Source organism: Papio anubis, chromosome 16, assembly GCF_008728515.1.
Source record: "Papio anubis isolate 15944 chromosome 16, Panubis1.0, whole genome shotgun sequence".
NCBI lineage: Eukaryota > Metazoa > Chordata > Mammalia > Primates > Cercopithecidae > Papio > Papio anubis.
The window spans coordinates 56,293,032-56,437,210 of NC_044991.1; the positions used below are offsets into that span (position 1 = coordinate 56,293,032).

The following is a 144,179-nucleotide window of genomic DNA, read 5'->3' on the forward strand; positions in this document are numbered from 1 at the left end:
GCTAAATGCTAAGCACTGTTACCAAGTGGAGAAATGAAGATTGAACATCGCCAAAGCAATTGTGCACATTTTTGGAAAATAATTTTATTTGTCAGAATGAAATTCACAGCCCTTTTAAGCAAAAAGTAGGCACATGATCAAAATGGCATTGAATTAGAAAAAGAAGTTAATCAAGCAATCTTTATTGAAGCCGTCTGTGCTAGGGTTCGTGAAGGAAGCATTGTAATCCTGGCTGACATTTATCATGACATTTATTGTATCTTGTGCCAGGCGGAGCCAGATCAAAAGGTGGGTTATCTGTGCAGCTGCCCAAAGCACTAACCCATAAGCAGCACTGAAATGTCAAGGGAACAAATGGGAAATGGGTGCCAGTTACCTGAGCATTTCACAGGATTCCTTCAGAGTTGGCAAACTAAGTGGTTTCACTCCCACCAATGTAGGCAGCACATTCAAGTGATGTGACAGGGAATAGGGGTGTGTTGGGGAAGTGGGTGAGGTCAGGACTTTCAAGCTGGGACTACCGGAAGGTGAAGGAGGAACCAGCACGTGGGGACATCAGGTACAGGGACAGTGGTGCAGACAACCCCATCCCAGGTGATGAGGGGCTAGAGCACAGGGAACCTGGGAGAGAGGCGCCAGTGAGGTCGGAAGGTAGTCGGAAGCCACAGGAAAGAATTTAATATTATCTGAGCTGTGATGGGAAAGCACTGACGTTTTCAACAGGGAAGTGGCATGAGGTGACTCACCTTTGAAAGGACGCATTTGGCTGACCACTGGAGAACGGCTCCAGGAAGGCAAGAGTAGAGGCAGAGAGTGGATAATGAGAGGCCATGGAGGTGAGAAGTGAGGGTGATGGACTTGGGATGACATTTCTTGTTAGAGCCAGCAGGATTGGCTGAATACAATAGTTGCTTCCTAACTGGGCAGGGCTGGGCTGGGGCTTCCATGCTCAGTCTCCTACACTGCAGCCTCCTGGCAGCAGCCAGAGGGATTTTTCTAAAATATAAATCAGAATGTTACCTTAAAACCTTCAAGTGAAATAACCTAAATGGTTCCCAATAGGGAACTGGGTAAATAAATAACAGTATCTTAGGCAATGCAATACCATGCAGTCAAGATAAACAAATGACCACGCAAACACTCTACCAATACCACCACAAATGCTCCCCAAGACAAGAATTGAAAACACAGAGTGTGAATATTATGCTACCATTTGTAAAAGAAAAAGGGAGGATGCGTGTGTGTGCACGTTTAATTTTACGTGTGTGTAAATCTCTGTAAGAAAACACAAGAACCTTTTACCTAAATGGTTTCCAGGCAGAGGATCTGGACAGGAAGGGGATAGGGTGGGAGGGAGACTGTCTGCCTTTGGTACTCTTGAGTTTTGAATCCTATGACTCTAAATAGTCATATTATCTGTTAAACAATAAGTCAAATTAAAATTTTTACATGAATTTGGCCGGGCGTGGTGGATCATGTTTGTAATCCCAGCACTTTGGGAGCCCAAGGCAGGAGCATTACTTGAGGTCAGGAGTTCAAGACCAGCCTGGCCAACATGGTGAAACCCCATTTCTACTAAAAACACAAAATTATCCGGGTGTGGTGGCATGCACCTGTAATCTCAGCTACCAGGGAGACTGAGACAGGAAAATCGCTTGAACCTGGGAGGTGAAGGCTGCAGTGAGCCAAGATGATACCACTGTATTCCAACCTGGGTGACACAGCCAGATTCTGTCCCCAACCCCCCACAAAACTTTTTTACATTAATTAAACAAATAACTAACTTATCTCACTTCCTGTCTTCACTTAACAGAAAATCTAGTCTCCTCAGCTACAAGACCTCATAACTCAGCCTGCCCATCTCTGCCTTCACCCTCTAGCACTTTCTCATCCATAAGTCTGCAGGAAATGCCACAGTCAGCCTCAACGCTCTCTTCTATTGCAGGCTCCAGGCAGAATTCCACCCAAGTATCTGTTTATTCCAGATTCTCAGAGGTCCAGCCTTTCTTACGCGATGCTAAGTTGGAGTACTTGGTGAATCATTGTATGAGTTTTCTCCTAACTGTGTTCCAGCCACACCAGCCTCCTCTTGATCCTCAACATGGCGAGCTTAGTTCCTTCTGAGGAGTTTTGCTCTTGCAGAGAGGAGGTCTGTACTTTAACCTCTCAGGATAGCCCTGTATGGCTCTGCTCAGAAGTCACTTCCTCAGAGAGGACTTTCCCAACCTCGATTTAAATTTGCTACCCCTGGCCGGGCGCGGTGGCTCAAGCTTGTAATCCCAGCACTTTGGGAGGCCGAGACGGGCGGATCACGAGGTCGGGAGATCGAGACCATCCTGGCTAACACGGTGAAACCCCGTCTCTACTAAAAAATACAAAAAACTAGCCGGGCGAGGTGGCGGGCTCCTGTAGTCCCAGCTACTCCGGAGGCTGAGGCAGGAGAATGGCGTAAACCTGGGAGGCGGAGCTTGCAGTGAGCTGAGATCCGGCCACAGCACTCCAGCCTGGGCGACAGAGCCAGACTCCGTCTCAAAATAAATAAATAAATAAATAAATAAATAAATAAATAAATAAATAAATTTGCTACCCCTCACCTCCATTATTGAAAACCCATGTTCCAGCCAGGCGTGGTGGCTCAAGCCTGTAATCCCAACACTTTGGGAGGCTGAGGCGGGTGGATCACTTGAGGCCAGGAGTTTGAGACCAGTGTGGCCAGCATAGCAAAACCCTGTCTACAAAAATTAGCTGGGCATGGTGGTGCATGCCTGTAGTCCCAGCTACTCAGGAGGCTGAGGTAGGAGAATTACTTGAACCCAGGAGGCAGAGGTTGCAGTGAGCTCAGATTGGACCACTGCCTGGGTAACCGTCAGACCTTGTCTCAAAAAAGAAAAGAAAAGAAAACCCATGTTCTACTGTCTTCACAGCAATCGCCCTATCTGAAATTATGTCATTTACTTGCTTATTTATTGTATGTCTCCCCACTATGCTCAGCTGTCACCATCCTCTCGATGCCTGGAACGGTGCCAGGCTCATACTAGACAGCACATACTTGTTAATGAATGAATATTTTTCTCTTTTTACTTCAATCTCTTGGTGGTCCCTACTGTCATAATATTTTTAATGGCTCTCATTGTATTATCTTATAGTGTATAGGGACAGCATACAGACTACCGTTTTCATCCTGGCTTTGCTTCTTTTTAGATCTGTGACCTTGGGCAAGTCATGAACCTCACTGGATTTTGTAAAGATTGAAAAAAGATGCAAGGAATAAAGAGCTGGTTCTGAAAAGCCTCAGTGTGAACAGGACGAATGGGAAGGACTGCTGCCCATTTCAGGATGAGAAGATGGGTCTAGTCAGGGCACGTGACCCACCCAAGGTCACGTAACCTGGGGCGCAGAGGTCTCCACTTCCTGGACTTCCGACTCCACGCTTTGTGTGTGATTGTTGGTGTTTGCTCCTTATCATTTCTAATCCTACAAGAGCCCCCGCCTCTCCTCCACTGGGAATGGAGTCTATGTTTATGATAAAAAAATAACCCTCATTACTGGGAATTGGTAGTTTGTCTTTTGATTTTCTTCTTGTAAATGAGTGATATGTCTGGGCCTGGAAAACAGTACACAGAATTTCTAGACAATATCATGAAATTAAATGCTGTGACACACTGACTTAGGGAAGCTGTTCATCTCGCCTTTTCTTAAAACGAATGAAACGGTTGATCAGCTTTGCCTCTGCGTATTTATTTGTTATAACTGATAGAAACACTAACATTTGGAGCCAGAGAATTGAACCTGTATTCTAATCTAAGTGCCTAAATACAAAGTCGTTTTCCAGACATCGTGTTCGTATTTTATTTTCTCAATTTAGACTGTAGCCCGCAGGAATAAGGGCTGGGTTTGTAATGACCTGGAGGAGGTTGTGAATCTCTGAAATTTGACAACAGATGTCACTAGCGCCACATTGCTCACAGAGCATCACGCTACCTGACATTTCAGAATTCATACATTTTCTTTGGCATAATAAAACATTTTTAAGAAAATGCAGCAGCTTATTGTAAAAAATGTCTGCCTCCTGTGCCAGGCACTAACACCGTGTCTGACCTCATTTATCCCTGCAATGGCTTTAGGAAGTCATCACAGAATCCCCATTTTATAGGGAGGGAAACCGAGGCTTAGAATGGCCTAGTATTGCCTAAGGTCATGCAGAGAATGACCCATGTCTATTTGTCTCCAAAGCTGTGTTCTTCCCATGCTATCTTTGATTAAAGTCCAGCATCGCTATAAACAGCCCCCAAAGTGTGCCATCCTTGGAGAGTGTCTACCTTGCAGCCGTCCATCTGAGCCAATTAGAGCTACTCAAATTAGGAGTGTCACACTGAAGCAGATGAATAGAGGCGGAGTGGGCTGAAATACAGAATTTAATCGAGCAAAATGATGGCACAGAAGTTCCCGGAAGCAGAATCCCAATAGGCCCCCTAGCCTGCAGCTCCCTGAAGCGAAGTCACTGACATTTGAAAAGCTTGCTCCTTAACAAATTATGCATCCCATTTTCTTCTTCCACCTCCTCCCTGTGAAGCAGCAATCAGCTTTGTCATTCATTCTTCAGGAAACTAGCCAGGATACGCCAGGGAGAGTGCAACTGAGAACTTAAGATGTCTCTTTCTTGAAAAATCTGGGAACAAAGAAGCTGTAGTTGTGCTTTTGACTCATGTCACTTTTCAATACGGTGTGGAGAGTGGGTTCATCACACCACCAAAGCCCACGTGAGGTTGGGGATGGAAGAGTGGGAGGCATGGAGGTCATTCTTGGTGTTTGCGGCGGAAGGGGAGCATTACCATTTACTATTCTCTACCTGTGGGTCAAGTGCCTTACACATGTGCTCCCATTTAATCCAATGGCCCTGCTAAATAGCTGTGTGTGCCCTTCCCATTTCAAGGATGGAGAATGAGAGGCTGAGGGGTCGCATGACTTAGTCAGGACCCAGAGTCTGGATTTAAAGCAAGTCCCCCTGACTGAAACCATCTCATTCTGCTGTGAATCCCCATCCTTTGTGTTACCAGTGCCAGCCCCTCCTCCATGCCCTTCTACACAGTAGATCACTAGAGATGTGACTCCCACATCCAAGCTCTGATCTAGGCTGGGCAACCATGGATGGCCACGCCATCCCTCTGATCCTCAGTTTCCAATGATAAAAGTCAAATGTTGGTTGTTAAAGGCTCAAATCAGACATGGTCTATTCAACATCGTTGCTGGAGCTCCTGCCTTGGGTTGGGCATCCGTGCCAGGCATAGAGGAGCAGAGAGTCTTACACTTGTTCGTCGGGGGCTAGCTGATGTTTTGCAATCTATAAAGCACCATCCAAAAGTAAGTTACTATGAAGTGAATATCGTTCAGGGGTCCAGATGCGATTTTGGTGCAGAGTGTCTCTGCTGCCCACTTCTTGTTGGGACTGCTTTCTTTCCTTAGGCAAAGGACTTCTGCCTGTTTATTAATCAGTTCATCATCCATAGATTCATTCATTCATTCATGTCATTTCTCCTATATCCAACATTTAGCATTAACAGCTTACACGCTAAAACTAACTTCAAAAGAGTAATTACTGTTCAAACACAAAGAAAGGATGCTTTTTCTCATGAAGGTACTTACAACAGGAAGCTGCAGGTGTAAAGTTTCTCTGTGATTCTGTTTCCTCCATTAACCCAGCTCTGTTCCCCACATAGGGCTCCTCACTCCACAGGTATTAATAATCAGCAAAGGAAAGAAGAGAGAGAATAGGGCCATGTTTGACAAATGGGAATCCAGGACAGCTGAGCCCACCGGAGTCGTCTAGGTGACTCTGAGGCCGATTCTGGTAGAGCAGAGAAAGTGTCTAGTGCGGACTTGGCCCTCTGGAGGAGACAGAGCCACCGGGATCCCACAGCTACGTGGTGGAGCTTTCCCGGCATGCCAGGGATGGGGCAGAGGGCTGAGGGCTCCATGCACCAGGGCATCTGCACCCTTCCTTCCATTAGTATGTGAGGCTCCACTGGCTCCCAGCAAAGTACTTTGCTCAGGGCCCCACTGGCGCTGAGTAATACAAACCCAAACTGCAAGGTGATTCACACCCAGACTCATTTAACTCCACTCTGCTCTCTAGCCTACTCTGCATAAAAATCACCCAGAGGCAATGGTTTAAAAAAAAATGCAGAATCCAGAGCCTCATCTGCTCCCTCAGTTTAGGATCCTGCAGATCTGGGCTGGGGAGCAGAAATCCACTTTTTTTTTTTTTTTTTTGAGACGGAGTATTGTGGGAGTATTGTGGGAGTATTTTTTTTTTTTGAGACGGAGTAGAGTGCAGTGGGGCAATCTGGGCTCACTGCAAACTCCACCTCCCGGGTTCAAGCAATTCCCCTGCCTCAGCCTCCTGAATAGCTGGGACTACAGGTGTGCACCACCACACCCAGCTAATTTTTTGCATTTTAGTAGAGATGGGGTTTCACCATGTTGGCCAGGATGGTCTCTATCTCCTGGTCTCTATCTCCTGACCTCATGATCCGCCCACCTCAGCCTCCCAAAGTGCTGGGATTACAGGCATAAGCCACTGCACCTGGCCAGAAATCCTCATTTTTATTTTTTTTTTTTGACAAGTAGCCAGGTGATTCTGATAAGGGCTGTCTACTCTGACCCAGGTAACAAACAAGGAGGGTTCAACACACCTGAGCATTTGCCAGAATGACCCCAGAAAAACCTGAGCAAATATTAACTCAACACCTACTATGTACCAGGCACTCTTCTGAGGACAAGGGGACTCATTAAGTCTTCCTGGCAAATTCATCAAGTGGGAGCTGTTGTCATCTGTAACCTCATATTCTATTATATTATAATAATTATATTATATGTTATAAATCAGGAAAGGGAGCAATGTAAATTGAGGTCGAGGAAGACCTCTCTGACATATAAATGAGGAAACTGAAGAATGAATACAGGGGGTACCTAACTTGCTCAATGCCCTAGAACTTTTTTTTCTTTTTTTTTTGAGACAGTCTTGCTCTGTCACCCAGGCTGGAGTGCAGTGGCACCATCTTGGTTCACTGCCACCTCTGCCTCCCGGGTTCAAGAGATTTTCCCACCTCAGCCTCCCAAGTAGCTGAAATTACAGGCATGCGCCAGCACGCCTGGCTAATTTTTATATTTTTAGTAGAGACAGGGTTTCACCATGTTATATTTTTAGTAGACAGGGGGTTTCGCCATGTTTCGAGACCAGCCTGGCCAACAACATGAAACCCTGTCTCTACTAAAAATACAAAAATTAGCTAGGTGTGGTGGCTCATGCCTGTAATCCCAGCTACTCAGGAGGCTGAGGCACAAGAATCGCTTGAACTCTGGAGGAGGAGGTTACAGTGAGCTGAGATCACACCACTGCACTCCAGCCTGGGTGACAGAGCAAAACTCTGTCTCAAAAAAAAAAAAAAAAAAAAAAAAATTAAATTAAATTAAAAACATAAAATAAAATAAAATAAAAAAGGAAATGCATCACCTGTATGGTAGGAAATTCAGTCAGGCCCCGCCCCAGACTCGCTGAATCTGACACGGTGGGTGCGGGGCTCAGCCATTTCGGTTTCATTACAGCTTCAGGTAATGCTAATGCCTGCCCAGGTGTAAGAACCACTGGGCTATTAACAGATCATCTCGTGGGTAGGTGGATGATGTCCTGCAACCCCCAAGTCCGCCTCCACCACGTCCTCTTAGCCTTGAGGTTTCTGAGGGTTTTTCTTCATTTCCCGGTTGAGTTCTCCAATTCATTCCACACATAATCAATAGATTGACAGAGGGGAGTGGGGGAAGGCAGAATTCAGAACACTCTTCTGTTTTGAAAACAATTCCTCAGTCAGAAGCACCTCCAGAGAGAGACATCCTGAGTGAGTGTGACAGCGGCCTGCTTGACCCGCCTGAGGTGTGGGCGAGTGGGCACAAGTGGCTCTTAAACAGACTCATTTCTGGCTCCATTGTTTCTGAATGCAGGCTTCTGGCAGGACCTCAAAGAGATGGCTCCGAACCAGTTTAAGCACACAGCGACAAAGGTGTGCAGCTGTCAACTTGCTAGCCCTCTGAGGTTGGGGTGTGATGCCCAGCGCTCTGCCCTCAGGCTCTAGCCCAGGGCCTTCCTGCCCTTCTGCAAGTGTGTGCCCTTCCTCCTGCTTAGAATGTTCTTTCCCAGGTCTTTGCAGAGGTCTGCTCTGTCACTGTATGAACGTCTCTGCTCAAATGCCGCCTCATCAGAAAAGCCTCCCTGGCCACTGTAGCCAAAGTTGCCGCCACCAACCCTGTTCTACTCAATCTATTTTAGTTTTCTCCCTCTGGACATTATTCAACCTACTTATCTGTCTCTTCTTCTTCTTCTTTTTTTTTTTTTTTTTTTTTGAGACAGCTCTGTCGCCCAGGCTGGAGTGCAGTGGCACGATCTCAGCTGCAATCTCCACCTCCTGGGTTCAAGTGATTCTCCTGCCTCAGCCTCCTGAGTAGCTGGGACTACAGGCACACACCACCACACCTGGCTGATTTTTGTATTTTTAGTAGAGATGGATGGGGTTTCACCATGTTTGTCAGGCTAGTCTCAAGCTCCTGACCTCAGGTGATCCACCCACCTTGGCCTCCCAAAGTGCTAGGATTGCAGGCGTGAGCCATGGTGTCCGGCCTGTTTCTTATATACTCACCCACCCCCCAAAACCAGAATATATTTCATGAAAGCAAAGACTTTGTTTTGCTCACCACTGAATCCCCACCTGCTAGAACAATAGCAAACACATGTTAGAGACTGAATAAATCTTTGATGAATAAATGGATGAGGCTGTCAAGACATACTTGGCTGAAGTAACCAGCTGCATTGGGCAAGTTTCAACACAGCGTTGGGATTCCTTCCCTTGGCCTGGTGCTACAGTCCAGGTCAGAATGAAAAATCATTCATTCATATTCCAAAAAATAGTAAGTGAACCCTTACCAGGTACAAGGCTCTAACTAGGCATTAGAGATATAATGATTATCAGAAACAAGCAATGCTCCTGGAGCTTACAGTCCAAATGCTACCAAATAAGCACACAAACAAAATATGAATGTGGGGCAAGGAAAGGTAACTGGTGGTGCCCCAAATCTGTCTAATGGAAGGACCTGATCTAGTTTGGGGAGATAGGGAGAGCTGTCCCAAGGAAGTGACGAATAAGCAGGAGTTAAGAGTGGAGAGGAGGAAGGATGATGGGGAGAACATTCTGGACAGAGTGAACAGTATATGGAAAGGTCCTATGGCAGGATCGAGAAACCTGGTAGTGTGAGGGAGCAGAAGGATTCTACAGTGTCTACAGCAGAGACCGTAACAGGGAGGGTGATCTGAGAGAGCCCGGGTGGGTGAGGCTCATCAGTCATAATAGGGGATTTTGCTTTGATCCTAAGAGTGGAGTAGAACCACTGATACATTGTAAACTGGGTGGCAGTGGTAGGTGGGTGAAATGATCAGATTTTTGTTTTAAAAAGGTCTCTATGGCAAACCACTTTGCATACATGTATTGAACTCAAAGGGCCATATATACACATATTATAGGTGGTAGGTAAGAATTCTAGAATGGAACACCTAGATGCAAATCCTGGCTTTATTACTTACTATCTGTGTATCCTTGGGGAAGTTAACCTGTCTATGCCTCAGTTTTCCTTTGTGCAAGATGGGGATTGGTCGGGCGCCGTGCGCTCACGCCTGTAATCCCAGCACTTTGGGAGGCTGAGCGGACGGATGACTTGAGGTCAGGAGCTGGAGACCAGCCTGGCCAACATGGCGAAACCCTGTCTCTAGTAAAAATAAAGAAATTAGCTGGGTGTGATGGTGCACGCCTGTAATCCCAGGTACTCGGGAGGCTGAGGCAGGAGAATCGCTTGAACCTAGGAGGCGGAGGTTGCAATGAGCCGAGATTGCTCCACTGCACTCCCGCCTGGGCGACACAGCAAGACTCTGTCTCAAAAATAAAAGAAAAAAAGAAGGATGAGGATAATGATAGTTAATGGTAGTACTTATCTTGTAGGGTAACTGTGAGGCTGACAGCAGCTAATAATCCATGTAAGGAGTTTAGAACAGTGTTTGACTCACAGTATACATTCAATAATGTTCGTTACTATTATTATAACATTTCATGTTGACTGGTATTGTTATGCTATTGAGCAGATGAAAAACTGAAGTACAGAGAAGTTAAAGCATGTGCCCAACGTTATTAGGCAAAGTAACAGAGACAAAATTCAAACCCTAAGTGTTACATTATCAGACTTCTCAGTAGCGGAGATAAATAGGACTGTTTGGGTAGGTCAGTTCCTGGTCCAAAGCACCAAAATGAACCAAGGACATTTATCGGGACAGACCAAAAGGCAAAGAGCTCTAAAGTAATTAAGCTACCCTGACAATAGTTATTCATTAATTTGCCAATATTTTATATGTATACTAAGTAACAGCCCCAGTGCTGGAGAGTGGAAATTCTAAGATAAAATAGACATGTGATCTTGACTTAAAGAGTTCACGGTCCAGTGGAAGAGATACGCCAATAAGCAGAAAAATGGAGCCTACAGTATCACAGGTGTTGTGAGTGAATATAGTTTAGGCTAGGCCTTACCTGCTGTCACCTTTCTAGATGGAAAAAAACTCTGCTGGCCTTGGTTCAGGCCTCATTAAGTTTAAGATCAATCAGGATGCTATTGGCCATGAGCAACAGAAATTTACCACAGGATTTTAAAATTTTTTTATGTTTATTTATTTACTTATTTGTTTCGTTGAGATAGTGTCTCACTCTGTCACCCAGGCTGGCGTGCAGTGGTGTGATTTCTGCTCACTGAAACCTCTGCCTCCTGGGTTCAAGCGATTCTCCTGCTTCAGCCTCCCAAGTAGCTGGGATTACAGGCATCCACCACCATGCTCAGCTAATTTTTTGTTTTGTTTTGTCTGTCTGTTTGTTTTTTGAGATGGAGTCTCCCTCTGTTGCCAGGCTGGAGTGCAGTGGCGCAATCTTGGCTCACTGCAACCTCCGCCTCCCGGGTTCAAGCGATTCTCCTGCCTCAGCCTCTCGAGTACCTGGGACTACAGGCATGTGCCACCACGCCTGGCTAATATTTGTATTTTTAGTAGAGATGGGATTTCACCATGTTGGCCAGGATGATCTCGATTTCTTGACCTCATGTTCCGCCTGCCTCGGCCTCCCAAAGTGCTGAGATTATAGGCGAGAGCCACCGCGCTCAGTCAGGAACTATTTTTAACCTCACATAACAGGAAATCGAAGAAGTTAGTAGGCAGGGAAACTCCAGGGTTGGCTAATTAAAAGATCTGAGTCCCATCTTTGAAACAATTTCTGGAATAGCCATCTGAGGAGCTGTATAGATATTTCCCTGGTGAAAAAACTGTAACTAATAAAAATTATTTTTAAAAAGAAACATTCATAGTCTCTGGAAATTGTCTTAAAGATATCTAGCAAACAGGCCAGGCACGGTGACTCACTCTTGTAATCCCAGCACCATGAGAGGCCGAAGCAGGCAAATCACATGTGGTCAAGAGTTCGAGACCAGACTGGCCAACATGGTGAAACCCCGTCTCTACTAAAAATACAAAAATTAGCTGGGTGTGGTGGTGTACACCTGTAATCCCAGCTACTTGGGAGGCTGAGGCAGGAGAATCTCTTGAACCTGGGAGACAGAGGTTGCAGTGAGCCGAGATCGTGCCACTGTACTCCAGCCTGGGCAACAGAGTGAGACTCCATCACTCTATCATTTGCTCTAGAAAAAAAAAAAAGACATATAGCAAATAAAGAAACATTTCACAGTAAGAATAGCATGAATCTGGGTTATCTGAGCCATAGCCTCTTCCCTTCCCCTTCCCCCAGCTCAGCACAATGAAGCTCTGCCACAAGTGGGTGCAGACAAGAACATAGCATTTCCTCTTCCCCCAGATCCTAGCTGAGGGCAGGAATATTGCAGGTCACCAGAAACACTTATTCCCCTAGCTCCATGTTGTAGAGGCTAAATTCCAGGCAAGAGCAGCTGAGAGATCTGGAGTTCTTTTCTCTACCCAGTCCCCGTTCACTCACAGGGTAGGAGTTCTACCCGAGGCGTGTCGGTCTGAGATACTGGGACCCTGGTTGCCCTCGTTTCATGTTGCTCCTAAGGGAGAAGTTCTGCCCTGGGAGAGGCAAGCTGAGCAGACCAGAGACAACCACCACCACCAGCACACTACTTGTAAAGTCTGGATGTTGCTGCAAGAGGAAGAGGCTGCTGTCCTCACCCCTGGCTCTGAAGCAGTGGTGTAGAGATTTTGTCCAGAGGGAGAGAGAGGCCTTCAGAACAGAGAGCTTCCATGTTCTCCCACAGGGGAACCGGCTTTATTGTGAACAGAGTGTAGAGGGACATTCAAATCAAATGATATGAACAAACAAAATACGAATGTGGGGCAAGGAGAGGTAACTGGTGGTAATTAAACAATGGATCTTTTGGTGGTAAGCAATTACAAGGAGACAAGTAGCTTGTTGAATAAAAGAAGCTAAACCTAAGCCATCTAGTAGTTTAACATGAAGCATCAGGGAAAGAGACAGTTAAGAAGAGCCCTTTTGGGATCAGAACAAGACTCAAAGACTGGCCTTAAAGACTACCCCTGTAAAGGGGCCCAAATTTCACAGAATCCTATTGTAGAGCAATCTTTGCCTCACAGCATTGTCGAAAACAATAGAACAATCAACCATCAATTGGTAGAGGCTAATATCTAGGTATGATACCGACAGAGGCAGAGGGCATAACAGAGATAAAGGAAAAAGACAGTCAAAGAGAGCCCTGCTAAAACCAGTGGCATCCTAGAGAGGCTGTGCTCATGCCCAAGGCTGAGTTCTCTGAGGAACAACATCAGATGTTGTGCCCTGTGCGGGGAAATAGACTTTCCTTAAATATGAATAGAATATTTATTATAGAAGTAAGCTTTATTTCTCTTGTCCTTTCATATTGGGAGAAATATTGAATATATAGAGTCCTGGATTGCTCTAGCAATGTTACTAACCAAATAAACAAGCAAACAACAAATCTGTGGGAGCATGGAGAATTGGTATTCAGAGTTGCTACAACATATTATCTAAAATGTCCGCTTTTCAAAAAAATTGTTCCGTACCATAGGAAAGGTAAAAAATATTGTGAGACATGCAAAGAATTATATAAATACGTGGAAAAGGAACAAAACACTCTAAAGCAGCACTCAGGTTAAAATTTATAGCTGTAAATATGTATATTCAAAAAGAAGAAAGACCTCAAATCAATAACCCCATGTTCTGCTTTAAGAAACAAGAAAAAGAAGAGCAAAGTAAAGCAAAATGAAAGAAACAGTAAATATAGAGTACAAAGAAGTGAAATAGATAGAAAAACAATAGAGAAAAACCCAACAAAACCCAAACTGGTTCTTGGAAAGATGAACAATATTGATAAACTTTTAGCTAGATTGATCAAAAAAAAACAAAGAGAGAAAAAAACTCATATTACTAAAATGAGGAATAAAAGGGGGCATATTACAAAATCTAAAAAGGAATATTGTTAACAATTATATACCAATAAATTAGGCAAACTAGATGAAACACACAGATTCCTAAAAAGAAACAACCACCAAAACTGTCTCAAGAAGAAATAGAAAACCTGATAGATCTATAACAAGCAAAGATACTGAATCAGAAAACTTACCACAAAGAAAAGTTCTGGCCCAGATGGCTTGGTAAACTCTACCAAATGTTTAAGGAAGAATTAACATCAATCTCCCACAAACTCTTCAAAAAATACAGAAAGAGAGAACACTTCCCAACTCCTATGAAACCAATATTACCCTGATACTAAAATCAGGCAAAGACATTACAAGAAAACTATAGATCAATATCTCTCATAAATATAGATGCAATAATCTTCAACAAAATTCCTGTAAATCAAGTCTAGCAACATATAGAAAGTATTATAAACCATAACCAAGTGGGATTTATCCCAGGAACGCAAGGCTGGTTTAACATCCAAAAGTCAATTCATGTAATATACAATATTAATAGAATAAAGGAGAAAAACATGGTCATTTCAACAGAGGCAGAAAAGCATTCGGGAAAATACAACACTTTTATGATTTTAAAAGATCAACAAGCTAGAAACACAAAAGAATTTTCTTAACTTGATAAAGGGCATCTATCAAAACTCCACATTTACCATCATTCGTAATGATGAAAAACTGAATACTTTCCCCTTAAGATGAAGAACAAGAAAAAGGTGTCCATTCTCAGCACTTCTATTTGCCACTTCTTTTTTTGTTGTTTTTTGTTTGTTTGTTTTATCCTTAGCAAACGAACACAGGATATTTGCCACTTCTATTCTGGAGGTTATAACCAGAAAAAATAGGCAAGAAAAATAAATACAGACATTTAACTTGGAAAGGAAGAAGTAAAACCATTTTTACTGCACATGACATAATTTTCTATAGAGAAAACATTTAAAATCCACTCAAAACTATTATAATAGATGAACAAGCCAGCAACTATGCAGGATACAAGGTAGATATACAAAAATCAATTGTATTTCTATATGTCAGCAACAAACAATCTAAAAATGAAATTTAGAAAACAATTCCAGAGATAAACCTGGAATCCTAAATAAGTGGGAACAACCTAACTGTCCATCAAGTGATTAATGGATAAGTAAAATGTGATATACCCATGCAATGGAATCTTATTTAGCAATAAAAAGGAATGAAATACTGATATAAGCTTCAACATAGATGAACTTGAAAATATTATGCTAAGTGAAAGAAGCCAGCCAGAAAAGGCCACATGTCATATCATTCCATTATACAAAATGTTCAAAACAGGCAAATCTATGGGGACAGAAAGTAATTTAATGGCTGCCTGGGGTTGGGGAAGTGGAGAGGAAATGGCAAGTTACTGTTCATGGTAAATTATTTCTGTAGTGATGAAAATATTCTAAAATTGTCTGGAGTAATGGTCACACAACTTTGTGAATATACTTAAAACCACTGAAGTAGGTCTATTATATGGTATGTGAATTATGTGTCAATAAAGAGCTGTTGTTTAAAAGTTTCATCTTTGCTGTATTTAGTGTCAGATTATTTTAATCTAACTTCCTCATAGTCATAAAATTACTGCCATGGCTCCAGGTATCATATCTTCATGAGACAATATCTAGAGTAAAATAAAATGGTGTGTGTTAGGAGATTGCTTTCTCGTATTTCTTTTTAAGATTGAAAAAACCTTTCTCAGAATCTTCAGGCACAATTCCTCTCACATTGGTAAGAATTGGGCCTTATGTCCAACCTTAGTATCAGGAGAATATCACTTCTCTGCTCAGAATCCTCAAAAGTTTCCCTTCTTACTCAGGTCTCAAGTCCTTATAATGGGCTACAATATCCTATATGACTGAAGCATTGCCCCTTATCCCTCAATACTGCTTTGCCACAACCTCTGTAGAATTTGTGGGGTCCCTGTTGTGGCAACTCTAAGTACGTTTCAGCATGTCTCAACAACAGCTCAGCCCTGAATCATGTTTTGGCCACAGTCCAGTCTTTCATAAGTCTATCTGTACGCTTTGCTCTGTGACAAGGACGCTGTCTCGCCAAGGATGCTATAAGTGTTTTTGAAGTGCGGAAGGGTCTAACTCCGAAAAGGTTTAGCATTGTTCACAGAAACAATGAATAAATCATACCCACAACTTGAATTGTTTATGTTTGGTTCGGAAACAATTTGTGCACATCTAGTATTTTTTTAGTACTTGTAATATTTAAGATTTTGGGGGCATACTGGAGTATCTAAGAGATTAACTCATTATTTTAATTGAAATGTATAATTGAGTAATTGGTTTAGATTTATGATTTTACATTAAAAAGTATAAGCAATTTTGTTAAGTGTGTAAACTGATTCGGTACATTTAAGAAGGCTTAAGGGTCGATATATTACAAGCATTATTTAAATATCTAAAAGGTTTTGGCCGGGTGCAGTGGCTCACCCCTGTAATCCCAGCACTCTGGGAGGCCAAGGTGGGTGGATCACCTGAGGTCAGGAGTTCAAGATCAGCCTGGCCAACATGGCAAAACCCTGTCTCTACTAAAAAATACAAAAAGTAGCTGGGTGTGCTGGCACATGCCTGTAATCTCAGCTACTCGGGATTGAACCTGGGAGGCAGAGGTTGCAGTGAGCCGAGATCACGCCACTGCATTCCAGCCTGGGCGGCAGAGCAAGATTCCATCTCAAAAATAAATAAATAAATAAATAAATAAATAAATATCTAAAAGGTTTTTATTTGTTGGATAATTAAAGTACCTAAAAAGAAAACCAATTATATTAAATTTATTAATACAGTTAAAAATGTTTAAGTTAATGGCAAAGGCTTCCTTAAACTTGGTTATTAAAGTTTACTAGACCTAGAGGTAAAAAAGTAAGATTTATAAGCTGGACTTAAAAGTTTAAAGAACTAGGATTTTCTTAGAACTAATAATTTCTAACATTAATACATTTAATATTAAATCTAAAGTAATCAAAAATAATTTTATCCATCTATAAAAATCATCCTCAGGAGTCATAAACTGATATGGGCAGTTTATGGGATAGGCACATGACTCACTGGAGCCAGTGAGATATGAGAAAATGGCAGGATTTCTGGAAAGGTGTTTTGTTTTTGTTTTTGTTTTTGTTTTTTTCCCCACAAAGCCTACCAGCGCATGCCCTTTCTCTTCCCTTAGTCAATACTGTAGATGATATGAGGTCTAGAATAGGAGAATCATCATCTGCACAGGAGAACCAACACCTATTTTATGATGGCGCAAGTGTAGAGCCAGAGGAGGAAGCTAAGCAATACAATGCTGTGAGAGCCAAAGGAAATGGGCCCTTGGTGACATCGTCTGAGCTGCTGGATCAACCCTTACCTGAACCTACTCCTAAGCTCTTTAGTTACATGGTCCTATAAATCTCCTTTCCTGTTTAATTCCATTTTAGTTGAATTTTCTGAACATGTCCTGACTAGTAGAAGGACCCAGCAGAGTGCAACGGATGGAGCCTGGATTTGGATTTAGACATAAATGGGTTCAAATCCTGACTTGGCACTCACTCACTGCGAGGCCTTGACCAGTACTTCTCCTCTCTGGGTCGCAGTTCTTTTCTGAAAAATGGCAATGACTCCTCCACCCATATACCTAAGGTACCCAGCATAGTGCCTCTGCAATACTGCACATGCCTAATCAGTGTGTTCATTTAGCATGTTATAGGTGCTAGGGACTGATCGGGAGCAGAGTCCCTGTCCCCATGGATAAGTCCATTCTTTCCCTCTTTCTCCTTTTAATTTTGTTTGCTCACATCATGTATGTCCCAAAAGTAATTGAGGAGCCGAATTGAGTCACTTCTTCCCATCCACCAGCAATGCAGAGTCCAAGTTATTTCCCTCCCCAAGACACCAGTGCATTTTCTTCCTCTGACGAGACTCCCAGGATCCCTTTGGTTGATGTTGCTGTTATTTGCGTTCACAGTTTGTTGTCCTCACTGAACTCAGGGCATCTCACTGACACCCAGCATAGGACCTGGTACACAGTAGGTATTTAATAAGTGTTTGATGAACAATCAGTTTAAACACAAAGCTCTTAAAACTCTCATCTTGTCTGTTTTCTTACACATATAAGATAGGGACAATAGTTACCTGCTCTTGATGGATTCTTCTTGCCCATGAAAGCCTACTCTGGTTCCCGCAGGCTAGAGCCATTGCACCCCTTCTCAGCTGTCTCACCTCATGTTTGATCAGCCATCTCTCCATTGGGATCCTGAAGCTGTTGGTGATTAAGGGACTAAAGCCATAGCAAGCTAACAGCTGATGTGGTGGCATCCATCACTGGAGTCATTTTTCTGCCTTGGATTTGCCAGTGGATGAGATTGAGATACACCATTAACTTTGATGCTTCACTGGAGGGCTGTTCTGTGCCTTCGGTAATGAGACTTGGCAGTTCTTTTCTATTCTCTACCGGGGCTAGAGCTCAGCCTGTGGTTCCAGGCATCTGATTAAATTGTCCTCTGAATTTGTCTTTAATTCTCAAACACAAGTAAAACCAAGTCCTTTGGGAGCAGTTTCCTTCATCCACCTCTATACCGGTTAGAAAAGTGTTCAGTGCAAGAAACGGAAAAGCTAACTGTATTGGTTCTAAACCAATAGGGGTTTGTTTTTCTAACATAAGAGGCCAGAGGCAGATGGCTGCTAGTTTTGGTTCAGCAACTCAACTATGTTAGGAGACATGACTGATTCTCTTGACCTTTCACTCATGGTAAAGAGATGGCTGCCACCACACCAACCATCATGTCTGTGTTCAAGACAGAAGGAAAAAAAAAAAAACTTCAAGAACCCCCACCCTCACCCTGCATCCAACTTGGCAGACTTTTCTTTAGGTTTCATTAGCCAGAAGTGGGTCACAAGGCCACCCTTAGCTAGCTTTGAGCAACTGTCTTCTTCAGATGCTGCTGCAGCTATGCTTAGGGATTAGTGCTTGGAGTTGCAATCTTCTATATTCTTATCCAACCCCTGTGTGAGCTGGGGCCTCCTTGCCTCTCAAAATCTAAATATGATTGGCTAGAACACTTGACTGAAGATTTCCTCAAGGTATCCTTGAATTTCCAGGGTTGGGTTGGAAGATGGCTGATGCCCTCTATGTCAGTTCCAGCTTTGGGCACCTGCTTTCCCAAGTGGTGTCTCTGTTCCACACTGAATCCCTTCCAATGTCTCTCATTCTGCTCCATCCTACCCACTATTACCACCCTATGCTCCTTCAGCCAAAGAAAAGAAAACAAATGAGTAACAGCCAATCGTAAAGTCTTGGGACTTTGATATTTGAGACAAAGCTCAGCCAATCATAAAGTCTTATCACACCTCCCCTTCACCATGACCTTCTTTATGTATATACATCCTGAGATGGAGAGTTTCATCTTCTTTTTATGTGCAGTGAGCATGTATAAATGAGTATGAGTTCATATATAATCTCATACAAGGCTTCCATGTCCACCATCTCACCAGATTTCTCAGGAATCCTAAGATAGGTGTGAGAAGGTCCCCCTGCACCCAGACCTGCCTAACTTTGAGCCCTTTTGCCTTTGAGTTTCAACCCTGAGTCTTAGAGAATCCCATTACAAGAGTTAGGATTTTTGGTTGCAAATAACAGAGATCTTGCCCCCCAACCCCCACCCAACTTTAGCTTAAGGGAAAAAAGTATATAGTGGCACAGCTGTTTTTCCTAATGCTCCAAGGACAAAGGTAGAGCCCAGACCTGGGACCCAGAGGGTCTGCAAGAGACTGTCACTCACTTCGTTCTGCTGTACCCTTCCTTCAATGCAAACTGGCTTTCTCTGCTTCTGTGCCACGACCACCAAGGGCTGTAATGCTTTTATATAATAGCTCCTCCACTGAAGAGACCAGCCCAAACTAAGCTCTTTATCCCAAGTCAATATTCCCAGGAAAGAGATTTGTTCAGCCAGGATCAAGGATCTAATCAGCTATGTTGGGTGGAAGGGGGTCACATTGCTTAAATATGACAGCCTAGTGAGCTTAAAACCAAGCTCCAGTGAGTTATCTGGGAGCATGCAGGCTACTAAGATTTTCGTTTCGGCTGGGCGTGGTGGCTCAGGCCTATAACCCCAGCACTTTGGGAGGCCGAGACCAGTGGATCACTTGAGGTCAGGAGTTTGAGATCAGCCTGACCAACATGGTGAAACCCTGTCTCTACTTAAAAAATACAAAAATCAGCAGGGTGAGGTGGTGCATGCCTGTAGTACCAGCTACTCTGGAGACTGAAGCAGGAGAATTACTTGAACCCCAGGAGGCGGAGGCTGCAGTGAGCTGAATTGGCACCACTGCACTCCAGCCTGGGTGACAGAGCAAGACTCTGTCTTAAAAAAAAAAAAAAAAAAAAATTACCGATAAAAGTGAGGAGCATTGCAAGAAAACACTTCCTTTTTGATCCATCCCCTTCTTCCTTCTTTGACTTTGGTTTTATGAAATGACAGCAGCTATTTTGCAACCATGAGACAGACAACAAACCTGAGGACAAAAAGCCAACACAGCCGTATCAGTTAGCTTTTGCTAACAAAATATTCCAAAATGTAGTCGCTTAAAATAACATTTATTGCTCAGGATTCTGTGGGTCAGAAATTTGGGCTGGATTCAGTTGGGATGACTCACCTCTGCTCCACAGGTATTGCCTGGGATCCTGTTTATGTCTGGGGTGTCCAATGGAATGGCTGAGTCTCCCTCCATGAGGTGGAGGTTGACGCAGGCTTGTTCACACGGCAGCAGCACTTCAAGAGGACAAGAGTGGAGACTTAGGCTTAGAACATTTATACCCTCACTTCCATTGCGTTCTACTGATCAAAGACAGTCATATAGCCAGCCTGGGTCCAGAAGATGGAGAAATAGATTCTGTTTTGATGGGGCCATTTGCAGTTGAGCACAACAGACAAGGCTAGTTAAGAGCAAAACAGAAAAAGTCTGGCTAGAGATGACACCTTTCTTGAGCTGTTGCAACAGTGTAGAACAGCCCTCCTTCAGGCTTCATTGTATGATTATACAATTAAATATCCTGTTTTAAAGAAGACACTCTTTTACTTGCAAAGGGGTCCCTAGCCTATACACAAGAGATAAGAATAATACCTATTCATCAGACTGTTGGGAAATGAAATGAGATATGTATGTAAAGCCCTTAGCAGAGTTCCTAGGACACAGTAAGCACTCAGGAAAAGTTTGCAGGTGTTGGCAATTATGGGGGACTGGCCCATCCCAAAAAGGCATTAGCAGTTCTCATCCTAAACAGAACACACACCCATTACAGACTTCTATTAGCAACTTCCAAAGGGGACGAGCATATGCTGAGCCCAGCCCCACAGGGACCATAGAGGCCAGTTACTAGGGGTCAGTATGGACTGTGGTTAGGCCATCAGCTGCTGCAGAAAGCCGGGGTCCCATAGAAAACCTAAAACTTCAGGCCCACAAAGAGGGGTTCCAGCTCCAGTTCTAAGCAGAGAGGCCAGAGGAAATCATTGAGTTTTGTTTTTTTTTTGATGGGGAAATTGAGGTCTGGGGAAGAGAGATGACATGCCCAGAGTCACACAGTGAGTTTGGAACCAAGTTACGAGAGAACCCAGCCTCCTGACTCACAGTCTAGAGCTCTGATCATTAAACTGTATCCACTCAGAAACTGTTTTGCTCTTCCCCCACCAAGAATGGAAATTCTTGAAGGGTTATACCTTGGGGATAAAGATGTGGCTAAAAGGTAAGACTGGAAGTAAAAGTACTTGCCCATGAATAGTGATGAGTGGTAGCCAAGGTTTAGAGCTTCTGGAGGACATGGTCTGTTTCTTGGCCTGGGTATTGGATGTTGGATATATGAGTGTGCTCATTCTGTGAAATTCATAGAGCTGTAATGTTTATCATCTATGTTATATTTCAATTAAAAAATATTTAAAAACTGCTTCTCCAAGATCTTATCCGTACTAGGGGACCCACAGAAGGCAGACACAGCTTGGTGTCATGGAGAAGGCATTGAATAAAGGCTCAGGAAATTTAGGTTCTAGACTTGCCCAATACTTACTAGCTGGGCAACCTTGTCTTAATGGCCTGAATGTCTGCTTCCTTATTTCTGAGACAGGAATATTAACACTTCTTCCAGTAAAACTGTAGGCTGGTTTGGGGGGCAAACAAGATCATAGATGTGAAAAGACATAGGAAACAATCAGATATGTGTGATGCATGCTATCCAGGTGAGCGGGCATTATTTTCCTTTTGCGAGTGATTGTGTGGGGCACTGGCAGGGGGGATGTTCCAGCTCAAAGTGGGTGACTCAGTCCTCACAGAAGCAAATTGGAACCTGGCCTTGTGCATCAGCTGTGCTGAACCTCAGAATCCCGTTTGTGCGAGGACGGCAGATCAAGGCAAAATCAAGACAAATGTTATTTCACTGGGGCAGCTGGTCTCTGTGTCCCAGGCATGCATACCCTCTGCGGAAGCGGAGGCTCCGCTGATATCACCGCAGTTAGCACCCTCCTCCACACCAGGACAGCAGGAGGCTGCTCCAGGTCATCAGACTCGAGGGAGGGGTGATGGAACTCTCCTAGATGGGCAGGGCCAATGGAGGGACTGTCAGCAGCAAATTAAAAGTCTCTGGCAATCTGGGTCTTCATCTCTCATGCCATCAGTGTCTGTGAAATTGTAATTTAAGGCTAGAATTAAAGGCTAAATACCACGGCATGAGACCAGGGGCTGAGGTGGGGCAGGAGTGCAGGTAGGTTAGGGGCTGAGTGTCGGGGGCACTGGCTGCTGCCAAGAGCTGTGGGTGGACTGAGGTCTGAGAGGCCAGTTCCAGGTCAAGTGCATTCTGAGACCCCTCTCCACATGCACACCCAGCCCCCGTCACTGTGCTCCACTTACAGCCCTCACTAGGACCCACTTCATTTTTAGTGTATTTCTGGCACTCCTGCATCCCTCAGTGCCCTTCCACCTTTCTCTCCACCCATAGCTGCTCACGGCAGCACTGCTGACTCTGCCTGAGGACTTCCTCCAGCTGCAGGAGCTGCTAAAGAACAAAAGGTGCTGGATAGATACCACCATTCCCCTGGCTCCGCAGGTGAGACGCCAGCCCTGTAGCAGTCGATGTTCTCCAGAGAAACAGAAGCAAAGGGATATCTACACATAGATATAGAAAGATAGAAAATGGTTTATTATGAGGGATTGGCTCATGTGATTATGGAGGCGGACAAGTCCCGCTATCTGCTGTTTGCAAGCTGGAGGAGGCCCAGGAAAACTGGTGGCGTAGTTAGTTCCAATCCAAGTCTGAAGGCCTGAGAACCAGGTGCTTCCTGTTCCTCTCAAACAATCTACTTATGCTCAAATCCTAGCCTCAGGATCTGCTTCTGAGAGAACCCACTGCAAAGCGTGTACTGTGTGTCTTCCCTACTGGAATGTACACGCTTAGGAGCGAGGGACTCTGGTTCACTGATGTAGTCCAAGCACCTAGGATTGTGCCTGGCACATCAGAGGCTCTGGAAAAACATTTGTTGAACAGATTGTTTACGCATTGAATGGCAATTCAACAAATAGTTTTGAAGTGCCTACTTTGCCAGCTCTTTGCCAGGCATCCAGGACATACCTGGAACAAGACAGAAAGGAGTCCTACCCCGTGGTATTCATCATCTACCGGGAGGAGAAAAATAGACAAACCCACTGCAGGCAATCAGTACTGAGACGAGGACACGCAGAGGGCTGTGGGGGCACAGAGGAGGCCATGGGTGGACGCTCTGGGGCGACAGCCTGGAGCAGGGCTGGCTTCGTGGGCATATGACCTGTGTGGTCACGTGGGTCCCACCCTTGGAAGAGACCTAAACTTGGTTTTTATTTTTATTTTTATTTTTTTGAGATGGAGTCTCACTCTGTCACCCAGGCTGGAATGCAGTGGTGCGATCTCAGCTCACTGCAGCCTCCACCTCCCAGGTTCAAGTGATTCTCCTGCCTCAGCCTCCTGAATAGCTGGGATTACAGGCGTGTGCCACCAAACCCAGCCTCTAAACTTGCTTTAATGCTTTGCTGTTGCCATCTGGAAATTCCGAATAATTTTGAACGTTTTCATTTTGCACTAAGTCCCACAAATCATGTATCTGGTCCTGCCTGGAATGATATCCCCACTGAGACCTGGGGGTGCTGCTTGAAGGGAGGTAAGCTGCAGAGCTCTGTGTTCCATGCAGGGGACACAGCATGTGTAAAGGCTCAGAGATGAAAGGGAGCCCAGTGTGTTCCAGAAACTGTAGCACTTTGGTTTGGTTGGAGCACAGAGGGTACAGGATGCCACAGAAGGTGGCAGGGGCCAGACTGAAGGGCCTTGTGGGTCTCCCACGCTCAGGAGTCTAGACTTTATCCAAAGGCCATATCAGGTGTTAGGAGTGGGGCAGGAGGGCACAGGGGGCAAGGCCGGTGGCAGCGAGACCTGTTTGAGCCTGTTCCAGGAATCTGGGGCAAAGAGATAGTGAGCCTGGCAGATTTGAATGACACTTAGTGGGTGGAAGACAGTACTCAGAGGTTGATTGAATACAGAGGCAGAAACTGCCAAAGTCTGTTTAGACTTCATATTCAGAACCCCTAGGGAGTGGTCCCACAGGCCTGGGCACCGTGCCTCTCGGATGCTGGCTTGTGACAACGCATTTCTGCTCAAGCCGGGGAGATGAAACCCCCGTGGGGAGAGGCTTGGCTCTGGCTCCTCTTCTCCCGGCAAAAACACAGGCTTCAAATGAGCTTTCTGTCCAGAACTTTAATATGTTAAAAATGACTGTGGAGCTGGACTCTGCCTTCCAGTGCCTGAAGCTGCAGGAGTGGAAGCCTCCCGGGGCATGAGAGGGAGAGAGGGGATGATGAAGGGGACCTGACTTGATCCTGCTAGAATCCCCAAGGTCAGACATTCCATTCTGGAGAATCCTGGTACATAGAGTGTCGGAGCCAGAAGGAAAGTTAGCTGTGGTCTCATCTGACCTCCTTCCCATGACAGATGGGAGCAGACCCTGCAGAGAAGAAATGAATTGCACAAGGTCACAAGGAGGGTTGGAGAATCCTGGGCTCCTGGCCCCTGTTCTGGTGCTCTGATTTCCAAACCCTGGCACCCCTTACTCCAGAGGATTTGAAAGGCACATCACTCAAGGTCACAGGATGCCTCTGGCTTTTTAAATAATTAAAGATAGGGGTCTCTCTATGTTGCCCAAGCTGGCTTCAAACTCCTGGGCTCAAGTGATCCTTCTGCCTTGGCCTCCAGAGCAGCTGCATGTAAATTACAGGTGAGCTCTACCATGCCTGGCTGCTTCCTTTGTTAATGAACGAAAACTCTAACTTAAAATGCTTTATACTGATGGTTTTCCAAGTGCAGTTCCCAGACCAGCTGGCATCAGCATCACTTTGTTAGAAAGGCCAGTTCTTGGCTTTACCTACTGAATCAGAAATTCTGGGGGTGGAGTCCAACCACCTGTGCTTTAACGGGTGATGTTAATACCCACTCCAGTTTGAGATCCACTGCCTTCAGCAGTAAAGATGTCTATCATCACACCAATCAAGACGCCCAGGGTTGGTTATCTCAGTGGCCCAGTGACTGTAGGGTCCCAGGTTATGCCTGTCTTCTCATTCCTCCGTCCTCAGTGTGTGGGCCTCTGACTTCAGGCTTGGACTCTCCCAATCACTAGGTGGCTGCTCCATCCACAGCTTCACCGTGACTTCAGGAAGCAGAGGAGATGGCCTCCCTGGACATCCCTTTTCATCAGTGAGAAAATCTTGCCTGGAAGTTCCCTAGCAGACATCCCCTCATATCTCATTGGCCAGAATTGGGCTGCGTTCCCTCCTCAAACCAATCACTGGGAAATGGAGTTATGATTAGTTAGGAGTAATCTTCAGCTACAGAGAGGAAATACAACCTAGTAAAACAAAGGCACAGGTCCTTTGCAGCAACCTGGATGGAGTTGGCGACCGTTATTGTAAGTGAAGTAACTGAGGAATGGAAAACCAAACATCGTATGTTCTCACTCATAGTGGGGGCTAAGCTGTGAGGACGGAAAGGCATAAGAATGATACAATGGGAGGCAGGAGGATAGCTTAAGCCCAGGAGTTCAAGATCAGCTCTGGTAACATAGCAAGATCCCATATGTACTCTATATATATATGTTTTTTAATTAGCTGGGCATGGTGGTGCACACCTATTTTTAAAAAAAATTACTTAACCTGTGTGCCTCAGTTTTCACATCTGTAAAATGGACATAGTAATATTTATCTCAGGAGTGTCAGGAGGACTAAGTGAATTCATATTTGTAAAGCACCTAAGACAATACCTGGCTGTAGAAGAATTTGTTAAAGAAATATCATATGTAGTTCTTTATCTTGCTTTTTTATAACTTAACTGTAGGGCTTGGAGATCATCCAGTAACAGTACAGAGGCCACTTCCTCATTCTCCTTTTTACTGTTATTATTGTTGTAGGATATTTCATTTCATGAGTATGCATAATTTATTTAACAATTAGGTTGTTTTCATTTATTTGCTATTACAAACAAAGCTGCAGTGGATAAGCTTGTCTTGTTGTTTCGTGTGTGAGTATCTATTGTAGGACAAAATCCTATGAATACAACTGCTGGGTTGAAGGATTTGTGAATTTGTAATCTGATAGACATTGCCACATTGCCCTCCATAGAAGGTTACACCAATTTACACTCCCACCAGCAGTGCATAAAGGTGCACGCCTCTCCACAGCCTCACCACCAGAGTGGTTACCATTTCATCACACCCCTCCACCCATGACAATCCGTGTGTGTTGTTGCCTTCAATTACCCGAGAAGAAATAGACCCATGATGAGAGACAACTTGCCTGAGACACATCAGTGAGCTGCAGGAAGTTCCAGATGAGGACCCTCCTCAATCCCAGTACCGCACTTCACAGTTTACAAAGCACTTCCCGTCCTAGAGTAGACCATCCCTTGGGTCCCATACTGTGTATGGGGAGAGTAGCTCCCATGATGCTCTCACTCCCAGCAGCCAGCACCTGTGTCTTTCAGAGGACAGTTAATAGCCTGCTGGACTACCCTCTCTCCGTCTCATGCCCCGGGAGGCTTCCACTCCTGCAGCATCAGGCACTGGGAGGCAGAGCCCAGCTCCACAGTCATTTTTAACATATTAAAATGCCTGCATGTGTGGAGAGCTGGAAGTGCCTAGAAAGGTATGCCCTCCAGAGGGGAATTTACTCCCTCTAATTACTGATGAGCACAGGAGTATAAATACCCCAGCTCCTTTGCCCCCCAAATGGGCCAACTCTGAGGTATGACCTAAGCCACCTCCTTTGCAGGACTGACCTGGTGGGGCTTGGCAATAACATACCCTTGCTGGCCCTGCCTACTTCCCCTACCTCCAACAGCTGTTCCTGGAAATACTTCCCACACAATGAGTCATTTTCACAGGAATCCTTGGTTCAAGGTCAACTTCTGGAGATCCCAACCTAAGACGCCTCCATGGTCTCCTTCATGCTTCCCTGTCATTGGACCCATTGTACAGATGAGAATACAGTGGCTAGTTAGAATTGACACACCTACCAAGTGGCCATGGTGGGGACTAGTACCTAGGACTTCTAGCTCCTTGTCCATGTTCCTTCAAAGGAAGGATCACAACTCCAGGCCTGGCTGAAAATGAAATCTGTCTCTTTTTTCTTCTCACTTCCTGAATGCAGTAAATTCACGAACACCTGCCTGTGTATGCATCTCTCCATATGGTGCGTCCCTGGGCCTCTGCCTCTTCTTGTCTCCAAAGTGAGTATGCTGTTTGATACTAAAATCGGCTCAGTATTTCATGTGGGTCACATCCTACATGTTGAGTTTGACTATAATTGCAGCAGGCAGACCATAATACATTTATTTAACACCAGCATATTTTAAATTCGGACCTCTTGCATGTTATTTGCATCTATTTGACTGGGGAAGGGGATCAACAGATACAGCTCCTGCGTTGGTCAAGTTGGCCTCTCATGACCTAGAATGGGAGCTGAGGACCAACAGGCTTGCCCCTGCCCCAGGGTCTGTACTTAAATCAGTGGCTTAGCTGACTCCTACCCTGCTCTGTCTACATACAGGGCAGAAGTTGAGGCACCTATGTGAGGCTTATGTTGCCCCAGGACTCACCTTGCCTAGGACTGGGGTGATGCCTCCTCTGTGTCCAAGTGTCCACTCCCACACATGTCACTCCATGAAGGCCAACATCACCTCTGGTCACTGCTGCATTCCCAGGGCCTGGCATGCAACAGATGTTTAAGGCACATTTTGATTAGATGAATGAATGAATGAATGAATGAATGAGTGAATGCATGAATGCACACCGGCTGGTACGTGCTTCCAAAGCACAATTCTGATCCTGTCCTTCTTTTGCTCAAAAACTCTTAGTGCTCCCAACAACTGCAGGATAAAATCCAAGGCTTCATTCTGGCATTCAAGGCCCTTCATACCTTGTTCCAACCTATGAATGTACAAACAATTATTGCAAATAATTCGTTTCAGAACTGTGACAATGATCCTGAAACTGAGCCTTGGAGAGGGAAAGAGGTGAATGCTCTTACTCACCTGCGTCACGGTTTCCTCCCCTCCCCTCCTCTTTTCTCCCTTCCCCTCCCCTTCCCTCCCCTCCCTTCCTTCCTTCGCACCTGGTTAGAACATACAGCCCAGGCCCTAGGCCAAATATCAGAAATGATCTGAAGACCCTGCCTGGGAAGGGACAGCTATCTGCAAGGAAGGGGAGTTAGGATTAGCCTGAGGTTATTAGCATTGGAGTGGTTTCCCAGAAAGACTCTGGCTGTACTTTCCCAATCTTTCCAGGAGGGGGCGGCAGCATCCCTGGTTACAGGCGCTCACGCATCTCGGAGCTCCCGGGAAGGATGTGTCTAGGGGTGGGGAAGTGTGTGTCTGTGATTGCAAGTGTGACAGAGGGTCTCAGCATATGATTGAGTGCACATGGGTGAGAGCACTCCAAGTGAGGTGTGTGTGTGTTCATTCGACTCTCACTCTGCTTATTGTGTGTCTACTCTGTGCCAAGCCCTGACCCAGATAATTGGGACATAGCTCAAGAGACCAGGGCCCCGTAGAGGGGAGCAAAGAAAAAAGCAAGCAAGCAAATAAACAAACAAATAAATAAATAAAGTGATGTCACCAGATAATAAAGATCTAAGGTGGGGGTCGGGACTGATTTGAACCACGTGGTCAAAGCACCTCTCCAAGAAGGCGACCTCCATACTGAGACCAGAAGGACAAGAGGGAACCAGCCAAGCATAGATAGATGTAGGAGATGGTTCCAGGCAGAGGGAGCAGGGAGGGCAAAGGTGAGATGTAGCACTGTCTTGTAAGAGTTTGAGTTTGAAGAGTTCGAATTTAATTCTTTTTTCTTCTTTTTTAATTCTTTCTTTATTTTCTTTCTTTCTTTTTCTTTTCTTTCTTTCTCTCTCTTTTCTTTCTTTCTCTCTCTCCTCTTTCTTTCCCCTTCCTTCCTTCCTTCCTTCCTTCCTTCTTTCCTTCCTTCTTTCTTTTCTCTCTCTCTCTCTCTCTGTCTCGGACTCTCGCTCTGTCACCCAGGCTGGAGTGCAGTGGTGCAATCTTGGCTCGCTGCAACCTCCATCTCTCAGGTTCAAGCGATTCTCCTGTCTCAGTCTCCCGAGTAGCTGGGATTACAGGAGCACACCATCATGCTAATTTTTTGTGTTTTCAGTAGAGACGGGGTTTCACCATGTTGGCCAGGCTAGTCTCGAACTCCTGATCTCCAGTGAGCCACCTGCCTCGGCCTCCCAGCGTGCTGGGATTACAGGTGTGAGCCACCGCGCCCGGCCTGTTTTTGTTTCTTGAGTTCAAATTTAATTCTAAGGACAGGAAGTCCTCAGATGTTTGAACAGCCAAGTGATGTGATGTGATGTTTGATTTGCACTTTCAAAAGATCTCTGGCTGTTGAGTGGGAATGTGTTAGAATTGGGCCAGTGACAGTGAGGAGGCTACTGCACCAGTCCAGGCCAGAGCTGCCGTGTGACCATGGGGGCTGAGGAAGTGTGTGGACGCAGCACATTTGGGAGGTGGCAATGCTGACAGTGGGGGCGCGAGGTGGAAGCAGGGCAGCTCCTGATTCTTGGCCTGAACCAAGACTTCTAAGGGGAACAGCTGTGTCAGGGGCAGTCTGGCATTGGAAAGGCTCATTTCTGCCTGAAACCTCTGTGGTTTGGCTCCCCGACCTGACCAGTTCAGGACTTCCAGGGCCAGTCCCTTCTCCATCCTCCTCTTTTCTGGAGGGAGGTTCTGGAAACAGCTGGTTCCATCCTAACCTCCAGGCTTACCAGGGCCCTGCAGGGCTCAGGAACTGAACATTCTGCTTGGATCCTATATGGGGACTTTTCAGTTCCAGGCAGCTCTTTGTCTGCCCTTCCTCTCTCCCACCCTCCTTCCCTTCCTTTCTTCTTTCCTGCCTGCCTGTCTGCCTGCCTGCTTGCCTTGCAATCATAGAGCACTGTGGCTATTTTTGTTGTTGTTGTTGTTGTTGTTGTTGTTGTTGTTAGAGATGGGGTCTCATTATGTTGCCCGGGCTGGTCTCGAACTCCCAGGCTCAAGCGATCCTCCTGTCTCGGCCTCCCAAAGTACTGGGATTACAGGTGTGAAACACTGCACCTGGCTTAATGCTTTCTTCTTGACTCATTCAATCCTTGATGGGAGATAGGTAGCATGTTGTGAGGAAGGAACCCAGACCCTATAGAGAGGCACTCAGCTAAGATCGCAGGGGACAGTGAGACCACTCACCCAACACATAGTGAAGGAGCCTTCAGAAAACTCCATTCCCAACTAATGCCAAAAGAAGCAGAGATGAGCTATCTGCCAAGCCCTACCCAAATTGTACATGTATGCACACAGTATGTGTTCCTGTGTTAGTCATTATATTGTGGGTCTGTTATGCAGCAATTGATAATGGAATAAATAACCTTGAATCTCAGCCCTGCCCTTTCCAGCTGTGTGAACTTCAGTAAGTCACTTAAGGTCTCTGAATCTCAGTGGCCTCAACTGTGGAATAATACAAGTAATAACAGAAGGAGGATAGGTATCTCATGAGAAATTCTCATAACACCCAGAAAGGGGGACTCATTTGTGAAGCATCCCCTACAGACAGCAAGCAGAGATATGCAGGCTTGAGCCTGAGGTTTGTGCAATACACAGTGCTGGGGTTTTTGTTCAATACTCTGAAGCACTCCCTAAGGATCCAAGCTGGGTTGTCATGGTGTTGGATGTGGTGGTGTCTGAAGAAATAAGATCAGCATCCAGAGACTTAGTGCTTCCAGGCCCATGATCCTGAGGGGGTTCACCAAAAGTCCTGCCTCCCCAAGCCACGGCCCAGGTGCCGTGCAGGCCCATCCCACAGCAGGGAGCTCAGGGCCTTGAAAACTTCACCTCTGGGACCACCACCACCATTGCGGTCACACCCCGGACTTGCAGTCCTTATATCACCAGGACTCAGGGGGTATCAGGCCCACAAACACTGTTTCCAGTCACCTTCTGCTCACCTTCCAATTCCCACTGAACCCGCTCTGAACCCTAGCTAGGAGCTATAGACCCTCCACCCCTCTTCCAGCCACAGTGGAGGGGCTGTGCTACAGACTCAACACCCGATCCTGGCAAGACGTTCACCAGGCTGTCTCCGTTCCCTGACCTATAAAGAGGGCAGGATGACCTTATTTGCGGAGTTGTCATCAGGATTAAAGATAATAATAAGTACACAGTCGCTGGCCCCTCCAGCAGGTGCTAGAAGGCTGGAGGTCGGGAGGATCACCGGCAAGTGCTCCTGCAGACAAAAGCTTTGCTTCCAAGCCTCCAAGGACGCTCGCCAGCCCTCTCCAGCACGCAGGCAGATCTGGGCTGGGCTGGAGGCGTGGGTCACCACCAGAGCCCTTGCTGCCCACGGTGTGTGATGCTTGCTGTTGCCAAGTAACAGGCCTTAGCTCGGGCCCTGAGCCCCAAGGTCAGCCGCCCACCAACTGGCTTGCTATTTCTGGGCTATGGGGACTGCCAGTGCTCCTAGATTCCTTGCCTCGATCGAGCCTTGTGGGAGGAGAAGCATACCTTGGGCTCTGCTTTGGGAAATCCATAAGTTGTCATGTCCCTTTCAGAGATGATCCAGGAGAGGCTGGAATGAGAGATCCCAATCTGTCACCAGGTTTGGGGCCCAGAGAAGGGGACGGGCTCACCAAGACACAGAGCAAATCAGTGGCACAGCATGGGCTCCTAATCTCCTAATTCCCATTCCCATTGGCGAGATGATGCAGACAGCTCAGAGAGGTCAAGTGACTGACTCAAGGTCATGCAGCAAGTAAGGGGCAAAGCTAGGATTCCAGCCAGGTCTGTCTATTCCAAGATGACTGTAGCATCATTTATGTACCCTTGTGATTTGCAGGTGGAACTCCTTGGAGAGGAGACTCAGGTATCTGCAGAAGTGTCTCAGGGCCTCGGAGGGAAGGTAAAAGAGACACTGAGCTCACAAGTGACACTCTGGTATGCCTTCCTCATTTTCATCTATTTTATTTGAGTCTCACAAAGAAAGAAAGAAAGGCTAAAGTGTTCTGGGGAAATTGATGATCCATTCAGTGCCTTACTTGCATCAATGTGAAAAATGAGGTTGGCAGAGGGGAAGGGACTTGCCCAAGATACACAACAAGAACTGGGAGCCGGCCGGGCGCGGTGGCTCACACCTGTAATCCCAGCACTTTGGGAGGCCGAGGCGGGTGGATCATGAGGTCAGGAGATCGAGACCATCCTGGCGAACACGGTGAAACCCTGTTTCTACTAAAAATACACAAATTAGCTGGGCGTGGTGGCATGCACCTGTAGTCCCAGCTATTTGGGAGGCTGAGGCAGGACAATTGCTTGAACCCAGGAGGCAGAGATTGCAGTGAGCTGAGTTGGTGCCATGGCACTCCAGTCTAGTGACAGAGTGAGACTCCATCTAAAAAAAAAAAAAAAAAACAACAAAGAACTGGGAGCCAGGATCCCTGACCCCTCCACTCCCCACTGTGGGTTCCCATTGCTCCCCATCTTGTGGATTGGAAACAACGCATCCAGAAGACCTATGTGCTGCCAGCTCCTTGATAGGGACTGTGCAGCAGCTACTAAATGCTGAGTCAATCCTTTTAAACCGGCATCATGAGATTCTTCTTTCATCCCCATTCCACTACCTAAGTAGCATTTTGTCCCTTTTTTCTCATGCATCTTGGACTTGGTGCACTCAGAAATGACTATGGGACTTATTGATTCACTTATTCATCGCCTCTCCCCAACTAGAAGGCCAGCAGGGCAGCAGGGACAAAGTCCCTCTTGTTGACACCTGTCTCTGCCTTGCCTGCACTAAGCTTGGCACACAGTAGGTGCTCAGGAACAGGAATGATGAAGATGGAGCCTCACAACACTGCGAGAGGGGACAGTTGTCATTTTTAGTCACCTAGTATCCTACTCCCCTTCCTAACAGTACCCTGATTTCCACATCCTGTGGATTCTTAGTGATTTGCTACATCTCCCAAAATAAATTATAGTTCTCCCCTCCCCCTGCAGAATAAGTTAATAATAAATAATAATAATAATAACTAATAATAATAACACTAACATTTATTGAGTGTTTTCTGAATGCCAGGTACTAATGTTCTAAGCACTTTACATAGACATTTCATTGAATCTTTACTATAACCTTCAGCCCAGACACAGATGTGGCTCCCAGCTCTCTTCCAGGGAAAAAGCAAGGCTCAGAGAAACAGAAACTTGCTAGGAGGTAGCAGACTGGCATTTGAACCGAGATCGACTGGCTCTGGGGGTGCCATGCCTTTTTACTCCCTTGTGAGTGCATTTTTCTTAGGCCCTGCCTCTCACTGCACTCATACAACCGAAGCGAGATGTGTGACCTCACCATCTCGCCATATGGGACGTTATCGTCTGAGTGGAATGAGGAAGGGTGGGAGAATTAGTGGAGATGCTAATCCCATAGGTGGGACCCTGACAATCAGGTAACTTCTCTTCTGGTTCCTGCCTGATTCCAAGCCTGCCTCAAATCTGTGTTCCCCAATAATCTCCCAATAAATTCTCCATTCTCCCAAGAACCAAAGATTCTAACAGGTACAAGAACAAGAGAGGACATGTCAGTTAGCTGCTGTTGTGCAATGAAACATCCCCTAAATTTAGTGGATTAAAACAATAAGCAGGCCAGGCATGGTGGCTCACGCTTGTAATCCCAGCACTCTGGGAGGCCCAGGCAGGTGGATCACCTGAAGTCAGGAGTTCAAAACTAGATTGGCCAACATGGTGAAACCTCGTCTCTACCAAAAATACAAACATTTGCCAGGTGTGGTCGTGGGCGCCTGTACTCTCATGTGGCCTCTCACCTTCCAACAGGCTGGCTCAGGCTCATTCATGGTGGTCTCAGCGTTCCAAAGAGCGGTGGTTACTTCCAAGCCCCAGCTTGCATTATATTTGTTATTGTTGCCATTGGCCAAAGCAAGTCATGTGGCCATGACCATTGTCAGGGTACGAAGAGATTTCCAAAGGGCATAGAGAGAGGAATGGGATCGTGTGGCCATTTTTACCACGTACCACTGCCGGGAATTATTGGAGGTGGTGCTGTGCTGATCACCACTGTACAAATGGGGAAACGGAGGCACGGAGCAGGAAAGCAGCTCTCCCAGCAACACACAGTGAGTTGGACACAGAGAGGAGGTTTTCCAAACCCTGTGGAATCTCTAACCTCAGCCACTGTTTAAGGCAGGGCTTGGTTTTTCTCACTCTGATGTGAAACAAGCTGGTACAACAGTCTCTCTTGCAGTAAGGAAATGCAACAGTGATACATTTGTTGTGCAAAATTAGAGTCCCATTTCCTGTGGGAAGTGCTCACCTGGGATAATTCCTTTTGTGCGCAGAAAAATAAGAGACGGACCTGAAAGTGTTTTCCGGAATCCAGAAAGGTGGCTTTCTTTAAAAAATCAATTACCTATTCCCACTTCAGAGAAAACACTTCACAGACGCATTTTACATTCTAAATAGAATTCAGTGCTCCCGGCTGAAATCTACCTGAAAATTCTTCTCAAGGACTGAGTGGCCAGACAGAGGCCCCCAGTTACTTCTGCTATTGACGTTTCAGGCGTAGGACGCTGTGGCCATCTCAATAATGAACTGCTTTTTTCATCCAGAGGAAAACTCAAAGTGTAAAATAGGCCTCGGACTTGGCTTTTCCTCCCACGCCTGGACTGCAATGGACTGGGTTGACGCTTCCCTGGCGCATGCTTAATAGTCACATAGGAAAGGCACTGAAGGGACTCCCTTCATCTAGGTCTGCTGCTTCGGTGTCGGGCTCAGGTTCCATCCTTCTCACTGTGGGGAACTGGATGATGATCCAGCAGCACTGGTTTTCTCGTCTGTAGAACAGGAGCAGTAACAACACACCTAGCAGCATGCAATCGTGCCAGTGTCGTGTCACAGTGAGGCGTTCCAGGCTGCAGTATGTTGTTTGAAGAGTCAACAGCTGTGCTCCCGACACCCCATTCTCCCCTCCTCCCCAGGACGAGGGAGCTAACATTTGTCAAGTACTTCCTACGCACCTTAGGCCTCGACCTTTCCACACTTCCGTCTGGGCTCAGGCACAGCGAGTGGAGGGTGAGGTTCTGGAGTAGGACTGCCTAAATTCTATTGTCATGGCCAACCTGTCGGCCACTCCGGGAGCTCTCCAGGCTCTGGCCACTTCTCACGCCTCCACCCCTGACAGCCCGGCCCAAGAACCTCCAGCCCTTCCGAGTTCATAGGGCTCCTCCTGGCCCATCTGCCTGCTTCTTCAGCCATCTCCATCCCAATCTATTCCTAATATAGAAGCCGAGGGACCCTTTGAAAATGGAAGCCAGATCCTGCCACTCTGCTCAAAACCCTCAAAGTACCCCTTCCTACTTGGAGGAAAAGCCAAGGACCATGCAAAGGCCTGCAAAGCCCGTGATCTGATGCCTCCAACTTCCCTTCTTCCCCTTGCTTCCTCTACTGCAGCCAGCCTGGCCTAGACGCCCCCAACCCTCCACTCAGGGCTTCTGAACCTGCTGCTCCCCCTCCAGTCACCACCTGGCTCACCCCACCTCCAGTCAGGCCTCTGCTCAGTTGTCACCTCTGCAGGGAAACCTCCCTGACGGCCTGGCCCTCCACATCCCAAGACCTGACTTCTCTCTTCAAAGCTCTCCCTGACTGATGTATATGTATTCGTTTGTTTATATATATGTATCTCCCTGTACCGGGCTCCACGTGCCAACAAAGCAGGGACTGGAGGATGGATGATTCTGAACCCCCAGGAGCTAGCATGGCCTTGCTCACTGTGGACCCTCTGGGACTGTGACTACAACAATAGCTGTCACCCACTGACCTTTGAGAAGGAGCGGGACTCCTGACATGCACTGTGTCCCCATAACTCTGAGAGGTCAGTGACAGTGGTAGTCCCCGGTGGACAGAGGATGAGCTGCCCTGAGCCACTCTGTGGGTAGGAGGAGGCACTGGGTTGTGCCCATGAGGGCAGCTCAGGCCGTGAGTCCAAGCTCAGGAAAGCTCAGAAGGCAGCAAGGCAGCGCCCGAGGGAGCACCTGGAGCCCTGCGCATGTGCAGACAGGAGGATGGAGAGGCTCGGCCTCGCAGGGTCATCACTGCCTGGGTGGGGCTCAGGCCCCAGGCAGCAGCATCCGGAACATACCAGGGCCTGGGCTCCTCCCAAGCTCCGAGCGTCACCCATGCAGGCTTCTTTCAGAGCCAGTGGGCCGGGTGAATGGGGTGGTGGGACCTGTCAGGGCAATTAGAGATCACAAAGCTGAAGAGCTGGCAGCTCAGGACATGACCTGGGGAAGTTTCCCTGGGCAAACACAGAATAAAGGCTTTGCCTGCCCCTCTCGCTGCCCGGTGCCAGATTATGTAATGTGTTGATGCTGCAAGTGGCGTCCTCACAGTCCTCTGAGAACTCTGCCTGCACCCCAGGAAATGAGTCCCAGAGGAATGGCCCAGCTGACTGGACACCCCCTAACCTGCCCAACTCACACACACACACACACACACACACACACACACACACGCACAGACAGCACTGTCCAAGGGAAAGCAGAAACCTGGCTTTGGAGTCATTCACTCACAAACTCTTTATTGAGCACCTACCATGTACCCTGCCCCCTACTAGATGCTGGGGATATGGCAGCAAACACAATGGACAAAGTGATGCCCCTAGGGAACTGACATGTTGGGGGAGAGACAGGCAAGAAACCTGACATGCAGGTGGGATGTCACATGGTGATGTGTGCTCTGGAGAAAAACAAAAACAAAGCCAGCAAGGAAAACAGAGGCGAGGGTGTGGCTGGGCAGACATGAGGGCAGGGGCAGTGGGGAGCAGTGCAGGAGAGTGGACAAGTGCAGGGGCCCCGGGGCAGGCCTGTGTATCCTCGCCATAACACATCAGCTCGGGGCAGGATAGGGGTATGTGGAGACTGGAACGGCGTGAGTGAGGGGAGAGGAGAGGACAGGATGTATGCATGGTGAGGACTCAGACGGATGGACACCACTGCAGGCTTCCAGCCAACAGACCTGAGGGCAAGTCCGGTCCTATCAACGTGCACAGTGTGGCGGCTGCGGGTCTCATCTACAAACAGATCTGGGGGTCCCCTACCTCCTGAGGCCATGCTCCCTCCCGTCTGCAGCCTGCCCTTCTATTCCTTCCCCATATTTGCGCCCTCCCCTGCAACTCACCTATGCTTTCATTCTGAGCTATGGGCAGGAGGAGATGACCTCCTGCTCCCAGTGGTCCAGGTCTGGCAGGATGGACAGCACCATGGCTGCTGGGAGAAGGAAGATGCTGCCAGGTGGGCAGGAGGGGCCCAGGTACGGGCAATCAAAGGTCAGAGCTGGTAGCAGACTCTTGGAGCTGGAAGGACCCCTCTGGACCAGCCACCTCTACCTTTCCCCTCCAGCTTTTATTTATTTAAATGGTTTCTTGCTCTGTCACCCAGGCTGGAGTGCAGAGGTGCAATCTCAGCTCACTGTAGCCTCCACCTCCTGGGTTCAAGTGATACTCCTGCCTCAGCCTCCTGAGTAGCTGAGATTACAAGGTGTCTGCCACCATGCTCGGCTAATTTTTGTATTATTATTTTTATTTTTTTTAGCAGAGATGGGGTTTCACCATGTCAGCCAGGCTGGTCTTGAACTCCAGATCTCAAATGATCCGCCTGCCTCGGACTCCCAAAGTGTTGGGATTACAGGCATGAGCCACCACGCCCAGCCTCCCCTCTAGCTTTTAATTCGAATATTTTTTGTACTACAGAGAAGTTAGAAGAATCATGCAATGAATACCCTTACACCCTTCACCAAAGCTTCCTAGTTAGCATTTTGCCACATTTGTGCTGTTCTTTTGGTAGGCAGGTATGTGGCTAGGGTGGAGCAGGGTGGGAGAGAGAGGGAGAGATATCATAAAGCTTCACCCCTAAAAACTTGGGCATGCATTCATGTATCAAGCAGAATACTAAAACAAGGGGCATTCTCCCACACAACAAAAATACTAAATACCAAAATAACCAAAATGTTTCACATTGGCACAAGGCTGTCCTCATACAGCTCATATTCTAGTCCCCCAAATGTCTTGATAATGTCCTTTATAGCAGTTTAACTTTTATTCTTTTCAGTATGGGATTCCATCAAGGATCAGACACTTCCTTTGGTTGTTACATTCCTTTAGGGTCTAATCTAGAGTGAATAGTCCCCACTGTACCGTCCTCCCCACCTTTTTTTTTCCTTTAATGACATTGACATTTGTAAAAGAGACAGCCCAGGTGTCTTGTAGAATGTTCCTCAAATTGGGTGTGTCTGATTGTTTCCTTGTGATTAGACTTGGCTAAGCATTCTGGGCACTAAATCTGCAGAGGGGAGGCTGCGTCTCCCATTGTGTTATATAAGGAGGGCCTCCTGCCAGTTTGTCCCATCACTGGTACTGCTAAGGTGTGATCATTTGACTAATGTGTTCCCAATGATCTCTCCATTATAAAGCTAATCTTTCCTTTTGTACATAATAATTCATCTGTGTGATGAATTATGATATTCGAGATATATGAATATCCTGTTTCCTCACGAAATTTCACAGTGATTTCAGCAGCTATTGATACCTTGCCTGAATCAATTATTGCATTAGTAGCTGCAAAATAGAGATTTTTCCCATTATCCTTTCTACGTTCTTCTGTAAAGTTTTCCTCTCCCTTCCCTCTCCCCTGCTTTTGTAGTATCATCATACACAGATGAAAGAATAATTATTATTTTCTTATTTTTTTTTTTTTGAGACAGAGTCTTGCTCTGTCACCCAGGCTGGAGTGCAATGGCCAGATCTCGGCTCACTGCAAGCTCCGCCTCCCGGGTTCACGCCATTCTCCTGCCTCAGCCTCCCGAGTAGCTGGGACTACAGGCACCCGCCACCTCGCCCGGCTAGTTTTTTGTATTTTTTAGTAGAGACGGGGTTTCACCGTGTTAGCCAGGATGGTCTCGATCTCCTGACCTCATGATCCGCCCGTCTCGGCCTCCCAAAGTGCTGGGATTACAGGCTTGAGCCACCGCGCCCAGCCGTAATTATTATTTTCAATGTGTTGTAAATCCACTATCATCATTGCTCTTATTTGATGCTCAAATTGTTCCAAGTTTGGCCTCCAGGTTGGGGCCACTTCAGGTGAATTCTTATGTCCTTCCCACTTTTTAAAAACAATTTGATTGAAGTATAGTTAACACACAATGAATTGCCCATATTTTAATATACAACTTAATAAGTTTTGACATATGTGTACACGCATGAAATCATCACCGTATTCCAGGGAGTGAACACACCCGTCACCCCAATGTCTCCTCAGGTATCTTTTTTGTTTTGTTTTGTTTTGAGACAGACTTTCACTCTGTTGCCCAGGCTGGAGTGCAGTGGTGCAATCTCAGCTCACTGCAGCCTCCGCTTCCTGGGTTCAAGTGATTTTCATGCCTCAGCCTCCCTAGTAGCTGGGACTACAGGCGCCCCCCACCACGCCCAGCTAATTTTTGTATTTTTAGTAGAAATGGGATTTCACCATGTTGGCCATGCTGGTGTCAAACTCCTGACCTCAAGTGATCCACACGCCTCAGCCTCCCCAAATGCTGTGATTACAGGAGTGAGCCACCGCCCCCGGCCCTCCTCAGGTATCTTTGTCCCCTGCAGCCCTTCACCATCTTGAAGGAACCACTGACTTGCTTTCAGTTACTATAGATCGGTTTGCATTTTTTAGCGTTTTATATAAATAAAATCCTACTTTTTGTGTCTAGTTCCTTTCCCTCAGCATTGTCACTTTGAGACTCAGCCCTGTTATTGCATGTATGCCTAGTTTTGCTTTGTGTTCCTGAGCAGCATTCGGCTGTGTGGATACACCACAATTCTTTTACCCACGCACTGACATGCGGATGGACAGACGGGTTGTTTCCTGTTTGGGGCTCTTACAAATGAAGATGCACATATCTAAGTCTTTGCACGGACATGGATTTCCTTTTCTTTTGAGTAAGTACCTAGAAGTGGACATGGCTAGATTTTATGGTTAATTTTTAAGAAATTGCTGAAGTGTTTCAAAAGTGGCAATACCATTTTCCATCCTACCAACAGGGCCTAAGAGTTCCAGTTCTTCCTCCTGCTTACCAACATAGGTATGTAGCAAGTAGCACCTTATTGGAGATTTAATTTGATTTTTTTTTTTTTTTTAAGACGGAATCTTGCTCTGTCGCGCAGGCTGGAGTGCAGTGGCGCTATCTTGGCTCACTGCAACCTCTGTCTCCTGGGTTCCCGCAATTCTCTTGCCTCAGCTTCCTGGATAGCTGGGATTACAGGTGCCTGCCACCACACCCGGCTAATTTTTGTATTTTTAGTAGAGGCGCGGTTTCACCATGTTGGCCAAGCTTGTCTCCAACTCCTGCCCTCAGGTGATCCGCCCACCTTGGCCTCCCACAGTGCTGGGATTGCAGGCATGAGGCACCGTGCCCGGCCTAATTTGATTTTTAAATTTAAATTTAAAATGTTTACAACTTAAATATAAAACAGTTAAATTTAAAACTTTTAAATTTAATTTTCCTTGATGGCAAATGATGCTGAGCATCTTTTTATGTGCGATTTGCCATGCTTATGATCTCTGGTGACATGTCTATTCAAATCTTTTGCCAGCTTGCGAGGGGGGTGTTTTATTATTATTCAATTTTGACAGTTCTTTACATTCTTGATACAAATTCTTTATTAAATATACACTATGTAAAGATTTTCTCCCAGTCTGTTTTGTCTGTTTATTCTCTTAACAGTGTCACTTGAAATGCAGAAGTTTTTAGTTTTTTTTTTTGTTTTTTTTTTTGAGACGGAGTCTCGCTCTGTCGCCCAGGCTGGAGAGCAGTGGCCGGATCTCAGCTCACTGCAAGCTCCGCCTCTCGGGTTCACGCCATTCTCCTGCCTCAGCCTCCCGAATAGCTGGGACTATAGGCGCCCGCCACCTCACCCGGCTAGTTTTTTGTATTTTTTAGTAGAGACGGGGTTTCACAGTGTTAGCCAGGATGGTCTCGATCTCCTGACCTCGTGATCCACCCGCCTTGGCCTCCCAAAGTGCTGGGATTACAGGCGTGAGCCACAGCGCCCGGCCCTTTTTTTTTTTTTTTTTTGAGATGGAGTCTTGCTCTGTCGCCAGGTTGGAGTTCAGTGGCGGGATCTTGGTTCACTGCAACCTCTGCCTCCCAGGTTCAAGCGATTCTCCTGCCTCAGCCTCCTCAGTAGCTGGGACGACAGGCGCGTGCCACTATACCCAGTTGATTTTTGTATTTTTAGTAGAGATGGAGTTTCACCATCTTGTCCAGGATGGTCTTGATCTCTCGACCTCATGATCTGCCTGCCTCAGCCTCTCAAAGTGCTGGCATTACAGGCGTGAGCCACTGCGCCCAGCTGAAATACAGAAGTTTTAAATTTTGATGTGGTTCGATTTATCCATTTGTTCTTTTATTAATTGTGCTTTTGCTGTCATTTAAGAGATATCTGTCAGTGCCATCAGGATTTTCTTCTATGTTTTCTCCTAGAAGTTTTGTCATTTTATATTTAAATCTTCGATCCACTTCGATTTAACTTTTGTATACAGTGTGAGGCATAGACTGAGTTTATTTTTTTAAATACGGTTATCTGGTTGTTCTAGCACCATTTGTTAAAAACGCTAGCCTTTTTCCACAGCATTGCCTTTGTAACTTTGTCAAAACTCAAATGTCTAAATATATGTGGATCTAATTTTGGACTCACTATTCTTGTCTATTGATCTATATGCCTATCTTTATGCCAATACCATGCTGTTCTGATTAATGTAGCTTCATAATACTTCTTCAAATCAGATAGTGTCAGCCCTCTAACTGTTCTTTTTCAGAGTTGTTTTGACCATTTTAGGCCCTTTGATATTTTTATATGAGTTTTAAAATCAGCTTGTCGATTCCTACAAGGAAAGCCTGCTGAGATTTTGATGGGGATTCCAATGGATGTATAGGTGAGTTCAGAGAGAATTGCCATCTTAATGACTTTGAGTCTTCTGGCCCATGAACAAAATGTGATTAATTCTTGCTATTCATGGTAGTTATGTTTTGTAAAGTGTCCATGAACACTGAATTAGCCAATACTGAACCACTGATCCCAGGGGAAGTACAGAGTGCAGTTCCTGTGAGCCTCTGGTTCCAACATTCTCGTCCACTGATAGTACATTACCTTGCTTTGTGTGCATTTCTGTTTAAAGGCACCTTACGTAATAGCTATTTTCTTTTTCTTTTTCTTTCTTTTTTTTTGAGATGGAGTTTTGCTCTTGTCACCCAGGCTGGAGTGCGATGGCACGATCTTAGCTCACTGCAGCCTCCACCACCCAGGTTCAAGTGATTCTCCTACCTCAGCCTCCTGAGTAGCTGGGATTACAGGTGTGCACCACCATGCCGAGCTAAGTTTTGTGTTTTCAGTAGAGATGGGGTTTCACCATGTTGGTCAGGCTGGTCTCAAACTCCTGACCTCAGGTGATCCACCCACCTCAGCCTCCCAAAGTGCTGGGATTACAGGCGTGAGTCGCTACTGTTGATTCATCCACATTCAGCTGACACCCAGCAGCACCATAATTCACCCCTGAACGGAGCTTTCCTAACACATGTGTCTTCTCCATGAGGCACACTGCAGCCTCCCTGTATGTGGGAACATGAGGCAGCACTTGGGCACTACGCCTAGGGGCTGCTTAACGTCACCAACGAAAAGCATACATGTGAAAAACATGGCACTAAATAGACTGCAGAAAGGAACCAGTTATGAGACCTGAATCAAGAAGGCAGAGAGTTGCCTTGTATGACTTCAGCTGGGAACGTGAGCATCTAGCTACTCACATTTTTACTGCCTGTACATGTCTCTGAGTGACTGCTACAGCACTGTGGTTACCGATTTGGGGGTTACAAATAAATTTTAGTGAGTAGGTGAATTTGCAAATACAAAATAGTGAGGATCAACTTATATCTCCTCATTTATTTAAATTTAATTTTTCCCAGCAATACTTTGTAGACTGCGCAAATCTTTGATTTCTTTTGCCAGATTTATCCATATGTAGTTCATACTTTTTGATGCTATTTTAAATGGGTATTATTTTTTTCCATTTCAATTCCTGATTATTTATTGCTAGCATATGGAAATACAATGGACTGTTGTATACTGATCGTGTGTCTGGCAACCTTGCTAAATTCACTTAGTTCTAATAGCTTTTTAATAGATTTCATTAGATTTTCAACATAGATGATGATGTCATCTGCAAATAAAAACAGTTTTACTTCTCTTAATCTCATGCCTTTTATTTCTTTATTTCTTGACTGATGGCACTGGCTAGAAATGCTAGTACAATGTTGAATGATAAGGGTGGACATCCTTATTCCTGATGTTAGGGGGAAGGTATTCAGTCTTCTACCATTAGTATGATGTTAGCTGTAGTTTTTTCATAAATACCCAAGGAAAGACAAACTTAGAAGGAGTTTGGACTTTGATGGAAAAGCTGTAGTTCAGCCACTGGATAGCAGAGAAGTTTGATGGTGTAGCCAGGCTGGAGCTGGCCTGGAGCTGCTGGGTGAGCAGTAGGCCCTCCAGAGTGTGGTCAAGGAGACAAGGCCTTCAGCAACCACTGTCATGGGCACGCAGCATCATGGACATGCAGTGGGAGTCCAGGCACCAGTAGGAGCAAGAAGTCTTTAGACAATCAGGGCTGAACATGAACTTGCTCTGCTGCTGGGCATGTGAGACTCCAGCCACAGTCAACTGTGTGCAGGCCACACGAGGGCTCTGGTTTTACGAGGCTGTAGAAAGGTTACCACTAGACTGAGGCTGCAGGGTCGCAGAGAAATTGTGTTCTGGGCCTAAGGCTAAGATAAGAATCCACTGCAGACCCCTCCCCCTTCCACTCCCCTTCCCCCATGCAGGATATTGTAGGGAGTCTTTTCCTCCTGCATTGTCCTTACAGTGTCCTCCTAGTGAGGCTGTAAACCACGCATAGTGGAATTCTGTTGCTTACCATGGAACATATATTGCAGGAGATCTTGGAACTGACGCAGATGGGCAGAACTTACTATTTTAACTGTTCTCCAAAGCTGACTGGGGAGTGGGTGTGAGTCTCAAAGGACAGTTCAGGGAAGCGAGTTGGGGCCCTGAGAGCAGAAAACTGGCTAGGTTCCGGGGTGTAGGCAACTGGCTCAACTCGGCAGGCATCCATGGCTAATCATCTTTTGTTCCCAGATTACTGCTCATTTGATGACCCAGGAAAATACAGTACTACTTTTCTGTGCTGGAATTGGGTGTCCTCCTCTCCCAGGCCCCATCCACAGGTCAGGCTTTGCTGCCTGTCCAGGATTATGCAACACAGACGTCCACATGCTACCTCCCACCACCAGAGCTGGGACCAGACCCACCTCTCTTAGCCCCTTAGATCCCTCTTGCCTGGAACAAAAGTTCTCAAGGTATGTCCTCAATATATCCCACACTTGCCTCCACAACTCTGCCAAGTCTCTTTCAGTATTGTCATCTGGTGCATGGAGTTTTGCACATAGCAGAGGCTCAGGAAACATTTGTGTGATTAGGGGATACAGATCTACATGCATTTCATCTGTGAATCCCCAGTACCTAGCAAAGTACATGCTCAGTGAATACTTAAGGCAGGCAGGATGAAAGCAAAGCTTTGTACAAGCAAAGCAAGCTGCTCCACGGACCCAAGGAGCAGCTGCACGGGTCCATTGAAGGAATCAGAGCCTTCTCCCTCCAAGTATTCAAAGCCCTTTATTTGCATTAATGCATTTCACCCTGAGAATAATCCTGTGATGGCATTCTTACCATCTTCCTCACCTTAGAGATGAAGACAACAAAACCCACAGAAGTTACATCAATTTCTAAGGATCACACAGAAAGTGGCCACCATGGGGCTGTGACCCAGGCTCTGTATTTCAGACCCCACCCTCTTCTTCACAAGATACTGCCTCTTCCCACATCTCTTCCATATTCCCAGCCTTAGAAGACAGCTGACACATAGATGCCATGCATGTTTACTGAATAAATGGTACACCAACAGACATGGCTAGGCCGTTTTCTTGTCTTTGCCCAGGTCTGCAGAGCTAATATTGAGAATGACAATACCTAGCTGTTATTGGAATGAGCCAGGGGCACACTCCGTGTGGCAGAGCGGCTAGTTGCCTACTGCAATGTCCAGTCTCCCCTTGGCCTCCGTGACAGGACCATTGTCCCTGTTTCCCGGCCTCCTTGGCCTCAGATGTGGCCATGTGAGCAAGTTCTAGCCCACGAGATATAAGTGGAAGTTTGGTGTGTGTCTTCAGGAAAGTTACTTAAAAAGAGAGGCAAGTTCTCTTCCTCTCTCCCTTTCTGCTGCTATTTGGGATGAGGATGAAATGCCTGAAGCTCCAGCAGCCATCCTGGGCCAGGAGGTGACCTTGAAGATAGAAGCCACTTGCTGAAGACTAGGAGATGGGATCCAGCATGGATTGCCACCGTTTCATGTGAGAGAGAAACCAAGCTCTAGCTTTCTCTGTGGCTTCTGTTTAGGGTCTCCTGTTTGTCCAGTGGTACCTAATCCTCACAGACACAGGTGCAGTTTCCTGTTGTTTTATCTTTATTTTAGAGACACAAATAAAATATCTTGCTCTGGCACCCAGGCTGGAGTACAGTGGTGTGAACATGGCTCACTACAGCCTCAATCTCCCAAGCTCAAGGGATCCTCCTGCCTCAGGCTCCCAAGCAGCTAGGATGACAGGCTCATGCCACCCTGCCTGGCTAATTTTTTTATTTTTTGTAGAGACGAGTCCACCCTATGTTGCCCAGGCTGGTCTTGAACTCTTAGGCTCAATGATCCTCCTGCCTTGGCCTCCCAAAGTGTTGGGATTACAGGCATGAGCCACCAACCCTGGCCCAGGTACAGTCATTATCCTCATTTTGCATATGAGGAAACTGAATCCTAAGGAAGTAGAGCAACTTGATTTGAAGCCGGGCAGTCTCATGGTAGAGCCTGAGTACAGAACCACTAAACTACAGGCGCCTCCCGGAAGAAGGCTAATTGCACGTATTAGGCACTGGGTAAACACTAGTTGGAGGGTGGCTGGGGTCTGCCAATGTGGGAACTAGGAATGCAGGGGTTTTGGCAGTGTCTGTGGTCTGCTGGCTGGGGGAACTGCATGCTGTGTTCTTACCACATTCAAGTGGTTGATGCCTGGGCCCTACAGCATTTTGGCAGGGCACTCACTGTGGTTATTAAATTCTTCATATTCTGGTCTGTCCTTAAGGAACCAGTAGACCAAGCAAAGGCAAGTTTTGGACGCTTCTACAGGAGGAAAATGATTCTAGCCCCATGTGAAACAGGATGGGGCAGCTACAGTCCTCTGAAAGGGAATTAGGATTTTAGAGCTGCAAAGGTGATCTTAGCATCTCCCAAAGTGGGCTCTGAAGCATTTTCCCCAAAACACTAGAATTAGAAGATGTTAATAGGTGTTCAATGTAGAGCATCACAGATCCAAGAAGTTTGAGAAATCGGATTATTGCAGAGCTTCTCAGAGCAGTCAGCATACATTGGCACCTTCTAGGAAGGGAAGGAAATACACAGTATTCCTTAACATCATTTGAAGTTGGAGCCCTTCTATTTGAGAAGCACTTCACAGGATGTCTTTCTGGTTTTTAAAAAATACTAACGATAATATTTATGAATAATTTACTGCATGCCAAGTATTGTGTTATGTAGTATATATGCACTATCTCATTCATTCTCAGAAAAATTTATGAAGTGGGTACTTGTATTGCCATTTTATAGATGAGAAAACAGGCTCAGAGAGTAACATGGCCAAGGTCACAAGACTAAGTAGTAACGCAGAGGTCAAACCCCTCTGTCGATTACAGAATCCGCCACGCTGTTAGACTCAGGAGGCCATGATGGATCTGGATTCAGGTTATTTTGACTCCTTTTCCAATTACTGTTTTGTACTTTGCTGCTTCTAGGTCACGGACGCGCCAGATGGTGGGTGATGCCCATCTCCCTACACTGTACTTCCCTCCCACACACCCAGAGCTGTGGCCAAGGGACCAGCTGGAGATGAAGCAGAACCTCTGGGCCTGCCCATCACCAACATGCACATGGCCTCTCCTTCCCCCTGTGGACCTGACACGTGGACTAGTCCCTGAGCCCAACCCATCTGTCATGGGCCATGCTGTCCAGAAGCCAGCACACAAGAGCAAGCCCTGGACCACTCTAGGTGTGTGGTTTTCACATTTTTAAATGGTTGAAGACAAACAATAATATTTTGTGACAATTTGGTGAAAAGTATGTGAAATCCAAATGTCAGTGCCCATAAATAAAGCTCCACTGGCACACAGCCCTGCTCATTTGTTTACATGGTGTCTATGGCTGCTGTGTGTTAGGACAGCAGAGTTGAGGAGCTGCAGCAGGGGCCCTATGGCCTGCAAAGCCTAAAATATTTGCTTTTTGACCCTTCACAGAAAATGTTCGCTGACCCCTGTTTCCAATGAAAAAAATCAAAGCCCAATAATACCATCATTCACATCTGGTGATTTCCTTCTCAAGTAGCTGGTTTCATTCCTAATCAGGGATTGGCGGGAATGAAGTGGACTGTGACTAAGCCTCAGGAAAGCAGAGAATTTGCAGGCCAGGCACAGGGTGTGGGCCAGGGCTCAGGAGGCCTGGATTCCTGTCCTGGCACAGCCCTCTACGCTGCAGGCACCCGAGGAAGTTTCTTCTACTGGGGTTGTGAACTAGCATGCTCTGATATGATATGCAAGCAATAAATACATATTACACATTTACTATGTGCCTTCTCAGGCACTGCTTAAGTGTATCTATATTTATCTAGCCATCTATCTATCTCACATACATACACACAGATTTATATACACACTTGTGTATATATACAATATATAAATCTTTCTGCTAGTGATAAGTGCTATAAATAAAAATAAAGCATGCTAAAGAGGTGGTGATGGTAAGGTGTTTCTTTATAAGGGTGCCAGGAAGGCTCCCTCAGGTGAAATGAGCAGAGACCTGTATCAGGCAGTGAAGAAAGAACGCATTCCAGGTAGCAGAAACAGCTGGTGCGAAGGCCCTGAGATGGAAGTGTCCTGTGTGCTTAAGCAATAAGGTCAAGACAGCTTGGAGGCAGAGCCTGAGGGGGTACTGGGTAGGAAATGGATCTGGGAGGCCACGGAGTGGGGAGGGTCTGGAGAATATCTTAGGCATAATAGGAGCCTACAGTGTCCTGTGCCACAGCATGATCTGTTCTGATGATTTAAAATGAAATCTGTTAGTTAGAGACTGGATTGAGGGGTGGAGCTCAATGCCTCAGGAACTCTTTTGGATTCTCAGGGTGAGATATCACGAGGTAAAGACTCCCTGGGAGGCCAGCAGACCCTGCAGCTCTCCAAGTTGAAAGGCTCGAAGAGGGTGAGGGTGCCATGCCCACCATGCCTCAGAACAATGGGTGGTGAGCAGTCTGTCTGGGGGCACTGTAGGCTGAGGGGCTGTGGCATGGCCTGGAGAGGGGCAGGCTTAGGTCAGGCAACAGGGTGGACTGAATGTGGCCCTTTAGACCTCGTCTCTTCCAGAAGTCTCCCCGAGGGTCCTTGGGTTGCAATGGAGCCTTCTCCATGCTCCACAGCCCCTGGAGCTTCCCTCTCTGTTATCCCTGGCATGATATGAGGATGTACCCGTCTTCTGACTCCCCTTCCGTGGGCCACGAGCTCCTTGCTGGCAAGGCCTGTCTGACTCAGAAGCACTGAGTAGGTGGCTGGGAGTGGGTATTAAGCCAACAACTAAGGCAGAGGCTGGAGCTGGAAGGACAGCCAGCAGCGGCATAGGAGAGGATCAGTGAGGGCCCGGATGTCTAGCTTCTTCCACTGGCACGGACACTGGCCTGGTTCTGTATTCCAGATCCTTCCCTCCAGGGTCTGGGTGACGCACTCAGACCCTATATTACAGTGATACACCCCACATTCCTCACCATTCATCTTTGAACCCTGCCCTAACTCCGCAGGACACAGGGAAAGGAGATGCTCACTGAAGGGGTGCCCGCCAAGCATTCTGCAGGAAAAAACCTTTAGTCCTGAGAAGTGGGTATTTACTACTTTGTAAATGAGAAAATAAAGTCAGAAAGGTGATCTGCCTCAAAGACCCAGTAAAGAGCAGAGCCAGTTGTGTTCTTTTAACCCTCCTAGGCACAGGTTATGCCCCCAGCAGTTGCTGGATCCATCAGTGTCTGGGTCAAGAGTCTAAAGCATCTACTGTCCATTCTCCCCTTATCTGTTATTAACCCGTAGTACAATGGCATACACCTAGCCTATAACAACTTGTGACCACTTTACATCCACTCAATTGACTATAATAAAAAAGACAATAATAGCAAAAATGTGGGGCAACAGGAACCCTAGTGCATTGCTGGTGGGGATGGACAATGGTGCAGACACTTGGGAAAAGCCTGGCAGGTCCCAAAAAAACTAAACAGTGACTATATGACCCAGTAATTCCACCGCTTGGTATATACCCAAGGAAATTAAAAACATGGAGGGACTAGGAAGTGACTGCTAGTGGGCATGGTTTTTTTTTTTTTTTTTTTTTTGAGATGTTCTGGAATTAGCTAGTGTAATGGCTGCCCAACTCTGTACATGTACTAAAAACCACTGAATTGTACTCTCTAAAAGATGAATTCTCTCAGTAAATCTGTTAATAAGAAAACAAATTTGTGGGCTGTCCTTCAAGTTTCAGGTTATCGCCCAGGCTAAGGACAGAAGTATCCTTTTCTAGAAACCCCATCCCCAGCAGCCACTGGACACCAACTCTTGGGCCCGGAATGTAGTTTATTCACTCGCAGATTAGGCAAGCCAGTCTTATCTCTTCCTCTAACTCACACATTCCTAAGTCCTGACTCCATCCTCCTGCAGTTTTATTTTTCCTGGGTTCCCCAGGTTTCCCTGGGAGAGCCCCTGAATGACGGGCTCCACAGCAAACATTAACCCTCACCAGACTGGGAAGCCTCACCAAGGCTGCACGATGCCAGGAGTCGGGGCTCAGCGCTCAGCAGACTCCGGGAGAATCCCAAACCTGTCTCTGGGAAAATCAAAAAACCATTTGAGTGCCTACTATGTGCTGGGCCTAATATTAGGTTCTCGTTTAGCCTGCAACTTGTCTGAAGGTAGCTGTCATCACCCCCACTGTCGTTGAGGAAGTAGATGTTCAGCAGGGCTCAGTTACCTGTCCCGGCTGGCAAGTGGCAGGAGCTCTTCCCCCAGCCCACCTGGCACTCACCCAGCAGTCTTGACTTCTCTGGGTTTTAGTTTTCTTATGCATAGAGGAGCACACATCACACCTACTATGCAGTACGATGGTCGTAAAAACATCTGGCTTTTCATAGGTTCCAGTCCCTGGTTCTCATGGAATGTGGCTTTTGTTGGCCCAGGCAGAAAGGGAGATGGGCTATGTGTTCTTTTTCCCATTCCCAACCCAACCAGGATGGCATGGCTTGATTAGACCCCTTTGATTTTTGGACATGGATGCTACCAACGTCAGGGTACTGAGCTGACCTCTGACCTTTGATGGAACTGACTTCTCTGCTAAGCTTTTCCAAAACTTGATCCTTACACCCTTGTTGCTGTGGTATGGAGGCCCACCCATTTTAGCTCTTTGTTAAAACTCTCTCAAAGGTAGAACTTGCAGAACCACAGGGCTAGGGGTTGAGCGGGCTTCTGAGATGTCTGGAGGAGGGGCCCACAATGTTTACTTAGGCCCTGGACCCCCTGGAAGGGCAGACCAGGTTTGGTTTGGATCCAGGATCCCCCAGTCGCAGCTGCACGATTTTAGACGGCTTCCTGCACTTCTAAGTGCTGGTTTCTCAGGTGTAGAATGGGAAGGCCAGTCAAAAGCCACCAGGCAGCTTCCTCAAGCACGGGGACATGGAAGCGGCCAAGGATCCTTCTCTCCCGCCACCCACCAGCTGGGATGGGGGGCTGCAGCATGGGCTGGCCTCGCCACCCTCCCAAACAGGGGCAACAAACCACAAAACACTCTTTTTCAAATCACATATGGCTTCTTTGACCCCATCAAATAACTTTATTCACACAAACGTCCCTTAATTTACAAAGCCTCAGTCATTCATACACATTAGGGGATCCACAGTGTTCAAGGAACTTAAATATAATGTATCATACCAACCCAAGTAAACCAAGTACAAAAAATATTCATATAAAGTTGTTCACACGTAGGTCCTAGATTACCAGCTTCTGTGCAAAAAAAGGAAATGAAGAAAAATAGATTTATTAACTAGTATTTGAAACTAACTTTGTGCCTGGCTTAAAACCTCCCTCACACTCGTCTGTCCCACACAAATATTTAAGAAGTCACTGAAATGTACTCCCTGGCTCTGATGAAGAGGCCCCTGGCACAAAAGATTCCAGTGCCCCTGAAGAGGCTCCCTTCCTCCTGTGGGCTCTCCTGAAAAAACACCAGGACGGCCTCCCTGCTGATACTGTCTGTAATCTTAGGGGGCCCTTGGGCAGGCAACGGCAATGGACTCATCTCTTGACGGCTGTAGATGCTAACACTGGCCAATTCAATGTCACACCTACCGGTTACCCTTTGAGGGCATTTCTCCAGACAGAAGCCCCTCGAAGCCTAGGTAGGGCAGGATCAGAGATGCACCTGTGTTGTCTCGAAGGCTGTGCCACAGCCCAGTAGGACAGCTTGGCAGAGCCAGTATCTCTGGATTTCTGCCTCCAAAACCCAGTGGCCTGAAGAGCTAAAAAATGTCAGTTTGGCTCTTCCAAGTTTGCCAGGGCCGAGACTCCCAGGAGCTATGTCTGTCTGGGGGCTGCCAGACAGGCCTAGGAGGGAAAACCAGTCAACGGGAGGGAGAGTCTGAGACCCACCAAGAGTAAGTGCCACCAGCGCCCCCAGATGTGGGGGGAAGAGGGGCGCACGGGCAGGATGGCGAGTGGGAGCAGCACTTGGTGGGCAGGCCTGGAAGGAGCCATATGGAACCAGGCAAGGGCAGAAAGTTAGGGTCCCTCCTTAGGGGGTGGCAGCCTGACTCCTGCTTTTCTAAGTTTCCAAAAGATACCCCAAGGCTAAAACCCAGACATCCATCCTATTAAGATGTCTTCTAAGAAGGTAAACAGCTAACAGCATAAAAAGAAAATTCCCACAATACCAGCTCTTTTCCTTCTCTTAGAAAAAGATTCAAGCAAAAATAATCATCTTATTGCTCCAAACACTGGTTTTCTAGGCTAGGAGACAACTGATATGTTAAGGAGCTGAGATCTTGGAGGAAGGGAATGTGGAGGTGGGGAATGTGGAGCGCAAGGAGGCCGTGAGGAAGGCGGGGAGTGGTCCTAGCACCACAGGGTCGGGAGCAGAGGGAGCGGAGGGCGTTCGCCCCTGCCCGGGGCACCTCTGCCCTCATTCACTTAGGGGCCCCCCTGGCAGTGCCACTAAGGAGGCCAGGCCCTGTCCAGAGTCAAATCTCCACCCAGTGTTGGGTGTTTCTCCTCTGACTGTAAACAGGGTGTTTCTTAAGTAAACATTTAATATACTCCCTCAGAAAGGCAGCCACAGGGGCAAACTATGTCCAGGTGGGAGGAAAAAAATTCCCATTCTCCTGACCCAATGCCTCTGGGATGAGACGAGGCTAAGGCCTGCAACCTTAGTCCCCAGTGCCCAGAGAGGGTTCAGACGGGGCCAGTCTCGAATGAACAGACTGAGGCATCCTCCTGGCTAGAGGTAAGAGGCAGAGAGTGTGCACCTGTCCAAAGCACAGTTTTTCTGTCCTGGGCTATAGCTGCAAGTGAGTGCCCTGGTGGTGGTGGGGAGATGCGGACCTGGCTACGGCCCTCAGGAAGAGGGTGTGTGGGGTGAGAGGGTGATCCCTCCCCTGTGGCTCTCTGGGAATGAGAGAGACAGTGAAAGAGCAAGTGACAGAGGACACAGATAGGGAGAAAGAAGCCACACATTTTCAGCTGAGCCAGGAGGCCTGGTCAGGGGAGGACAATGGAATAAGGCACTACAATCTGTCCTGCTGATTCTTCTGATGGGAAAACCAAGTTGAGATCCCTAACAGCCGAGGTCAAGAGCCCCCCTCCAATGGGCTATCCTTGCCACAGACCCAAGGAGAATGAATGACTGCCGTTTTGAGGTTTGAAAACTCCTAGAACTTGGACAGGTCCTACAAACTTGGCGGTGCTGAGCTGACGCACCAGAGAGCTGCTGACAGCCTGAGACCCAGTGAAGACGCAGGAGTGGGGACGCGACAGCAAGTGGAAGCTGATTCACAAGGGGACAGGGGAGAGTGGCACTGAGAAGATTACAGGTGCTACCTGGGGCTGAGCCATGGCCAGTTCTCTCACCATGGAGGAGTCGGCTGAGTGCCTGAGGTGGGCAAGTGTTTGAGAAAGCAGGGGAGAGATAAGGAGGAGGGGCAGGCACTTGGGGCTAAAAAGCTGGCCTGCATTTACGCTACGGAATGAAGTCATGCCACTAAGCAAGAACTGGAAGATGAGGGGGCATGAAGGCTGGTGACCCCTACCAGGCTGCCCACCTGACACCTACAGGGGTGCTGTTTCTTGCTATTCTGATAGCAAGAAAAATAACACAGGGGAAGCATGATGGCTCCAAGAACTTACTATTTAGTTAGAGCTACGGGACCTGGGGAGGGAAGAAAAAGAAAATAAGGGGCTCATTAGGCTGGAGCCTCACTAGGGATGTTACGGCGTGGGCTGCAGCCAGGGACGGGGGTGCTGGGTTTGGGGACTGTTTTTCCCATTTGCTCATGTACAAAGAGACAGCTGCCCCCAAGAGAAGGCAGGGTGGCGGGCAGAGAAGGAACGTGCACTGCAATTAGGGGACGCTGCTGTTCCCATCCTCTCGGCTACAACTCAGTGCACTCAGGAGGCTGCCTGAGAAGTCAGAGACAGGAGAGACAGGCAGTCACAATGGGTTTTGGCCCAGGAAGGGAAGGGCCTGGTTATCACCTGTGGGATCCTGCTAATAGCAGTCAACCTTCCGCTCACAAGGAAGAAAGCTTGGTGTTAAGGGGGTGAGAGAAGGCTGAAAGAATGTGAGCAAACGTTGCTGAGCCTGGCCTGATGCACTGTTCGCTCCCAAATTCTCAGGGCCAAAGGACTGCTGTTTAGCAGGTAAAAGCCCCTGCCTTGGTCACATAGAAACGGAAATGCCCTTCAACCATCTCCCCTATCAATCCTATGCTGGTTTAGGTGAAACAAAAAACAAAAACGAACACAAAAGGATTCCCTTCCCCCTCCCCAGAGGCCCTATACTATGTGGCCATAATGGGGTGAAAAGCCTTCGGAATGGCCAGGCAAATCCAGACAGGGAAAACACAGGAGCATTGCCCCTTCTTGCAGGGGGAGAGCAGATGGGTTCAGAGCAGCAGCCCAGGGGGAGGGAGGCTTCCCCTAAGGAGATGCAAGTGTCGCTGCAGAGTGCAAGGATGGCTGCAGCAGACAGGCATGGGTGGCGGGGCTGAAGCATCACGGCTGGGGAAGCCTGAAGGTGGGGAGCCCACAAATGGGCCCCTAACGCTGCAGGGGGTCTACCCAGTCCCACGACACCTCCCTGCTCTGGGCAGGTCTGCTGTTTTCCCATTGGATACGTCTATACTGAGGGCAGGCATCTAATAGTAAGTCTCCAGGGGTGAGGGAAATGGCGCTTGACATTATGTGTCACTGCATGTGACACCACGGACCCCGGCACACAGGGCATGCCCTTCACTGTGAGGACACGACAATGGCAGCCAGTTCAGGACACCCTGTTATCATGGCAAAGTCACAACCAGATCTGAGGGCCTCAGGCCGTCTCTGTGACACATGGACACTACGGGACACGTGGGAAGATGACAATCCAGGAGGCAGTTAGGTGAGAAGTGCTGACCTCATGGCAGTGACAGATGCCTGCTGAAGACCCAGCTGTGTTCCACACAGTTTGGCACAACAGTTTTTCCCAACAGAAAGGCAGGCTTACAGCGCTGGGATGGCTGCTCCACCGCCAGCAAGTGCGAGATGGTCACCCTCCACCCCTACCTCCCCGTTCCCTGCAACACAGGGCGGAAGAGGAAGGGATCCCACCACTGTAAGTCCTGGTGTGGCCTGGGGCTCCCAATAGCTTAAACAGAACAAAGCCTGGACTTGAGACCTTCTTAGTTCTCCTGGCCAAACCCTGGCCTTCCTCTTCCAGGTGGTTCTTCGCCTCTGATCATCTCCGAGGCCCAAGGGCTGGCCAGGGCCAGCCCACCAAGGAGTCCGGGAGTTCCTGCATCTGGCAGGGAGGCGTGGCCCAGAGGCCTCCTTGTGTCCTCATGCCCCATTCCAGGAGAAAGCCCCAGGTTGCCTATGGGGAGGCAGGCCTTCTCTGGGAAGTGAGGTGTCATAAGTAGAACTGAGAGAAGGATAAAGAAGGAAGACAGAGGGAAAGTGAAGGACAAAACCAAAAATAGCTCCCTAACCCCTTATAAAAAGTACAACTGAAATTTATACATATGCCTTGTCCACACTGAATTTCTTTAAAGAAATTGGTGCCTGTCCACAGCATTGCTTCCTGCTCTTCTGAAGTCTCAATGGTTTAAATTAAAAAAGAAAAAGGAAAGAGGAAAAAAAAAAAAGAAAAAGAAAAAAAGAAAGCAAAACAAAAGAAGCGGGAAAACCCAAACAAAAGCTTCACATTGCCGGAGATCCAGCTGTCGGGAGATCGCCAACCGGCCAAGCCACCACCTGTACCCTCTGCCGTCCTCTGTAGGAGACGTGGTGAGACTGTGGGTCCCGAGGAATCGACCTGGAAGACAGAAAGTGGGTAAGGAGGGGACATTGGTCAGCAGGCCTGGGCACCAGCTCCCAACCCAGAGGAACACTGAAGTTGTGTGTGCTGGGCTCTGTGGGGCAGAGCTCTAAATAAATAGGGTAAGTCTAGCTTCACAACCTCCCTGGTCTAGACACACAGGCTTATTTTTCAGATAGGGAAACTGAGGCTCAGGTTAAGTAATTTATCGAAGATCACACTGACTAAGGGGCAGACGCTAGCTGGGAACCCAAGCCTGCTGGCTCTACCTGTCAAACCAATCGTGAATCCTGGCTTCCCCGTACTACTATTAGGAACAAGACACCGCAGGGCCCACCCTGGACAGTCTGTCTCCACAGACCCTGCTAGCATTGCTTCCACCCATGCTTTCTTCCCCATTCTTTGTGACTAATTGTGCTTGGTTATAAATGCCACAGCAACCCCCTCTAGGTTCAGTAATCCTGTTTTACAGAAGAGAAGAGTGAAGCTCAGGCCTCTGAGAATCCAAACCAGGCTACCTGCTAAGGTCATAAGAAGGGCCAGAATCCCACACCCAGGGGCAGGGCTGGACCAGGCTGCACTGTCTGCTGCAGTGCACTGTGGGGGTTAGGAAGGAGGGCTCTGGAGCCAGAACGGGTGACTGAGCAAACAGGAGCTTCCACTTGACTGTGGGGAATTTAAGTCTTCTGTTCCCTGGTCTCACATCTGTAACTGCGTCACAGGCTATTATGAAGATTAAACAAACGTAAAACCAAGAAGAGTGCCTGATCCTATTAGTATTGGCTATTATTTGGAAACTGCCTTAGTGCCAGGCCTCAGGTATAAGACAGGAAGTCTGCCCTTCAGTGGCTTATTCTACTGGAGGCCGAGAGTACAAGGGCCCACAGAGATTAGTCTTGGGCAGTCCCCGCTCTGAGCTATTGGATCAGTGCTAAGTATAGCACTGTCCTGGGCAGGGCGGGCCATCTAGGGCAACAGTGCTCCAGCCTGGTTGTACATGGAATCATCTAGGAGGTTTTTTGAGACAGGGTCTTGCTCTGTCACCCAGGTTGGAGTGCAGTGCCTTGATCACAGCTCACTGCAGCCTTGAACTCCTGTGGCTCAAGCAATCCTTCCACCTTAGCCTCCTGAGTAGCTGTGACTACAGGGCACATGCCACCACACCAGGCTAATTTTTGTATTTTTAGTAGAGACGAGGTTTTGCCATATTGTCCAGGCTGGTCTTGAACTCCTGGGCTCAAGTGATCCACCTACCTTGGCCCATCTAGGAGTTTTTAAAGTGCCTGTTTTCAGCCTGAATGACCAAAGCAGACAAGTCTTTGTGCGTGCAATCCCCCAGTGGCTTCCTTTGTGAGGCAGAGCCAGCACCGTGGCTGCCATGACTTGCCACCTGCGCAGTCTGACAACACCAGCTCGTTGTCCTCAGCTCCTGGGAAGGGACCTGGCTAGTCCTCCCAAGAGGCAGCAGGATAGGACAATATTGGATAATTTACTGCCTGTTGGCCTCAGTTTCTTCCTCTGACCACTGGGCGTTCTTGGTTGAGGTCTGAGTGGAATGACTCAGGTTCCTGGCCCATAGCAGGTACGAACATACTCAATGAGTCCACCCCTTCCTAGCCAATTGTCCCCAACCAGAGACTATAAACGTGTTAAATCTGAACAGGCCATGATTTTCAGCCATGCAACCATTAAAAGTGTTTCCTGCTGGTGAGGGGGCCCCTCACGCTGCTGGAGGAGGGGAAAAAGCTTCTGGAAGGTAGTCTGGCACTGTTTTTAGGGCTTCAAAGGTGTTTAGACTGGTGGCTCCCTGAAATTCCACTCCTGAAAGCCAAGCTTAACAGATAAACCTAAATATGAAAAAAACTTTATGGATAAAGAAGTTAACTGAAATATTTAAATTACAAGGCAATAACTCACAAGTCCAAAAATAAGGATTAAGTAAGCAAATGATCCTTCAACTCACTGATATACTACAGAGGAAATGAGATCATTGCGTGACATTTTGAAGATTATGACAAAAGCACTTCCCTGGGGTAGGTGGAAAAGAGTAGGTTACAAAGTTGTGTAGCACACAGCATGACCATAACTATGTAAAAACACAAACCCCCCAGTGTAGGAAAATCTGACAAGAAATACACCAACATGTTGTGCTTGTTGTGACTGGATTTTCCTCTTCCCCTACTTCTGATTTTTAATACTGAACACACACCAATGTCACATTTCACTTTTTAATAGGAAAAATAGGGTACTTCAAAGAGCAAGAAAAGCCGGCAGCTCCAACAGAAAGGTCCAGATGTGGGGTCTCGTCTGGACTCTTCCATGCCGAGTGGACAAAGGAGAGCTTCCACATTGCCAAACGGGAGGTTAGACTGTGTGACTCCCTGCTCTACCGGCCCAAGGAGCGGGTGACCCAGAAAGTGGGTGTGGCTGATCTGGAAAGAAAATACAGGATTTCTCCGGCCCAGTCTTTCACTCTGCTGCTTCTATTCCTTGGTCTGTTAATTCCCCTAAAAAAAAATCCACTAGTGGGTCTTGTATCCCAGCTTTTGACTTGGAAAAAGAAAATCATCATAAACATATTCCCTGATGATTCAGCAGCCACCTCAAACTCTAGCTCTATTTAGCATGCCTATTGCTTTCTCTCTGTGCTTTCCGTAGACACAGCAGATCAACCTGAAGATGGGGGAAGAGGCTATATAGGGTAGGCCCTTACCATCTGAAACATTAAGACCTTGTGAAATACGACGAGAAATTATACAGCCACATGTGATGTGCTAAAATAATCTTTGGGACCAGTTATGACTTTTCGGCATTCCTTTCCTCCCTCCCTGCGGACGATCTCCTGAAAAGGATGCCCATCAGCAGGAAGGTAGCACGTGGCAGCTAAAAAGCAATGTTGGCAAGGAGGCAGGTTCAGAAACCAGAGGTTCCTTTTTACATAATAAACTAGCAGAACACAGTGTGACTGCAGAAGGTCAGACCAACAGCACAGCACTCTGCAAGAACTCCTCAGACACCAGCTTGTAATGACCACTGTAATCACTGGGTCCCACGCCAGGAAGTGAAGCTGACATTTCCCAAAGGCTCCTCCCTGCTCCCTCTAGCCCTGGCACTGGCTCTGGTCCTCCTGTTGGAAGCCTCAGAACAGCCTACAGGTCTGAGTCTGGTTCGCTCTTGTGGGCACAAAGAAGGAAAAGACGAGGGCTCTCCACTGGGGAGAGGATCTTGGCTTGGGGTTCTTTTCCCGTCGGCCACCACAGAAAGAGCACTTTTCCCAGGGAGCTAACAGCACAGTAAGCTCACTGAAGGTAATGGAGGCGCTTTCTGTAGCTATGAACAGGAATGGCTCAGACCACACGGTTCTGAGTTTAAGCAGCAGACCCTCCCAGGTACCTGTGGGCACAATAAAGGGTGTAGGTCTCAGTCCCAGTGGGCCCTTGGAGACGCCTTAGGCTTGTGGTGCTTCATCCTAGCAGATGCCACATCTCAGCTCCCTCACTGCTCAGGCTGTGCCTGACTGCCAGGCTACCAGCTTCCACCGGGGCTCTTATCCCTCTCTGTGGAACCCCTACCTCGGACCAGACCCCGCTCCTTGAGGGCAAAAGTCACACCTCCTAAGCATAATGAAAAGCGGTGATGTGATAAACCTGCAACTGACATCTGTAGTGCCCTTCCATGATTACTGTGAGGAGGGATTTGGCCAGTTTTCACAAGAAAACAGGCCCAGAGAGATGGAGCAACTTGCCCCACACCAGAGTTGCTGAGCAGTAGAACCAGCATTTAATCCAAAGTTTTTCAGCTTCACTACCCAAAGTTTCTGCACTATGACAGTCTTCAATCAGTGCTTCCAAAGCCGGCTCAGCAATGGTTCCAACAGCTTGCATCTGAGATGATCCTGGGGGTGGAAGGTGCCAATGATCTGGGAAAACGTGCTATGAATCCTTACCTTTCTCATTTCAGCTCTTGGACCAAGTTATCTCAGGGCATCCCACCTTCTTATTTCTAACTGGCATAACAGCAATCACTTACTGAGCAGTCTGTATGTGCAAGTTCTAACTACATTATAGGGAACAACCTCGTAAAGTCACACTGCTTTCCAATCACTGTCAAAGGATCGAGTGTTTTATCCATTGCCTCATTTCACCCTGGCAACCCTAAGAGGTAGGGGTTATTGTCCTCCTAGTCTTAGAGATGAGAAAACTGAAGCTCAAGAGAGAACAGCCTCATAGCCAGTAAGTGCTAGAGAAAAGGGTTTAACTCAGGGCAGTCTCACTCCAAAGCCCCTGCTTTTCACATGTAACGATGTAAAATCCCTTCCTAGAGAAGACAAGAAGAGCTTAAGTGGAGTTTAAAACCCATCTAATCCCTTCATTTATAAATAGACTCACTCAGAAAAAGGCTCATGGAAGGCTTACGTGCCGGTACACAGGTCTAGTGCTCGGGGGACAAAGGGGGACATGGTGCCAATGAGGCAGTGAACAGTCTTCCAGCAAGCTCCTCTGCCAGTCAGGCAGGTGTCTGGTCTGTTTAAGGAGACTGAGAAACTGCTCTCACGAAGGCCATTAGCAGCTTGGAGAGCAGAAGCCTGGGAGATCTGAGGGGAACATGCACAGGAGGATGGGGCTGGAGACAAGGATGGCTCATGTGTTCACCTCCTTCCCCTACTCCTCAGCCTGCAGGCACAGAATACCTTGCTGATTATCCCTTACTCTAAAAGGATGGCCTTCCTACTTTATTAGTGTCAAAACGTCATTACCTTTTGCTTTCTTTTCTAAGACACAGGGTCTCACTCTTTCATCCAAGTTGGAGTACAGTGGCGCAACCATAGCTCACTGCAGCATTAAATTCCTGGGCTCAGGCAACCCTCCTGCCTCAGCCTCCTGAGCAGCTAGGATTACAGGCACATGCCACTACACCTGGCTAGATTTAATTTTTATTTTTGTAGAGACAGGGTCTCACTACGTGACCCAGGCTGGTCTCAAACTCCTGGCTTCGTTCATGCAATCCTCCTGCCTTGGCCTCCCAAAGTGTTGGGATTATTATAGGCATGAGCTACCATGCCTGGCCTAAAATGTCATTTGTTTGATGAAATGATGTTGAAAGTATGAATGGTTTTAAAAATTGCTTCCCTCCCGGACCTGCCTCCCCAGTTTTTAAAATTGCACCGTCTTAGGAAATAAGGAAGTCTGGTAACCATGAGGTTTATCTTCACTCCAGTGCTCTCTCAGGGAAGAGCACAGGCTCCACGGCAGACAGTCCTGGTTCAAATACAAGCTCTGCTGGAGACAAGGGGTTATTGATCTGAGTCTCCTTCTCCTAAACTAGAAAATGGGCATGGAACTCTTTCCTCTTCAGGGGCCTGCTGTGAAGAGTGAAGAATTCTTCAAGTAAATTGCCTGTCATGGCACCTGACACAGGGTGGGGCATTCAGTAAGATCCATCTTGCTGTCATTCATGTTAATGGTCATTTTAGTTCTTAGGGTATCACAGACTGGGACTTCAAACCCAAAGCCCAGTTTTCTCTTTCTATCCTGCCTCTCAGATCTAGTTAACAGAAAACAAAGTCATCCCACTGGCATACTCATAGACTAAGGCACAGTATAAACTCAAAGTGGGGTATTACTGGGTGGCTAGCCAAGAACTCACTCTTCCCTGAATTCGCCCGCAGCCCTGTGTAGTGGTATTATCACTGAAGCTAATGATGCCCATGACATGCTAGCCGCCATGCAAGCTTAATATGCAATACCTCATTTGTCCCAAGGACCATGTAAGAATTATCCTCATCTTACAGATGAGCAAACTGAGGCTCAGGTTATTAATTTTCAGCATATCGTGCTGTGGAGCAAGCAGGTCTCATAGGTGCACAGAGGGAAAGTCATCTGTCAGGGTCACAGAGGGCAGTCCTCCCCTTCCTCTAAGTGGGGTTAGCTTCCAAATGAGTCATTCTTCACTTGTTTAATACACCAAAGCATCTGGCTTTTCACATTCAGACATCAACATGCCAGCCCTGGGGGGTTCGGTGGCCCCAGCACGAATGTCTCTTCCAATCAGTCAGAGGCACTGAGGCCAGGGAGTCACGCTTTCTGATGCATCATTCCTCTAAGGCTGAGCTCCCAACTGTGGTGCTTAAAGTAGGGCAAAAACAGGGATGACTGTGCTGTGAACGTGCCCGTTGTCAGGGTCGAAGGAATGGGAGTGCAAATGGGATAACACTGTTTTCAGTCTTCAGGTATACAGAAGGAGCAAGATGTTAGGAAAAAGAGTAGCAAGAGGGCAGAGATTATAACAACATATACAACAGGAGCTTCGCAGTGCTCCGTGACAACCCAGAAGACCACAGGTCCATGCCTTACAACATCTGAGCCCTGACCAGGAGATCAAACCAAGGCAGCTCACCCACAGGCAGACATCCAGGGGCAGGCCCCAAATGCAGAGGAACGTGGCTCGGAGGTGGTGTTCTCTCAAGGCATGGGCTTTGGAGTAGGAAGATCCAAAATTTACATCTCAGCTGACCTTCACCAAGTCAGGGTTCCCCGAGCCTCAGTTTGCTCAGCCTAAAATGAGGAAACGTCTACATTGCCGGGCACAAAGACCAGTGATAATATACATAGCAGGCAGAGTGAGGTGCACAGGAGGTACCTTAGTAAGTACAACCGCGGCTGCAAATCACATCCAAAAATATACAACCAAACTCACAAAACCTCACCGCAGTCACTTGCTGGGGCAAAAATTCCATACCAGATGCCTGGCCTCAAGTTGATCTTCTCTTGAGGTGACAGCCTCCCTCCTGCTTTGGGTCTTCAGCTCCTGCTGGTCTGGCTACTCCAACTCCCACCCCCTATCTGTCACTCAGATCGCACTTACTCTTTGGGTTCCCCTCCATACGCCTTCCCCAGGAAACACTCCCAGAGGGCCCAGTCTCTATGGGAACTCTTCTATCCCCCTGCCCAGTGAAAAGGCATCGATGACCTCAGATCCCACTAGCCTCGTCGTGTGCTCCGACCTTACCATCTTAGACCCCGAGCTTCCTGCAGGACAGAGAGAGTCTGCTGCTTCTCTTAAGCCTCTCAGGTGACCAAGCAGCAGTGTTGGGTTTTTAGGAAGAACTCAAATACCAGGTGATTGCTAGAAATTGGGAATTAGTACATAGCAATAAAACTTCACAGAATCATTCATTCCACATGATAGGATTTTAACATAAACACATGATTATAAAAAAAAATCTCTGCCTTTGGTTGAGTTCCTGTGTCACTGCCAAGTGCTCTGCACATGTTCCCACTGAAAATCCCGGCAAGCCAGGTGCGGACAGTGATGCTCAGAGAGCTGGGCCACTTCTCCAAACTCCAGCAGCTGGTAAGGTACAGAGCTGGGACTGTGTCCAAGTCTGAAGCCCATGCTATTTTTCTACCATGCTACAGGGTGCTGCTCCCCTCTCACACCTTCAGAGCTGGGTGGGAGAAATAAGGCATGGAGGGATTGTAGATTTTCCTGACGTTACATAGCCTATCAGTTACACTACCAGGGGGCTCTTGTCTAGATTTCAGCTCTCTCCACTGCTCCTCCCCTTATTGACTTCTCAACAGGAGGCCTTCTTTCAAGGGGAAGAAGATGGCCAACTTTGGCAAATACATCTGTTTTACGTGGAGGGGGTCCTTGAAATCCAAGTGTGGCTATTTGGAGCAGGCCCGGCCTCAGAATGTGTCCCCGGAGTCCAAGTTAGATATGGTAAGAAGTTAATGAGAAGAGTAGAATTATGACTGGAACACTGCGGTTTAGTCTGAAGCTATGGACTTCCCAAGATGTCTTTTCTTTTTTCTGAGATAGGGCCTTGCTTTGTCAGGCTGGAGCGCAAAGGCATGATCCTGGCTCACTGCAGCCTTGACTTCCCTGGCTTAAGTGATCCTTCCATCTTCCGAGTAGGGACCACAGGTGCATGCCACCGTGCCCAACTAATTAGTCTTATTAGTCTTGCTGTCACCCAAGCTGGAGTGCAGCTCACTGCAACCTCCGCCTCCTGGGTTCAAAGTGACTCTCCGGAGTAGCTGGGACTACAGGCGCACACCACCATGCCCGGCTAATTTTTCTATTTTTAGTAGAGACGATTTCGCCATGTTGGCCAAACTGGTCTTGAACTCCTGGGATCAAGTGATCCTCCTGCCTTGGCCTCCCAAAGTGCTAGGATTACAGGTGTGAGTCACAATGCCCTGCCCAAGATGTTAAAATGCACAAAGCCTCTTTCCAGACCCAACCATCTGTAAAATGGCAAATACATCCTACAAGTCTCTTTAGCTAACAAGCAGTCCAGGAGGTGGAGTCCTGGCTGGGGTGCTGCCAGGTATGGTGGGGCTGGTGGAGGACTACCATATGCCACATTCAAAACATACGGATTGTTTAAAGAGGTGGCTGGGGCAGCCCTACAAAAGGAACTGAGTACCAGCCCGTGCTCAGCAGGGGTCCACCCTTTACCTAGCCACCCCCTGCAGCCATCTTCCAAATTCTGTTCACCTACTTAAGTGTATCCAGAGGAAGCCAGTCCCACGGATTCTCTGAAACGTGGACGGTCGCCCAGGCTATAACAGCACAGATGCAATCACAGGAATGTGCTCCCAGGAGGCAACTTACTAAGAGGCACTGAAGTGAAACACAGGAAGATGAAGGATCTTGCCTAGTGCTAAGAGTAAAGGTGGGAAACCTGGTTCCAGGCCTCTCTAGCTCTCTCCCTACTCTCCTCTGGAGACTTCATTTCTTCACCTGCCAAATGAAGGACTTGGGGCCAGCACAGGGGTTCTTAATCTGGACTCCTTCTAACCCCAAGGATGCACAGGTTCTGCAAAGCCCCTGAAGGCTGGGTAGTTTAATGTACATCCCAGGCATTTTTTTTTTTTTTTTTTTTTGACACAGAGTCTCACTCTGTTGCCCAGGCTGGAGTGCAATGACAGAATCTCAGCTCACTGCAACCTCCACCTCCCTGGTTCAAGTGATTCTCCTGCCTCAACCTCCCGAGTAGCTGGGATTACAGGCATGTGCCATGACGCCCAGCTAATTTTTGTATTTTTAATAGAGACAGGGTTTCACCATGTTGACGAGGCTGGTCTTGAACTCCTTACCTCAGGTGATTCACCAGCCTTGGCCTCCCAAAGTGCTGGGATTACAGGCATGAGCCACTGCACCTGGCCCCCGGCATTTTTTTAATGGTAGAATAATACACCATTCAGATTCTGAGAAAGGAACAGGGCACAAAGAATACTGAGAAGTAAGAAGCCCTTTGTAGGCCCCTTATTTATTAAGGCAAAAACTAACTGGACAGCGGCACACGAGTCCTCTCAACAGGGCGCCTCAGCACAGGTGAGAAGTACAACTTGTGTGGCTGGCGCTGAAGGACATCAGGCCAAAGAGTGTTTGGAGGCAGGCAGACTTCAGCCCAATGGACCACAGCCCTTTCTAACAGGGCAACAGTGAGTCCTCCTCCTTGAAGGTTTCTCACAGAACCCAAGACCCACTGCCACTTTTTTTTTTTTTTTTTTTTGGAGACGGAGTCTCTCTCTGTTGCCAGGCTGGAGTGCAGTGGCACCATCTCAGCTCACCGCAACCTCCGCCTCCTAGGTTCAAGTGATTCTCCTGCTTCAGTCTCCCCAATAGCTGGGATTACAGGCGCGCATCACATGCCCGGCCTGAGACTCCCCTTTAAAGTGGATGAATGTCATCAGCAGGAGACAGGCTCTATGCTGCGTCCCTGAAGCTCAATCCACATCCCACTTATACAAGGAAGATACACACACTCTTGCAGCAACAAGTGGCAGGCCCACGTAAGGCCCAGTAAGTCAGCACGGTATGACTTACTGAGGGAAAGGGTCTCAGCAAAGCTTAAAGCTGAGACAGCATGCTGCTGCAAAGAGATGTCAGCTGCATCTCAAGTGTGCCAGAAAGTCAGGGCAGTGGAGCAAACAGTTACTGTGAAAGCTCCTAGACATGAAAACTTGCTTAATATTGTTTTAAACAATTTGATTCCTTGGAGTACACTGCCAAAAGTGCTAGTATTAAAAAGTTTGCCAAATGCACACAGAGAAACAGAAGGCAAGACTGCAGATTCTGAGATTTGCAGGTCTCCGTGGTGACCAGCAGGCAGGGTTGCACACTGACTGAGTCATCTTGTCTGCGTCTGAGAACCCAGACTCACTTAAACCTCATCTTTCTGGCCCTGGGAGGTCAAAAGGCAATAGGGCACTGGGATGGTAGTTCCCCTAAGCACTTTAGCTAGTACACAGGCACTGGGTAGAACCCAACACCAACTAAGGGGAACTATTTGTCTCCAGAAACAGCATGGGTAATTGGCAGTTAGCTGCATGGATACCCTAATTCCCTTCCTCAACTTATTAAGTGTGGGGCTGAAAATAAAAAAGCTGCCAACTGCTTCAGTTGGTCCCCAGAGAGACAGGTTCAGCTGTGGCTGCTGTGATTAGCAAAGAAAGAACCTAAGGGAAAGGCTGAGGTTCTCAGGGCCCTTGCCAGGAGGAAGATGCTGAAGTGCCATTACTAGCTAAAGGGGAGTGGTCACTTTTCCATATGGGGACAGAATAATTTGTGGTTACAAAAAGAAAGATGCCAACAAGGTCGTTCCCACAGAGAGGTCCATATGAACTTCTGGTTACAACAACCAGTTAAAGCCCACTAAGCCAAGGGGAACTCACTGGAGGCACTTGCTAAGGGGTTTGGAGATCTCTCTGGGGGAAAGAATGCTATCACAAATTGTTAGTGAGAAGCAAAGTGAAAACGTATGATTAGCCTATGAGGATTTGGCAAAAACAAACAAAACAGCAGGATGGGGGCAATACACCGAGCCATCATTGACTCAGCTCTCATTAGGAGCTAGGAACTGCGCCGGACACAGCCTACAGTGAGCAACGCTTACTGCACTGACCATACATGGGAATGGGGGCCCAGGGAAGGTAGATCACTTGCCCAAAGCCGCCCAGCTAGTAAGTAGGAGAGCTGCCGTTTAAACCTAGACTGACCAGTCCAACAGGTTCAACAGCAAGTCTCTTGATGTCTTGACACCAATATAGAAGCAAAGGTTTCTCATCTTCCTATTCAGATGTTCCCCTTTCCACCTTCCCATGCTCTGGAAGGTGCCTGTGCAGTCTCACACTTTCTGAAGACACGTGCTGCTGGTGTGGCATCTCATCTCCTCCTCCTGGGGGACTGACAGTTCTCCCCTCATTGTTACTGACTCACCTGCCTAAAATATAGCCTTGCTCACCACTACCCACTCACCCTCATCTTTTTTGGCAGGATGAAGTTCATTCTCCTCGGGCTGGCATTCAAGGCTCTTGGCAACTTAGCCATATTTAGCTTTCTACTCTAGCCTCTAGGTGTGAACTCTAGGTGTGAACACACCTAGGGATAGGCACTCTCCACAAATTCCAGTGTTCTGTCTTTGGACGTGCTATGTCCCCTACTTCAAATATCCTCATCTGTTCGTCTTTCTTCAAGGTCCATCTTAAGTCACGTGTCCTCTACTTTGCCATCACTTACTTCTTCGGCAAAAGCCAGCTCCCTCCTCTGAGCTCCTGGTGACCCTGAAACAGTGTGGTGCATATGGACTTGCTCAGATGACCTCTCTTTGGTAGCTCGATGGAGAGCACGAGCACTGGAGCTCTGGCCCTTGAGCTGGCATGAGTTAGCCATGTGGCCAGTGGTAAATCACTTCCTTTCTCTGGAGTGGGAGTTGGGACGACAATACTCTGGATGCAGGTGAGGATTTCACAACATTTAAAAAAGAGTGGGGAGTACTGACGCTGAGCCTGCATAGGCCTAGGCTAATGTGTGGGCTTTTGTTTTTAAGCAAAAAAGTTTAAAAAGTAAAAAAATATATAATTTTTTAAAATAGAAAAAAGCTTATAGAATAAGGATATGAAGAAAGAAGGGCCAGGCACAGTGGCTCAGGCTTGTAAGCCCAGCACTTTGGGAGGCTGAGGCGGGAGGACAGCTTGAGCCCAGAAGGTCGAGGCTGCAGTAAGCCAAGATCGCGCCACTGCACTCCAGCCTGGATGACAGAGCGTGACCCTGTCTCATGTTTGTGTTTTAAGCTAAATGTTAATGAATCAAGAAGTTTTAAAAAGTTTTTTAGCTTAGAAAGCAAAAAAGTTACAGTAAGCTAAGGTTAATTATTTCTAAAGAAAGAAATTCTACAATAGTGTACAGTAATGTCCTAGGCCTTCACACTGACTCATTACTTACTCACTGACTCACCCAGAGCAACTTCTAGTCCTGCAAGCTCTAGTCACAGTAAGTGCCCTATGTAGGTATACTATTTTTAATCTGTTTTTTGAAAAAACAAAAAATTTTAATATAATTTTGAAGAGATGGGGGTCTCCCTATGTGGCCCAGGCTGGTCTCAAACTCCTGGGCTCAAGTGATCTTCCTGTCTTGGCCTCCCAAAGTGTTGGGAATATAGGAATAAGCCAGCAAGCCCAGCCATTCTTTACCTTTTATGCCATATTTTTACTGTACCTTTTCTATATTTACACGTATAGAACACAAACAACATTGTGTTACAACTGCCTATAGTATTCAGTACCACGACATGCTGTACAGATTTGCAACCTAGGGGCAATAGGCTCTATCTACCATATAGCCTAGGTGTCTGATTTAGGACTGTGTAAGAACACTCCATGATGTATGCACAAAGCCAAAATTACTTCACAATGGATTTCTCAGAATATATCCCCATCATTAAGTGATGCATGAGTATATAGTGAATGCAGGATGATCGGCAAGTTCCTAACTCTCAGTAACCATTTGCTGAATTTGTGTAAAGACCTAGGGTCCCCAGGGATCCAGGGAAGGGGGTCTGGTGAGCAGGCAGATGACGCAACCTCTACCCACGGCCTATATTGTCATTCAAACCATGGTGTGACAGGATGGCCAAAGGAGTGACTCCGAAGCCCCTTCCCCACTGGCTGAATGTCCAGATAAGGTTGGAGGGCCGCCCCTCAGCTCCTGATGCTTGCACTTAGAAACCTGAAGATTACTGAAACCAGGGACTACAGACCTTCTTCCTCCACCTCCCTCCCCTGTATGCCTTTCCCTAACCCAAAATAGAAAGTATTTCCCAATTTACAAATTAAAGTGGTTCTCAAAATCAATTTTACAGCCAGCAATCATGACTCTGATGTTATATAACTAGTAAAAATAAATAAATAAAGAGAGAGTGAGATGCCCACACTGGAGAGCTGCCCTGTGACAGGATCACCAGGCTGCCCATGTGACAGGACCCCGCATAGGTTTTCAGCTCTAAAAAGCAGAACAGTACAAAAACAACAAAATGCCATGTTCTTGAGACACAATTATAGCAGAGTGCAGATGCAAATAAGGACAGAAGAGCAACACATCATCACCTAATGAGAAGCTGATTACCAAGAAAAGAACAAAAAGTAGCAAGCCTCAGTCATGAATGCAGCCCTGAGTCCAAGGGGCCATTCTGTGCCTGTGAAGGTGCTCTTTGTTCAGCAGCAAAACTGAGATCCAACAGTCCTGAGAAGACCCAGATAAACGGGCGCCACTTACCACAAACACCCATGCATCAGAGAGTACAGTCATGTCCACATGACCAAGACACATTTATGTATCTCCCTACTCCCCGAAACCCTCTCCTGCTGCAACATTCACTCTTACATGGCTCTGTCCCCACCACCCAGTCACTCAAGCCACTGATGATGGAGTCAGCTCTGAGCCACTCCCTTCTACTTTCCAAATTCAACCCATCTGAGAGCCCTTTTGAATCTCCAAAATGCACCTTGAATTCGCTCCCACTTCACTACCTCCCCTAACCTGGACAGCCACAGCCTCCTACTTGGGCTCCCTGCTTCCACAGCTGCAGGGACAGCCAGTGACCTCTTCCTGAACTCCGCCTTGACCACCATACTACAGCCAGCTCCCTTCTTCTCTGCTTGGCAGAGGCCTCATCCTTCGGGTCTTGGCTTCAATGCCACCTCCTCAGAGAACCTTTCTCTGACCACCTTGGGCAAGTCCTCATTTTCTGCTATTTTCATTTACACACAACTGAAACCGTACCTATGGTACTCCCATATGACATGTCTCTCAAACTCAGCACCTCAAGGGTGGGGACCATGTCTGCTTTTTTCATCCATGTGTTATATTAATAGAGGCACCCACCACAGTGCCTGACACACAGTTGATCAAAAGATTAACGGGACCCCTTGGGCACGCATGTTTTCCTTTTTATTGGTGGGGGGGGGGAAGCACATGAGCCTGCAAACATTCCGAGATACTAATTCTCGCTCTGCCACCAGCGTGCCTGAGAACTGGCATGAAAGGGCAGCAGGACCCAACGCCTGTGCTGTACCTGCTGCACACCTGGCAGACCTATGCCAGCTACACGTTCCGTGTAATCCCCATGGCAAACTCTCTAGGTGTTAGCAACCCCCCTTTACGGAGGTGGACTCAGAGGGTCAGAGAGATGCCCAGGGTTTACATGAACTGAGGCTGGGAATTCTCATCTCCACGGCCCAAACCTGGCTCACAGCAGGTGCTCAATACATGTCTGTGGAACAGAAAAAGAAGTTTGCTAGTCACGATTCAAAGTCACGTTTAAGATTCCACTTAGAGGCCTGGCGCAGCGGGTTAAGACTGTAATCCCAGCACTTTGGGACGCCGAGGTGGGCTGATCATCAGGTCAGGAAATTGAGACCATCCTGGCCAACATGGTGAAACCCCGTCTCTAATAAAAATACGAAAATTAGCTGGGGTGGTGGCATGCGCCTATAATCCCAGCTACTCGGGAGGCTCAGGCAGGAAAATCGTGTGAAGCCACTGAGCCGAGATCGTGTCATTGCACTCCGGCCTGGCAACAGAGCGAGACTCTGCCTCAAAAAAAAAAAAAAAAAAAAAAAGAGAGCGAGCCTGAGTGGGAGTCAGTTGTCCCAGGGTCCCAGAGCCACATCCACCATGGAACTAGGAACATGCCAGGGCAGGAGGAATGGGTGAAAGGGACAAGAGTGGTCCTTCAGGTACCTTGGTTTTCTGGAGAAGTGACTTGCCCAAGTCACAGTGCTAGGTAATTATACGATTACTTACGGAATTATAGAAGCCAGGACCTTACAGGCCCTTCCGATTCTCAGGCCTAGGTCCAAGCTTTTTGAAGGTAAAAGGGTAAAAGGTGAGGGCAATGGTCTGCACGTTTAAAAGATGGCAGGGTGGATGACTGCACCTTCACCCTCTTTTGCCAGAGCCGTTCTGAAGCTTTTGTGTTCATCAGCATCATCTGGAGAGCTGACACAATACCCCATCCCAGTTTCCAACTCAGTAGGTGCAGCCAGAAATATGAGTTTCTAACAAGTTCCCAGGTGATGCTGCTGGTCTGGGAAGCACATCCTGAGAACCACTGGTGCTAGGGTTTCTCACTGACGCTGTGTGTTGGGGGGTGGGATCGAGTGAGGAGGAGCAGAAAGGAGACAAGGGCTTGAAGACATCTTCACCAACACTCCTTACTCATGACATCCTCTGTTCCTGCTGCAGATAAAATGAAAGCAATTTTTTAACCATGGTTAAACTTCACCCAGGTTTATATAATTAGGCTGAAGACTCACATTTAGGTCTCCGTAGGGCATCAATCCCAACTCAGTTCTAAGAGCAGGAGGGAGTCTGACATTACTGCGACAGCTGTTGTCCTGCTTACAGGACTCCGGAGCAGCAGGAAGGAGCTACATGCTCTCCGAAGGCTTTTCCTGCTATACCTGTTGGTACCTCGGCCCTAAGATGCTCAGGTCAGAAGAGGGAGGAGGACCTCTGGACCATGTCAGTGGTGACATCTGGATTTCAGTTTAGGCACTTGGCCTAAACTCCAAAATATTTTTAAAAGTTAAAGTTAGCCTGTTTGTCTGGGGTGTGGTACAATCACTTATTTCTGCTGTTCTATGCAAACCAAGGGTTCCTTCCAAACGTCATCAGATCCAAGATGCAATCTGGTTACTAACAACAGAGTGTTTACTTGTGACTTCCAGTTCTCTCTATGTCTGGTACAAGGCCGGGCTGTGCTGGTAATGCCCACACAACCTGCCAAAATCTGACAACACTATACTCCCAGCTCCATGCCTTAGATTTGCCCTGGGCGTGCCTAGCTTTCTGAGAGGGCATGTCTTAAGCACATCCAAAAAAAGTAGAAAAGAAAAAAAAAGCGGTGCTGTACATGGTGAAGGGTTTTCTTTCCCCACAAAGATGGAAGTAAATGCAGAATGAGTCAACTGGTTCACATCATCTTTGTGGTCTTCCCATTAAAATAGACAATCAATACTAAAACCCAACACGATATAACAAGGCCAACCTGCCTCCCATTACAGCTACACTACCATGCCTCTGAGTTCAGGGGAAAAAAAAAGGTGCCCATTCATAAAGCGACTTCCCCAAGCACCACATCAAGATGCTTTTTGCAGCCTGGGAAAAAGCATTTTCATCTTCCTCACTATGGCCTGTGGAGTGCCCGGGTGGCCCTAATCCATTCCTCCCATGTCCCTAGACATCACTTTCTTTAATAAAGAAAAAAAATACAGGGTTCTGACCTGTGTACAATGCAGGCTGAGTTACAGCTTTCCCCTGGCACCTCTAACTGAAAGTGAAATTTCTTTAAAGTTGGGAAATTCATTGCAGTGTTTTACGGTATTGATTTATTTTAAACTTGCTTGGCAGTTTTAAGGCCTGCCATGCCTCTGAATCCTAGAAACGCTGGAGGAGATCTCCATTTCCTCTGATTTTGTAATACCACAGCGGACTCACTAGTGGAAATGAAAAGAGGGGCTAGGAGCCCGAACGCAGCTGCCCTAAACAAGACAGAACCTTGGGCACTCTCCCCAGGTCCTGGGTCCACAATGTATCTCCAGTTGGGAATTTCACTACCTGAACAGTACCCTTTCCTCCTGTAGCTGAGAACACTGTAATCAAACCAAACCCAAGTATGTACCCTGAGATGTGGCCCCTTCACATCTCACCTGGCTTATAAGGTACCCCTAAACTTACTTTCAAGAACCAGCCTGGAATACCACCTCCTCCACTCTTTCCTGTCTTCCTGTATCTCTACTGAGCCATCTATAACCCACTACAACCAAGTGTCCATATCTTATCTGCATTATTAAACTAAGTTCCTAGGAGACCATACTGGGGTCCAAACAATCAATGCCTCTACTGGGCAAGTGCCTACCATATGCCAGAAGGGCTCTTGCCCACCAAATCTGACTTGGCTCTAGACTCTTTCGACACAGGGCTATGGGCAGCCACATCATTCAGAGTAAGCACGAGTGATGGAATCCCTTGCTTAAGTCAGGATTCAATGAGTGAGCTGGAAGATTTGTCAGAAAGAAATAGAGCAACTGCTGCCATTCTGCTGGGTCCTCATCAACCTTAAATCCCTGGCTGGATTCACTCAGAATGGGCTTCTGCCAGGGCACCAGGACCACAGACACGTACAATGCCTTTGGCTCTTATTGGAGCCGTTTCCTCGTAGCTGGTGCCAGACACTGGCTGACTGACAGCATGCCCTCAGTGCCGGGTGCTTTCCCAGCGGCTGGTGGGTGGAGGTGTGCTTTGGATCTCCTACTTTCCAACCTTTTGGCAATTCTGACCTGGTTGCATACCTGGCTCCTGTCTTCTCTGCTGCCAGACCTTGGTTATATGGGCACCTCACACTATCTCAGTCTTGCCTCCTCTGCCAATGTTTGGGGCAGTCATTGTAACACAGGAGGAACCCACGTGCAGGCTGACCGCACCCGAAGGGATGGCTGGTGGCCCTGAAACAGTATGCCTGTGCTGAAACCAGTGTCAGACTGTGAAGGACGCCCATGGCAGCCCTGGGTGCTTTACTGTGTGGTGCTATTGGAGGGGAAGCCACCACCTGCCTCAGAATAGAAACCCATTAAAAGTGGCTTTAAGAGGCTGCAGAACGCAGAATGGAGTAGCAGAATTTCCAGACAGATACACCTTGTCTCAAATCTTGGCTCTCAAAACCTTAGGAAAGTGATTTTCCCCTTCCTTATCTGCAGAAAAGAGGGCACATAACAGAATAGCTAAGCAGATGATATATGATAATGATACATGTAAAGTGCTTAATTCAGGGCTTGGAATAAAAAGGCAGGGTCTCTGCCCTGCACAAGTCAAGGGGTCCCTCAAAGCAGGTTTTGATAACCAGTAGCTATTACTGTTGGTGGGAGTGTCTTTGTGTCCCTGGGGTAAGAGGAAATGGGAGGTGGAAGCACCCCTGAACATCAGACAGCTTTGCTCACAGCTGGACGATTACAAGAGCCACTTTGATTTACCCAAAGGGATGCTATCTAGGTTAGGTGGAGCCAAGGATGCCACGGAGGAAGAACATGTGAGCAGCAACTGGGCCTTGACGTCAACAGCCCCAGGCCAGGCCTGTCCCCTCATGGATGCTTTCATGTCCTGCAGAGCTGCAAGGGACAGATTATCCCTGGGGGGCCATTGGCCCCATTACATAACTGACAGCTCAGCTTCCTGCTGTTGATGCGGCAGAAACAATCAAGAGATGGCAACAGCAGGTCACTGGGGAGCTTGTGGGACTTACAAAAAAAAAAAAAAAAAATACCAGCCTTCCCCACCTGGGGAGGAAAACGCCTCAGAAAACACCAGCAGAGAGATGAGGCCCCAAGGGACATATCTCTTTGTATACAGGTACCTAGAGCCACCAGGGTCTTCACAGTTGAAGACTGGGCTTCAATTTCCTGAGAGAAAAGAGAACCAAACACTCCGACTCTTCACTCACAACCCCCACCTCTTGTGAAGCTGTTTAGCGCTAGTGAGATGGGGTGTGGCAAAGCTGTGACCCCTACTGTATGGGGTCTCAGGGGTTCAGGGGTTCTGGATCTGCCTGGATCAAAGAATTGATCATCAAGAGACACCACCTCGACCCCACGATCTCTCTGCTCTTAATAAAACCTCCAATCTTACCCACTTCAGGGTACAGCTTAGCATTTCCCGTCTCCCATCCTCTCTTTGGGAAATTCAAGGCTCTACCAAAGACTAAGCAGGGATCAGCTTCTGGGGTGCAAAACCAAACCACTGCCTTCGACTCCTTGGCAGTTACACCTTTCCATGAAGGAAGAACCTTCCTTGCTTCTACTTTCCTATGGGCTCCCTGGCTGCTCATCACCATACTCTTGACCTTTTCAGAGTAGGAGAGGAACTATCTCCTCTTGAAGCCTACTAAGTGTTCCATACCACGCATCTCATGATGCTCTGGGCTTGGTGGGCAGGAAATTCCATCTACTTAGATGCTCACTTATTTGTTGAATTCAATCAGGAAAACATTTTAAATTTAAAGATGATTCAATGACGCAATACACCAAACTGGTTAAAGCCATGGACTGAGTCCTGGGTTCAAGCCTAGGCTCTGCCCCTTCTTAGCTCTGTGACTTTCAGGAATTTACTTGAAAATAAGCAAAGGAATTATTGGTCATAAAGCACTCAGCCCAGGGATGACCATGAATCATTGCTGTTTTGGTCATCTTTGGCACTGCCGCCCTTCTTCACAGCCTTACCCCTCAGGCTGCCACAATCCTCAGCCAGGCACCAGGTACAGGCAAGGGAGGGCAGTCCTGTAAGGCAGGAGCTAGTTCCTGGCATTCCCGAGAGCTGGGCCAGGAAGTCATAGAGTGGACCTATCCAGTACTGGGGGTCCCAACTTCTTACCTCAAACCATTTTAAAATTTATCCTCCAGAGACTGTTTTGAATACTTTGCTGTTTAAAACAAACCATGTTAATTAAGCATTTGTTTTCCATTTTTTAGTATCACTGCTGATTAACTTGATAGCTATAGTGTAACAACACAGTTTGGGTGTAATTCTAGCACAAAGCAAACAAATTGGTCATTGAATTGGGCTTGTATGGCTTCAACAGGTAAATATGCTCTGCCTGTCAGCTAAGCTGAAAGGGCTTGTGAATTCCTGTCTTAGATTAGGGTTGTACTAGAGGTCTGGGGACACCTGGGGTACAATCTGAGATCTTGCAGAATAGAAGTGAAATCTGAAGCGTAGGTCAAGGGGCCAACCCAGATAACCCAGTACGTTAGCCGAGAGCCACATCTTTGGACCCCAGGCAAGGGATAAATGTGTCATCTATTACTTCAACAAGAAATTAGGCCTGATTTCCTTCTCTGATGTTAGGCAGCTACCAAGATCTCACATGGAACTAGAAATACCTTCTGTGACCCCTCAGGTCACACCAACATCTGATTTCCTTCAGTAGGCCTTAGTTGCCCACTCCAAAAAGACGTCATTCGAGGGCTTTGGCTTCAAAAGGCCCTAGTAACGGAGGTTTGTATATCAGACAGCAGACTTGGCCATGAATGCAGATTCCCTCATCCCACAACACTCTCCCTGGTAACACGTGGGCGGAGGCACCTGGAACATCAGTTTGGCTGGCTTCCTGCTTGGGGTGAAAGACTGTGGCTAGCTGGTAGGAACCATTAGGAATTATTAAATATCTTTCAAAAGTGACAAATAAGAAAGAGATCAGACCCATCATTGAGTGATCTTTAAAAATAGATATACTTTTCTAGAACAAGTGATTGGACAGGGTGGGCCTTGACTACATCTTTGTTTCAAAAGAAAAGCTATTTCACAATCCACAAAGTGAGGCTACCAAAGTCCACTGTCTTCAGAGGGAAACGGAAGCCAACACTTCTACCTAGGCCAAAGTGTGGATCTAAACAATGCTACTGTACTACAATTAATTCAGACTGTTTACACAGGGCACTTTCACAACCTATTGTGATCCCCCCAACAACCTCAATAAGATATATAGGATCAACTCCATTTTATAGATAATAAAACTGAGGCCCTCATAAGTGGAATAATTTGCCTAAGGCCACACAGTCAGGAAAACACGGAAATAAGACTCCATCCCTGCATTGTTACTAGACATCACTTCAGGGGAATCCCAGGTTTCCAACCCAAAATGCATTTCCTTTTATTTTTGCAAAAAACTAAAACTAGTTAGCCCTGACTTAAATCCGACTCTGAAATCTATAATCCTAAAACACTGAGGTGTTTTTTCATCATGGTGGTATAGGGGTCAAGTGTGTTTACTTATGCAACTAGAGTTTTTTGTTGTTTTTTTTTGTTTTGTTTTATTTTGTTTTGAGACAGGGTCCCTCTCTGTCGCCCAGGCTGGAGCGCAGTGGTGCGATCTTGGCTCACTGCAACCTCTGCCTTCCTGGTTCAAGAGATTCTCATGCCTCAGTCTTCCAAGTACTGGGCCTATGGCATGTGCCACCACACCTGGCTAAGTTTTGCATTTTTACCAGAGACCAGGTTTCACCATGTTTCCCAGGCTGGTCTCAAACTCCTGAGCTCAAACGATCTGCCCCTACTCAGCTTCCCAGAGTGCTGGGATTACAAGGCATGAGCTACCACACCCAGCCTATTTTAATTTTTAATAGTACAAACATCCACAGATAAAACCCAAAACAAAAGCTCTTTGGAGTCTGTAAATTCAAAAATGTAAAGAGGCTTTCAGACCAAAAACTTTGAGAACTACTGGTCTATTCCCTCACTGTCTCCAATTCCTCTCCTCTTCCCCTCTCAAATCCACTCTAGTTACAGGTTTCCCCATTACTCCACCAAAATTGTTCATAAGTACTGATGCTTTCCCATTTACTAAATCCAACGGGCAATTCCTCTCACTCAATCAACTAGCAGATGATGCCACAAGCTGGCTCCCTCCTCCTCTTGATGTCTCTTCCCCTCTCTCTGGCTCCTTCCTTTCTTCCCACCCTCAATGTTGCATCACCTGGACCTCACTCCTCTGACCTCCTCTTGTCTATTACCCACTCCAGTACTGTGGCAAATCTCTAAATTTGTATCTCTTGGCTGGACCCCTCCCTTGAACTCCAGACTCATCCAACTGTCTACTCTACACTTGTATTTGGATTCTAAATAGGCATGCCAAACTTTCAGATAACTAAAACCTAACTTTCTCCTGCCAAACGTATTCTTCCCAATGCCTTCCCCACCTTATTTAATGGCAGCTCAATATTCTTCCAATCACTTAGGCTGACACCTTGAAGTGATGATTAATTCCTTTCTCTCATACCTCACATATGATCCAGCCGGAAACCCTGCCGGCTCTGACTTCAAAAAAAAAACCCCAAAATCCAATAATCACTTCTCTGTTCCACTGTTTCAAGCCATCGTCATCTCTCACCTGGATTACTGCAACAGCCTCCCACCTTGTCCCGTTATTTCAAGATGCAAAGTGATCCTTTCAAAAGAGTAGATACCACACAGCTGAAAACATCCCCATGGCCTTCCCTCTTATCCAAAAACACAAGCCAAAATCTCTACAGAGGCTTACGAGGCCTACTACTTGGTTCCTGTTATTTATCTCTTCCTATACACTCCTTGCTCACTCTAGCCAACTTTCAGGACCTTCACAGTGGCCATTACCTCGGTCTGAGATGCTCTTTCCTCAGAAATCCTTGCGACTCACTCCCTCAACTCCTTCCAACATTCGCTCAAAGGTCACTGTCTCTGGGAGACCCACTCTGATATCTTCCATTTAAAAGTACAACCCCACCCTTCCCTGCCACCCAAGCTTCATATCTCCCCTACCCTGCTCTACTCTTCTCACCCTACCCTCTCACTGCACCCAGCACGGAGCACTTTCTTGTACATTACCTATGGGTATCGTCTGTCTTCCCAATAGAATGAATGTTAAGCTCCGCACTGCAAAAATTTGTTTCGTTCACCGTGTCTAAAATGGTACTTGGAAATAGTTTCCAAAGAACATGTTGAACGAATAAATGAAATTAGCTTGTCTATCTACAAAACTTGGCAGGAGAAAGGGAGGTCAGACTCAATGTTCTTCCCGAATCAAGCCTCAGATTCTCTGATCAGTCAGATACAGCTCATCTACACAACTGATCTGAAGCTTCTGGCAACACAGGGTTTGGCTCTGGTCACAGACCTGGGCCCAGACCCACAATTCTAAGTGCCCACCTAAGACAGGGGAGGATAGGTTATGGTCAAATTGGCACCACTAGTACTGTAAAGATTAGCTATAAAAGCCACAAAATGAATTAACAAAACAGCCTGGGAACTCACCAGTAACCATATTCCTAATCTTTCCCCCTCTTCTCAAGGTCACCTGTTTCTCCTAGATGAAGCAATCACTCCAATTTAGCCAAAAGTCTGCCCTGCAAAACAGCACAAATCTCAAGTGTGGATATCCAAATGGAAGCCCTGATCTCAATTAGTTATGACAACCCCATAATCATAACCTAAATTCAGGTCCCTCTTCCAAGGACAACCTTCCTACGCCAGAGCAAATCTGAATTTTAAGAGGTCTTTCAAAAGCAAAAAGGATGCGATGGAAATGGGAAGTGACAGCACAAAATACACTGAAAACACTGTCTAGCCAACCCTTTCAGTTTCTAATATAGCACTACCCTAAACCTAGCTTTGGGGAGTGCTGTTCTCCTACCCACGGGTGGTACGACCAATTGGCCCAGCACCTGGAATACATGTTTGTGGAATGAAAGAATTAAACCTAAGTGACTCACTCCAGAAATACATTCACTAAGAACACTGCACACGAAACCAAGCTCAACTTGGTATGAGCCAACCCCATCTAGAAACCAGAGGATAATGAAGGGAAAGGGAGGGAACCCACCCAAGTGATGGAAAGCTCCGTGCCTTATGGCTCCTAAGGCTCCCTGTGACCACTAGGAGATCAGCACTAGCTCCATCACCTCATCAAGACCGGCACAGTGTAGGAGCAGCTTACTTCTAGCTTACCATATTAAGGGAAAAGGGGGTGGGGGATGCTTGAATAAGATATACCCATCCTTAATTTAGTAGGATCTGGGGTAAATTACTTAATCCCTTGCAAGGTTGTAAAGGTGAAACAAAATGGTACATGTGAAACTACCTAGCATATATGCTGGTCAATTTTCTCTTACACATACATTAAACTTCAGTCCAATTGAACTATTCTGCTGTTCCTATAAATACACCTTTGGGTTTTCCAGCTCGATTTCTGTCTACACTGTTCCCTGTCCTCTCTAATTTCCACGTCTACATTCCTCATTAACCCAAATTGGTCTAGTCTCTCAAATGTGCCAGGCTCCCTCTGGTTTCAGGTCCTTTGCAGAGGTTGGTCTGTCTGTCTGGGATGCTCCCTCACCCCTAATTCCCTCCTCTTGACTCTGTGCATCAACACCCGAATTTCCCTGAATACCTCTTCTCCTTAAACAGCTATAAAACAATTATGATTGGAAGAATCAGACCTAGTGACTCACTACAAAAATACTTTGATTGAGAATACTACACATGAAACCAAGTTCAACTTGGAGTTTCTCTCCCTAATTAAGATGCAGAATTCATGAAGACGGGGAAAGTCTCTGATTTGGCTTATCATGTCACCCCAGCCTAGCACAGTACAGTCATGGGTCGCTGAACAATGGGCTGCTTAACGATCTCTGAGAAATGAGTCACTAGGCAACTGTTGTGTAACGTCAAGAGTGTACTTACACAAACCTAGATGGTGTAGCCTACTATACACCTAGATGACATGTATGGCCTATCATTCCTGGGCTACAATTCTGTACAGCATGTTACTGTACTGAACACTATAGGCAGTTGCAACACAATGGTAAGTTTTCATGTATCTAAACACAGAAAAGGTAACACACTGCATCATAATATGCACTGTAACATTACAACAGCTGCATCACTAGGTAACAGGAAATTTTCAGTTCCATTATAATCTCATGGGACCACCATATAATATGCCATTCCTTGTTGACCAAAACGTTGTTCACGCGGAGCATGACTGTACTTGACAAAGGAAAGCTCACAATAATTTTTTTTTTTTTTTGAGACGGAGTCTCTCTCTGTCGCCTAGGCTGGAGTGCAGTGGCGCAATCTCAGCTCACGGCAAGCTCTGCCTCCTGGGTTCACGCCATTCTCCTGCCTCAGCCTCCTGAGTAGCTTTCTTTTGACTACAGGCGCCTGCCGCCACGCCTGGCTAATGTTTTGTATTTTCAGTAGAGACGGGGTTTCACTGTGTTAGCCAGGATGGTCTCGATCTCCTGACCTCGTGATCCGCCCACCTCAGAATAAATTTTTTAAATAAGCAAAGACTTCTACATAAATATTCACTAATACATTCTTTATAGTATCTAAAATGGAAAAAATCTGTTTTCTAAAGTAGGAGAATGGTTAAATTATGGTACATATAACGGGAATGTCACACCGTCCCTGAAAAGCCATACTTTTAAAGTACGACATGGAGGAATGCTCAGATTAGTAATGAGTAAAAAGAGAAAGACCTCAACCAGCTAGGGCAAGATCTAAACTATGCAGAACTGGATGTGTGAGTAGGTGGGATACAATTAGAGGTAGCGTTTATTCTCTGAAAAACTGTTTACCTCTTATGCACATTTTCTACAGTGAGCATTTATAATGATGAGAAAGAGTGTTTCTTAAAAAAGGGAGATTCAGCTTAAACGCAACCTCCTCTCAGAAGACTTCTCTAGACTTTCCAACTTGTACTCAGATAATTGCACATTTCTCCCATCAAGACATGGGGGGGAATCTTTGATAAGAAGCACTTAGTTTTCTTCAACTTTGTAGTCCCCCCCAACTTCACAGGGCCCATCCCAGGGTCCAGAATGAAGAACCCAGTACAAGAAGCGGGCACACAGGAAAAAAAAAGGGAGGCTGGGCATGGTGGCTCACGCCTGTAATCCCAGCACTTTGGGAGGCTGAGACTGGCAGATCGCTTGAGGTCAGAAGTTCGAGACCAGCCTGGTCAACATGGTGAAACTCCTTCTCTATTAAAAATACAAAAATTAGCTGGGCATGATGGCAGATGCCTGTAATCTCAGCTACCCGGGTGGCTGAGGCACGAGATTCACTTGAACCCGGGAGGTAGAGGTTGCAGTGAGCCGAGATCCTGCCACTGCACCCACTGCGCTCCAGTCTGATAGACAGAGTGAGACCCTGTCTCAAAACAAAAACAAAAAAACAACAACAGAAAGCACTCACCTAGTTTAAAATCACCCAAAATGCTTAGCCCTGAATTTTAAGCAGCACATGTGACCTGGTCCATTCTGGTTTCAAGTTCAAAGGCATCAGGCCGGTCCTGTGGGTTAGCAGCTAACATATCTTTCAAGAGCTGCTTGATCCCCTCAGACATGGAAGTCCTGCGTTTTTGGGGGATGTGCAACTCCATCTTTGGGTTTTCTAGCAGCGCCTCACCAACAGGGACGATCTCAGTCCCCTGTTTAATGTAGGTCCCCAGGAGCTCCTTCTTGGTCTCAGAGTCAATAAAAGTGATTCTTTCTATCATTGCCCAGATGATAATGCCCAGGGCAAAGATGTCCGCCTTGGCTGTGTAGTGTCCCTCCCAGACTTCAGGAGCCATGTAGAAGTCCGAGCCGCAGGCTGAGGACAGCCAGTACTTATTCACATTCACATTTTTGTTGTCTTGATTGCCCTCTTTGCCTCGGGGTGCCAGCCCAGCACAGACCTTGCTTAGTCCAAAGTCGGCCACTTTGAGGATGGGGGTGCCAGACCGCTCTGTGATGAGGATGTTGTCTGGCTTCAGGTCCCTGTGCACAATATGGTTTTTGTGCAGGAAGGCAATGGCACTCGTGAGCTGTAGCATGAAACTTTTGTTGGTGGCTGGGTCCGGCCTCCGGGACAGGACATACTGATTCAGGTCTCCACCTTCACAGAACTCCATGACAAACCAGAGATAGCAGGGCTCCTCAGCATAACCCAGGATCCTTTCTCCTAAATCAAAGAAGACAGGAAGGCACTTGAGTGAGATGGACATAGTCACACTTCTTTTGAACTAAAGGACGCAGTGTATTCAAGAGTGACATTGGTGACAAACAACTGCTCCAAGGGGACCCGCAAAACTGGCACTGAGTCCCTTTCTACTCACACAGAACAAGTCAAGGTATGACATGGGCACCAGGGACTGGTGTCAGGCACCTGGGTTTGGAATGAGGCCCAGGTGGAAACTCAGGTTTTACTGCTGTCTGGTGGACCGCAAAGCCTTTTTGTTTCATTATACTGTTTCCCAACAGGCACTGCCATACCACCTACACCTTCCAAGGCTGCTGGGCAGATGGGACAAGGAAAAGCATGCAAGAAGGCTGTCACGGGTCTGTTGCTTCTAATATCATTGTTACTCCATGCTGAGCAAATGACCTTCCCTCTTTTTTTTCCTGACTTACAGAAGGATTCTTGTTAATGTACCTAGAATGGCACTACCATTTCCTTTATTTCAGAGGCACGCTCCTACAATTTCCTTGGTTTACTTCAGAGGCACACTCCGATCCATCAATATTTTCTGCGAGCCCACCATATGCCTAGCACAAGTTAGCTACATAACATGCCCTGTCTCTATGAGGCTTAGTTTCAAGGAGATGACAGGTATCCACAGCAGCAACCATCAAAAGCCGTACATCTCCATCAGGGTCAACACCTACAGTGAAGTGGGGGCAGGAGCCGCCAGATCTAAAGGTGTCAGAGAGGGCAGGACTGAACTTACCCTGTAAAAAGGCAGGCAGTAGATCAGTGGGGGAGCAGGAAGGTAATTCTAGGCTGAAAGATGGAATGGATGATGGAACACAGGGACGAAAAGACCAGAAAGGTGTAAATAGGAAGGCTGGTGGGAACAGCAGAGTCTAAAGTCGATGTACAAGATAAGATTTAAATTGTGTGGGCTTGAAACTCTAGGAAAGCTGGTAACCAACCTCTCCAAGCAAATCTCAATATTCTTTATAAAGCAATTGATAGTCCAGTGAATCTTTATGTGGATGTTGTTTGATGACTACAACTGCTCCCGAAGCTAAGTCTAAGAAGGCAGATGTTTTATCTCACTGATGAGAGGCTGGGCCTGCAAATGTGCTGCCTTGCTCTGGGTGGTCACAAGGTCGTTTGTAACTGAGCCAGGACCTGAAGAGAAACCCTCTCTCTGGCCCCAGTATGGAGTATCCATCCTACCAAAAATGACTGCACTTCCTCAGATAGCTTCTGGCAGAGGGTTCCTTTTACTAGTCATTTACTCTATTATAACGAAAAGCAGTGATCTGGGTGAGACTCTGCTAACCCAAACAGCCCTGAAATTACCAAGGCACACAGTCTACTAAAGCCAGTGGTCTGAGTTCTGGGTTGGACCAAGACGATGTGACGTAAAAAACAAAAGCTTGGGCCCGGCGCGGTGGCTCAAGCCTGTAATCCCAGCACTTTGGGAGGCCGAGATGCGTGGATCACGAGGTCAGGAGATCGAGACCATCCTGGCTAACACGGTGAAACCTCGTCTCTACTAAAAAATACAAAAAAAAAACTAGCTGGGCGAGGTGGCAGGCACCTGTAGTCCCAGCTACTCGGGCAAAGAGGCAGGGGAGAATGGGCGTAAACCGGGGCGGGCTGCGGTGAGCTGAGATCTGGCCACTGCACTCCATCCTGAAGCGACAAACGAGACTCATCTCAAAAAAAAAAAAAAAAAGCAAAAAGCTTGGGTTTTATCTGTCAGGATGAACCTCACTTCTCTTGTAATTATATAATTTATTTGCTTATATTACTCACAATCAAAGTAACACAGGTAGAACCAGTTTAGGGCAGATGTTTTTTGTTCTTTTCAAATCAGTTATTTCCCCTCTCATAATCCTCTATCTAGGTCATGGGCAGAGGCCCTCTATGTAAAAATACTGCACAATGAAGCATCAATCTGAAGCGCAAGTCAAGCTAGATGCTAACGACCCACAAAAAGGAGAACAAGAAATGTGTACTAGAGGTAGAACCAGAAAGGAAAAGATTAAAAAGCCATCCAGTTCCCTTTGCAAAGGTCACATCAGAAAACACTGAAACTTCTGGTGGGAGAATAAAGAGGAATGATGATTATTTTATATACAAAGTTAGTAACTATGGCAACCTAAGGAAAAAGAAAACAAGTCTGCAAAACAGACTGTAATCTAAGTCCAGGTTATGAGAATCCAGGGAAAGAAAAAACGGTAAAAAAAAAAAAAGACCCCAAAGTTTGTGAGTGGTTGGGGGAGATTGGACCCTCGGACTGAGGAGCTGTTCTGAGGAAGGAGCTAGACTCAGGAGATGCTACAGGAGGGGCTAGTTTGTTGAGAGGAAAATTCTGGACAGGAAGAAGTATTCTCAGAATCACACTCAGCAACAGTGGGTATGACAGAATGGAAAACTGGAAGCGCAGCTCTTTATCCCAGATACAAAAGTGTTATTATTTTTACGAGTCAAGGTCTCACTCTGTCGCCCAGGCTGGAGAGCAGAGGTGCGACCATAGCTCACAGTAGCCTCCAACTCCTGTGCTCAAGTGGTCCTCCCGCCTTGGCTTCCCAACGTACTTCCATAAGAAGTACTTTTGAGGCTGGGTGCAGCGGCCTCAATAGTCCCAGCTTCTCAACAGCACCCAGCCTCAAAAGTACTTCTTTGCGCAGGAAGGGCCCGTGGACTTACTTCATGAGAAGCAAGGAAAATACAGTGAGACTGAGGTGTGATGAAAAGATGGCTAGAACCCTGGGCAAGTCCCTGAACCTCTCTGAGTCTCAGTCTTTTTGGTGCTTCAGTCTTCACATCCATCAAATGAGATAATGAAAGTATACCACATGAGTACTGTGAATTAAGTCAGATATGAACTTGGGGAAATGAACCACTGACCATCACCAACATCATCATTTCCACCCAACCCCAACCAAATCCTTGGAAGTCACCGATTTCAAGAATCCCAGTGCTGTAGGCCATACAAGTAAGTTTTTACATGTTAGGCAAAAGATGAAATTTAGATCATCGAATAAAAGTGGATTATTCCATCTAAGACATCACACTTCTTAGGCTGTAACAGCTGAAACCCATGTTCTAGGTAGACCAGGCTACTCCTATTTGAAGTGATCCCTCTCCCTAGGCCTGCTGCCCCCACAATCTCTGCAGGTACAATTGAAATGTGCACCTTAAGGCTAGCTGCAATGCCAATCTATCTTACACTCACCTGATTTCCCAGTAACTTCCCTCTTCTGACCGGCCAAGGCCCTAGTTTCATATTTTTATTTTAGTTTTTGTTAAATTATACCAGATATCCTGGTTAGCAATCTATGGCTTAACTCTTCTACTTAACCCTGAGAAATGCTGGCACATTCTGCAGATGTTTTGAGGTTGGGGGACTAGATTTCTTACTCAGTCTTCCGGCCTCCCCAGGGAGACCTACAGTCATTTCCAAGGTGCCTGTGCATTGAGGAAGGGAAAGTAACGAAACTTTAGTGGATTACTGAACACTAGTTCCAAAAAGACACCAATTCCCAAAGAACCAAAGTGTCACTGCGGTCCACCAGTCAGAACAGGACTGATGGAGGGCAGGTGATCCATGGAGTTTTAGCTCAGGCCCAACTCACAGTGGGCCCCCGACCCCAACCACAACTGTGGGTATTTCCCCAGTTTCAGGATATATAATTGCAATAGACATATGCAGCAACCACTAAAATCCCCACATGAAATTCAGTTTTTTGAGCTGAGAGGAACAAACAAAATTTACTTAAGTTTTATAATTCCCTTGTCTGGTATAATCTGACAGTTGTATAAGATGAGTAAGAGCTACAAATTTAGCTTACTTCCCTGAGAGGGAGAAAACAGGCAGGTTATTTGGCCATAGTAAGGATTTGAGGTAAATTAGCCTGTGAAAGCCTACTGGGTTCCAGGTACTATTTTAAAAGTTTATTATGCGAGCTGTGTCATCCTACCAGGCACCGTTTTACAGGTGGGGCAACTAAGGCTGAGAAAGGCTTCAGAGTCTGCCCAAGGGCCCTGCCATGAGTAACTGGGGAGGATAGGAGACAGCCCCCACAGCAAGTTCTCCCCCCAGACCATGCTGCCTCCCAGCTCACAGAGGGCTAAAAAGTGTACTTCCGAGAGCCAGGCCTGCCTTTGGGGACAGTTTTCCTACCTTTCCCTCAAGTCTGACAGTCAGGCGACCGTAATATAAATTAGGTATTTCAAAACATATCCTATGCCAGTTCACGGGGAGAGAAGATGCTTAAACCCAAGAAAAAAAACCAAGCAGGTGTCTCGCATCGCATTAGTCATGGAAATTGATCAGTAGTGCTGAAGCTCCCAATAAAACATGGCTTGCTTCGCTGAAAAACGTGAGGCCAGCAGGCTTAGCATAAGGACAAGCCAGTAGGAGCTTTGGAAAGACAGGCACTTCCTGGAAAGAAATACAAAATGCTCTGGATTTTACAAGCCTATCCTTAAGGTTCCTCCAGAAGTTAGATTTCCAGGTTTTAGTCAACGCCACTTAAAACAATTTCTGAGCACACACTGCTCTTGAGACACAGCGCTGCAGTGAGATGAGGGGCACCCCTGCCCTTACATAGGCTTCTGGTCATTAGAAGCAGAATGACTACAGCTGTAAGAACTAGGAAGCGGGCCCAGATCTGCCAGGAGTTGGGAGAGAAGCTGGGATGAGAGGAAGGCAAGCTGAGAATAACTGCGAGAGTCCCTGCAGCTGTGTCTCCCAGGATGAGGGGAGTGGGCACAGGAGCACGAGGGTGTGCTCCAGGGACACAAGCAGTCTGGGTAATCACAGAAGAGTTCCAGTGAATGTGCCGCAACGAGGCTGGAGCGCTTCTAAGGCGGATTTAGACTCCAAGAAATGGGAAGTGACTGAAAGTTCTTAATATATTTTATTTATTTACTTATTTTGAAACGGTCTAGCTCTGTTGCCCAGGCCGGAGTGCAGCCAATCACAGCTCACTGCTGCCTCTATATTCTGGGCTCAAGGGGGCCTCCCGCCTCAGCCTCTTGAGTAGCAGGGACTACAGGCATGCGCCACCCGGCCTGGCTATATTTTTCTATTTTTTGTAGAGACAGGGTCTTCTTATGTTTCCCAGGCTGGTCTTCAACTCCTGGGCTCAGGCAGTCCTTCCACCTCAGCCTCCTTAAGTACTGGGATTATAGGCATGAGCCACCACGCCTGGCCACTGACGTATTTTACAGATATGTTGCTTACAGAATCTACAAGTCACCAATTTCAAGACATTCCATTTAAGTAAGCCATATAGGCTACTGACAACGCTATGGACACACCATTGACTAAGTCAACCTCTGATTTCAGAGATGTTAAATTGTGAAAAAGCATATATTCGACAATGAAACAAGTTTCTTAAGGAGGCATGAGGGGTTGGCGATGGGAGACAGACTAGTGGCTGACTGACTTACCAAGAGGCTCTGAAACCCGGTAAAGTGAGGGCTGGCAAGGGAGGAGGTGAGAAGAGGACGTGAAAGGTCTTAGAAGTTTAGGATAAATAATTTAATAACTTGTCACGTAAGACAGAAAGGAAGAATTCAGAGTATCTATTCAGATAGTAATTACATTTCCTCTCATAGGTGAGGAGACTCAGGAGCAGATTAAGTAACTTGCCTCGTTGAGGGCAGGACCTTGAGTTTCATAGCCTAGATTCTCAGCAGAAGCACTGCAACTGCCTCAGTGCCAGCAGCAAAATCGCACACCTGGATGTGTTAGTTCCCACAGTGGACTCTGATGCATGTCCCCAAGAGTTTAATGTTCATCCAGTTCCTCGTGATGGTCCAACCATACAACATGCAGATTTGTCTTTCAGCAGAGGACTAATCAGGACTTTGACTTACGCACACTAGGATGACAGCAATTCAGCAGTACATATAGGAAGCCTTAAAAATGCTCAATCCATTTGAAAGAAAAATCCCACTTGAGGAATGTATTCCAAAAGTGTCAAAAAGACACAAACAAGCCTTCCCACCCAACAAAAAAAACACACACCAAACACTAGAAACACTCAGAGCTGGTATGCCATACAGAGTAAGTCAAAGTGGAGGACTGGAAAACAACTGTCCAAGAATGAGAATGAGTAACAGTTAACTATGGTAATACCAATTGGCTGAAAGTTTTAAAGTATCATTATACTTCAAGAAAAGTTTACTTAAAAAGTCAAAAGAGAAAGTCACATAGCATGTAATAAGCAAGTTTTAATGTGAAGGGGGGAAAAAGGCAGACTATTAAAATTATAAAGTTATGTCTAAGAAAAAGGATTAGAGGGAACCCCGAAAAATGAAGTTTGAATAAATTATGACCATAGCCATCCCTGTTTAATTAGGAGTTAGAGAGCTGGCTCAGGTGAAGATCTGTCCTGAGAAGCTAAAGACACAGACCCATCCTGGTATGTCTTCCCAAAGAAATATGAGCATGTGGACCAAGAATTGGTCCCATTCTCAATGATTTTGGGCTGTTATGTCATTATGAAGAGGCTGGGTACCATAGCAACACCACAGGGTGTGTCCAAAGTACTTCCCAAGATTAATAGACTTGTTATGCTGGCTGCCAGGGCAAAACAGTGTCCAGAAGAGGACAAGAGTAAACCCACCGGCCGGACAGGGGCTGTAAAACCAGCCAAGTCTGGGGTCAACATTCCCTCTACTACTTGCCCCCCGACCCCCCAATTACATAGCTACATGATCCTGGGCAAACTTCTTAGGACACTAAGAATCTGTTTAGTTTTTTATAAATTGAGAAGAAACACCTACATCACTGGACCACTCTAAGGCTTAACTGTGACATACAAAGCACGCTGAATGGTGCCTGGACACCAGAGCAGACTGCTACTGGGTGTGAATTATGCTAATGTCTCTGGACACCACTGGCAGCTGTCCAATAGTTATAAGGCAGCCTGTCAAGAACATGGACACTGGAAAGAGCATCTGGATGTAAACCTAGGCCCTGACCTTTCTCTAGTGTTGTGCTGGACAAGCAACTTGACCTTGATGGATACTGATTTTCTTGTCTGTAAGAACAAGTTATAAAAACAACTTTACAGTGGCAATAATTAAATGAGAAAAGGAATATGAAAATACTATGAAATGCTAGCTATTACTACTTGGAACATTACAGGGGTTTGTTAAAATGTAGAATCCACCAGCCAGGCAGAGAGTTGGGGCACCCTTAATCCAGGGCAGTCCGGGCTCAAGTATCTCTCTCCATATGCATGGGCCTTTCCACACACCTAAGCCTCAGCTCTTGCCAGGGTTGTTTCTGATTTACCCTTTTACAACTCATCCTTCCTTTCCCCAGATTTAGTCCACATCCCTGGCAGCTGATTCCCCCAGAGCACCTCTTACAGGCTGCAGTGAAGTAACATCTGCTGTACTGTAACCATCTCTTCTGTTAGACTGGGCACTCACGGTGGAATGAAATCAAGTCTCTGGGTTTCCCATGGTATACCACACGCATACCTAGGTGGTCGATAAGAGGGTGAAATAAATCAAGATAAAAGTCATGAGCTGGAGAGGTGTAAAAAGAGAAAGAACATAGAAATTAGTAGTAGGGTATGCAGAATACACAAGTTAAAGACAACTAGGTCAGGATCCAGAATTTAGAAGTCACTAAGGAGGGTTCCTAGCCCTAAAGATATCAGCAAAGGCCATATTTGAGGTGAAAATGAACAGACTACTTCAAATTCTACTTAGGAAGCACTCCTCGAGAGTTTACACTATGAAAGACCTTACCCAATGCAACCCCAATTAACCAAAGCTGTTAATTAAGGAAGGGCTGCTTCTATCTCCTGAGGCTGGTACCTAAAATCCAATGCACATAAAAAGCAGTCGGTCACGAGCAAGAAGTCTGTGTGGTTGCCCCAAGTCATTCAAGAGTAAAGCAGAGAGCAGGTGGGGTCCCTGGCAGCTGAGACACATAGAACGAACCAACAGAAATCAGCAGTGCCACAAGCACTGATCAATATACAACTAAAAACAAAGAGGAGCCATTAGTTTCTTTCTTTTTTTTTTTTTCTGTCGCCCAGGCTGGAGTGCACTGATGCGAACTCAGCTCACTGCAACCTCTGCCTCCTGGGTTCGAGGGATTCTCCTGCTTCAGCCTCCCGAGTAGCTGGGACTACAGGCGCCCGCCACCACGCCCGGCTAATTTTTTATATTTTTAGTAGAGACAGGGTTTCACCACTTTGGCCAGGCTGGTCTCGACCTCCTGACCTAAGGTGATCCGCCCATCTTGGCCTCCCACAGTGTTGGGATCATAGGCGTGAGCCACCGCACCCGGCCTGAGCCATTAGTTTCTGAGTAAAATATGATTATGTCCATTTTACAACCAAGAAAAACAGAAGAACCTAGAACTTAAGCTACCTGTCCCAGCAATACCCCACAGCGGTTAAGAAAGCATTCTCAAGTTTGAATGTCTGGGCTTGAATCCTGACTTGGTTACTTGCTTAGCTGTTTTACATTGGGCAATTTCATTAACCTTGGTACCTCACTTGCCTCACCTGTAAAATGAAGATAATCACGGTATTGACTTCACCTGATACATAGCAACCTGCAAGTTTCAACTCTTATTTACAGGGTGAAATTGGGACTAAAACCTTCTGACTCTGAGTCTAGCATTCTATTGTATTGCGTTAACTTACATTTCCCCAATGCCAGCCAGCTCTCTGCCTCTTGACCTGGAGGCTCTCTAAACTCCAAGACCCAAGTCACAGAAGAGGTTTCAGAGTTGCTTTCTAAGGGCTGGGGAGGGAATGGCCTTGCTCTGCTCCGAAGGTTCCCTAGGCGCTCGACAAGTTGGGGAAGTTTGCGGGCTGAAAACCTATCTACTGCTAAGACCCTGGTCTCTCCTATACTATTACAGTTCCTCCCTCAGTTACTTCCTTCCCCTGCTTCCCCCAATGCCCCTAACTAAACTGCCAGAGAACTGTACTGTTTTCTAGGATGCTACCACTTGTGACCCTGCATTATGTTCATGTGGGCGTGAGTCCTCTATGTGCCTCATGGAGAAGAACTCTGCAGAGCTTCTTATAGTAGCCTAGCTCAAAGCCACTGGGTGTGCAGGCAACGTTACTTTCCAAGGCCTGGGTTCCCAGCCACCTAAAGGCATTAACATCAAACAATTGGTAAAGAACAATTAGCGTCTTATCAAGTTGAGTATAAGCTAGGCTCCCGGCTCTACCAAACTTCTAACTATTCTGTTGTATGAGTCTTGAGAGTTTGTCCTGGATTTTTGTGTGTGTGTGTGTGTCCTCACTTGCTATTTGTCGGAAGAATCAGTGTGTGCCTCAGACAAAGCAACAGAATTTCTGACTGACAATGACTCAGGCTTGCCTGCTGTCTAAGTGGCAGTAATCTTGAACTTTGTTTTAGGCACATTCAGGACAGGCATTCTAGCAATGGAAAACAAGGGGATAAAAGCAAACTGTTGATGCCTTCACTCCTCTCTTTATGTGAGAAGTATTTCAAAGTTAAAAACATGGGCACCAACCCTTCAACCAAATAATTTACAGGATTGTAAATGTGCTTTTAAAAAGCCTGGGAGGCTGCTTTGAGTGCTATCACTAACTCATTGCGGATAAAGTTTTGTCCCTTTTCTGGGCTTCAGTTTCCTTCCTTGTGAAACAGGCAGCCAGGTCACACATTTACAACCTCTTTCTAGTCCTCCAAAGCTTCTGCTGTCTTAACGCTTCTGGGCAGGACATGTTTGGTCTGTGTACAGAACGGAAGGAGACAATGCATTTAAGTCTCTCACACAAAATGGGGTAAGACCAAGAACAGCATTTCAGGACATTTCTCTTTTTCATACTGGATGATTTTATTAGCCAAATAGTGAAACGGACTCACTTTGTCTCTTCACCTATCCACAGTCCTAGGCACCCTACTTTCAAGCCCACCTTCTCCCTAACTCCTGACTCTCTTTCCTCTTAACTCTTGTACAAAGCCCTAGGCTCATGAGTTGACTGGTCATTTCCTCCAGTGATCTTGAATAGCATTTAAGTCTTCCTCTGGCTCTCAAACTTTTCAAATGTAAGTTCCTTTGGGGCAAGGGGTGGTGTGTTTTGCTTTGCTTTTTTTTCTTTCCCTTCTAATACCACAGCAGGGACTCGGCATTAGGTTTAGTTGAGACTTCAAGACAAATTCACACTTTTTGGCCTGTTTCAAAATCATTCTGAGTTTTAGGAGGCAGGGTCAAGGGTGACTGCAAAGGACTTTTCTATTTAATGAGAGAGCTGAACCAGGTTATCTCTAGGACTCCTTCCAGCTCTAACATTACTGGGTGGTATTTGCATGTGTAAACCCAGGGTCCCAGGACAGATCAAGACCCCTAAATTTTGGAATCCAGAATAAGGAAAGTTTAACTTCCGGTAATTTTGGCCTCTGTCCTCTATTTTAAGAAACAAAAATGATTACCTATTTACTACTTGAAAAATCAACACATTGCAAGTAAGCTTGAATGTCATTTTCATAAGCAGAAACAACACACATTTTCTTCACTGCTCTGTCTCTGAGCCCTGAACACCGTAGAGGTTCAAATATTTTCAATACAATAATCAACTGAAAGGGACAGATTCAATCTAGTATGTGGCCTAAAGCAAAAGATTTCATTCTTCTAGGTCTCAGTTTTAGTTCGCAAAGGGAGGATGAAAACACCAGTGTTTCTGTCAACTTGGTGTGCCTGACAACACAGAAAATAAGGTGTGTTCTATGGTGAAACAAGTTTGGGAAACTTGAGCAAGAATAATGTGAATCTTGAAGTGGGTGAGGGTAGAAGAGTACAGAACATGGTGTGAACTTATATGAGGCAGTGAATTCCTCCCTATGTGGAGCACTTGCTGGCATTAACAGTTTGCACAGTGACCCTATGTACCTAATGTCATAGGTACATACTCACTATCTTACAATAAAGGAATGCTCCTCACAGGGTTCAAACAATTTGCTCCATGTTTTGTGTAGTCAGTCCTGGGATGAGCCAGGAGGTCTAACCCCAAATCCATGGTACTAACCACTATGCTATGCTGCCATGGGTCACTTTGGAATTTTGACAAATTCTTTGGGTGAGGAAAGTCTACATAGTATTTATATGTTGACAGAGTAGGCAAGAGCTTCAAGCTGAGGTTGAAGGTTCGAGACTGGCATCAATGAACTGAAGACACAGGAATAAACATTTGGCAAAGTGAAGTCCAACATCCCAAGGCAATCTTGTAGTAGGAAGTCCAGACCATTCATTGGCAGTAGAGGAGAAGACTGGGAAAAGTCTGGGAATAGAAGGACTTCAAAATAAGTGATGCGCTCCTAGAATACGGGTAAGATAAAAGAATATCCTAGGGAGCCTTTTTTTTTTTGAGACAGAGTCTCGCTCTGTCGCCCAGGCTGGAGTGCAGTGGCACGATATCGGCTCACTGCAAGCTCTGCCTCCCGCGTTCATGCCGTTCTCCTGCCTCAGCCTCCCGAGTAGCTGGGACTACAGGTGCCCACTACCACGCCTGGCTAATTTTTTGTATTTTTAGTAGAGACAGGGTTTCACCGTGTTAGCCAGGATGGTCTCCATCTCCTGATCCGCCCGTCTCGGCCTCCCAAAGTGCTGGGATTACAGGCCATGAGCCACCGCGCCCGGCCTTTTTTTTTTTTTTTTTTTTGAGACAGGGTCTTGCTCTGTCGCCCAGGTTATAGTGCAGGATCATAGCTCACTGTAGCCTCAACCTCGCAGGCTCAAGCGACCCTCCTGCCTCTGCCTCTCGAGCAGCTGGGACTATAAGACTGTGCCATCACATCCGGCTATTTTTTTTCTATTTTTTGTGGAGACCACGGTCTCATTTTGGTGCCCAAGCTGTTCTCAAACTCCTGGGCTCAAGCCATCCTCCCGCCTCAGCCTCCCAAAGTGCTGGGATGACAGTTGTGAGCCATCGTGCCCTGCTGGAAGTCTTTTCAAAACAAAAACACTCACCCTGGGGAGAGGGTGGGCTTCTCAGAATGGATGGGGCAGGGACGGACTTTATAAAGTTACACATCTATTTGAAGGACTCCAGGTGATACTTATTCACGTTTCCAACTCCACTGTCAAACAATTGACTTGTAATGGGACAAAGCATTCTCTTAGGAAAGAGACTTCCTGCTACAAGACCGCCTTGGGATGTGGGACTTCACTTTGCCAAATGTTTATTCCTGTGTCCTCAGTTCATTGATGCCAGTCTCGAACCCTCCACCTCAGCTTGAAGTTCTTGCCTACTCTCTCAATCTGTAAGCTGTGCAAAAGCTCCAAACAAGGTTTTAGGAAACCACCTTCTCCAAACTCACCCCAAATCCTACCCATTATTAAAAGTTCATCCTCAGGGTATGGAGAACAGCATTACGCCTTTGAAAGGATCCAGGCCTTGAATCAAGACAGATCTGGGCTCCCGTCACTTAAACTCTGAGAAATATAAGGAAACAAGGAGTCCAGTCTAACTTCTCTTTCAAGTGGATTAACCCTGATCAAGTTATTTGTTCACTTCTAAGTCTTAGTTTCTCTATTTATAGAAAGAGGATAGAACCTACTTTTGAAGTTATTACCTAAAAATTACTTCAGCACTAAGACCACAGCTGGGACTCGGATTAGTAAACTTTCTTCCCCTGGATCCTCCTGCCTCAGAAAGTCTCCTCAAACTTTCTACTGCCCCTCTCCTCCTCTCCGAGCAGACACTTAGCTACTGGTGGTATGAAAAAGGCTTGTAGGTACTGAGTAGTTAGGATGAACACATTCCCTAACTGCAGTTAAAACCCGGAAACTAAGATAATTAGTTCTTCCAGGACTGCAAGACCTCTTGCCTCAATGAACCCCATTTTCCTTTTAAGTAAAACCATTTGCCAGCCAGCCTCTGAGGTTAAAAAGATTAAGAACGTAAAACGGAGGAAAAAGATGTTGGATGCTTTGTTATGTGACAGCTCTCAAGGCCACCTGTGAGGGCTGTCAGCCTGCATGCCTCAGAGGACCAAGCCAGAAAACCGTCAGTTTGCTTGGCTGCCTGGGATGAAGGGCTGGGGGCCTCAGAAAAAAAGGCAGACGAGGAAGCCACAAGAGTTTGGGGGTTGGAGCTGGAGGGTGTCGGGAAACTTGGGAAAGCAAGACAGGGAGAGGGTGTGGGTGGGTCCAGTAAAGTTTTTTCTTTTTAGTTTGTTTTGGGAGGGAAACAGAGAGGTCCTAGGGGGTGAGGGGACTCTGCAGCTTTGCTACTAACTGAACCCAACCCCTCCTCCACTCCTCGACGGATCTTAAATAGCAGACGTTTAATAACCATAGCTCACAAATGTTGAGCAGTTATTAAGTTAATGGTTACCACTTAAACGAGCTCTTGTTATGGAAATACCAGCCAACGTTAGGCTCCGGGACTGATCCTGGGACCGGAGAAGAGAGAGGGCCGAAAGCCTGGAACCAGGAAAGGAGGGTGTGTCTGGGCACAGAGTGACAGGGACCAGGTCTGAGGCCTAGAAGAGCCGGGAACAGTGTGGGTCAAGCCGTCCGGAGAGCAGGGGGTCCAGGCCCTGCGTGGGTGGAAAGGCCCGCGGTGCTCCTACCTTTCAGTGAGGTCTCCACCAGGCGCAGGTAAAGCTGCGAGCTCTTGTTGCCGTGACTCATGCGCTGGGCTAGCCCGTTGCGCTGCAGGACGCACTCCTCAAACTGCACGACGTTCTGGTGGCGCCGCTTGAGGCTGGTGAGGGCCCAGAATTCAGCCAGCGCCAGCTCCACGTTCTCGGGGGCGTCGCAGCGGATCTTCTTGACCGCCACCCGGGCCCCGCTGCGCCCGGCCACTGCCTCATAAACCACGCCGTAGCTGCCGCGGCCGATCTCCGCCAACAGGCTGTAGCGCGGCCGCGCGGACCCGCCACCGCCCTCCGGCCGTCGCCGCGCCAGGTAGGCCTCGCCCGGGGCCTCGGCCGCCACCGGATCCATGGCCTGGGCCGCCGCCGCCGGCCTCAGCTTCGTGCTGGGCGCCCGCGGCACTGGGCTTCGCCTTTTCCGCTCCGGGCTTTGTGTACCTCTGCGGGCGCCGTCCTTCCCCGTTTCCATGGCTGCGGGCGGCGGGGGGAGCAGCAACGGCGCTGCCCGGGCCCCCCCTGCCTCATCCCTCCGTCCGGCCCTGGGACGCGGAGGAGCGGGACCTTGGATTGTGACCTGCGGGCGAAAGAATCGGTTAAACGACCAGGCCGAGGCGGGGAGGCCAGGAGCGTAGGCCGCGGGGCGTCCCACCTCCTCCTCCCCCGGCCGCCGCGGCCCCTTTAAGACGGAAGCCACCACCGCTGATTGAACGGGGGAGGGGAGGGGAAAGCGGGAAAGACGGAACCACTGGGCAGCGGATCAGAGGGGGAACCGGAAAGAAAAGCAAAAACTCTCCGCTCTCTCTGTTAGCTTGTCATGTAGCGATAGGAAAAAGAAGAGCCAGCAAGCTTCACGCCTTCTGAAAACCGACTTAGGACGCGATTTGGCCGGCGGAAATCTTTTTCTTTGCCTGGCCCCCTCCGTGACGCCCCTCCCCGCGCCCCGCCTTGTGTTCGCCCGCGTGTAAACAGTCCATTGAATTAAGCCCTAGCGGAGCCCAGCGGACCGACCCAAGTCCCCGAGGGCGGCGGGTAGAAGGGATTGGCTCAAAAGTTCGGCTTCTCGGAGCGCGACCGGCCGAGGACCCGATTTCCCTTCCCAAGCGCGGAGGCAGTGGCAGTAACTCCAGCCTCGGCGCTGGCCTTAAGTCCTCGAACGGCGCCCTTACCTGGCCCGCGCACCTCCACTTCCGGGCGGCCCGTTTCCCCCCTGGAGCCCCTGCCTGGGGATGGTCCGCTCCGGGCCTGGGCTGCCTCCGGGACCGAGCAGCGCGGGAGGTGGCCGGAGCCCGGCGTGCAGCGGATCCTTCTGCTGCTGCGGCGCACGCTGGGGAGGCCCAGGCTCCTAGACTCCCGTGGCTTTCCACGTGTTCGCGCCAGCTGAGCCCTTTACATAACCTCTTTATATAAGCTGCACCTCCCGCCGGCGCCCGGGCCAGCGGAGACTCCTGGTGGCCCATCCCCCGGGAGGCCAGCCGAGTGAGTCCTGCACCGCCCGGTCCTGCCAAGGTCGACGGAGCAGCCGCAGCCGAGCGCACCGGCACGCCTTGCCGAGACCCAATCACCGGCGAGAACACCCAGCCAACAAAAAATAGGCGCCAAATTCCCGTGATCCGCGGCGGGCTCCGGGTCTCCGCAGCGGCCCGCGCATCACCACCCCTTCTCGCCTGACCTGCGTGAAGACCAATTGTCCGCAGTAGGCGTCTAATAAATACTGATTGGGTGATGTCTTGGTCGTTTGATTCATATGTCGGGCCTGGGAACCTCAGGGACTGAGTTGGAATCCCGACCTTCCCTTCTACCAAGACAGTTATCTTGTGCAAATCATTGACCCACCCTGAGCATCCGTTTCTCTGAGGATCCATTAAGAATGGGCCTTAATTCTCAGGAATGATAGACCCAAATGAAATACCTAGATGGACGCTAAGTGGTGTGGGACTGAGTTTTAGTACTCAAAGCTCCATTTAGGCACAGATTTTTGAATATTTTGTTCTGTACTTTGTATTCCGATGTAGGCCTAGTGGGTGCCCAGTGTTTATTAACTGAATCTACGGATAATTATTGAACACCCGTAATGTGCTAGGCACCATTCTAAGTCGCTGAGCAAGTCTAAGTCTAATAGACATTCTAAGTCTAATAGACAATGCAGTTTCTGCCTTGGTTGAGGTTCTGTGCCACTGCAGGAGACAAACCACATGGGTGGCCTTGGGCAAGTTAATCAACCTTGTGTGTTTGTTCCTGACCTGTAAGAAGATTCACAGAGGTTATACAGGTAAAGCACTGACAGCCTTGCACACAATGTTAAATATTATTAAATAAATGCACAGGATAATTTTTGCCAGTGATAAGTGCGATGTAGAAAAAGAATGAGCTAAAGAGTGCTCACTGGGGACAGGCCATTTCTGATAATGTATTTGGTCGCTGAAAGCTTCTAACTGTTTTTGTGATTAAATTTCAAATTTACACGTAAATTTCAAGAATCGTAAAGATCATATGCTTTTCCACTAGAATAACAAATTGTTATATTTTGCTGCATTTCCATATCCTCTCGTATGTGTGTATATATACACAAATACATGTTGTGTGTGGATATCTATATGGTATATACCCCAAAAGAAAGGAAATCAGTATACGGTATATAGATATTCTCACACACACACACACACACATATATATAACACGTATATACTTTTTACTACATCGTTTTAGAGTTTCCAACATCAAGCTCCTTTATCCCAAATATTTGTGTGTGTTTCCTTAAAAAAAGACATTATCTTGCATAATCTCAGTACAGTGGTCAGAAATCAGGAATTTTAACAATTATACAATTGTTTAATACACTCCATCCATATTTAAATTTTGCTAATTGCCCCAGTAATGTCCTTTATAGCTATTCCCCAGGATCCAATTCAGTATCACACGTTGCACTGAATTGTCATGCCTCTTTAGTTTCCTTCAATCTGGAAGGGCAGTTAGTTATCCAGCCTTGCTTTGTCTTTCATGACCTTGACATTTTTGAAGAGTACTGGCGAGGTATATTGTAGAATGTCCCTAAATTTTTATTCATCTGATGTTTTCTTATGATTAGATTCAGAGTATCCATTTTTCTTTCCTCCCCACCGCCACCCACCCATCCTGTGCTATTCTGAGAGGGTATGCATTTTTTGGCAGGAATGCTACTGAAAAAAGTTGCCTCCTCAGGGCCTTTCATCAGGAGGCACATGACATTGTGTTTGTCCCCGTATTCCCCGTGTTAACTGCCATCCTTTGGTTGAGGTGGTGTAGGGGGAGGTACACTCCACCATAAAGTTACGATTTTTCCTTTTGTAAGTATTAAGTATTCTGTGGAAAGATATTTTGAGACTATTTAAATATCCTGTTCTTCAGACTCTTACCCACTGGTTTTAGAATTCATGGTGATTCTTGCTTGAAACAATTATTACGGTTGCAAAATGGTGATCAGAAGGTCTTTTTAACCATGACCATTAACCATCCCTACCCTCCCCCATCCTCATTCCCCCTCCACCCTTCCTCGCCTCTGGTTCTCTGTCTCCATGAGTTCAATTGTTGTGATTTTTAGATCCCACAAACAAGAACGTGAGGTGTTTTTCTTTCTGTGCTTGGCTTATTTCACTTAACATAGTGATCTCCAGTTCCATCCATGTTGTTGCAAATGACTGAATCTCATTCTTTTTAATGGCAGAATAGTACTCCATTGTCTGTAAGTTCCACGTTTTCTTTATCCATTCATCTGTTGATGGACGCTTAGGTTGCTTCCAGATCTTGGCTACTGTGAAGAGAACTGCAACAAACACAGGAAAATCGAAATACTAATTTCCTTTCTTTTGGGTATATACCCAACAGTGGGATGGCTGGATCATATGGTAGCTCTATTTTTAGTTTTTTGGGGAACCTCCAAACCGTTCTCCGTAGTGGTTGTACTAATTTACATTCCCACCAACAGTATATGTTCTTCACATCCTTGCCAGCATTTGTTATTGCATATCTTTTGGATATAAGCCATTTTAACTGGGATGAGCTGATACCTCATTATAGTTTTGATTTGCATTTCTCTGATAATTAACAATGTTGAGCACCTTTTCATATTTCTGTTTGCCGTTTGTATGTCTTCTTTTGAGAAACGTCCGTTCAAACGTTTTACCCATTTTTAACTTGATAATTAGATTTTTTTTCCTGTAGAGTTGTTTGAGCTTTTGATGTATTCTGGTTATTAATTCCTTGTGAGATAGATAGTTTGCTAATATTTTCTTCCATTCTGTGGGTTGTCTCTTTGTTGATTGTTTTCCTTGCTGAGCAGAAGCTTTTTCAACCTGATGTGCTCCCATCTATCCATTTTTGCTTTGGTTGCATATGCTTATAGAGTATTACTCAAGAACTCCTTGCCCAGACTGATGTCTTGGAGTTTCCCCAATGTTTTCTTATAGTAGTTTCACAGTTTGAGGTCTTAGATTTAATTCTTTAATCCATTTTGAGCTGATTTTTATATATGGCAAGAGATAGGGTTCCAGTGTCATTCTTCTGCATATGGAGATCCAGTTTTCACAGCACCATTTATTGAAGAGGTTGCCTTTTCCTCAGTGTATGTTCTTGGTACCTTTGTTGAAAAAGAGTTCACTGTAGGTATGTGGATTTGTTTCTGGGTTCTCTATTCTGTTCCAATGGTTTATGTTCCTGCTTTTATTCTGGTGCCATACTGTTTTGGTTACTGTAGTTCTGTAGTATAATTTGACGATTTAAAGTCAGGTAATGTGATTCCTCCAGTTTTGTTCTTTTTGCTTAGGGTAGTTTTGGCTATTCTGGGTCTTTGATGGTTCCATTTAAATTTTAGGATAGTTTTTTTCTATTTCTGTGAAGAATGTCATTGGTGTTTTGATAGGGATTGCATTGAATCTTTAGATTGCTTTGGGTAGTATGGACATTTTAACCAATATTGATTCTTCCTATCCATGAACATGAAATATCTTTCCATTTTTTGTGTGTCCTCTTCAATTTCTTTCATCAGTGTTTTATAGTTTTCATTATAGAGATCTTTCATTTCTTTAATTCCTAGGTATTTAATTTATTTATGGCTATCGTAAATGGGATTACTTTTTAAATTTCTTTTTCAGATTGTTCACTATTGGCATATAGAAATGCTACTGATTTTTGTTGTTGATTTTGTATCCTGCAACTGTACTGAATTTGTTTATCAGTTCTAACAGTTTTTTGGTGGTCTTTAGGTTTTTCCAAATATAAGATATAATATGCAAACAAGGATGATTTGACTTTTTCCTTTCCTATTTGGATGCCCTTTATTTCCTTCTCTTGCCTGATTGCTCTAGCTAGTACTTCTAGTACTGTGTTGAATAACAGTGGTGAAAGTGGACATCATTGTTGTATTCCAGATCTTAAAGGAAAGGCTTTCAGTTTTTCCCCATTCAGTATGGTACTAGCTGTGGGTTTGTCATATATGGCTTTTATTATGTCGGGGTATTTTCCTTCTATTCCCTTTTTTTTTTAGGGTTTTTATCATGAAACGATGTTGACTTTTATCAAATGCTTTTTCATCATCAATTGAAATGATTGTATGGTTTTTGCCCTTCATTCTGACAGCCTTATTTTATCTTAATTACCTCTTTAAAGACCTTATCTTCAAATATAGTCACATTCTAAGGTGTGGGAATTATAATTTCAACATGAATTTGGAGTGAGGAGGGACACAATTCAGTCCATAATAGCCTCTTTGGCATTTGGCATTTGAATTGAAACCTGAATGTCAAGAATCCAGCTCTGAAACCTAATGAAAAGTCATTCCAAGAAGAAAGAACAAGTACAAAAGCCATGAGATGGATACAAGCTTGTGAAACCAGCCATGTGGTAAGATTTTAAAATGGTACAACCTCTTGGGAAAAAAAAAAAGTTTGGCAGTTTCTTATAAAGTTAAATATATTTCTACCCTGTGGCCCAGCAATTCCATGGGTCTAAGGTAAATGAAAACTTTTGTTAATAAAGTGACTTGTATAGGCATTCACAGTGGTTTTTCCCATAAGAATTCCAAACTGGAAAATGCTGCAATGTTCAGCAATAAATGAATGGATAAACAAATTGTGTTATTCCCATACAATGAAATGTTGAGGGTGTGTTGGTGGGGGGAGGAATAAAGTATTGATTCAACAGCATGTATGAATCAAAATAATTATGCTGAGTGAAAGAGGCCAGGCACAAGAGAGTACCTGCTAGATGATTCTATATACAATTCTTAACAATGCAAACTAACTTGTAGTGACAGAAAGCAGATCAGTAGTTAGGGTAGGAAGGGTGGATAGAAAACAAAAGGACATAAAACTTTTTGGGGTGATGGGTTATCTAGACTGTAGTAATAGTTTCAAGGTAGGAATATATTAAAACACTTCAAATTGTACCCGTTAAATTAGGTGTATTTATGTAAATCGGTTTTACAACTTTAACTCAATAAAGCTATAAAAATATTGGAGGGAAAAAAAGCACATACTGTAATTCCATTAATAGAAAGTCAAGCAACAATAGTCTAGCGTGGCAGAAATTACATCAGTGGTTGTTTTTCAGGTGGAAATTGACTGCTGAGGGCCACAGGGGAATTTTTTGGGTGATGGAATTTTATTATGTATAAGTTATACCATAATAAAGTTGAATTAAAACATGAAAAAAGACATCAAAACCCTGTAGCCGTGAACACTTATGTCTTTACTTAGCAGTTTCTAAGGACAGAAGGCTGCACTGTGCGGCCCTGGCCCTGTTCCTGTGTCCCTGGCTTCGTAAGTTGAGCACAGCCAGCAGTGTCTTTCCTCCTGGCTAGTTTTCCTACCTGATTTTGTTTTGTTTTGTTTTCTAATACACATATACATGTTTTTATTTTGTTTTTAGGCATTTTATCTATTCATCCATTTGAGACAGAGTCTTGCTCTGTTGCCCAAGCTGGAGTGCAGTGGCATGATCATGGCACACTGCAACCTCAACCTCCTGGGCTCAAGTGATCCTCCCACCTCAGCCTCCTGAGTAGCTGGGACTGTGGATGCATGCCACTACGGTTTTACCATGTTGCCCAGGCTGGTCTCGAACTCCTGGCTCAGCCATCCTCCCACCTTGGCCTCCCAGAGTGCTGGGATTACAGGCATGAGCCACTGCACCCACCCTATTTACTTTTTATAATTCCAGCTTTTTTTTTTTAGATTTTGGGGTACCTGTGCAGGTTTGTTACATGCATATATTGTGTGATGCTGAGGTTTGGGATACAACTGAGCCCATCATCCAGGTAATGAGCATAGTAACCAGTAGCTTTTCCACCCTTGCCCCCTCCCTCCCCACCCTAGTAGTACACAGTGTCTATTCCTGTCTTTATGTCCATGAGCACCCATTGTTTACTCCTACATATAAGTGAGAAAATGAAGTATTTGGTTTTTGGTTTTCTGTTCCTGAGTTAATTTGCTTAGGATAATGGCCTCCAGCTGCATCCTCTACCTGAATTTTGAGAGAGATTGAATATGAAGTTCTGGGAGGACCAGAAGGAGTGGGAATCCTTTTATATGCTGTTAAGGGGGCCAGACTACTTGATAAATCATTGATGGCTTGACCAAATTTTTAGTTTTTGTTTTTGTCTTGCTTAAATTATGGAAGTAAACTATACTTTACTGTTAGGACTAATAGCCAACATTTACTAAAGTTTTCTATCTGCCAGGCACAGGGATTAACAAAGAATTATGACAATTCCATAAGGTAGTGACTTTCATTAGCCCCATTTTACAGATGAAGAAACTGAATGTGAAGCTGGCACAGCTGGGTTTCAAACTAAGGCCCCAGACACTCCACACCTCTTTATTGGACTCAGCCCCTGCCCAAGCTAAGCAGTGTAAACATTACAGCAAGCCCTCTTCTACATCTTTCTTGTTGACAAACATGCCTGCCTCAATATCCCTGGAGCCTCAGACAATGCCAAACACCTGAGCTCAATATTTAGTGACATGAAGAAGAGAAGAGCAGCAGTGAGGTTTTTTGTTTGTTTTTAAAATGGAGTCTCACTCTGTCGCCCAGGCTGGAGTGGAGTGGTGTGATCTCGGCTCACTGCAACCTCCACCTCCTGGATTCAAACGATTCTCCTGCCTCAGCCTCCTGAGCAGCTGGCATTACTGATGCCTGCCACCACACCTGGCTAATTTTGTGTGTGTGTGTTTTTAGTAGAGATGGGGTTTCATCATGTTGACCAGGCTGGCCTCAACTCCTGACCTCAAGTGATCCATCCACCTTGGCCTCCCAAAGGGCTGAGATTTCAGGTGTGAGCCACCACGCCTAACCAAGCAGTGAGGTTTTCAGCCCTTCCAGCAGGACAGGGATGCAGAAGGAAGCCCTTCTTCTGCTGAGCACAGAGAGCTGCATGAAATGTCACATCATTGGTTGTGCTCTCTACACTCAAGGAATCACTGACACTGGCTGAATAAAGCAACGGCTACACTTTTACTGTAAGAAAAGTCATTCATTTAACATTTTTTGAACACTTACTTCTCTGTGTGCAGTTTTGGAGCTGATGTTTGGGGACGAGCAGGAGAAAACTCAGTGTCTGCCTTTGAGGGGCTGACAGAGACAATACAACAGTGCAGTTATGCAGTCCTGCATCACAGTAGTCCCATAGGGGACCAGAAAGTAAGCAAAAGATAGCAAGGGATGGGGGTCGGGCGCGGTGGCTCACATCTGCAATCCCAGCACTTTGGGAGGCCGAGGCAGGCGGATCACCTGAGGTCAGGAGTTTGAGACCAGCCTGACCAATGTGGAGAAACCCCGTCTCTACTAAAAATACAAAATTAGCTGGGCGTCGTGGCACACATCTGTAATTTCAGCTACTCAGGAGGCTGAGGCATGAGAATCGCTTGAACCCAAAAGGTAGAAGTGGCGGTAAGCCGAGATCACACCATTGCACTCCAGCCTGGGCAACAAGAGTGAAACTCTGTCCCCCCCCGAAAAAAAAATTACTAATAAAATAAAAGATAGCAAGGGATGGGGTAGATGCTATTTGGGAATGGATGGTTTGGGGAAAGCTTTCTAAGGAAGTGACCATTAAGCAGAGACCTGATTTAAATTAAAGAATAGGTCAACTGCATCTCTACTGGAAGAGCATTTCAGATCAGAGGGAATAGCGAAGGCCCTAGGTGGGAGGGAGCAGGCAAGGAGGCCAATGTGACCTGAGCTGAGTGAATGGGGGAAGAGTGGTGGGAAACACGGAAAGAGGGATGTGTGGGGCCCCATAACGAGGCAGGGACTCAGTGACTATGAAAAGAATGGTGGACTTACTGAGCACTTGCCATATGCCAAGCACTATGGTCGGTGATGTGGCTGGACACCACTGGTCCTCCTTTCACACGAGAGTGCTGAAGCTCAGATAGGTAAGAACTGTCCCAAGTGAGAAGGCGGAACAATAAGGCTGAGGCTGGTGATCCATCTCCGTACTTCAGGGGGCTGAGGACACCCGAGGGGCAGCCAGCCCTGGGGGTGGTGCCATGGGAAAGCAGGGAGCTTCGTCCTGGGAGGGAAGGGTGGATGAAGTGAAGGAGTGTGGAAGAATGGAAGGTAGGAGACAGGGGGCTGAGGCTGCTCCAGGGGGCTGGGAGAGGGTTTATGCAGAGCGAGGAGGAAGGACTGAGGCTGAGGATTAAGGTTGGGGTTGGCATGGGGGTAGGGGCTAGGAATCAGGTGATGTGGTGGTTGTAGAAGGGGGAGCCAAGGGTGGGAGAGGGTAAGGCAGAGAGGCTGGCACAGGGGTGTAGGAGGAGGATCTCAGGAGCAGGAGGTGCTGAAGACAGAAGCTTGAGGTGGCCACCTCAATGAAGGGAGTACTAGGGAGGCCTGGAGGAGAGTGTGCAGTCGCCTTGGAGAACTCCCCTCCCATGAAGGCTCTGGATTTCAGAGGGCTCCAGAAAGGCTGTCTCCAGGAAACACTGGAGCTTATCATGATGCCTAACACAGTACAACTCAAAATAACTCTACGTGGGAGAGGCTGTTTTAGTCCCCATTTTATAGATGGGAAGACTGACCGCATGTGGTGGCTCACGCCTGTAATTGCAGCACTTTGGGAGGCAGAGGTGGCTGGATCATTTGAGGCCAGGAGTTCGAAACAAGCCTGGCCAACATGGTGAGACCCTGTCTCTACTAAAAACACACAAATTAGTCAGACGTGGTGGCGCATGCCTGTACTCCCAGCTACTTGGAAGGCTGAGGTGGGAGAATTGCTGGAACCTGGGAGACAGATGTTGCAATGAGTCAAGATCATGCCCTGCACGCCAGCCTGGGCAACAGAGTGAAACCCTGTCTCAAAAGGAAAAAAAAAAAAAAAAAAAAAGACAAATAGGAAGACTGAGGGTTGGAAGTTGTTACATCACCATACCTGGTATTTGAACCCCAGCAGCCTTAGGTTTGGGTATCCATGTTTTCAACCACTAGACCTATGGCTCTCAAGCTTGAGTGCCCAATCGACTGGCATCACCTGGAGAGCTGATTAAAACCCAGATAGCTGGAGCCACCCACAGTGTGACTAATTCAGTAAGTCTCGGGTAGAGCTTGATAATTGCATTTCTGGCAAGGTCGCAGGTGATGCTGATGTTGACACTGTTATCCCGGAACCATGCTTTGATAACCACTACATCACACTGTAATGTTCCTAGACTGAGCACAAAGCAGAAGGAACTGAAGAGGATTTGAATTCTGGTAAGAAGTCGAGGATGAATAGGAGCTGAATGAATTACCTAGGAAACTAAGCAAATAAAACATGAAGTGATTATTAAAGTCAAGAAAACAAAAACAATTGATAAGAAAAACATTGTAATCATCATAAACTACAACGCTCAGCTGGAAATAATATTACATTGTCATTGTCATGTAAAACAGCGCTTTGACGTAACTAAAAATTATGATATAATTATATTGGGAGATTTGGAGAGGGAAAGTGTGTCTGTGCGTATGGTGGAGGGGCAAGAAAAGGAGAGATAACTAAATCCTTATCTTTCATAGCCGTGAGTTAATAAAAAAATTTTAAATCAAGGAGCGATCCCATAATCAAATGTGGAAAAATACAGAATTAAAGTTATTGCTTCTGGAATGGGATCAGAGGTGAAACAGGATTTTTGTTATAAGCTTTGTGGTGGTATTTAACTTGTAATGGTATCTAACTCTTAAACATTATGTCTATTTATCATTTGGATTAAAATTGAAATTAAAAATAAAAGTGGGCATGAGCTTTAGCTGCCACTGAAGCAGCCTGTCAGCTTGGTGGCGCTGTTCAGCTTCTGGCCAGGGGTTCACCTGTCCTGCTTGCATTACCCAAACACATCTGGAGAGCTAACAGTAGTACCCTTATGACACTTGGGGAACACTGAATTAGAGACACGGCACCCAGTAAGACTCAACAGAGAGGCTTCTTGTCTATTAAATGAGGGTCTCCGTTACAGGAAACAAAGATGGGTGCAGATAACAGCCACCCTATCTCCAAAATTTAATGGATGGGTCTAATTTCAAGTGTTCTTCCCACTGGCCACTGAAAAGGCTAAGAAATGTCTGACATTTCTTCCTCTCCCATTTGGGAATGGCATACAAATTTTTGTCAGGCTATGTATCTGAATATTTGCTGCAGGAAATTGGTTGCTAAGTTCTTAGGAGTTGTTTATGATTTTTGGAAAGATAAAGGGCTATAATGCCAAATGAGCAGGGCAAAGGCCTTAATTCTGTAACTACTGGGACATTCAAAATAAATTATTGGGGCGTCTGGTTAAAATGTACACAACCATAAGGCAACAAAGTACACTCATTAATCAAAATGTAAAGTGATACAGCCTTTTAGAACGGCAAATTGATAACTCATTGTTTATTAATATAATTAAAAATTCATACACTTTGATCAGCAATTCCATTTCTAGGAATTTATCCTATAGAAATACTCAACCAAGTGTGGAAAAATATATGTGCAACAAGGATTTTATTGTGGTGATATATATATATTATAATAAAATATTAGAAACAATATCAGAAGTAGAGGCTTGGTTACACAGTCATTTATTTAAATACAGTATATGCCCATCACAAGAAGGAATTAGCTCTGTGTGTACTACCATACAATACATATACACAATATTTTGTTACGTAAAAATGCAAATGCAAACAGGCATCTGTAATATGACCTCATTTTATTTAAACATGTATAGATAATTGCTAACCTTCACTGAGTTACTTCTGTGTATTCCGATGGTTCTAAGTGTTCATGTGTAATAACTAATTAATTAATCCAATAAGCCTTAGGGTAGGTTTTATTTTTATCTCTATTTTCCATAGAAACTGAGGCACAAAGAGGTTATATTACTTTCTCAAGGCCATGCCACTAAAAAGTGATGGAGCTTGGATTCTAGCCCTGGTGTATCTGATTCCAAAGCTCTTGATCTTGAACTAGTACATGATACAGCGTTTGTACTTACATGTTAATTTTTGTATACATAATGGAAACTTTTGTACAAATAATACTCTAGATGCCAAGAATTCTCCCTAAGTGATTCTTTCACTTTCAGGATAACTTTGTATGATTTGAAGTTTTTATGCGTATATTTGGGTATTAATTTGAGTTCTTTTTTGTAGGTATTTAAAAAAGTAAAATTCAGTTTAAAAAACAAGTAATGTACAATAGTGTAGAATGTACCTCATCACTCATTTGGTCAATGAGTACTTACTAAGCCCCTACTGTTTGCCAGATTGGGGACTGAGATGAATGGAACTCAGTTCCTATTGTAGAGGAACTCATGGTCTAGAGAAGACACGAAGAAACATCCAGTCTTGAGTCTTTTCCAGCTCTGTCGCACTGTGATGCTGTTTTAGAGTTTGGTTGGTCAGTGAGAAATAAGGCTGAGCCCGTTATCAACATTCACGGTGTGCCTCTTTCAACTAGTGGGAATCAGGGTCTCTGCTGGGCCCTGAACTTTATATACTACCATTCTTTCTCTATAGAAATTATTATTGGTTCAACAAACATTTACTGTATGTTAGCCCCCATGTTTGAGTTGGGGATCCCGGGATGAATAAGACGGTCCCTGGTGGTAAAATCTCACCATATGGTGAAGAAAACTGATGTGTTTACAAATAGTTACAGTTCTCACTTACTGAAAATAATAACTAACATTTAAGAAGCATTTACTAGACACTGTTATAAACACTTCTCAATATAATAATTTATTGAATTCTCAATCCTGTTATTATCTCTATTTGACAGATGAGGAAACAGAGACACAGAGAAGTTATGCAGCTTGCTTAAGATCACACAGCTAGGAAATTAGCCGGATGCAGTGGCTCATGTCTGTAATCCCAGCACTTTGGGAGACTGAGGCAGGTGGATCGCCTGAGGTCAGGAGTTCGAGACCAGCCTGGCCAACATGATGAAACCCCCATCTCTACTAAAAATACAAAAATTAAACAGCCGTGGTGGCGGGTGCCTGTAATCCCAGCTACTTGGGAGGCTGAGGCAGGAGAATGGCTTGAACCCGGGAGGTGGAAGTTGCGGTCAGCTGAGATCGTACCACTGCACTCCAGCCAGCCTGGGCAACAGAGCAAGACTCCATCTCAATAAATAAATAAATAAATAAATAAATAAATAAATAACACAGCTAGGAAATAGTTCAGGGGAGTCCCACCTGGAGAAGTGCTTAGAAGAGCATAGCCAGAGAGCCCACCCTGTGGTAGAACAGTCATAATAAAAATAGTATTAACCACCATAACAGTACTTGTCACAAATCATACAAAGCTTTGTGGGATTTAAAGTGCTTTCACCTATTAAACATGTCTCAACATTGGGTGGCCCAAAATATAAGGTGTCCCTCTCACTTGTCACATTAAGAAGATTGCAGAAGAGAAAATATTCGGGGGCTCAACTTGAATATATAAATTATTAAGGTGGTATAAATAATCAAACATCTATGTAATATTTAATTTATTATTTTAGGTACATACACACTTTCAAGATTATTTGGAAATACTGGATTTTCTCCCATTCTTCTATTTCACAAAACAATTTCTTTTCATCTCTTTCTGAGCACCTTTGATCTCAGTCACTGGGGATGATTTCTGTGTCACACAACCCACTTTCTAGGTCATATAATTTTCACTCCTATCTAAATTGTGATCCAGTACTTTTTGAGCCTTTATATGACGCTTTCTCTGAAATAGTTTAGAAGTCTCAGTGCACTAAATCTTAGGACAGATTGTTTTTCCATTTCTCCCATCGGTTTATATTTGTGATCACAACATCCAAACATTTTATGTATTGCTTTTAAAAGTGCTCTTTCTTAAGGCTTACATCTTTATAAAGTGTGGGAGGTCAGTCCCCAGTGTAATGACTTACATCCATGTCAAAAATTGCTTGCCTTTTTTTTTTTTTTTAAACTATTTCCTTCAGATGACTTCTATAGATTGGCCTACCTCCAACAATACTTTGTTGTTTAAAAGAAAGTAATTGAGAGAGTCTAGGGAATATGAAAGATTCTGTGAGCTTTTATAAGAACTTAAATGTAAGGCAACTCTCTCTTCTGAGAGATTTTTTTGGGGAAAAAACACCTTGCATTATGTCCAGGTGTATACTGTATGTTAACTTCACTTCATTTCATTTCTTTTTTTTTTTTTTTTTTGAGACAGGGTCTCACTCTGTCGCCCAGGCTGGGGTGCAGTGGTGTGATCACAGCTCACTGCAGCCTTGACCTCCCCAGGCTCAGGTGATCCTCTTGTCTCAGCCTCCCAAGTAGCTAGGACTATAGGTGTTTACCACCACGCCCAGCTAACTTTTGTAGAGACTGGGTTTTGCCATGTTGCCCAGGCTGGTCTTGAACTCCTGGGCTCAAGCAATTTACCTACCTCAGCCTCCCAAAATTCTGGGATTACAGGCGTGAGCCACCACTCCTGGCCAGACTTTGTTTCTTAAACATTCCAACCAACCTGTAGAGGTCTGTATGGTGGGCACTATCCCCATTTAACACATGAATAAGTTAAGACTCAGAAGGTGAGGTGCTTTGTCCGAGGTACCTAGCAAGTGGTAGAACTGGGATGCAAATCTAAGCCTGTCTGATTCTCTTGACTCATCTCTCTCATTAAAGCACTGAAAAAGTTTCTAAACCACCTTCCTAATTTAGATCGCTGGCCCTCCGTGAGTGTGTGAAGCTGTGCTGACAGAATGCTAATGCTGATTAATTTATTATTCTTTTATTGCCTTATGGCTGTATAGCTGTGTGCAGTATTTCATAAAGAAAATGACAAAGCAATTTGCAAATATAAAACCCAGATGCTTAATTTTAATTTCTGGGTTTCTGTTTCAAATCCATTGCAAAACAATGCGGGTTGTTTACACTATAGCTAAACTCCCCAGTACTTATAAAGTTCCGGGAAAGCTGCTCTTAGGTCCTGAAGTGATATATTTGCTTGCGTTTCTTTTGTTCTTGGAAACCAACTTTTTCAAGAATGAAGTGGGAAGAGACAATGGTGCCTTCCTTATGGGTGCAAAGTTCCCTACAGTGGTGTGTGTGCTGGAGTTGGCTGTTCTGTGCTTCTGAGAGCTGACTGTGTGCATCTCTTTCCAACTCTGTTCAGTGACATCATGCTGGGAGCTTGAAATCAGCCACAGTGGGAGTATTTACACTGTAGAAATGGGCAGCGCTACAATCAAGGCTCCTTCTTTCCTCTCTCTCCTGCAGCCCCTCCCCAAAATGATTTAAACTCCCTGTGCCTTGGGAATAATAAGAGTGCTTCCCTTCTAGGTTATTCTGAAGATTTAGTGAGATAAAGCATGGGAGGCACCTGGCACTACCTGTGTGTTTATGTATTTAAGCAAGTAATGCATACTTAGAGTAGAAAAAAATCAAACAAGTAAATAGAAGGTTAGAGTGAGAAGGAAGTTTCCTTCTCAACCTGGACCTCCATTCCAATTCCTATCCTCAAAGGCAAACTCTCTCTTTACATCCTTCCAGAGATGTGCTCTGAGATGTATATATTCTAAATGGGATCATGTAGCTCTAACTTAATATTTTTAAGGCCTGGTCTATTATTCCGTTTTTGGATGCACCGTGGTTTGGTTAACCAGCCCTCTGTGGATACCATTTAGGTTGTTTCCCATCTCTTGCCAGTAAAAATGATGGGCATTGAACAACTTTGTCTTTTGCACATGAACGTGAGTATATCTGTAGGCTCAATTCCTGGAAATAGAACTATTAGGTCAAAGGATTTGAGCATCTTAATTCTGGTTTGATTGTCGAATTGCCTTCCAGGGGCCATGCCAATTCACTTTCCAGTCCGCAGTGTAGGCAAGTGCTGGAGTCTCCACAGTCTTGGGACATTGTCCAGCTTTTTGATCTGTGTCATCTGATCGTTTTTGGCACCTAAGGCAGGTAAATGGTCCTCATTATTATTATTGATGGAGAAACCCGGTTGCAGGGAGGAAAGGGAGTTGCCCAACACCACCCAATATCCAGGCTTCTGCACACACACAGAGCAAAGAAATGATAGTTGAGGCTGGTGCCATTAGCCCTGCCAGGAAGTGGGAAGTAATCTTTGCGCCCTGGGCAGTTGGAAATTCTATGAACTTGCTTTGCAGGCTCTTTATCATCCCTGTTTTTCTTGAGTGCAATTTCTCAGGAACATGAAGGATCAAGAAGGTGTGAAGCTCTGGTGCTCTGGGAAGCTTCAGTACGGCTTGTTCTCTACTGTAACAGACAACTTCCTGAAATACAGATGCCATTTCTTTCTTCAGAACCTTCTGTGGCTCCACATTTCTCAAAGTTCCTGGACCAGCAGCACCCGGGAACTGGTTAGAAATGTGTATTTTCGCCTAGGTGCGGTGGCTCACGCCTGGAATCCCAGCACTTTGGGAGGCTAAGGCGGGTGGATCAAGAGGTCAGGAGATCGAGACCATCCTGGCCAACATGGTGAAACCCCATCTCTACTAAAAATACAAAAATTAGCTGGGTGTGGTGGTGTGTGCCTGTGGTCCCAGCTACTCGGGAGGCTGAGGTACGAGAATCGCTTGAACCTAGGAGGCGGAGGTTGTAGTGAACCGAGATCGTGCCACTGCACTCCAGACTGGCGACAGAGCAAGACTCTGTCAAAAAAAAAAAAAAAAAAGAAAAGAAAAGAAAAAGAAAGAAATGCGTATTTTCAGGCCCCTCCTAAGACCTATGAAATCAGATACTGTGGGGGTGGGGCCTAGTAATGTGGGTTTTAACAAGTCCTCCAGGTGATACTGATATATACTCAAGTTTAGAACCACTGATTTACAGAATAAAGTAGCCCCACAGTCTGGGACAACTGTGGCCCCAACCTACCTTTCCTACTGTATTTCCTTCCTCCAACAATTTTTAAACCTACTTAGCTACTGGCTCCTTCTAAAACCCCCCCTGTGCTTGGAGCAGAAACCTCTAGTTGTCTCCCACTTTTTTCTACAGCAACAGAGGCCCTCATTTAAAAACTGTATTTCCTAGTCTCCCTTGTAACTGTGTTCTGGCCAATGGGACAAGAGCAGGAGTAAAGTGTGCAACTTCTGAAATGTGCTCTTAGGAGGGAAGAGCATGCCTGCTATCCCCTTTCCCTACTTGCACTGGCTGGAACACAGATGTGATGGCTTTGGACCACGCAAACAGATGAGGACTGGGGCTCAGGTGTGGTGGAGCATCAGCAAGGAAGGAGTCTGGGTTCTTGATGCTGTGGGGTCACTGTGGGAGCCATAGAACACATAAGCCTGGACTGTTATAAAAGAAAGAAACCTATTTTATTTGACCACTGTGACTTTAGATCTATGTCAAAGCAATTAACTATCTTCCCTAATACAATACCTTCCCGTATGCTGTCCTCCCTCTACTGGCCACATCCCTCTCTTCCTTTCAAAAACAAAATCAAATGCACTTCCTTTCCCTCATCCTGGGAGAGTTGATATTTCTTCATTGGTTGCTCATTCCACTTTAGAGTTCTTGTTGCCAGACAACTGGAGATAAGTCATTTCACCATGAGATCGGGAGCTCTTTGAGGCAGGAGCCAAGCTGGGTCATCTTGGAATATTCCCACAGTTCTGACTCAGTGTCTGCCACACAGTAGATACCAACAGACATTTTTCAGGGGCAATTTTAAGTCAGCATCTGCATTTTTCTATGCTCCTGGCTAGATTGTGCTTTGATGAGTACTTTGGATGAGAACTGAGAGTCAATTCATAATCTGAAATTGTGGCCTGAAATTATTTTCCACTTCCCAGAGCAGCTGTGGACCAAGTGGACTGAGATTGGCCCCTAATGGGTGCTTTGGGGACAGACAGGAGTCAGGAGTTATGAGGAAGGTAGTAAATTAGGAGGAAATCATTTGTTATATGTCTGCGTAACCCACTAAACCCCTTTCTCTGTGCTTGGTCTGAATGGTGTGTAGAGGCCTCAAGGTGAAGACTTGTGAGAAACTGTGACCCAGTGCAACCTTTTTCAAAAGGCCACTCCATCATTGCCTACCCATGTTTCATGCCCCAGGAGCATGAAACTGGTTTCTCAGAACAGTGTTTATTCCGTGAGACCAAGCTATATCAGAACGCTCTGACCTTTACTCTGACTCAGAACTAGAAGTCTAAAGCAATATGCTGTCAACCAGATTGGCGCACGCTCTCTCTCACTCCCTTGCTCTCTGTCTCCCTCTCTGAGTGCCAGGCATTGTACAAGGCACTTGGAATACAAAGATGAAAAGACGCTCTCTTTACCACAACTCACTGGTAAGGGCCAGAGCATGCATGGACAAATCCTCACCAAATGTGGTCAGGGGTTACCTGGGGGACCCTGAGACCCTTTGAAGGGATCCATGAGGTTAAAACTGTTCTCATAATAACACCGAGGCATTATTTGCCTTTTTCACTCTCATTCTTTCACAAGTGTACAGAAGGTTCTACCCCAGAATCGAGCCCAAATGCATACAGTCATCCCTCTGTATACACTGGGGGTTGGTTCCAGAACCCCTGAAAATACCCAAATCAGTGCATACACAAGTCCTGCAGTTAGCCCTGTGGAACCCCTGGAAACCAAAGCCCCTCCATAAATGCTGTTTTCACATCCTGAGAATATTGTACTTTCAGTCTGCGTTTGGTTGAAACAAATCTGTGTCTAAGTGGACCTGTGCAGTTCAAACCCGTGTTGGTCAAGGGCCAACTGCATACCTCCAGAAAACCCTGCAGAGGCTACATGGTGTGTGGTTATCAACACATCATAATAGAGAAGCAGACATGAGAATCCAGTTGTCCATGAAGCCAGACATTAAAGAGCTTTACAGAAATGTAAGGCAATGTCACTCTTCACACTATGTTTTTTGAAACATATAGTCATATTTCACAAAATAGTTTTGTTTATGTTAGCATGTAATTGATTTATTATTGCCTTAAAAATAGACTAACAAATACTTGTAAAATGTCTGTTAATTTCTGGTACAGTAAATATCGATATAAAAATCTCTTTGGAGTCCGCAATACTTTAAAAAACTTTTGATTTTGAGATTATTGTAGACTCATGTGCAGTTGTAAGAAATAATGCAGAGATCCTTTATACCCTTCACCCAAATATAGTCGCTGTACCATTTTACATTCCTACCATCAATTTATGAGTGATCTGTACTCTCCATTCTTACCATTCTCTGTATTCTTACCAGTGGTTGGTGTTATTATGTAAAATCTTGCATAACTTTAGTGCAATATTACAACCAGAAAATTGGCACTGATATAATCCACCCACCTTATCCAGATGTCATGTGTGGCATGCACTCGTGTATGTGCACGTGTGTGTATTTAATTCTATGCAACTTTATTACATGTAGATTTGTGGGACCACTACCACAATCAAGATACAGAACAGTTTCATCATGAGGATCCCTCAGGCTACCCTTTTGCAGCCACAGCCACCTTCTTCCTTCCCTCATCCTTAATCCCTGTGTACTCTCTCTCTCTCATTTTGTCATTCCAAGAATGTCATATAAGTAGAATAACACAATATGGAACTTTGTTTGAGATTGTCTTTTTTTTCACTCAGCATAGTTCCCTTGAGATCATCCATGTTGTTGCATGTATCAATAGTTCATTCCTTTCCATGGCTGCATAGTATTCCATGGTGGCCATCTAACACCATCTGTTTAATTATTTACCTGTGGAAGAATAGTTGACATTTTTGATTTCTGGGTATTATGAATAAAGTTGGTATGAACATTCATGTGTGGATATGAGTTTTCATTTCTCTGGGATAAGTGCCCAAAGTACAATTGCTGGGTTGTATGGTAAACACATGTTTAATTTTGGAAGAAACTGCCATGTCTTTTTCCTAAATGGCTGTACTATTTTACATTCTTGCCAGCAATTTACGAGAGATCCATTCTCACCATTCTCATCATTCTCACCAGCATTTGGTGCTTTTTTTTTTTTTTTTTTTTTTTTTTTTTGACAGTGTCTGGCTCTGTCACCCAGGTTTGAGTGCAGTGGTGCAATCTCGGCTCACTGCAACCTCCACCTCCGAGGTTCAAGCGATTCTCCTGCCTCAGCCTCCCAAGTGGCTAGGATTACAGGCGCCCACCACCGTGCCTGGGTAATTTTTGTGTTTTTAGTAGAGACAGGGTTTCACCATGTTGGCCAGGCTGGTTTCGAACCTCTGACCTTAGGTGATCAGCCTGCCTTGGCTTCCCAAAGTGCTGGGATTACAGGTGTGAGTCATTGCGCCGGCTGTTTTATTTTAGCCATTCTGATAGTTATGTAGTGATATCTCATTATAGTTTTAATTTACATTTCCTGAATGGCTAATGATGTTGATATTTTCACCTGCTTATTTACTAGCTGTAGATCCTTTTCAGTGCAATGTCTATTCATGTCTTTTGCCCATTTTCTAATTAAATTGTTTGTTTTCATTCTTGAGTTTTGAGAGTTCCTTATATACCTAGATAGCTGTGCCTTTTCAGATATGCGGTTTGCAAATACTTTCAATGTTTTCGTCGTCTTCACAGGGACTTTGAGCAAAAGGTTTTCATTTTGAATGATCCATCTTATCCATTTTTCTTTTATGGGTCATGTTTTGGTATCAAGTTTAAGAATTTTTCACCCAGCTCTACATTCCAAAGATATCCTACGGTTTTTTAGTTTTTTTCCTAAAAGTTTTATAGCCCAGGTATGGGGGCTCATGCCTATAATCCCAACACTTTGGGAGGCTGACGTGGGAGGATCACTTGAGGCCAAGAGTTTGAGACCAGCCTAGGCAACATGGCAAAACCTCATCTCTACAAAAAATAATTTAAAAAATTAGTGGGGCCTGGTAGCTCATGAGTGTAGTCCTAGCTGCTTGGGAGGCTGAGGTGGGAAGATCTCTTGAGCTAGGAAGTTGAGGCTGCAGTGAACTATAATCACAGCACTGCACTCCAGTTTGGGAGAGAGTGAGAACCTGTCTCTTAAAAATAAAAATAAAAAAATAAAAGTTTTATAGTGTTATGTTTTATATCTAACCTTTGATCCATTTTGAATTAATTTTCTTGTGTGAGGTTTAGATCAAAGTTTATATTTGCCTGTGAATGTTAATTATTTTTAAGAGGCCCTGGGACCCAAGGTTTGAGAACTTCTACAATAAAGTCTGTGAAGTACTGCAGGGCTGGTATGTGCAAGGTACTATAGGAAGGTTAACTTTGAGCAGGGCAGTCCTGGAAGACTTCCCAGAGGAGGTGGCATTTGAGTTCTGCTTAGGAGGAAGAATAGGATTTTACCAAGCAATGATAATATTTTCTTTTCTTTTTTTTTTCTGTTCTTCCATAGTCAGTGATATTCTCAGTGAAGATGTTAATTTTTAAAAAGTGATGGGGCTAGGCACAGTGGCTCACGCCTGTATTACCAGCACTTTGGGAGGCCAAGGCAGGTGAATCACGAGATCAGGAGATTGAGACCATCCTGGTCAACATGGTGAAACCCCGTCTCTACTAAAAACACACAAATTAGCTGGGCGTGGTGGCACACTCCTGTAGCTCCACTTACTCAGGAGGCTGAGGCAGGAGAATCACTGGAACCCGGGAGTCGAAGGTTGCAGCGAGCCAAGATTGTGCCACTGCACTCCAGCCTGGCGACACAGCAAGACTCTGTCTCAAAAAAAAAAAAAAAAAAAAAAAGTGACATATGGAAAATAAATAGAAGAGCCTAAGGAGTCAGGCAGACCCTTGGTTGAAATCCTTTTTACATAGCTAACTTGCTTACCTTTTTTAAACCTTAGTTTTGTTATCTGTAAAATGGGGGAAATACGTCTTTCTTTTGAAGGAAACTGAAGATTAAATGAGATACATATATAAACTTGGAAGCATGGTACTTTGCACAAGGTAGGCACTCAATGAATGGCAGTTACCTTTTCTTCTCCTTTCATGATTTCCTTTAGCTTTTCTCCAGATTATGAAGTTGGACCCTTCCTTTGACCTTCAACCTCCTTCATTTGTTTTTTCCCCCATGTTGTTCTGGATGAGTGGTTGTCAAACGTTAACTGGGCATCAACCATCACAAAGCTGGTCATCTTTTGTCATGGAGAGCTTCTTAAAACACAGATTGCTGGACCTCACTCTCAGAGTTTCTGATTTAGTAGGGTTAGGCTAGGGCCCAAGAATTTGCTTTTCTAACAAGTTTCAAAGTGCTGTGGCTGCTGCTGGTCCAGGAACCATACTCTAAGAGGCACCACTCTAGATGGTCCTGGTAATAGACTCAATAAATTGTTTAGGAGGAGTTAAAATGTTCATGTTCTACATGTAAATAAATTTCAAAGGAAATGGCTTGTTGTGTTTGTTTTTCAAAATGTATGGAAAACTCAGTGGGGACACTTCTGGTAAGATGGCTGAGTTTTGCTTATTTGTCTTGTATTTAATTGTGGTAAGAAAAAAAAAAAAAACACATAGCTTAAATTTACCATCTGAACAACTTTACAAAGTGTAAAGATCAACAGTGTTAAGTATATTCAAGGAGGGCCAAGTTTTGTTTCTATCCACTTCTCTTCTCATTAAATCCACTCCAGACAATTAGGAGAACATGCAACAGAAACACCCTCTCCATCTTTGATGTAGCTGGTAGAACATCTCTAGCCCTGTAACACTGTAAAGGAAGACAGAAAATGTGTCGGGGAATGGTAAACAATTTGGCAGAGTGGAAGAAGGTTAACCCTGCTGCCTTAGAAGGGGCATCTATTGAGGAACATCCAATTCACCCCAGTGAGCCAGAAAGGCTCAGGAATTAGCAGAACCAGACATTGAGGAGGTGGAGGGAAAGCAGGGTGCTGAAAACATGAGGACTGACTGAAAGTCTTTGTGGGGGCATTTTGACCTTCTGCAGCCACGCACTTCTGTCCCCAGAGGCCACCGGGGATTTGATCTCTGGGAAATTTGAATCAGACAGGTTCCAGATTTAGTGGCCACAAACAGAGCGTTGACTGTGGCCGCAATATAGGGGAGAGGCGGGAGGGGGCTGAACCAAACATAGGGGTTAACTAAAAATTGCATCCCGAATGATGACACCTCCAACCTGTTCCTAGCCCAGCATCAGAACATTACATCTAGGCTCATTGGGCAATGTCCCCTATCCCCTAACAGGCAAGGGACTGGAGCTTCTTTCTATGAAGAAATTGAACTGCCCCAGAGAATGGACCTGCAATCGTGACCTTTGGAACTTTTCAGTGAAAAATCTGGCTGGACACTCAATTGCCCTATAAGGAAATGCATCAGTTGTCAAACCCTCTCCATGCTTACTAAGCTTTCCATCAGCTTTTACTGGCCTCCCTTTGAGATAAAGATCATCAGTCCCTTGAGGTAAGTTTCCAACCTGAATGAGAGAGACCAAACCAAATCTTGTTGCAGAAACAATGCTTTGCTGTGACTTCCACTTCAGCCCTCTCTGGGGCTGTTGTGCATCTGCAACTGAACGGTTGGGGACATAATAAAGTCTTAATCTTGGATCCCTGCATCCCTTGGCAGTGTGCCAGTTTCTGTATATGCAGGTATATGGGCTCAAGTTTGGGGTAGAATTAATCAGATTCTTCAAGGGGTTCTCAGATCCCCTAAGAACTGATGATCCACTTATTGTCTGAGTCTCTAAGCTCTCTCCCTGGCTTTATTCCTTGAATATATCTTACCTTCACACATCTCCAGGCCTCTGCACATGCAGGTAATTTGACTAGATCATCATTTTCCTATTAGGTGGAGTTAATTCCTACTCTTCTTTCCAGACTGATTTTAAATATCAGCTTTTCCAGGAAGTCTTTCCTGGCCCCCAACTTCCCTTCTGAGTTTAGGTGACCACTTGGTGTTTCCCCATCTGTTGACTTTCCCCATCTTTTTTAGAGGAATGTGCCTCCTGCCTCTGGGTGGAAAAGCCCAACTTCTCCCAGCAGCACCTGTGTTCCCAGTCTCAGGATGAAGCACTTGTTAATTGGGCTGAGAGCTGGTCTGGATAGGAGTAAATCAGCTCAGTCCTTTGAATTACACTTCAAAGCCCAGCAGAAGGCACAGTGCGTTGTCTGAAAAAAGAAAAAGGGGAAGGCAGGGCAATTATCACAATTCTTTGTGCCTCTGCCCTTAGGCTCCCTAGTAGGGCTGGGTTTTACTGAAGCTCTTTTGAATACTGTAAAAGTGAATCTGAACTTGGTAAATGAAAGTCAAGGTCAAGGCAACACCTCAACCGTCTGATTCAGCACCAGATGCTACCGCTTCTCAGGACAGGGGAATGAAGTATCCAAGTGGGTCCAGTCCTAACCTGTGTGATATGTGGGATGAATATTATTTATTTGGGGGCCACCCTGCCTCTGTTTGCTATATTTGGAGAATTCCTCATATTATGAGTCTTAATGGGAGGCAGACATCACTTGAGATTTGAAAACCTCCAAGGAGACATTCAATTGCCCAGCTTCCCTTGCAGCTATAAGATGGTCATGTGAGCTAGGCTCAGCCAGTCAGGTACACTCACCCACACTTTGGAGAGAAAACAAGTGACACAGGAAATGAGGATGGTGAGGAAGGCTTGCATGACAGGGGCAGCAGTCACAGGAAATTCGTGTTCCTGCAGGAGGGGTGGCTGTGGTGCTGAGGCAGCATCCAGGCTCCCAGGTGGGAGGGGTCAGTGATGTACTTCACCATGTCTAGTGCTCCCCCAGATCAGAGGTGTCCTTCCTGGACCACTTAGTCCTGTACTTTTATTTTCAGCATAGTTCCCTGCTAAAGAGTCTCTGTCTTCCTTCAGGTTTTTCCAAAAGCAGAGCTTGAAACAAGAACCTCAGGTGGAGATGGTTTATTTAGGAGGTGATCCCAGGAAGTAGGTATGAGGAAGTAAGGAGAACGACAGCAGGAAGGAGGAAAAGCCTAGAAAGGGTGCATTCTCTAGCTGACTTCTAAAGGAAATGGGGCTCAACTCCAGGGACCTCTGAGAAGCAAAAAGAATAGTAGGCATTTATGTGCCAGAGTCCTTCCCCACTGGATTGCCTCCAGGAGTGGTCATTACACTTTTGAACTGAACCTATGCGTGGGCTGAGCAGACTCCTGAGATTTCAAGAAAGTCCCAAGGCAGAAAAGCAGAGATGGAGTAGTCCCCTGAAGTAGAACATGATCAATGTGAATAGAACTATTCAGGACAGCTGGGGCAAAGCAATTGTAGAATGGGGCACCTGAAGCACCTGTTTCTGCCCCTAACCTGGTTAGTCAGTTCTGGCAATATTCTGTACTGCCCCGTATCTTCCTAGTTTATTTCTTTTCTGCTTACATTGATCAGAGTTGGTATTTGTGGTTTGCGGTTAGGAACCTTCACTGATAAGGAATGAACTGAGACAGGTGAGTAAGTTGCCTGGACACCCTTCCTCCTGCCCTGGCAATGCACTTAGTCCTGGACCAAGGGGATTCTTCTTCCTAAATCCTCTACTCCTCTCAGGCATTGCCCAAGTTTAGGCCACCCCATCTCTCATCTGGATGCCTGCTCAGTTTCCTGGCTTGCTTCTCAAATGCCGTTGTCCTCTTCTTCTATTCATCTCCTATATTGCAGCCAGAGTCAACTCTCAAAAATCCAAATCTGGTTTTGGTGAGAGGCATGAAAATTATTTCAATGACTTCTGCCTCATACTTCTGTCCTCCACAGGGATAAACCATGGTCAATTCTTTTCTTTCTTTCTTTTTTTTGTTGAGACGGAATCTCGCTCTGTTGCCCAGGCTGGGATGCAGTGGCACGATCTCGGCTCACTGCAACCTCCACTTCCTGGGTTCAAGCGATTCTTGTGCCTCAGCCTCCCGAGTAGCTGGGAGTACAGGCATGTGCCACCACGCCTGGCTAATTTTTGTATTTTTAGTACAGATAGGGTTTTACCATATTGGCCAGGCTGGTTTCAAACTCCTGACCTCGTGATCTGCCTGCCTCAGCCTCCCAAAGTGCTGGGATTACAGGCATGAGTCACCACGCCCGCCCTAACCATGGTCAATTCTAAGACTCCTGAGGTCTTTTGCAGGTCAGTTTTGGTACAGAATTTCATTTGAAATAGTATACTCCAACCCAGTAATAGAACCATCTTATGACATCGTTGTGAAGATTAAATTATGTGTACATAGACTGGGTGCAGTGGCTCATGCCTGTAATCCCAGCACTTTGGGAGGCCGAGGCAGGCAGATCACCTGAGGTCAGGAGATCAAGACCATCCTGGCTAACATGGTAAAACCCTGTCTCTACTAAAAATACAAAAAATTAGCCAGGCGTGGTGGCGGGCGCCTGTAGTCCCAGCTACTCAGGAGGCTGAGGCAGGAGAATGGCCTGAACCCGGGAGGCGGAGCTTGCAGTGAGCAGAGATTGTGCCATCACACTTCAGCCTGGGTGACAGAGAGAGTCTCCGTCTCAAAAAAAAAAAATAGCCGTGCGTGGTGGCGGGTGCCTGTAATCCCAGCTACTTCAGAAGCTGAGGCAGGAGAATCGCTTGAACCCAGGAGGCAGGAGTTGCAGTGAGCCGGGATCGCGCCATTGCACTCCAGCCTGGGCAACAAAGCGAGGCTCTGTTTCAAATAATAATAATAATAATAATAATAATAATAATAATAATAATAAATTATGTATACATAGTGCCTGGCACATATTAAATGCTAGCTTTTTAAAATTTAATTTTAAAATACACTTTCTTTTTAGATCACTTTTAGGTTCATAGCAAAACTGAGTGGAAGGTACAGAGATATAGCCCATATTTCCCCTGCTCCCACATACACACAGCCTCCCTGACTACCAATATCCTAAACCAGAGTGGTATGTTTGTTATAATCAACAAACCTACACTGACACATCTTTATCACTCAGAGTCCATAGTTTACCTTAGGGTTCTCTCTTGATGTTGTACATGTCTTGGGCTTGGACAGATCTAGAATGACATGTATCCACCATTACATTATCATACAAAGTAGTTTTGCTGCCCTGAAAATCTTCTGTGCTCTTCCTTATTCATCCTTTCCCTCCAACCCCTGGCAACCACTGATTCTTTTTACTGTTTCCGTAGTTTTGTCTTTTCCAGAATGTCATATAGTTGGAATCATACAGTGTGTAGCCTTCTCAGATAGTCTTCATTCACTTAATAATGTACATCTAAGTTTCTTCCATCCATTTGCATGTCTTGATAGCTCATTTTTTCTTAGTATTAAATAATATGCTATTGTCGGGATGTACCACAGTTTTCATCTATTCTCCTACTGAAAGACATCTTGATTGCTTTCAAGTTTTCGCAATTATGAATAAAGCTGCTATAAACATCCATGTGCATATTTTTACATGGACATAAGTTTTCAGTTCCTTTGGGTAAATACCAAGGAGTGTGATTGCTACATCATACAGTAAGAGTATGTTTAGTTTTATAAGAATCTGCCAAACTGTCTTTCAATGTGGCTATACCGTTTTGCATTCCCACCAGCAATGAATGAGAGATCCTGTTGCTCCACATCCTGAGAGATCCTGTTGCTCCACATCCTGAGAGATCCTGTGTTGCTCCACATCCTATTTGGTGTCATCAGTGCTTTGGATTTTTGCCATTCTGATGGGTATGTAGTGGTATCTCATTGTTGTTTTAATTTGCAGTCCCCTGGTTACATATGATGTGAAGCATCTGCTTAGATGTTTATTTGTTATTCATATATCTTCACAACAGAGCACACACACAAAGGTGTGTGTACAGGTCCTTTGCCCATTTTAAAATCAGATTGTTTTTTGTCCCTGTTGAGTTTTTAATGGTTCTTTGTATATTTTAGATAACAGTCCTATATCAGATGTGTCTTTTACAAATATTTTCTCTCAGTCTGTGGCTTGTCTTTTCCTTCTCTTGACATTGTCTTTTCAAGAACAGCTTTTAATTTTAATGAAGGCTAGCTTGTCAGTTCTTTCTTTCATGTATCATGCTTTTGGTGTTGTATCTAAAAAGTTATCACCATACATAAGGTCATTTAGTTTTTATTTTATGTTATCTTCTAGGAGTCTTACAGTTTTCTGTTTTCCATTTAGGCTTATGATCCATTTTCAGTTAATTTTTGTGAAGAGTGTGAGCTCTGTGTCTAGATTCATTTCCTTTGCATGTGAATAACCAGTTGTTCCATTATTATTTTTTGAAAGATTATCTTTTCTCCATTGTACTACCTTTGTTCCTTTGTCAAAGATCAATTATTTTTATATGGGTCTATTTCTAGGCTGTTTATTCTGGTTCATTGATTTATTTGTCTATTCATTCACCCATACTACAGTCTTGATTACTGTAATTACTATAGCTTTGTGTGTGTGTGTGTGTGTGTGTGTGTGTGTATTTTTATTTTTTTCAATTTGAGAGCAGGTACTCTTTATTTACTGACCAGATTAGAAAAACAATCATGGTAGACACCTTAGTTCATTCTTCTAATAAGCCTGTTGATCTGGTCCTCCCTGTTGCCAGCATCTCCACCTTCTATGAAATGGGTGGTCTGTTACTTCATTCCACCTCATGGAGAGAATAATTTGAAGGGCCACAGGAAGTTGTATGCTTCTTTGGAGCGTTTCCCAACAGTATAGAACTCATGAATCAGATCCTCCATGCAGATGATGCCGTATTTGCCAAGATATCGAGCAATCAAAGTGTCATCTGTCAAAGCAATTCTTTTCTTATTGATTATATCTATTTAGTGCTGTGGCATGATCATAGCTCACTGCATCCTTGAACTGCTGGGCTCAAGCAATCCTCTCACCTCAGCCTCCGAAGTATGTAGCATTCATTATATTAAATCTTGAAGTCAGATAGCGTCAGTCCTGATACTTTTTCTTCTCCTTTAATATTGTTTTTCTCCTTTAATAGTGTTCTTCTCTTTTAATATTGTGTTGGCTATTCTGGATCTTTTGCCTCTTAATATAAACTATTTGCTGATATCCACAAAATAACTTGCTTTTGATCTTGATTGAGATTGCATTGAGTCCATTGAGCTAAGTTGGGAAGAGCCAACGTCTTGACAATATTGAATCTTCCTATCCAGGAATATGAAATATCTCTCAATTGATTTAGTTCTTTTTTGATTTCTTTTACCATAGTTTTGTAGTTTTCCTCATATATATTTTGGACATATGTTGTTAGATTTATACCTACGTACTTCATTTTTGGAGTGATAATGTAAATAGTATTCTGTTTCAAATTCCACTTGTTCAATGCTGGTGTATAGGAAATTGATTAACTTTTAAACATAAATTTTGTATCCTGCACTCTTACTATAATCACTAACTAGTTCTAGTGAGTTGTTTTTGTCAAAATATGTTTTTAGTTGTAAGGTTTTTATATCTGCTCTTTATCAAGTTGAGGAAGTTCCCCTCTGTTCCTAGCTTGCTGAAAGTTCACATTTTTTGTTAATTTTTTTCCTTCCTTCCTTCCTTCCTTCCTTCCTTCCTTCCTTCCTTCCTTCCTTCCTTCCTTCTTTCCTTCCTTCCTTTTTCTTTTCTTTTCTTTTCTTTTTTTTGACAGGGTCTCGTTATGTTGCCTAGGCTGGACTCAAACTCCTGGGCTCAAGTGATCCTCCTGGCTCAACCTCCCAAGTAGTTGGGACTACAAGTGTGTGCCACTGTACCCAGCTAGTTTGCTGAGAGTTTTTATCATGAATTGATGTTGAATTTTGTCACTAGCTTTTTTTGCGACTGTTAATATGATTATGTGATTTTTCTTCTTTAGCCAGTTCACGTGGATTACATTTATTTATTTATTTTTAATTTGCTTTTAGTATCTGTCTGCTATTGAAACATTAATTGATTTTTGAATGTTGAACCATCTTTGCATATCTGGGATAAATTTTATTTGGTCATGGTGTGTATAATCCTTCATCTACATTGTTGGATCTGATTTGCTAATATTTTGTTGAGGACAATTTCTTGTTCTGTTGTCCAGGCTGGAGTGCAGTAGTAAGATCTCAGCTCACTGCAATTCCTGGCTCCCAGGTTCAAGCAATTCTCTTGCCTCGGCCTCCCAAGTAGCTGGGATTACAGGTGCCCGCCACCATGCCAGGCTAATTTTTTTGGTATTTTTAGTAGAGATGGGGTTTCACCATGTTGGCCAGGCTGGTCTTGAACTCCTAACCTCGTGATCCACCCGCCTCGGCCTCCCAAAGTGCTGGGATTACAGGCATGAGCCACCACGCTGGCCAAGGGTTATTTAATCTTGGCCAAAATTGATCTTTTCAAATAACCAATTTTTTGTTTTGTTTATTTTCCCTATTGACTTCCTGTTTTTAATTTCATTGTTTCGTGTTTTTTTTTAATTATTTTTTTTCTTCTGCTTACTTAGGTTTAATTTGCTTTTTTAAAAAATTTCCTAAGATAGAAGCTTAGATTATTGATTTTAGTCATTTCTTTTTTTCTTTCTTTTTTTAGAGACAGTGTCTTGCTCTGTCACCGAGGCTGGAGTGTAGTGGTGCAATCTCGGCTCACTGCAACCTCTGCCTCCTGGGTTCAAGCGATTCTACTGCCTCAGTCTTCTGAGTAGCTGAAACTACAGGTGTGTGTCATCACACCTAGCTAATTTTTGTATTTTTAGTAGAGACGCGGTTTCGCCATGTTGGCCAGGCGGGTCTCGAGCTCCTGACCTCAAGTGATCCACCCGCTTCAGCCTCCCAAAGTGCTGGGATTACAGGCGTGTGCCGCTGTGCCCGGCCTCTTTTCCCTAATGTATATATTTAATGCTATTAATTTCCCTCTAAGTATTGCTTTTGCTGCATTTCACACATTTTGATAAATTATATTTTCATTTTTACTTATATCAAAATAGTATTAAATTTCTCTCAAGATTTCTTCTTTGACCTGTTATTCAGAAAGGTGTTGTTTACTCCCCAAGTAGTTTGAAAATTTCTAGCTGTCTTTCTGTTACTGATTTCTTGTTTAATTTCATTGCGGCCTAAGAGTAGACATTGTGTGACTTCCATTCCTTCTATTCTTTTTTTTTTTTTTAAACGGAGTTTTGCTCTTGTTGCCCAGGTTGGCATGCAATGGCACGATCTCAGTTCACCATAACCTCCGCCTCCCAGGTTCAAGAGATTCTCCTGCCTCAGCCTCCCAAGTAGCTAGAATTACAGGCATGCACCACCATACCCAGCTAATTTTTTATTTTTAGTAGAGATGGGGTTTCTCCATGTTGGTCAGGCTGGTCTTGAACTCGTGACCTCAAGTGATTTGCCTGCCTCGGCCTCACAAAGTGCTGGCATTATAGGTGTGAGCCACTGAGCCCGGCCGACTTCTATTCTTTTAAATGTGTTTAGGTATGTTTTATGGACCAGCATGTAGTCTATCATAGTGATATTCATCTGAAATTGAGAAGAATGGGTATTCCATTGTTGTTGGATGAAGTAGTCTGTATTTGTTAATTACTTCTTGTTGATAAATGGTGCTATTGAGTTCAACTATATCCTTACTGAGTTTTTGCCTGCTGAATTTGTCCATTTCTGATAGAGGAGTATTGAAGTCTCTACCTATAATAGTGGATTCATCCATTTCTCCTTGCTTTTTTTTTTTTTTTTTTTGAGACAGCGTCTCTCTCTGTCACCCATGATGAGTGCAGTGGCGCATACACAACTCACTGCAGCCTCAAACTCTGGGGCTCAAGCGATCCTCCCTCTTCAGCCTGCTGGGTAGTGGGACCACATGCATGAGCCACCATGCTGGGCTAATTTTTTATTTTTTGTAGAGATGGGATTTCGTTACATTTCCCAGGCTGGTCTTAAACTCCTGGACTTAAGTGATCCACCTGCCTTGGCCTCCCAAAGTGCTGGGATTGCAGGCATGAGCCGCTGTGCCTGGCCTCTCCTTGCATTTCTGTCAGTTTTTGCCTCATGTATTTTGATGCTCTGTTGTTAAGTGCGTAGACATTAAAGATTGTTACATCTTCTTGGAGACATAATTGTTATGTCTATTCTTGGAGGATTGACCATTTTATCATTATGTAATGCTCTTCTTTTTCCTGATAATTTTCTTGCTCTGAAGTCTGCTCTGTTTTTGTTGGTCTGTTTGTTTGTTTGTTTTGAGATGGAGTCTTGCTCTGTTGTCCAGGCTGGAGTGCAGTGGCACAATCTCGGTTCACTGCAACCTCTGCCTGCTGGGTTCAATCGATTCTCCTGCCTCAGCCTCCAGAGTAGATGGGACTACAGGCACGTGCCACCATGCCTAGCTAATTTTTGTATTCTTAGTAGAGACAGGGTTTTACCATGTTGGCCAGGATGGTCTCGATCTCTTGACCTTGTAATCTGCCCGCCTCGGCCTCCCAAAGTAGTGGGATTACAGGTGTGAGCCACCGCGCCTGGCCTCTATTTGAAATTAGTATAGATGCTTCAGCTTTCTTTTGATTAGTGTTGTCATGGCATATTGTTCTCTACTCCTTTACTTTTAATCTATATGTGTCTTTATATTTAAAGAGGATTTTTTGTAGACAATTTATGACCCAAATAGTTGGGTCTTTTTTTTTTTTTTTGGAGATAGAGTCTTGCTCTGTCACTCAGGCTAGAGTGCAGTGGCACAATCTCGGCTCACTGCAACCTCCACCTCCTGGGTTCAAGTGGTTCTCCTGCTTCAGCCTCCTGAGTAGCTGGGATTACAGGTGCCCGCAACCACGCCCAGCTAATTTTTGTATTTTTAGTAGAGACAGGGTTTCACTATGTTGGCCAGGCTGGTCTGGAATTCCTGACTTCATGATCCGCCCACCTCAGCCTCCCAAAGTGCTGGGATTACAGGCATGAGCCACTGCACCTGGCTGGGTCTTATTTTTCAATCCACTCTGATAATCTGTCTTTTAATTGATGTATTTAGATCACTGACATTTACATGATTATTGATATAGTTGAATTCATATCTACAATATTTGTTAAGTTTTCTATTCATTGCCGTTTTTCTTTGTTCCTATTTTTGTCTCACTCTTTTTGTGCCTTTTGCAGTTTTAATTGAGCACTTTATATTATTCTATTGTGTCTCCAATATCATTCGGATATTCGCCCCCATCAAATCTCATTTTGAAATGTAATCCCCAGTGTTGAAGGTGGGGCCTAGAGGGAGGTGATTGGATCATGGGGGTGGATTTCTCATGAGTGGTTTAGCACCATTCCCCTTGGTGCTGTTCTCGCCATAGTGAATGATTTCTCATGAGATCTGGTTGTTTAAAAGGGGCATCACCCTCCGCTTGCTCCCATTTTCACCATCTGATGTGCCTGCTCCCACTTTGCCTTCTGCCATGAGTAAAAGCTTCTTGAGGGCCTCACCAGACGTCCAGCAGGTGTTGGTGCCATGTTTGTACAGCCTGTAGAACTGACAGCCAATAAACCTGTTTTCTTTATAAATTACCCAGCCTCCTGCATTTCTTTACAGCAATGCAATGAATGGTCTAATATACTCTCCTTTCTGGGTATATCATACTTCTATTTTTTATACTTTTGTTAATGGCTGTCCTGGAACTCACTTACTCTCTCACCCTCTCTATACATATATATAATGTGTATACAGCTATATATAACACATATGCATTCTAGTGGTTGCCCTAGAATTGTGTCTATATATAAAATACATATGCAATGAATACAAGTCCACTTTCATATAACACTATACCACTTCACAGGTAGTGCAAGTACCTCATAATAACAAAGTATTCCTAATTCCTCCTTCCCATCTCTTATGTCATTGCTGTCACTCATTTTATTTATACATAAGTGTGTGTATATACACACACACACACATAATCATACATAATTGAATACACCTTTGCTATTATTTTTAACCAACTGTCATCTGTTAGATAAATTAAGAATAGGTGAAATAAAAGTTATGTTTTACCTTCACTTATTCCTCGTTCAATGTTCTTTTCTTTACGTAGATCTGAGTTTCTCTCCTATATAATTTTTCTTCTTTCTGAAGAAATTTGCTTAACATTTCTTGCAAGGCAGGTCTACTGGCAACAGATTCCTTCCATCTTTGCTTTTCTGAAAAAGTCTTTATTTTTCATTTTGATGGATACTTCCACAGAGCACAGAATTCTCGGTTGCTTTTTTCTGTTTTCTTCTCTCAACACTTTAAATATGTGACTCTACTATCTTCTTGCCTGCATGGCTTCTGAAGAGAAGACACAAGTAATTCTTATCCTTGCTTCTCTGTAAGTAAGCTGTTTTCTTCCTCTGGCTTCTTTCAAAATTTTTTCTTTATCTTTGATTTTCTGCAGTTCAAATATGATATGGTTCAAATGTCTTTTTTTTTTTTTTTTTTTTTTTGGTTTGTTGTTAGATTTTTGGCACTTATTTTGCTTGATGTTCTCTGAGCTTCCTGGGTCTGTGGTTTGATGTCTGCCATTATTTGTGGGGGAATTATCAATGATTATTGCATCAGATATTTCTTCTGTTCCTTTCTCTCTTTATTTCTCTTCTGGTATTCCCTATATGCATATGTTATACCTTTTGTAATTGTCCCACAGTTCTTGGATATTCTTGTCTTTGCTTTGTTTTGTTTTCAGTCTTTTTTTTTTATTTTCAGTTTTAGAAGTTTCTACTGACGTATCTTCAAAGTCAGAAATTCTTTCTTTAGCCACATCCGATCTACTGAGCCCACCAGAGATGTTCTTTATTTCTGTTACAGTGTTTTTAATCTCTAGTATTTCTTTTTAACTTTGTCTTGGACCTTCCATCTCTCTGCTCACATGCCCTGTGTGTTCTCTTGCATGTTGTCTATTTTTCTCATTAGAGCCCTTGGCATATTAATCACAGTGGTCTTAAATTTCCAACATCCCTCCCTGCTATATCTAAATCCGGTTCTGATGCTTGGTCTCTCGGTAAATTGTTTTTGCCTTTTAGTATGCCTTGTAATTTTATGTCCAAAGCCAAGCATGATGTACTGCATAAAAAGAACTTCAATAGATAGGTCTTTAGCGTTGTGGTAGAAAGGTGTAGGGTGAGGGGAAACATTCTGTAGTCCTATGATTAGGTCTCAGTCTTTTAGTGAGTCCGTGTCTATGAGCTATGAACGTCACATGTGCTTCTTAGTCCCCTCTGCCCCCTTAAGTGGGACAAGATGGCTAGAGTTGGGGAAGTTGGGTATTTCCCTTCCCCTAGGTTGGTTTGGTTCTGTTAAAACTCCAATAGGTCAGACTCTGGCAAAATAGTTTTTCCTGAGGGCAGACTTGTTCATGAACAGAATGCTCTGGTGTATTTCATAATGGTTCCTTTCCCCACTCCACCTGCAAGAAGCCTTTATTTTTCTTTAATATTCACTGTGAGAACCCCATAGAGCTCCTGAAGGTAAAAGGGTAAGAAGTGTGGGGGCCTCCCTATGACTGGACCCTTCTGACGTTTTTGTCTCTCAGACTTTTCCACACTGAGCTTCCATCGGTTTGTCAACTGCAGGTCAGGTTTTCCTATCTAGTACTGATTCCTGCACAACTTTCTACTGGAGGATTTTTGCTCTGGTAAATTGTGATTCTATGTATCTGCCTGTCTTTCTCCAATTTAGAGGGCAGCAGTTTGTCCTGTGATCTCAGTTCTCTGACAAATCTAAGAAGAGTTGTTGATTTTTCAGTTTGTTCAGTTTTTGACTTATTAGGATGAAATGACAACTTCCAACATGTCACATGCTGAACTGGAAACTGGAAGTCTGTGATTAAAAAAATTTTTTTTTCATTGCAGTAAAATAGATAATTTACCACTTTAATCATCCTTAAGAGTTGAAATCAGTGGCAATAAATACATTCACATTGTTGTACAATCATCACCGCCATTCATCTCCAGAACTTTTCTATCATCCCAACCTGAAACTCTGGACTCCTTAAACACTAACTCCCCATTAAGTAACTGCGAGCTTTTATATGATTGCTGATACTGTCCCTACTATACAGCAAGCAACTGCAGCTCGTCTACTAGGATACTGGGCATCATTCTCAAGAACATATGTGGGGTGGGGCATCATGACATACTTTTGAAAAGGGAGCTAATGAGGTCAATGTGCATGTTTTAGGGAGAAAAATCACTAATAGAGAGAAACTGTGGGTGGAGCATGGTAGTGACACTCCTTCAAGTCAGAGCTAAGCAAGCTGCCCTGAAAATTGATCCTAAATGGAAACATTTATCAAAGTAAATGTCTTGGCTCCACATTGACTTCATTTCACTGGTTTTGTTTTATTGTTTCATCTGCCCAGGAATGGAACCTTGAAACTTTTAGAGAGATAAATGGGAAGATTCCTTGTACTAATCTCATTTCCAAATGTAATTGGTGTCTGAATTATGAAGCTCTCTGCTTCCAAAGGCTACGTTAACAGAACCATCTATCCTCCTCTTCATGTAAGAGGGCCAGGGTGCCGTTGCGATGCATGTTCGTTATTCCAGCAATGGAGAAGCAGTGGAGCTGGTACAACCTTTCCAGAGGGCAATTTGGCAATATGTTTCAAAATTTAAAATTTGCAGAACTTTCAGTTCAGCATTTCATTTCAAGGATCCCAAAGAAATAATTGGACAAATGGTCAAGCGTGTTTCTATAAAGATCTTCAATGCAGCCTTGCTTATAATTGTGAAATATTGGAAACATTCTAAATGTTCAACAGTAGGGGACAAGGTACTTTAATTATCCACACAGTGGAATGTTTACTATGCAACTCACCAAAGATAAGGTGGAGCTGGAGGTAAGGAAAAACCTCCACAGTATTCAAGGGTATCCTGCAGAATATTTCTCTGGTTAACATTTTCCCAGTGGAATCATTCTTAATTTATAATACTCAAACTTGAGAGAATACATATCTCTCAAGAACAATGCCTTTTTTGGCAAATGCTTACATAGGAAAAACATTTATATTTATACCCCTAAAACACAATAGAATATTTAAAAATTATCTTTGGGAAAAAGTTACTCATTATATCCCAGATAAGTTTAATGAAGTTTAGAATTACATGTAGAAGTATAAAAACGCAACAGAGTGACCCAACCCTCCAGTACCAAGGAGTCCTGGATGATGAAGTGCAGTGGAAGTCACTGGGTGAGACTTTCAGGAACACTCTTATGGAAAGAACAGCCCCTGTTCCTTGCCTCTCTCGTCTTTTTGCCCCTTCCCCATTCTCCCTGTCTGGAACATGGAAGTGTTGTCTAGAGTGCAGCAAACAGCGTACAGCCATGAGACTACAAAGCCTGAAGATGAATCTTCACACTGTGCAAAGAGGAAAGAAGGAAAGAGGAGGCATAAGGCATACCCAGCACTTCTTGTTACATGAGACATGTAAGCATTTTAGTAATTTATATCTTTTTTTTTTTTTTTTTTTTTTTTGAGATGGAGTCTTACTCTGTTGCCCAGGCTGGAGTGCAGTGGTGCGATCTCGGCTCACTGCAACCTCCACCTCCTGGGTTCAAGCGATTCTTCCCAAGTAGCTGGCACTGCAGGCATGCACCATCATATCTGGCTAATTTTTGTATTTTTAGTAGAGACGTCGTTTCACCATGTTGGCCAGACTGGTCTAGAACTCCTGACCTCAGGTGATCCACCCACCTTGGCCTCCCAAAGTGCTGAGATTACAGGTGTGAGCCACTGTGACTGGATGATTTATATAATTTTTTGGTCATAGCTTCTTCCATGTGCTTCTGAACACAATCCTGACACTGTGCTTATTATTTCCCCACGCTTTTTTAAAAAAAATTTCTCAAACAAAATTATAAAAATATATCATGAATTAATAATAAACAATACCTGAAGGAGTTAAATAGAAAGAAGTTTTAAAAAACTGCCACGGTCAGTGGCTCCTGTCTCTAATCCCAGCAACTCAGGAGGCTGAGGTGAGAGGATCGCTTGAGGTCAGGAGTTCAAGACCAGCAACATAGCAAGACCCCGTCTCAACAAAAATAAAAATAAAAAATCAGTTGGGTGTGGTGCCACTTGCCTGTTCCAGCTACTTGTGATGCTGAGGCAGGAGGACTACTTGCACCTAGGAGTTAGAGGCTGCAGTGAGCCATAATTATGCCACTGTACTCCAGCTTGTACTAGTTACGAAGCTTTTGGCTTTGGCTGTATGTAACTCAAATGTGAAAATACAAATGAAATGCTATCTCACTCAAGAAGCTCAGAAGTAGAGTGTTTCCAGGGTTGACTAATTCAACCTTAGATATATCATCAAGGATTTGAGTTCTTTCTATATACCTGTTCTGCCATCCCCAGATCATTGGCTCATCCTCTTAGTCCAACCTTTTTTGGCACCAAGGAACAGTCTGGTGGAAAACAATTTTTCCACAGGTGGCAGGGAGAGGGGGAAAGGTGGGGGAGGGTGCTGCTGGTGGTTTCAGGATGAAACTGTTCCACCTCAGATCATCAGGCATTAGATTCTTATAAGGAGCGTGCAACCTAGATCCCTTGCATGCGCAGTTCACAGTAGGGTTTTGCTCCTATGAGAATCTAATGCTGCTGCTGATTCTGATAGGAGGCAAAGCTTAGGCAGTAAGTTTTGCTCACCCCACTCACCTCCTGCTTTGTGCCCCAGTTCCTAACAGGCCACGCACGGATAGGTACTGGTCAGTGACCCAGGGGTTGGGGACCCCTGTCTTAATCTTATTCCCTCCAAGGCCCAGGATGATTGCCATTGCTCCAGAAGTGCTATACTAAGGGCAATATGTAGAGGCAGAGGATATTAATATCTTAACCACGTCCCTTTTTGAGACTGGGGAAAACTTTTCCAGAACCTCCATCAATTGGTAAGGGGAACAGGAATGTAACAATTTTTGAACCAGTCAGTGGTAAGAACAGGACTATAACAATGAGTTGAGACCAGTAGCTCTCAACTCCAGCCACATGTTAGCAATACTACTTGCAAGGTCTAGGCTCCTGAGTCCACAACACGCCAACAATCTGTAGTGCAGTATCTCTGGGGGTGGGACCTGGGCTATGTATATGGTTTTAATTCCCTCAGTATTTTCAATGAGTAGCAGGGTTCAAAACTACTCTTTTAGCTGGGCATGATGGCTCACGCCTGTAATCCCAGCACTTTGGGAGGCTGAGGCAGGTGGACCACTTGAACCTGGGAGGTGGAGGTTGCAGTGAACCAAGATTGTGCCACTGCACTCCAGCCTGGGGACACAGCGAGACTCCGTCCCCAAAAAAACAAAACAAAACAATTCTTTTATGCTAATTATACTTCACCTCCTGGGACTAGGGAAGGGGCTGATTTCCCCTTGAAGAATATTGGGATTGTTAGCAGAGGGAATGATCGAGAACTGCTTGTTATGTATGTAGACTAATGACAGTATTTGACACATATGTTGTGCTCCTATTTCTGTAGTTTAAAAAATTGTCTAAGTACATAAAATGACATATATGACAAGAAAAAATCTGGAAGACTATAGACCAGACTTTTAACATTGCTTATGATGGTGGGGTGGGGAGGGTTAATTTTGGATTATTTTCACTTACTAGTTGAACTTTCACAATGAACATTAATCACATAATTAGAAAAACAGTGATGATACACCATTCTGGAAAAAATATTTTTTAAAAAAGAAAGAAAAAAAAAGGAAGGTGTAGAAGAAGAGATGCTGCTTTACCCTTGTAGGTTGTCTTCTGTGGGGCAGTCCAGTCCCTTGTTCAGTGACTTGTTATTATGCTTGTAGAGTTGGCTGGGTGTGGTGACTTATTCCTGTAATCCCAGCACTTTGGGAGGCCGAGGCCGGTGGATCACCTGAGGTCAGGAGTTTGAGACCAACCTGGCCAACTAGGGGAAACCCCGTATCTACTAAGAACACAAAAATTAGCTGGGCGTGGTGGTGCGCTCCTGTAGTCCCAGCTACTTGGGAGGCTGAGGCAGGAGAATTATTTGAACCTGGGAGGCAGAGGTTGCAGTGAGCTGAGATCAAGATACTGTACTCCAGCCTGGGCGACAGAGTGAGACTCTGTCTCAAAAAACAAAACAAAAACAAACAAACAAACAAAAATCAAAACATAGTATTGATCACTGACCCAATAATCCACGTGACCTGGGGAAAGGTAAACCCTGATCATGCCATTCTCATTTCCCTTGCCAGCGATTGGCATAGGCCAGGACGTGTGATGCAGTTGTGGCCATTAATACGTGAGAAGGCATCTGCTGGTAGGGGTGATGGCTCTGGGAAATGTGTCTTTACTTTTCAAAAACACACAGGGAAAGAGGGTCTCTTTTTACCCCAGACATATTCCTTACTATATGTAATGCCTGGCTCTTACAGCTGCTATCTTATGATGAAGACAAAGTCCATACACTGAGGCTGTCACAGTGAAAATATAAAAAGAATTAGGTCCTCTTTGGTGGCACATTTTTAAACCAGAGGTATAACTTTCATACAATAAAGTGCACACATCTTAAGTGTACAGCTTGGGGAAGATTTTATATGTATACACTCTTGTAACCATGAGCCCGATCAAGATACAGCACACTTCTGGCTCTCCGAGGGCTGCCTCATGCCCCTTCCCAGGCAATTTCCAATCCTCAGTGTTCCAATGCCTTAACAACTTTTTGTTGTTGTTGTTTTTAATTGTGGTTATGAACACATAACATTAAATTTACACTCAAACATTTTTATGTGTACAGTTCAGTAGTGTTAATTATATTCACATCGTTGTGTAACAGATCTCCGGAATTTTTTCATTTTGTAAAACCCGAACTCTATGTCCATTAAACACTAATTCCTTTCCCACCTCCTCCTGGCCCCTGGCAATCACCATTCTATTTTCTGTTTCTACGATTTTGACTAATTTACATGCCTTGTATGAGTGGAAATATACAGTATTTGTCATTTTGTGACTACTTTGGTTCACTGAGCAAAATATCCTTGAGGTTCGTCCATGTTATAGCATGCGGTAGGATATCCTTCTTTTTACATTTTAAAAATTTTACTTTAACTTTTGGGATACATGTGCAGAACGTGCAGGTTTGTTACATAGATATACATGTGCCATGGTGGTTTGCTGCACCTATCAACCCGTCATCTAGGTTTTAAGCCCCGCCTGCATTAGGTATTTGTCCTAATGTTCTCCCTCCCCTTTCGCCCACCCCCCGACAGGCCCTGGTGTGTGATGTTTCCCTCCCTGTGTCCATGTGTTCTCATTGTTCAACTCTCACTTATGAGTGAAAACATGCGGTGTTTGATTTTCTGTTCCTGTGTTAGTTTGCTGAGAATGATAGTTTCCAGATTCATCCATGTCCCTGCAAAGGACATGAACTCATTCTTTTTTTATGGCTGCGTAGTATTCCCTGATATATATGTGCCACACTATCTTTATCCATTCTATCATTGATGGGCATTTGGGTTAGTTCCAAGTCTTTGCTATTGTGAATAGTGCTGCAATAAACATACATGTGCATGTGTCTTTATAGTAGAATGATTTATAATCCTTTGGGTATATACCCAGTAATGGGATTGCTGGGTCAAATGGTATTTCTGGTTCTAGATTCTGGATGAATCACCACACTGTCTTCCACAATGGTTGAACTAATTTACACTCCCACCAACAAATCCTTCTTTTTAAAGACTGCATACTATTCCCGTACATGCACAAACAACATTTTCTTTATCCATTCATCTGTCGTCAGAAATTTGGGTTGTGTCCACATCTTGGCTAATATGAATAATGCTGCAGTGAACATGGGAGTCCAAATATCTCTGAGATCCTGCTTTGAATTTTTTTGAATATAAACCTGGAAGTGTGATCGCTGAGCCATATGGTAATTCTATTTTTAATTTTTTGAGGAACTTCCATACTGTTTTCCATAGCTGCTGCACTGTTTTATATTCCCCCCAACAGTGCACAAGCGTTATTATTTCTCTGCATTCTTGCCAATACTTGTTGTTTTCTGTTCTTTTGATGATGGCCATCCTAATTGGTGTGAGATGATATCACATTGTGGTTTTGATTGACATTTCTCAAAAGATTAGTGATGCTGAGCATCTTGTCATGTGCTTTTTGGCCATTTTCTTTGGGGAATTATCTATTCAAGTCCTTTGCCCATTTTAAATCCACTGTCCTAATTCGTGTTTCCATGGTTTTACTTGTTCTTGAACTTTATATGAATTGAACAATATAGTATAAACTCTTTTGCACTTGACTTCTTTTGCTCAACATGTTTTTGAGGTTCTTTAATGTAATTATGTAACACTGGTAGTATTTATTTACTTATTTATTTATTTTTGAGACAGGAACTGGTTCTGTCCCTTAGGCTGGAGTGCAGTGGCACGATCATAATTCACTGCAACTTCAAACTCCTGAGCTCAAGCAATCCTCCTGCCTCAGCCTCCCACGTAGCTGGGACTATAGGTGCATGCCACTATGCCCTGGTAATTAAAAAAATTTTTTTTTATGGAGACAGGGTCTCTCCACGTTGCCCTGGCTGATCTTCATAAAGACCTGGGATTACAGGCATGAGCCACCATGCCCAGGCTAGTTTATCTGTCTAAAAAGAGCACTGTGTAATGTTCTATTCATTTTTTCATATCGATTATTTTCTATGTTAACATAAATTTCTCCCAAACTACTGAATTTCGGTAGTACCTTTGTTGTAAATCAAGTGACCATACATGTTTGGGTCCACCTCTGGAGTCTAAATTCTATTCCATTGGTCTATTTGTCCCTCCTTGCACCAATATCACACTGCCCTAATTACTATAGCTTTACAGTAAGCATTAATATCTGGCAGTGTGTATCCTTCTTTAAGATTGCCTAGTTTGTTTCTAGGTCCATTGCATTTCCGTATAAATTTTAGAATTAGCTTGATAATTTCTATACTTTATAAGATTTTGGTTGGGATTGCATTAAATCTATAAATAAATTTCAAGGGAGCTAATTACCAGTATTGAGTCTTCTAATCCATGGTATATCACTCCATTTATTTTGACTTCATCTTGATGACATTATTAAGCATTTGATTTAATTTAATCAATCCTGGAGTTACCTTACTTTGGTCTTCATATTATTATATAATGCATTTTACTAATTAAGACTTTTTAAAGTTGTTTACAGCCATAAACATCTCAACTGATACGATAAACTTGTCCTCTAGTGTGATAGATGAAGCAGAAGGCTTCAGTTTGTGCTATTCACTGTATGAGCATGGGTAAGTCACCTTGCCTCTCTGGGCCTATTTCCTTTCCATGAAAATCCCCCTTTTACAAACTGGTGAATGTCAGTTCATCTCTTGTGTCTCAATTTAAGTATCACTTTTGTTAGAAAGGCTTCCCTGATTCTTCCAGAAAAATACAGATTTTCTTTTTCAATACATGCCTCTCAAAGCAATCATCACACTGTAATGCCATTGTTTGCCGATTGGTCTCCATCAATGCCTTGGATCAGTCAGGAACTTGTAGGAAACAGAAAGCACAGTTATGGGGTTCATTGTAGAGAGGATTAGACAGGATAAAGGGAACCCATACCGGATGATGAAGCGCCCAGGGCCTAGCCATAAGCAGAAGCCATTACTAGTCTTGGGCTTGAAGGATTAAGATGAAAGAATTATTACTGGAACTTAGTGATACCTATAGCTATGGAACAGGGACTGCCCAACAGGTGGACAAGTAGGGAGGGAAGAACAAATGCCTACAACCTCTCTTTTTTCTCCCCCTCTGATTTCCTTCCACTGCTCCCATAGGCTGAAACCAACCACAGGTCAGAGGGTGATGGAGCTTGGGTGATAGATTGTATAAAGTTCTGTCTCCTGGAACAGACAGCAAGGCAGAGAGGCAGATATGGATACAGGAGAAGGAACGGGTAATGCTTAGGGTACTTACCTTCAGTGTGAGCTTTTGAGGATAGACACCAAGTCTTTGAAAAGTAATGTTGCCACAGTGCTTTTTACACCTGTTACAACAATAAACACTATAGAAAATAAAAGACTGCCTATCAGCTCCAGAAATGACCATAGCTAACTATCTGTTATGTAATATTTCAGATTTATATATATACACACTGAATATATGGGTCTGTGGAAGATCACAATTCAAAAAATGACCACAGCAATATTTCTGGTCTCATGTGCTTTTCTAGACATTGCCATTCCCCATCACGAGATAAGTATGTTTTCCCTCCCCTTGAAACTGGGGAGGGCTTTGTGATTGCCTTGGCAGATAAAATGTGTCACACATGATACTTCATGACTTCCAAGTCATAAAGACACTATGGCTTCCACCTGGAAGTCTCTTTCTTGGGATGCTCACCCTGGGAACTCAGCCACCATGTTGTGAGGAAGCCCTGTCACATGAAGAAGCCACATGCAAGTGTTCTGGCTGATTTCCCAGCTGAGATCCCAGCTGACAGCATCAATTGTCAGAATGAGCTTCTGGATGATTCCATCTTTCAGTGTTCAAGCCACCTCAGCTGACGCTAGTTGGAACAGAGGCAATCTATTCCCCTAAAGCCCTATCTGCATTGAAGATATGCAAGCAAAATAAGTGTAGTTGTTCTCTTAACTCAAGGAAGTTTTGAGTAATTTGTTACATAGTCATAATAACCAGCAAAGAGGCAATATGAGGGGGTTAAGCTCTCAGACTCTGCAGCCAGACTGCATGGGTTTGAATGTGGTCTCTGCAACTTATTCCCTGTGTAATATTTGGCAAGTTGTTCAAGTTCTTATTTTAAGTTCAGGGATACATGTGTAGGATGTTCAGTTTTGTTACATAGGTAAATGTGTGCCATGGTGGTTTACTACACAGATTGTCCTATCACATGAGTATTAAATCCAGCATCTGTTAGTCATTAGTCCCCATGCTCTTCCATCCCCCACTTCCCCAGCCCCCAGGTGCCCAGTGTGTATTATTCCCCCACCATGTGTGTCCATGTGTTCTCATCAATCAGCTCCCACTTACAGGTGAGAAAACGTGGTATTTGGTTTTCTGTTCCTGTGTTAGTTTGCTGAGAATAATGGCTTCCAACTCCAACCATGTCCCTGCAAAGGACATTATCTTATTCTTTTTTATGGCTGCATAGTATTCCATTGTGTATATGTACCACGTTTTCTTTATCCAGTGTATCACTGATGGGCATTTAAATTGATTCCATGATTTTGCTGTTGTAAACAGTGCTGCAGTGAACATACATGTGTATGTATCTTTGTCATGCAATGATTTAGATTTGTTTGGGTATACACCCAGTAATGGGATTACTGGGTCAAATGGTATTTCTTCCTCTAGGTCCTTGAGGAATTGCCATACTGTCTTCCACAATGGTTGAACTAATTGAGAACTCCTATGGACAGGGTAAAAGTGTTTCTTTTTCTCCACAACCTCGCCAGCATCTGTTGTTTTTTTGACTTTTTAATAATAGCCAGGCTATTTTTTCCTTCTTTTTTTGTTTTTCTCTTTTTTTTTTAAATTTCTGAGATGCAATCTCACTCTGTCACCCAGGCTGCAGTGCAGTTGCACAGTCTCAGCTCACTGCAACCTCTGTCTCTCAGGCTCAAGCAATCTTCCCACTACAGCCTCCCAAGTAACTGGGACTACAGTCATGTACCACTATACTGGGCTATTTTTTTTTTTTTGTATATTGGTAGAGATGGGGTTTCACCATACTGCCTGGACTGCTCTGCAACTCCTGGACTCACATGATCTGCCCACCTCAGCTTCCCAAAGTGTTGGGATTACAGGCGTGAGTCACCATGCCTGGCCAGTAATAGCCATTCTGATTGGCATGAGATGGTACCTCATTGTGGTTTTGATCTGGACTTCTCTAATGATCAGTGATATCAGCTTTTTTTCATATGTTTGTTGACTGCATGCATGTCTTCTTTTGAGACATGTCTGTTCATGTCCTTAAGTTGTTCAAATTCTAATCCTCACTTTCTTCATCTGTAAAATGGGACTGACATCAAAAATCTCACAGAGTGGGATTAGTGTATGAAACACTCGGCCTAGTGCTCGGCACATATTAAATGACTCTTTTTGATGATTGATTCCCTGAAAGCCCACCAGGAAAAACTGTTGATCAAACAAAGCTAACCATATTCGGTTAACTGTAGTAAGGGAGAACAACACCTTAAGAAGCTCTTCTAGTATTTCAAAATGAAGAAATTAAGGAAAGGACACTTACAGGGTTTAGGCTGCTCTGGGTAATTTTTAGGTAAGTGATATAGACAGGCTGGGCTTGGGCAGAATTTATGACATAATTGCTTTGGATTGGTGAGCCCAGAGAGGAAAGAGCCTTGAAGTAATTCTTGATGAGCAAGTTATCTATTTTGATAAGTAAGATGTTTAGTTGGTTCGGTCTTATCTTCCAAGAGCAGGCATTTCCTGGAGCAAACAGCTAAATTACTGTTACTTGGCCCCAGTATTGTTTAAGGCAGGGGAAGAAAAATGTGTTGCTCACGGTTCTCATTATTATGTGTATCTTTTCATGGAAAGAAAGATCATACCCTACCTATTGTATTAAAACTTACCTTTTCATCTAACTAAATGTCTTGAGCACCTTTCCTTATCAACACATGTCAATTAATTGTATCCTTTTCAATAGCTTCCCGGTATTAACTTGCATAGGTGCATGATGATTTGTTTGCCTTTTCCCATATCAGCAGGTACCTGGTGTGTATCTGAAGTGAGCTGGGGCACCCAGACCCTTAGTACAGTGCCTGGCACAGAGTAGGCACCCAGAAAGGGTTTGTTATTTCAAACAGAGTGGACATGACATGTGTAAGATGCCATACACATGTAATGTATGGGTGGAGGGTTGAGATCCTCCGATTTCTGCATCTTATCCCATCCCAGTTTGTCTCCTGTACTAGGAACCGTGTCATGGATGTGCATGGCCTGGGAGAGATCCAGAAGTCCCTGTGAATCTGGGATGGGGGAGATTGCTGAGAGGTTTGAACCAGGGAGCCTAGGGAACTGTGGGGTGACCAGCTGAGGCAAAGCTGGATGGAGGATACAGCTGGGGCTCAGGTGCCCAGGAGAGTGGTGGTGGCAAGAACAGGCTGTGAGTTTCAGCGGGTGTGGGCTTTAGCAGCTGGTGCCATCAGGACACCCCTGGCTAGGTAAAGCAAGGGGCATCTCGTGAAACCAGCCAGTAGTCAAAGGACTGTATAAGGGCCACCTCTCCCCATTGTCATGAGAACATTTCCCTACATCCAGATGTCATCTTGAGGAGAAGGAAGCAGAGGAGAAAACATTTGAAGAAAAATAAAGCAGCCCCTGTAGAAATTTTAACCTGATAATCAGATGCAATATTTATGAAAAAGGGGATGAGATGCAATGAGGCATGGGTTTTCAACCTGGTGTGACATCA

The 144,179-nt window shown here is 45.2% G+C and overlaps 1 protein-coding gene across 2 annotated transcripts; it reads right to left on the reverse strand.

The window, feature by feature from the left end:
- Positions 1 to 51,212: 51,212 nt before the first annotated feature.
- Positions 51,213 to 98,260, reverse strand: STK35 (serine/threonine kinase 35). 2 transcript variants are annotated; one of them, XR_001891983.3, is made up of 5 exons: positions 97,596 to 98,260; positions 96,406 to 97,003; positions 82,063 to 82,812; positions 71,083 to 71,517; positions 51,213 to 55,983 (listed from the first exon to the last, which is right to left on the reverse strand). XR_001891983.3 is itself a non-coding variant. In XM_003904968.5 (4 exons), the coding sequence occupies exons 1-3, from the start codon at positions 97,884 to 97,886 to the stop codon at positions 82,100 to 82,102; spliced, it is 1,602 nt and encodes a 533-aa protein (XP_003905017.3). In that variant the 5' UTR covers positions 97,887 to 98,260; the 3' UTR covers positions 51,213 to 55,983; positions 82,063 to 82,099. The 2 variants fall into 2 exon arrangements, 1 of the variants encoding a protein (XP_003905017.3); XM_003904968.5 differs by lacking the exon at positions 71,083 to 71,517.
- Between the last annotated feature and the right edge of the window lie 45,919 nt (positions 98,261 to 144,179).

Bases quoted from the DNA above. Each gene is read 5' to 3' on its own strand.
- STK35 (XM_003904968.5), bottom strand. From the start codon at position 97,886: ATGGGCCACCAGGAGTCTCCGCTGGCCCGGGCGCCGGCGGGAGGTGCA. The intron at 97,004-97,595 runs GTAAGGGCGCCG...TTTCGCCCGCAG, and splicing joins AGTGGAGGTGCGCGGGCCAG to GTCACAATCCAAGGTCCCGC. The intron at 82,813-96,405 runs GTAGGAGCACCG...TCTTTGATTTAG, and splicing joins GGTGGAGACCTCACTGAAAG to GAGAAAGGATCCTGGGTTAT.